The sequence below is a fragment of the Panthera tigris genome, chromosome D1 (assembly GCF_018350195.1).
Source record: "Panthera tigris isolate Pti1 chromosome D1, P.tigris_Pti1_mat1.1, whole genome shotgun sequence".
Taxonomy (NCBI): domain Eukaryota; kingdom Metazoa; phylum Chordata; class Mammalia; order Carnivora; family Felidae; genus Panthera; species Panthera tigris.
The window spans coordinates 6,997,720-7,141,898 of record NC_056669.1 but is presented as its reverse complement, the minus strand read 5'-3'; the positions used below and the strand labels follow the sequence as shown (position 1 = coordinate 7,141,898).

The 144,179-nt window shown below is 41.2% G+C and overlaps 3 protein-coding genes across 10 annotated transcripts in view; all 3 read left to right on the top strand.

The window, feature by feature from the left end:
- Window positions 1-44,960, top strand: part of EXPH5 (exophilin 5) — a 76,387-nt gene extending 31,427 nt beyond the window's left edge. Inside the window, exons 2-6 of one of the 2 annotated variants that reach the window (XM_015535500.2) lie at window positions 14,946-15,106; window positions 16,944-17,103; window positions 27,446-27,494; window positions 35,268-35,403; window positions 39,394-44,960. In XM_015535500.2, the coding sequence (XP_015390986.2) occupies window positions 14,946-15,106; window positions 16,944-17,103; window positions 27,446-27,494; window positions 35,268-35,403; window positions 39,394-44,780 (5,893 nt within the window). In that variant the 3' untranslated portion in view covers window positions 44,781-44,960. Of the gene's footprint in view, window positions 1-14,945; window positions 15,107-16,943; window positions 17,104-18,565; window positions 18,618-27,445; window positions 27,495-35,267; window positions 35,404-39,393 lie in introns of those variants that run through there. The other variant, XM_042958845.1, reaches the window with a different exon arrangement.
- An 8,847-nt stretch (window positions 44,961-53,807) lies between these two features.
- Window positions 53,808-79,858, top strand: POGLUT3 (protein O-glucosyltransferase 3). The gene is made up of 8 exons (XM_042958114.1): window positions 53,808-54,019; window positions 65,777-65,974; window positions 68,827-69,113; window positions 72,547-72,763; window positions 74,256-74,452; window positions 76,257-76,451; window positions 77,775-77,879; window positions 79,732-79,858. The coding sequence occupies exons 1-8, from the start codon at window positions 53,818-53,820 to the stop codon at window positions 79,855-79,857; spliced, it is 1,527 nt and encodes a 508-aa protein (XP_042814048.1). The 5' UTR covers window positions 53,808-53,817; the 3' UTR covers window position 79,858.
- A 3,409-nt stretch (window positions 79,859-83,267) lies between these two features.
- Window positions 83,268-143,373, top strand: CD1H11orf65 (chromosome D1 C11orf65 homolog). 7 transcript variants are annotated; one of them, XM_042958116.1, is made up of 9 exons: window positions 83,268-83,348; window positions 97,755-97,844; window positions 111,842-111,934; window positions 118,156-118,209; window positions 118,337-118,537; window positions 120,467-120,597; window positions 132,403-132,573; window positions 140,467-140,522; window positions 142,861-143,372. In XM_042958116.1, exons 2-9 carry the CDS (start codon window positions 97,764-97,766, stop codon window positions 143,010-143,012), a joined length of 939 nt encoding a protein of 312 aa, XP_042814050.1. In that variant the 5' UTR covers window positions 83,268-83,348; window positions 97,755-97,763; the 3' UTR covers window positions 143,013-143,372. The 7 variants fall into 7 exon arrangements, with proteins under 7 accessions (XP_042814050.1, XP_042814049.1, XP_042814055.1 ...); XM_042958115.1 differs by having other exon boundaries at window positions 83,292-83,366; XM_042958117.1 differs by lacking the exon at window positions 83,268-83,348 and adding an exon at window positions 83,357-83,377.
- The last annotated feature ends 806 nt before the right edge of the window (window positions 143,374-144,179 follow it).

Here is a 144,179-nt window from a genome sequence, read left to right as displayed (position 1 = left end):
TAGGGGTAGGGAGAGAGGGAATGTCATATTTCAGCATTAAGTTTATTAAAGGTACTTCCGGAATGTTGGGCTTGAGTTGGTTTTCTGACATCGCTAAGTTTGCAAGGTACCAGGTGAATTCAATTGAATACGATCTATGTGGGTATTAATTACAGTGCAGGCAATGTAGTCTTGTGACCTTTCCGCCTCTATCTGGAGTAAAGCTACCTGGGCATCGCTTTCTTTCAACCTTGTGAATTGCCTAGGCTCCCCTGACACCGTTCCTCTTCCTGTAGTTTTTTCCTGGCAGGATGTGTTCTAAGAATTAGCATTAAATTGCCTGAATAGGAGAGAAAAAACAGGCTCTGCGTTCTTATGCATGAAAATGAAGGAGGGACACACGGATATGCACAAGTGTAGTTCTGTCTTGTTACCTGATTACATCACTAGCGGTACAGAGGGTGTGGCCCAAACTTAGGATGCAGTCGTCTTTGGAAAGAAGCCATGAATAATGTAATATGCAAGCAGATCCAAGCTGTTGAGATCATATACTCTTTCCGTGGATCAGAACTTACTGGCTCTCACCTGCCTTGCAGTTGTGCTGGGAAGAGCCCCCACAAGAGGCACTTAAGCCCGTTTTTGTAGCTCTAAGCAACTTCCCTACGCTGTAGAATCCTAACCCGCAACTGGAATTAGCCTTTGCCTTACAAGTTTCTGTGGAAAGATGTCTGAACATCTCTATATACGTGGAGGCGGGGGAGGGGGGAAGGGGGGGCACCTCGGTGGCTCAGTCGGTTGAGCGTCCGACTTCCACTCAAGTCATGATCTCCCTGCTCGTGAGTTTGAGCCCCACGTCGGGCTCTGTGCTGACAGCTCAGAGCCTGGAGCTCAAATTCTGTCTCTGCCTGTCTGCCCCTCCCCTACGTGCTCGCACGCGCTCTCTCCCTCTCTCAAATATAAAATAAAAACATTTTTTAAAAGAAGTGTAGGTGGGAATCAAAGGCAAAAAACTCTCATCTTTAACTCACTTGTATTCATTTGTTGGGTTTTACCCAACACACATTTAGTCACTGCTTGCTGTGTGTTCAGAAAGTCTGGTGCTGTGGTTAGGGAGCTGACACCCCAGTGCCATGAAGGAAAGTGCAGAGACAGGCCAAGAGGTGAATAGTTGAGGACCTGAGGAAAAAAAATGTGTACTCACTTTGGAAATAACTCAGCACACACTACCATGCTGAGTCGTTGGGGTCTGAAGCTAGATCAAAGTGCTCTTTGACTTCCCATGGGATGACCACAGGCATGTTTGGTTTTGGGTTTCATGGTTTTCATTTTTTTTATTATTGTAATAGCACCTACCTCCCTGAGCGCCTGTGGTGATTACACGAGATGATGCGTGAGGAAGGGCCCAGCACAGTGACTGTCACACACGAGCTTACCATTTAATCCTAGCTCCACCTCCCGCCCCTGGGAGGACGCGCGGTGTGCACGGTTCCCATAATGCTCAGCAGCATCACGAAGGTACTGGAGGTAACCCAAAATGTTACCTTCACCTTCCATAGAGGTATTGTCAGTTTGAATCTGGAATCGTAAAATCTCTTCTAGTTTATATTCATCACATGCTGGATCCAGAGAGAGGCAGCAGAAAGAAAGAATGGAGGGGGCGGGGGGGGGGGGAGTGTAAGGACACTGGACACATGAGAACCATGTAAAAGTTGGGATTTCTCAGGCCAAAACACGGCAGCCCCAGGGGCCACGGAGCTGGAATCTATGTGATCTCAGACCTGAATACAGATTTGTTTACCATGTTCTTAAATATGAGGCTGTACTCCCTTGAAACATTAGCAAAGACATGCTTAGAATCGTAAGAAGTGGGAAGGTACCCCTGGGAGCTTCCAATTCAAACCCCTTATTTTATAGATGAACAAATGCAGGTGCAGAGAGAAGAGTTTCCCAAATTCATATCCATTTGTTCACCAAGGGCTTACGGAGTCCCTACTCTATGTCAGACATCACTCCAGAAGACAGGAACAGGCAAGGTCCTTGCTCTCATGGAGTTTGCTTTAGTGGAGCACAGAGGAGATGACTGACAAAAAAGCAAATGAATGAGGGTGTTTTCATAAGAAGATTAATGAGACAGAGAAAAGTAGGCCAAGTCCCTTGATAGAAAGTATGGTTGGGAGAAGGGACTATTTCTGTTGGAGGGTCACAGAAGGCCTCTCTCCGACTGTGACATTTTGGCTAATGCCTAAAAGATACAAATGAATGGCCAAGCGATAAAGTAGGGAAGAACGCTGCAGGTGGAGGGACCAGCAAGTTCAAAGCCCATTGGGGACCAGAGTGGCTTTCGAAAGGAACAGAAGGAAGGCCAGCTGCTGACTGGAGCCGGGAGACGCATGATGAAAGTGGGAGAAAAGGCAGTGGTCTAGACCATGGAGTTTGGGATTCTAAGGATGGTGGGAAGCTCCTGGAGAGATTTAAGCAGGGCATAGTGACATGATATAACGTACATTTTTAAAATGGCGGCTGGGTGGAGCCCGAATGATAGAGGAACCAGAGTATGAAGCAGGGAGAGCAGGAGGGAGTTCCTGCAGTCACCCAGGTGACAGACAGCGGTGCTTTGGGCCAAGGAAGTGGCCGTGGAAATACCACCACTTGCTAGCTACAAACTCCAGGAAAGCTAGGGGCTGTCTCTTTCGTGTGCTAGTTAATCCCAACCTTCTTAGAACAGTGCCTGGCACATAGTATGTGCTCAAAAAAAAAGCCAAAAACAAACAAAAAACCCAAGCTGAATCGCATGTGTGACTACTGACTTTCTAAAGTTAGACTGGAATCCAGGATGAGATAAATACAAGTGTAAACTATTCTCAGCTCAAGGGCTGAGTGGCTCAGTCATTGAAGCACATGACTTCTGCTCAGGTCATGATCTCACGATTCTTGAGTTGGAGCTGTCAGCACAGAGCCACTTTGGATTCTCTGTCCACCCCTCCCTCTCTGCCCCTCCCTTGTTGGTTCTCTCTCTCTCTCAAAATAAATAAACTTAAAAAAACCCGACTATTTTCAGTTCAAAGATGCTTACCTTAGGAGAGTTTAGAAAAGTAAGCCTTTTTAGACGTTTTACTAAAAATGTGCAACAGTCTTAGCAATTGTGTGCCTGAACCTTGGTGTTAGTGCATTCAGTGTGGTGTGAGGGCCGGTCTAGTAACCGGCAGGGAGCTGACCCAGCATGCTCCCCCTGTCTGAAATCTGCACTGCAGATTAGTTTTCTAGCGGTCACACTGTTGACTTACGTCCAGTCTGGAGATCTGGGAGGAGGAGGTGGCCCACCCTTAAACAGTTGATGCTTTTGAGCTTCTTTATAGGGAAAGGAAAAGCCCAAGGGTGATTCTCTTTTCTGCCGTCCAGCTGTTTTGCTGGGGAAGGTGATAGACATTTCCAGCCTCACTCCTCATCCACCAACACATTTCACAACATCACACTCACTCAGCCCTTCATTTTGCCAGGCATGGGTGTGTGGGCCTTCCATGCATTAATTCGCTCAATCCTCACCCAAACCCCATGAGATATTATGACCCCTACCCCCACTTCATAGATGAGAAAACTGAGGCACAGAGTGGTTAAAATCACACAGTTCATGAAGATCAGGGATGGCGTTCAAACCAGGCAGTCTGACTTGAACGTAGCCAGTCAGTATTTTAATGTCTTCATTGGAAGAATGGAATAATAATATTTACCGACCACCATTCTTGCTAAGATTAAATGAACTAATACGTGTAATTACGCCTGGCCTAGAGTACGCACCGTGGAAATGTTAGCTAGGACTAGCTTTCCTGTATCGTTATTATAGAAAAATTACTTTTACATCCATAATTTTAACTGGCACCCAGGATCCCATCTCTCACTTACGTCAAATGTTGATTGAGTTGCTTCGCCACCAGGGCACAAGTTTGTAGAACTCATTCATTACCCCAGAGGTTCGGCAAGTACGTATTGATCAACCGTTAAGTCAGGGACCGTGCTAGGCCCTGGGGATGCCGAGACAATGAGACATGGTACCCGTCCTCAAGAAGCTGACAGCCTAGTGGGCAGCCAGGCAGGTGTAATGACAAGTGATCCAGCATAATTTGCAAAATCAGAGGTGACACGGCGGGCTTTCCCAGGTGGCTTGGGTAAAAGGAATGGATGGAATGGATTAAAAAGAGGTAAGATGAACCTAGGAAGACAGAAAAGCCGTGATGGCTGGCTGCATGAGAATTTGGTACTTAGTCTGATTCAGAGTGGACAGCCAGCCTTCCTTCAGCACCTGCTTTAGGACGACTGATCAGTAAGACGTCACTCACTGTGATGTGACCCGGTGTGGGAATTACACATCTTGGTGTTACCTAGACTACTTATTTTCTTCTTTGTGTCGTGACTTCATCTCGTGTGGGAATAAACATCCGGGAAGGCTCTAATGGCCCATTTAAGAAATACAGAAAAGGTCGCCTTTTAGTCCAGATTGGGTGATCTCAATCACAGCCATTCAAGGAACCTAAAAGGGCTTCATTATCTAGCTTGGCTTGAACACTGGTGCCATTATTTTGCGGCCACTCTTTGAGTTCTAAAGGTTCGTGTTTTTGTTCTTATTGTTGCTACAGTTCATCCCTTCTCTTTGAGAGTTCCCTTCCTCCAGACTTCCCTCTGCGGTTTAACTTTGCTGTCAGCACAAGAACACATTTTTCAAGACACCTGCTTGCTCGCTCTCATCCCTGCCTCTCCGTGAGTCATGGTTGTGGACGGAAGCGAACAACAGGCTGTGATGTCAGGGACAAAGGCTCTCAGAAAACAATCTTCCGAAGAGCCAGAGAGAGAGATTGGAGGCCAGGCCCCGGGCTGTGAAGCTGCTGGTGCAGCCGTGAACAAAGGCTTTTACTTTCTTTCCTCCGCCTCATCCTGGCTGAGAACTCATAATGTTTGTTTTAACGCTTTCCCTAGCAGATGAGCGATAAGAAATCTGTGCCTGGAAGTGCACCTTTCAGGAGCAGAAAAACAAAGGGGCTCACTTTCCTGAAATGCGTTTCCTTGGGGTTTCAGGGTTTGGAAAAGGTCCTTAGTTGGACAGCCTGATCCAGACTCCATTATAACATTCACCCGACGTCCTAGCTCTGACTCAGGAAACAGCTCCCGCCCCGTGTCTTCGTTTGTGATTTTCTATGTGTTGTGGTTGCTGGGCAATATGAAACCAAAAAAAAAAAAAAATAATTGAATTTCTGCGTGGGAGGAAAAGTTTAATGCTGCTTTGATCTACGATTCAAGCGACAAATCCACTTGTACAGGATTCAGCTGCACAGTTTTTTCTAGGGTTCACTGATATTGAAGCCTACGAGCCCAGGAGAGGGTGTGGGATTTGGGAAATATTTTGGCAAGAGGTCCATGAAGCCGAGAGGGGAGGGTTGATAGAGATCAGTCTGCTGGGCTGCCTGGAAAGCAGAACAACGTGTAACAAGATGGTTCGTGAACAGGAAGGCCAGCTGTAGGTGTCCAGAAGCCGAGGACATAAGAAAAGTGGAGAAAAAGCGAGAGTGAGGAGGTGAAAAGGGGGAATGAGAATAGCACAAAGAGGAAGGGATACCCTCAGCAGGAGCAGCTCCTAAGGGAGCAGTGTTGAGAAATGTTTGAGATCTTTCTGCCAAGAAAACGGAAGGTATAATTGGTGCTTTCTGGTCTAGGGGAATTGTCTGCTCTCAACGTTTGCCCACCTGTACGCTCCTCGGTCACATTTGGGTTATCGTCACTACCTTTTTCATTGGCGAAAGTCACTCTGAGCTAACGTATAGCAGTTGCGTGCTTATCAAGGCATGAGTTCTCATCCCAGGGCAGTGCTCCAGCCTGCGGGCCCAGTGAAGTCTCCGGAAGCAAGGACATCAAGTCCAAACGCAGCATTGTGAGGATTTAGCAATAATCGCTGCAAAATCCTGTGAGTAGGAGCCCCACGGCACCTGCTGTGATTAATTTTTATAACTTCACCCGGAGACCGAGAGATTGGTGAGGTTGTTTGGTTTTTGTTTTTGTTTTTGTTTTGTATGAGATTTTGTTTTAGGACCCTTTTCAGACTTATGATATTTCTTGATTTAATTCTGATGTAGGAATAATGAGTCTTTTCATTTCACTGCACATTTAATTTTATTTAATCTTTTTAAAAAAAAATTTTTTTTAACGTTTATTTATTTTTGAGACAGAGAGAGACAGAGCATGAATGGGGGAGGGGCAGAGAGAGAGGGAGACACAGAATCGGAAGCAGGCTCCAGGCCCTGAGCCATCAGCCCAGAGCCCGACGCAGGGCTTGAACTCACGGACTGCGAGATCATGACCTGAGCCGAAGTCGGATGCTTAACCGACTGAGCCACCCAGGCGCACCAAATCTTTTAATTTTTTTAATGTTTATTTTTGAGGGAGAGAGAGAGAGAGAGAGACAGTGTGAGTGGGGGAGGGGCAGAAGAGAGGGAAACAAAGACTCTGAAGCAGGCTCCAGGCTCTGAGCTGTCAGCACAGAGCCCAACGCGGGGCTCGAACTCATGAGCTGTGAGATCATGACCTGAGCCGACATCAGATGTTCAAGCGACTGAGCCACCCAGGCACCCCTTCACTGTACATTGGAAACCAGAAGATATCTTCAAGATAATCTCATCTGTGTTTATGTTTTTAAGTTGTGCATAACAAATCATCCCAAGGCTTCAAGGTGCAGAAGGACTTCTGTTTATCAGCTCACAATTCTGTGGGATGGCCATTTGGGCTGCACTCAGTCGGGTGGCTCTCCTGGTCTCGCCTGGACTCTCCCACTGGGCTCAGCTACATCTGGATGGGCTAAGGTGGCTTCTTCACTCACAGGTCTGGCAGGTGGCCATGCCGGTCCGCTCATGTTCTCATTCTCCCAGAGGCCAGCCCGGGCTTCCTTTTGCACCAGAATCAAGATTCTGAGAGGCAGAGAGAAGGCAGAGGCTGTGAGGCTTCCTGAGGCCTGGGCTCAGAAGTCCGACCATACCTCTTAATTACTTTCAGTTGCTCTAAGCCCAAGGCCAGCCTAGATCCAAGGGACAGGAGTGACAAAGTCACATGGCAAAGAAAGAAGTTTGGGGAGGTGAGGAGTTGTGCAGACCTGTTTTGTAACAGTCTGCCTCATCATCCAACCTCCTTTCACAAATGAGGGAAATAAAGCCAGGAAAGTTAAATATTTGGCCAAGATCACCCAGCTCGAACCTGACCCTGGTCCAGTGCTCTTTGAACTCTCTGAGCAGACAAGGGGTGCGGGGCCAAGAATGGAACATAAAGAGACAGCTGTCATTCACGGAGCACATGCTAAATGTTAGTAGGAAGTGAACCGGGAAGATGAGTACAAAAGTCTGCTCAGGGTAAAGATGAGCAAAGAAAAAATGAGTTGGAAAGGTCAGCAGGGGCACAGCGGGAGAAGGGAGACGAGATTCATGACGTCAGGAGGAACCTCGGGGGACAGACTCGTTCTGCGGGTGCTCGAATGGCATCACAGCAGCACAGGGACGACGAAGATTTGTGGGGATGAGGAAGGAACATTGGGAGTTGGAGCAGAGGGCTGGGATTGTGGCTCAGCAAGAAAAAACCTGATTTAGTGGAGTCAAGTTCATCAGCCTGGGGGTAGAACAGATTACAAGTGTAGGCACCCGTCCCTCCTGATATGTTGAGTCAGGCCGGACTGACGAAGCCAGCAAGGTGTGCGCTTGTAATTCATCTGTGTGCCTGTCGTCTGGAAGCCTCAAGGGTCTGCTCGTTGGCGTAGATTGCATGGCCTGCCCCACATGGCTGCCTGAGTATGTGACAAGCCCGTGTAGAGGAGGAAGAGCCCGGGGAAGCCTGCCTGGCTATGAACTTGGTTGAATTCCGTCTGCAAGCGAATGTTCTCTCTCCCGGACTGAGGCCAGCTGAGACTTAAAATACTGTCCTTTTAAGGTTGACATGTCTTCAGGTTAAGATTATTTGTTTTTTCTGCTGGTGTTGAGCTTTGATATATTTTTTTTTAAGTAAATAGATCAGTCTAAACCACTGGTTTTACCGTTGTGTTCTTTGTGATAGAAGCAGCTCAGTCAGCCATTATAAAAGTACTGACTATACTTTATAGGACGTAGGACTCTTTGGTGTAAAACATTAAGGAGTTGAGTTATAGGTACCTAGAGAGTTTAGACTTGTATGTCATTCACAGCTTCCCCTCCTGGGTTTTCTTCACTTCAAAGGCCAGAACTATTTATGTTTTACTTCCTTTCATAATCGGTAAATGCAATGCCTTTTTTTTTTTTTTTTTTTTTTTTTTTTTTTTCTCCCTGACCCTTGGGTTTTCTGGCTCTTGGCTGTACATATTTACCCACTTTCCTGACAGCTTTGGAATATATCTGCTTTAAAAGCCACTGCATTTCTTTTTTTTTTTTAAGTTTATTTATTTAAAAAAATTCTTTTTTTAACATTTATTCATTCTTGAGAGACAGAGAGACAGAGCATGAGTGTGGGAGACGCAGAGTGAGAGAGGGAGACACAGAATGTGAAGCAGGCTCCAGGCTCTGAGCAGTCAGCACAGAGCCCGACACGGGACTCGAACTCACAAACCGTGAGACCATGACCTGAGCCAAAGTCAGACCCTTAACCGACTGAGCCACCCAGGCTCCCCTTATTTATTTATTTTAAAGTAGAAATTACTTTACCCCAAGGTGGGGCTCAAACTCACAACCCCGAGATCAAGAGTTGCACGCTCTAGTGAATGAGCCAGCCAGGTGCCCCAGAAGCCACTGAGTGTCTTTGAAATCATGCCCTTTTATCTATCTACATGTACTACTGTCTACATTTCATTTCTTATTGCCTACAGGAGACAAATATTAGCATAAGCACATCCACAGATTATGTTTTTCCTTCCCTAAACCTAATCAGAATGAAAGTCAGAAACCTGGGGGGAATAATTAGAGTAAATAAGAAAAGTAACGAGTCCATGTTTTATTAAACGTGCCTCATTCCGGTGAAAAACCCTGAGGCATTGTCATAAATTGATAAAATGTACAATTGCCAAAACACAAAATGTCATTAGTAAACAGACATGTGGGAATGTAATCAAACCTCCCTACTCATCAAAGAAATGTAGCATTTTTTTTTTTAAGCAAAGGAAACAAAATTCCTTAAAAATAGCTGCAGCACCCAGGTGGCTCAATTGGTTAAGCATTTGACTCTTGATCTTGGCTCAGGTCATAATGTCACCATTCGTGAGTTTGAGCCCCGAGTAGGGCTGTCAGCATGGAGCCTACCTGGGATTCTCTCTCTTTCTCTTTCTCTCTCTCTCTCCCTTTGCTCTCTGCCCCTCCTCCGCTCACGTGTGCTCTGTCTCTCTCTTTCCTTCTCTCTCAAAATAAATACACGTTTTAAAAAGAAAGAAAAATAGTGGCCCGCAATTACAAGCATGGTACCTTGAAAGTATTAAATTCAGAACATAAAAATACTCAAAATAGTAGCATGTAGTATTCTGTAGGTATCCAGTTACCATCTTGTACATCACTGGTGTGAATAATATGCTGCAGCCTTTGTGAGAAGCATTTTGGGAGGGTGTATAAAGAATGAAAAAAAAATGTGATTGACTCTTGGACGCGATAATTCAATGTCTGTTAAAGGCACTGCAAAAATTGAAAATTCACAATGGTGTTCCCTACAGCGGTATTTGTAAGGGAAAATCGTCATGTTCTTCACCAGAGGAATAGTAAATAAATTACAGAAATCATGCTAGCTTGAATATTATGCAAATATTTCATGATTGCTCCAAAGAGGAGTAATGGTAAAGGTGTTCAATATATAATGTTGTTTTTTTGAAGATTACGTATGCCCCATCTCTGTGAATGGCATCATCTGTGCACCTGTGTGAATCAGAAATTGAGGCATCTTCCTTGACATGTCTCTGACTGCTAGCTCTCCAGAGTCACTTCATCACTCGGTGGGCACTTGGAGGTAAATTTTACCCACAAAGTAGCTCTGAACACGTTCTACTTTTCTTCTGCTTCACCACCATCATCCTGGTCTAAGAAAACACCTCTCTCTCCTGGACCCTGCAAGTACCCTGACTACTCTCCTCTTCTCCACTGGAATCTTCTCCCCACCTATAGCTGGGATGTTTTTTCTTTAGTTATTTTTCTTTAATTATTTCTATTAATTATTTTTCTTTAATTATTTCTTTAATTATTTTAAACAAATTAATTTTCTTTAATTATTGAGGTATACTTGATGTATAGCATTATATTACTTTCAGGTGTGCAACATAACGATTTTCATATTTGTAGACACTGCAAAATGATCACCTCGGTAACATCTATCACCACACATAGCTACAACTTGTTTTCTTGTGCTGATGACTTTTAAGATCTACTCTCTTAGCAACTTTCAAATATGTACTACTCTGTTATTGACTATGGTTGTTGTGCTGTACATGACGTCCCCGGGATTTATTTATTCTGGAACTGGAACTTGGTTTTGACTCCTTTCACCCATTTCTCCACGCCCCCCCCCCACCCCGCCCCATCCCTCACCTCTGGCAGCCACCAATCTGTTCTCTGTGTCTGTGAGCTTGGTTTGTTGTTGTTGTGTAAATCCCACATGTAAGTGAGATCGTCTGGTATCTGTTTTTCTCTGACTTATTTCACTTAGCATAACGCCCTCAGGTTCTATTCACGTTGTGGCAAATGGCAAGACTTCATTCTTTTTTATGGCTGAACAGTATTCCGTTGTGTGTGTATAATTGTGTATGTATCGTATTGTACATATATATTATACATATATAGTTTCATATTACATATAAAATTGTATTTGTGTCATATTTTGTTTTTCCATACAATTACAATTCCAGAGGCGCGTGTACTTTTTGAGTTAGTGTTTTCATTTTCTTTGGATAAATACGCAGAAGTGGAATTGTGGGTCATATGTGGTAGTTCTCTTTTTAATTTTTTGAGGAACCTCCATACTGTTTTCCACAGCGGCTGCACAAATTACATTCCCACCAACGGTGCATGGGTATCCCCTTTATCCACATCCTCACCAACACTTGTTATTTCTTGTCTTTTTGGTACTAGCCATTCTGCCTGGTGTGAGGCGAGAACTCATTGTGGTTTTGATTTGCATTTCCCAAGTGATTAGTAATGTTGAGCATCTTTTCATGTGCCCTCAGGCCGTCTGTATGCCTTCTTTGGAAAAATGTCTATTCAGCTCCTCTGTCCATTTTTTAATCAGATCGTTTGGTCTTTTTGCTACCAACTTATATGTGTTCTTTATGTATTTTGGTAATGAACCCCTTATCAGATATATGATTTGCAAACAGTTTCTCCCTTTCCATAGGTTGCCTTTTCATTTTGCTGATGATTTCCTTTGTTGTGCAGAAGCTTTTTAGCTCAGGGTGATCTTTGGAAAATGCGAACCTCGTGTGCCATGCCACTGCTAAGTCAGTAATGCGTTCTTGCTGCTGCAGGACTAAATGCCAGACTGCTCACCCCATGCTCACGCTGCATGATCTAGCAGCCGCCTCTCGGCTCTGCCCTACGGCTAGTAGGTCCGTCGTCTCCACGTCCACACTGCAGCCAGGCTGGCCTCATTTCAGCTCCTTGCTTCTTTCCTTGGGGGCACTTGGTCTATGGCTGCGCCTCCTCTGCCTGGAAAGCTCTGTGCCAGAACCACCTGCCCGCGACCCCTTCATCCTTCAACCTTCAGGCCATGTGTCATCTTCGCTGGAGAATCTTTGCTCCCGCCTCAGACGAGGCTCCTTGTTTCATGTTCTCCTAGCACCTGTTTACTTTTCTACTGTTTGCCCCCAAAGGGTGTAAATTCCATGAGGGCGAGGACTTGACTTGTTTACTTCTCTTTACCCAGAGTTTCAAACGTGTGTTGAATGAATAAATCATACTCACCACTCTTTGTTACTTTACATCTCTGTTGTTATCGGGCTCAAGTCTGCCTCTTATTGGATGGAGAGTTCCATGGGGTAGGAACCGTGTCTGCTCTCTTCAGCATCGTATCCCTGCATTGTACCGTAGGAGGCCTTCCACACATGAATATTCAGTAAATTTTGTCACAGCCATGTGAAAAATCACGCCAGATGGGTAATAGTGTTTGTGTTAGGTTTGTGAAAACAACTGATTTTTTTCCCCTCTGTCTGCAAGAAAAATTATAATGGAAAAAAACACAACAATGTAAATAAAAATTCAGACAGAAAGAAAGAATAGGTTCATATATTACATTTACTGAATACACATAATAAAAAAAGCTAAAGATAGAAACGATATCTATAATTATTCTGCACTAAGAGATCAGATGTTTTGTTTTCTTCCCCACTATGTCTACATGGGTGCAGCATTTTATGTAGCTCATAGTCAATGAAACGTGCATTTTGTTTTCCTTGCTTCATTCTATGTCACGTGCATTTCTCCAGGATTCTGCATTGCTTTTGCATACTTATTTTTAGAAACTGCATAAAGGGGGCGCCTGGATAGCTCAGTTGGTTGAGCGTCCAACTTCGGCTCAGGTCACGATCTCACCGTTCACGAGTTCAAGCCCCGCATCCAGCTCTGTGCTGACAGCGGAGTGTGTTTGAGATTCTCTCTCCCTTTCTCTCTGCCCTCCCCCCTCTCAGAATCGAATCAACGTTAAAAAAACAACAACAACAACAACAACCAGAAACTACAGAAAGTTCAATTAATGTACAGGGAAGGGGGCTAGTTCTTCGAGACATAGTTCCTAGAGTAGAGTTCACACCGTATGAGCATTCCCACAGAGATAGGGATTGTGGACTTCATTGGCCAGAAGCTGAAGAAGAAACAGGCAGCAATGGATGTGAGTGCACGTGTAGAGTGAGAGCTTGAGGTGAAATTGAGCAAAGTGTGATTATGTTCAAAGAGAGTCCCTATTGCATCAAGGCTCTAATAAGAACCAAGAGATACAGTCACGCTGATGGGAGAATCCCGAAGTCAGGTAGCTCGGCTGTCCTCTGACATGAGGTGGGTGTGTCGACGTCGGGGCTGGTGCTGCAGGTTGGGCTCTAGCGATGGGGGAGGACTGGGAGGAAGCGGAGGTGGTGAATAAACGCGGGGCACTGATAAATAAGGTATTGAGAAGTTGGAGACGGCCAGCACCCGGTAGGGACAGTCACTTGGGGTCCCTGAGTCTGTTCGGAAGGGACGTGGCAGGACAGGGGAGTGACGGCATTGGCACACGGAGGCCCCGAGCGGATGTTGTGGGCTGGACGTGACATTGCTGCCTGATGCTTTTCAAAATGCAAGTCTGGGCAGGATGGCCTTTGGCTTCCTTCTCGATTATTTTGTAAAACGACAGTATCGTAGCCCCAAGCAGGAGCGTGGGTTGCAGCCACCTCGGTTCAGCACCTTTAACCCCAGATTTGCCGCTCTGCGGCCGGCTTGCTCCCGTCTACTTAGTGACACCAGCTCCCCCGCACTTGTGTTCCACAGAGGACCTCGCATAAAGGGGCGGGTGATGCAGAGTCACATGCCATCCTTCCCCAGACGGCAGAACTGCCCAAGCTCGGACCCCACCCACGAGCTCGACGTGTTCAGCAGCGCCACACCAGCCTGTCACATCATGGGCTCCAGTCTCCCCTTGCTGCTGTTTGCCTCCGTCCAGGGCACGCACGCTCGTTCTTGCTCTCTCTCTCTCCCTCTGGATTAACTACCTTTCATTTCCAAACAGTTCTAGCCTTTTCCCGAAATAGAGCGAAACCGTCTGCTTTGAAAAAAAAAAAAAAATCACCACCAGTGATTCAGTTAAGGACTTAGAGCAGCATTTTCATTGGAAAGAGGACTGAGCACGAGAGGGCAGGGAGGAGAAGGAAGGCATGGTGGGATTTGGGGCCTGGCGTGGGGCCGACACACTTGTGCTCTGGGCACCTTCCCTTCCCATCTCACATCCCAGTGCCCTTGCAGATTTGGCATTACCTGTGGGCTCCTCCGTGCGCTTTTGTGGTTTGGGGTGTAAAGAATTTCGCTACTTTTTAAAGAAATTCCTTAAATGGCTTTATTTTTGAGAGAGAGAGAGAGTGAGAGAGAGAGAGACAGAGCGTGAGCGGGAGAGGGACAGAGAGAGAGGGAGACACAGAATCGGAAGCAGGCTCCGGGCTCCGAGTTGTCAGCACAGAGCCCGACGCGGGGCTCGAACCCACGAACTGTGAGATCATGACCTGAGCCGAAGTCAGACGCTTCAACGACTGAGCCACCCAGGTGCCCCAGAGAATTTTGTTATCTAAAACTAGATTCAACCGTTTCTTCTCTGCATGTTAACTCTATCTTTGGCCACTGGATGGACAAGTAAGGACCCTGTTATATTCAGTGTTGAATCCCCACTGTCCACACTGGGACTGGTACATGGACATTGCTCAATAAACACTGAATGAATGAATGAATGAATGAGTAATCAGAACTAGAATATTCTGGGTGGCTCAGTCAGTTAAGTATCGAACTTCGGCTCAAGTCATGATCTCACAGTTCATGAGTTCGAGCCCCGTGCTGGGCTCTGTGCTGACAGCTCACAGCCTGGAGCCTGCTTCAGATTCTGTGTCTCCCTCCCTCTCTGCTCCTCCCCTGCTCAAGCTCTGTATCTCTCTGTCTCTCAAAAGTAAGTAAACATTTACAAATATTTTTTAAAAAAAGAACTAGAATATTCTGGTTTTTCCATATCATTAAACTATCGATCATTGCTCATCCCAGGTTGTCATTACCAGCTTGATTATTTTAATGACTAGCAAAACTTAGATTGTCATCGTATTTACAAAAACACAGCCAAAAATGGACACAGTGGTAAAAACGAAATTCTGACTAGAGCAGCTTTCCCCCCAGACTCCGTTTACACAGTTCTTCTACTAGGTCAAGTTTAGCCTCCTGTCACATGAGTTTGCACTTGATGTGAAGAAATTTAAAGGGCACATTGATATTTTTGTTTCATTTCAGCAAACTCCAGAAGACAAAGAGGGATATCAGATGGCTTCAAGGAGTGACTGGTGAATGGTTTGAAGAAATTCAAAGAAAGAAGTTTTGCAATGAAACAGACGTTAGCCAGATGTTGAAACAACCACTCACATACAGGCTAAGGGAAGGGATGGCAGAAAATGGTGAGGAAAAAACTTACACATCTAAATTTTTTTTTTCTTATAGCCTGGTATGATAGATAAGGACTCCAATGAACCAATCCATGTTTTGGGCTATTTTAAAATCATAAGGTACAAGAGTTTTATAACATAACATACAGTAAGAAGAGTGAACTGAGAATGTACTGTAATGTCCTAGGGGTGTGTTTTTAGAATAGGGCAAGATAGCATAGTGGTTAAGAACACACATGTTGAGGGGCGCCCGGGTGGCTCAGTCGGCTGGACATCTGACTTCGGCTCAGGTCATGTTCTCACGGTTTGTGGGTATGAGCCCCAAGTTGGGCCCTCTGCTGACAGCTCAGAGCCTGGAGCCTGCTTCCAATTCTCTGTCTCCCTGTCTCTCTCTCTCTTCCACTTGTACTCCCTCTCTCTCTTCCTCTCAAAATAAATAAACATAAAAAAAAAAAAGAACACACAAGTTGATATCAAAGGAGACTTCGATTCAGATCTCCACTCTCTCTGTATTCTCTATTCTTTCAGAATCCGTGTGACTGTTTAAGTTACTTATTCTCTCTAAGCCTCAATTTTCTCATCTTTAAATGGGTGTGATGATACCTACCTCATAGGGCGGTTGTATACGTACAAAGTGCTGAGCTGGAACATGGTAAGCACTTCTGTGAATGGGATGATGAGGCAGAAGAAGGAGGAGACAGAGGAGGGGGCGTGGAGAAGGGGTGATAGGAGAAGAGAGGGGGAAGGTGGTAAGAGAATTGCCACCTTTCTGGAACTTTGGTAAATTAAGCTCCGTAGGTAAATGCCTTCCCGGAACATGGCAACTATGTGACTATCCACATGTCACTTACCTTCACCCATCACTTGTGTTTTTCTAATCTGTAGATGAGGATAATAAAACCTGCTTTCACAGGACTATTGTGAGAATAACAGAGTGCGTTGAAAATTATAACCTACGAAAACAGTGTCGAGTATCTTCCACTGATACAGTCACGTTGACTGCTTTGACTAATGTGTTACTTACAGTAGCAACAAGAAACATGTAATAATATTTCCACACTTTATATGGACAACATTATACAGCCCCCATAATAAATAAACCTCTCTAAAAAGACTCACAGTTCAGATTTTGAAGTTAACCCAACGTATACCATGGCTGCTTCCCCCTTCCGTGGAATCCCTCTAGTGTTTATAAATTCAGCATGTCCAAAAGTATGACAGTATTATAGACTTCATATACATTGATCCTGCCTTAGGATTTTTAATACTCACATATGTAACTATACATTACCTCTACACCTATTAGACCTGTTTCCGTTATAGGCACGCACGCATAGAAACCACATTGTAGCAAATAACACGTACACAGAGATAGATTTTTGATGGAAATAAGGAACACTCTAAATGGCTTCATTTCCTTTTCCTTGACTTTCTTTGGTTGCAAAAAGTTACATGTATAGTATCTGTCACTATGGTTTTAAAGTACTAAAATAAAAACGTCTGAAAGACGGGGCAGCTAAAAGCCACTTGAAAGTTGAATGAGGTCCCTGACACCCCACCTTGGGCCTCGGACGGATTGGCACAGCTGGTTTACAGGGAGGGATGTCCCATGGAACTGTGGTCCACGGTGCATATTGAAAGCCTCCCTGCCCTTTCCGAGCATTTTCTCTGTTCAGCAGAACCGTCAGGGGCACAGAGCTCCCCTGATTCCTCGGGTCTCCATGGGGGAATGCCTGCTGCGTTTTCAGTCTGCAAAGGGAGGTGGGAAGCAAGATCAAAGTCTTAGTTCTCGGAAATACATTCACCCGGAAATACTGAGTGATGCCACCTTTCTCCAATGTTCGTCTAGATCGTGTGGAATTACAAACGTCAAGATCTAAAACTACACCCCATCAAAGAAACCCCATGTCTGTTTCTTCCCGGCTGAGCTTCAGATCATTTTCTTCCCTGTTCTCATTCAGAAAATCCAGAAGGGAGACTTCAAAGCTTCTGTCACCGGCACAGAAAGGGTGAGTGAAATTCAGATCATGTGACGGCTCACTAGTTATCTGATGCCAGAGGCCGGTGGCCTGTTTTGTGTTCAGAATGTTTAATGTTTGCTCTCAGGCTTTAAATTCAGATAGGAACAAAGGAGACGGGACTTAGCTCTCATAGGGACAAAGTCCTTATGAAACCACGAAACTTGGCTCTTTGGGAATCCAACTCCTAACCAATTGCACATGTCGCAGGTAGTGCCCTGGGTGGATGAAGGATTAAATGTTGGGAAGAAATGGGGCACCTGGGTGGCTGAGTCGGTTAAGCGTCCGACTTTAGGGGCACCTGGGTGGCTCAGTCGGTTAAGCGTCTGACTGTGGCTCACTCAGGTCATGATTTCATGGTTCGTGAGTTCGAGCCCCACTTTGGGCTGTGTGCTGACCATGCGGAGCCTGGAGCCTGCTTTGGATTCTGTGTCTCTGTCTCTCTCTGCTCCTCCCCTGCTCTCTCTCTCTCTCTCTCTTCTCAAGAATAAATAAACATTAAAACATGAAAAAAAAGTCCGACTTCAGCTCAGGTCATGATCTCGCCGTCTGTGAGTTCGAGCCCCGTGTCGGGCTCTGTGCTGACCGCTCAGAGCCTGGAGTCTGCTTCAGATTCTGCGTCTCCCTCTCTCTCTGCCCCTCCCCTGCTCATGCTCTGTCTCTCTCTGTCTCAAAAATAAGTAAAAACATTAAAAAAAAAAATGTTGGGAAGAATCATTGACAGTTTCCCCCACTGCTTCCAGAGGCTGGTGTGTACCCTGGTCGGGAAGATATTTTTAAATGAAAACTACTGTTTCCTTGGGGATATAGGTATCTGTGGTCACAAGGAGAGATGACGTGTAAAGATTGAGGTGAAAGTAAATAAGATGAGGACAGAGAATTGAGGAAAATTGTATTTTTTAAACTGAGGGAATAAATGTGTTCCTGTGACCGGCAGGTTTCAGGACAGCTTCTCTGATGTGGTTACCCAGAGTTTCAGCTTCAGGTGCAGGAAGGGAGGTTTTGGGGAGAGTGGAGGCATAGTTCAGGATCGTTCGCAGTGTGAACCCGTGTAAATCAGTTCGTCTTGACTCATGGGTCGTTAGATCGTTTTGTGAAAAACAAGCCACGCTTTGCTTACGTGCCGTTGAGCTGACTGCTAAATATTTTCGGCCTGTCTTCCTGGTTGAGAAGCTTCCCGCCCTCTTAAGGTGTCGGCCTCACATGTGATGTGTCCACCGATTAGGAAGGGGGCGTTGCTGCGCTGGATAGGAGGTGCCCGAGGACACCCTCGCTGCACAACAGCCCGTGGCCCGCCGCCGGTGGGCGTGGGGAGAGGCTGCCCGGCCTGCAGAACAGAACCCTGGGCTCCCCTCTCCCCTCCCGGGTGGACGAACGGTGTTTCGCGCCCAGTTCCCACCTGAGCCTGCTCTTGTCTTTGCCGAAATAGTGGAGGGCTGAGCAGCATGTCGGTTTCTGTGCCGGTCCCTCCCAGAGCCGCTTGTCAGGAAGTGCTCTTCAAACAGGTGAGTGGCTTTTTCTTCATGAGAGTGTTTGCCACGCTAGGAATCCCCTCGCCTGGGGGTTTAAAGCCCAAGAGTGTGTCCTTTAAAGGACAGGCGTTTTATAAGGAGAAGAGAAATACTCCTGGCACGTGGTGTAGCTGGAACTTGTGACGTTATTTGTGTTTTCGGTGATTTTCTCTAAGGCAGAGTTTTAGATAGCTCAGCCGTCTCACATCGGGAAACCAGGAAAAGTTGAGGAACCTGTTCATTCTGTGGGCAAGTTATTTCCAAGCTCATGTTGCAAGTCACTGCACAAGTGGGTCCGAGGAGACAGAAAATCTAGATTCTCCATCTGGGTATCGTGTGTGTGTGTGTGTGTGTGTGTGTGTGTGTGTGTGTGTGTGTTTTAATGTATATTAAATTTTGAGAGAGAGAGAGACAGAGCACTAGCAGGGGAGGGGCAGAGACAGGGGGAGACCCAGAAACCGAAGCAGCATCCAGGCTGTGAACTGTCAGCACAGAGCCCGATGTGGGGTTCAAACTCACAAACCACAAGATCGTGACCTGAGCTGAAGTCGGACACCCGACCGACTGAGTCACCCAGGCGCCCCCGTGTTTGTTTGTTTTTTTGTTTTTTTATTTTTGAGAAGGGCTGGGGGTGGGGGGCGAGGGGCTGAGAGAGAGGGGACAGAGGATGCAAAGCAGGCTGCAGGCTCTGGGCTGACACCAGGGAGCACGACAGGGGGCTCGAACCCACGAACTGTGAGATCGTGACCTGAGCCGAAGTCCGACGCTTAACCGTCTGAGCCACCCAGGCAGCCCCATGTTTTTTTGGTTATAGACCAAATTGGAAAAAAAAAAAAAAAAGGAAACTTTTATTTAGCAACCGTCCTTCTTGTAGACCAAAATGACTTGTAGCTTTTTTACAACTGTGCGCACTGAAACATAAAAATAAGCATGCAGATGTGAAACAGATTTTATCCTTCAAGTATATATGTGGATGTTCGGCAGTTTTCCACATGTGTCTTCTCTAAATACAGTTTTAGTTGCAAAGTGGAAATGGAATGTGCGGGTACAGAATATCATGAAGGCACAGTTTTTTGCTCTTAAGTTTCAGTAGGTAAGCTGTACAAATATGTCCTTTTCATTTTTAAATACGTGCATGACGTAAATATTTGGATATAAATTCTGAGTGTGTGTGTGTGTGTGTGTGGCCAGGAGGTGGTTTAACGTAGGAATATACATCATGTGCTGTCCTCTTCCAGACATTCTTTCCTCTTAAGTAGAACTTGACTTTCTTTGGCAGTTCTGATCTTTTGAAATACAAAATCAGCCTTCTAAATCCATGATTCAAGAGCTCCTCCTCGCCTATTACTGCACCAGGAGGGACTGGCAAAGGGCTCCGGAAAGCACAGTCATCCTGTGCCAAGTAGGATTCAGGTTTCTACTTGCCTAAGCCATCAAGGCTCAACGTTGTCACACTGGGTGCTCTGGAGAACAAGTCAGCAAAGCAGTTTAGAGGATCTTTTGCAAATCACAGAAAGGGACACAAGCCCTCTGGGCAAAATACAGCCTTCTGTTCAGCCCTGAAAGACTTGAGTATCAGAGAAATTACTTTTCATCTTTTAAGCTGTGGTTTAACTGAGAAATGCTGCTGGATAATGGATAACTCTCCCCAGAAGAAAATGGATTTGGTCATTTCATCAGGTACTCACTTTAAAAGTTTTTTTTTTTTTTTTAACTTTATTTATTTTTGAGAGAGATGGAGACAGAGCGAGAGCGGGGGAGGGGTAGAGAGAGAGAGGGAGACACAGAATCCGAAGCAGGCTCCAGGCTCTGAGCTGTCAGCACAGAGCCCGATGCGGGGCTCGAACTCACGGGCTGTGAGATCGTGACCTGAGACGAAGTCGGACGCTTAACCTACAGAGCCACCCAGGCACCCCAGGTACTCACTTTAGAAAGGCCCAGCCAGGGGTGCCTGGGTGGCTCCGTCAGTTGAACGTGTGACTCTTCGTTTCGGCTCAAGTCATGATCTCACAGTTTGTGAGTTCAAGACCTGCATCGGGCTCTGTGCTGACAGTGCAAAGCCTTCTTGGAATTCCCTCTCTCTCTCTCTCTCTCTCTCTCTCTCTGCCCCTCCCCACTCACACTGTCTCTGTTTCTCTCAAAAATAAATAAATAAACGTAAAAGAAAAAGAAAGGCCCAGCCAGTAGAAGTATATGATATATTGAAGCTTTAATGTTCTGATATCAGTGGTAAAAAGCCATGGGAACATAGTGACTTAATGGAGTAACAAAAAGGCAAAAAGTTTTGCCATTTCTGCCTCAGATATGACTAGTTTCTTCTCTCGGATATATGTGTTTCCCAAATTATCCCATTATTATTTTTTTAAGTTTATTTATTTATTTTGAGATGGAGAGAGAGCACGAGTAGGGGGAGGACAGAGAGAGAGGGAGAGAGAGAATCCCAAGCAGGCTCCATGCTGTCAGAGCCCAATGCGGGGCTCGAACCCACAAACTGTGAGATCATGACCTAAGCTGAAATCAAGAGTCGGATGTGAGCGCCTGCCCATTACCCTGGGACTTCAGGAAGGTTCTTTTTTCCCCTTGAGATGCAAGCAGCTTTGGTGAATACACCTCGCTCCTCCTCAGACATGCCCAAATTTGCCTGATGCACAGGGTGTACCCAGTTTGGGCGCTCCGGCTGCAACCTCGCATTACATAAGCAAGACATTCAGATACTATTTTGGAAAGTTGAAAAGGCAGATGAGGGGCGCCTAGGGGGCTCAGTCAGGTAAGCATCCGACATCGGCCCAGGTCATGACCTCATGGCTCGTGGGTTCGAGCCCCTCATCGGGCTCTGTGCCGACAGCTCGGAGCCTGGATCCTGCTTCGGATTCTGTGTCTCCCTCTCTCTCTCTCTGCCCCTCCCCCACTCATGCTCTGTCTCTCTCAAAAATAAATAAAAACATTAAAAAAAATTAAAATGTGCAAAAAAGAAAAGGCAGATGGTATTTTTTCCCCCTGGGTTCTGGTTGTTTTATTCATTCATTCATTTATTTATTGAGCCTCTTACTCACTACAAATGCCTGAGTTTGAAGATACAAAAATCTCAGACACCTCGATGGAAAGGAGTAGTCAGAGGGAGCAAGATCCTTCTTGGGAAATGCTCCTTCGGTGAAGCCAGGTGTGGTCTCCACAGGTAGCCGGCAGCGTTCTGATGACAAGAGGCAGGACAAGGGGAGTGGTTTTGGGTTTCAGCCCGGGTGGCCCGCGGTTCAGGTGATTCAGCTGATCATTATTATAATCTCATCAACAATTTAAAAATAATGACAGAGCCTCAGATCCCCAAATCTGAGATCCTGATTCGGAAGGGCTGCCATGGGGCACAGGGAGCTTTATTTATTTACTGATTTTAGATTCTCCAGGATATTTGGATGCTCAGTCGGGTTTGGAAACCACAGCGGTAGAGCTTCCTGTTCCGCTGTGGTAATAAGGGTTGTCAGAACTCCTGGCAAGGGTATTGCTAGCCCAGGTGATGGTTTCTCTTCTGTTTTTTTATGGGGCTTTTATCAAAGTCTTACTCTGGATCACGTACTGTGGTTAGTGCTGGAGATAAAATTGTGAAACTAAGGCAAAGTCCCTGCCCGGGGAACTTCAGGCTAGGAGGGGACCCCAGAATCCTGCATGCGGTTGGGTGTGAGTAGCGGCACAGAACTCTGGGACGTGGTGGGACATCGTGGGCTCATGTCTTTCCCACGGCAGTTTTCTGGAAAACGACTGAAAGTATCTTGAGAAAGGGATGCCCTGTGGAGTTCACACGGGGATACCGTCCAGCCTAACTGCAGCCTGGGTGGCAGCCGATTCACCAGAGATGACGGTGCAATATGGTGAGTGCGAGGGAAGGCGCGTGGTATTCCTGCTGTGAGATCGTGTAGGAGAAGCGCTTAACTCAGACTGGAGGACCAGAAGCCTTCCTGCAAGAGGAGAGCCAATTGTGAACGGACATATAGGACTGAGCTAGGTAATTAAGAGTCGGGAGGTTGCACTGGGCAGAAAGACTGACACAGCCAAGGTGTAGAGACTGGACAAAGTAGAAACTCATGTAGGTGGTTGAGGTTCAGTGCCCTGGTATAAGGTAAGACCTGTGAGAGGTGGAGTGAGAGGCCGGTAGAGGCCAGAACACAGGGCCCAGCAGTGCTAAGGATGTGGAGGGCTAAGAAGCTTGGACTTGATCCTGTAGACAGTGGGAAACCATTAATCACTTTTGCCAGTAATGGCGTTTTTCATATATATGTATCTATATATTTCATATATATAAAGTCACCCACGACCTACTGACCTGGACAAACACTAAAAAATTTTGGTGTATTCCATGCAGGTGTGCAGGTACACATGTATATTTTACCCATTGATAGCTGTTAAACAGAGGAATGACATAATCAGATCGTCACTTTAGAAAGATCACTTCAGCTCGGCGCTTCTCAGTCAGGGGCAATTTTGCCCCGCAAAAGACATTTGGCAATGTCCGAAGCCATTTCTGCTTTTCGCAACTGAAGGGTGAGAACTTAGGGTGTCTCGTAGGTAGGGGTCAGAAATGTTGCTAAGTATCCCCAAAGAAATACCAGTAGAGCCAAGGCTGGGAAAGTGACCCAGGTGCGGCCCCAAGAACAGACTTGAGGGGACAGAGCTCGAGTCAGACCAGGTAGGGTAGCGCTGAGATAGTGGCAGCCTGAACTAAGGAGGCAGGCCAGAGGAGAGCAAAAGGCAGACAGATTCGTGCACGGATTTAGATTGTGGAATCATGAGAACCTGGTAATTGGATGTGTCGGGTGAAGATGAAGGAAGAATGGAGATGAACTCTCCTCTCTGACTTAGGAAGCTGTCGGTTGGTGGGGAAGAAATATAAGAGGAGGGGCAGATATGAGGATAAAAATGAACACATTTGCTGATTTCTTCAACGAAGAGGGCTCAAGGAATACCGCTCATGGCTCTGAGGAGCAAAGCTTACAGCCCTTGGTTTCCCGGGTTTTGGTCTTGTGAGGACAACAAAAAGGAAATAGAGAAACATAATAGTGCTAAGATGGGGGGCAGTTCCACATGCTCTGGGAGCACGTATGGTGTGTTTGTTAGATTGTCTTGAGCCTGGAAAGCTCTTCCAGGGAAAATGTTCAAGGACAAGAGTTATCCGGGCAAACAGGTGGTAGAAAAATGTTTCGGGCAAACTCTGTGCACATGCTCAGAGGTGTACTGATTCCTCATGGCAGAGGGATATGCAAAGGTGAGAGACGAGGCTGGGAAGTGTGCGGGGACTAGGTGGTATAGGGCCTTACGAATGCAAAGAAGAACTTGAACTTTCACCTGGGAGCAAATAAAAATCATGTAAAATGTTCAACAGGGAAGTAGTGTGATGCACTTTGTCCTGATCACTCTGGCTGAAGTATGGAGAATGGACTGGATTGGAACAAAACTTGGAGGGAGAGGGACAAGAAAAGGACTAGTGCACAAACAAAGCAGATGATAAATGTCTTGCGTGGGGTACAAATGGGGGGATGTAGAGCTATGGGTGGTTTTGAAAGGGATTTCTGAGTTTGAATCAACAGGATCTGTTGGCTGATTGGATGGGAAGGAGTGGTCATGCAGGAGGACCATGCAGAAGTCCATTTTGGACGTGAGGGTCTGACTTGCCCATGGTCATCCAGATGGAGTTCTTCCATGGCCAATGCTTAGAACGTGTTCCATCAGTATTTGGGGGAAGTCACCTGGGGTTCTGGTTTTTAAAAAGAATATTCCTTGTTTTTTTTTTTTAATTTTTTAAATGTTTTTTTATTTATTTTTGAGACAGAGAGAGACAGAGCATGAACGGGGAGGGGCAGAGAGAGAGGGAGACAGAATCAGAAGCAGGCTCCAGGCTCCGAGCCATCAGCCCAGAGCCCGACGCGGGGCTCGAACTCACGGACCGCGAGATCGTGACCTGAGCTGAAGTCGGACACTTAACCGACTGAGCCACCCAGGCGCCCCTTCCTTGTTTGTTTTTGAGAGAGAGAGAGAGAGAGAGAGAGAGAGAGAGAGCGAGCAGGAGAGGGGCAGAGGGAGGGGGACAGAGAAAGAATCCCAAGCAGGCTCCACACTCGGTGCAGAGTCCAACGTGTGGGGCTCGATCTCATGACCCTGGGATCATGACCTAAGCCGAAATCAAGACTTGGATGCTTAACCAACTGGCTAAGACACCCAGGTGCCCCTTTAAAAATAATATTCTTGAGCCACACTCTAATCTACTGAGTGAGAATTTCTGAATGGTATCTGCAAAGGTATAGAGACAAGAGAAGATTTTATGGAAGTGAAATAAATTTGGTAAGCCTAGCATATAGGTACCTACAGATGACTGGAGGGCGGGGCAATAAGGCTTGAAAGGTGAGGGGTGGTCTAGGAGGCTCATCAGATAAAAGAGTCTTGTGTCAAGTGAAGATTTTGGATAATACCCTGTAAGATGCTAAGCAGGGGATTGATATGATCACATTTGCGTTTTAGACAGATCTCTGTGGGTAGTGTGAAGGATGGAGAAGAGTCTAGGAGAGAAATGATAGTTTAGTCGGCAGAGTGAGTGAGCTAGAGACGTGGGGTTGGATGTGAGAGATCTTGAAGATAGGGCATCAGGAGGGCTTGCGAGCAAATGCAGAAGATGAGGTAGCCACGTGTCCCATGAAGTCGCCGGGTCCATGGACTCTTACCAGCTTTGCTTCCAGTGACCCCACTGCTGCTTTTATTTTTTATTTAAAAAAAAATTTTTTTTAACGTTTACTTATTTTTTTGAGACAGAGGGAGACAGAGCATGAACAGGGGAGGGTCAGAGAAAGAGGGAGACACAGAATCTGAAACGGGCTCCAGGCTCTGAGCTGTCAGCACAGAGCCCGACGCGGGGCTCGAACTCATGGACTGTGAGATCATGACCTGAGCCAAAGTCAGGTGCCCCACCGACTGAGCCACCCAGGTGCCCCCCACTGCTGCTTTTATTCGCTCTGCCAGCGAGAGCTGTTCACATCAGAAACATGAATTCACCTTTAGGAGGGTCTGGGAGTGGGTGCAGAGACTCTGTGCCTCCAAGCCACTTGAGTCCTGTGCCCGGCCAGCAAATCCACAAGGTCACCCACGCTCGGCCTTGCACACCATTAGGGGAGGGGCGGGGGGGAGGGCACGCATCCCCTCCCCACCCCCTGCCCCACTCACAGTTCGCCTCACCGTCGGTGGCTCTCCATCCCAGTCATGCTCCTGCTATCCTATGGGTCACATCATCCTCCCTCCTGCCCTCTTTGGGGACAATATCCCTGCCCCGGCTGGTGAGCTGCGTGGGTGCTCTGTGGGCACTTCGGCCCCCAGGGCTCTGGAAAGAGTCTTCACGATCTGGTATGTTCTCTTGGCTCCGGCAGATTGAATTACTTTCCAGTTCCCAAGCGGCCTGGCTCCTTCCCATCTCTGGGCCCTTCCTCCTGCTGTTTTCCACCTTTCATACCAGTTCAACTGTATTTCTTCTCTTTGTGTATCTACTCTTTCCTACTGTTTGATTTGGATATCTTTAACATATAAACATTGTTTGGCCTCCCAGATTTTATGCCCAACTCTGGGGAACCACGAAGCAGCTAGGAGTTCAAATAAAAGAAAACTGCATCTTGCCAGTTTTGACTGATCTGACCTGAAGTCCCAATTTGTTTGTTAATTCTTGATTCCCTTTGCTGTTCTCTTGGGGGAGGACAGGACCTCATCTTGTACAGAGCAGTGAATCACTGCCGTCTATTAAATCTTGAGCTGTAATTCAGGCAGAGCGCAGCTTGGCACAGGATTATGGATCTAAAAGATTAAAATCAATCTCAGTTTGGGACCCATGTCTTGTAAATTTTTTACCTACTGAATTTGAGTGAAGCAACATAAACGGTAAAAGCATAATTATTTTCCAAGATGGCTTCATAGCAAATAAGGCACCTTTTTCTTTTAAATGTTCATTCAGTTTTGAAAGAGAGACACGTAGCACGAGTGGGGGAGGGCAGAGAGAGAGGGAGACACAGAATCTGAAGCAGGCTCCAGACCCTGAGCTGTCAGCACAGAGACTGATGCCAGGCCCGAACCCACAAACTCTGAGATCATGACCCGAGCCAAAGTCAAACGTGCAACTGACTGAGCCAGCCAGGCGCCCCAAATAAGGCATCTTTATAAAAATAAACATCCAGAAGCCACCTTTACAGGGCTTGCTTTCTAAAGATTCCCTTGTGAATTGTCGTGTCTGGCCCTGACCCTCTTTAAAATAGAAATGTACGGAAACCTATTTCCCATTTGCAAGAAGAGTCCATGTGCCTTACTTAAGAAGGAGTGCTCAGGATTTAATGAGCCTGTGGCCGGCTCTAAGCTCATGACTAACTGTGTACATCAGGCAGTGTCTTCTAACTTCTCTGTAAAATGACAGCAGTCATACTATCCCCTTCCGAAGAGTGACGTATTGAAATGAGATAACATGCGTGTAGAGCCCGAGAACACTGACATATAGTAAGCGCTCGACACGTGTGACTATTTTTGTTTTTATGTCTTTGTGCTGCGTTCCAATCCAAATCCGGTATTAGGTAATTTCTTCTTGGCTGCCTGACATATGAAGATGTAAAACGTTGAGCCTAAACAATCATAGGAAAAAGTTTCTGAAGTTTTTTCAACAAGCATTAGCCAAGAAGTATCTCCCTAAAGAACGTTAGAAATATATCTTCTCAAGATACCAAGATATCACGGCAGAGGTACTGTTGATTGATTTTCCTCCTGGTGAAAGCGAGGCACTTGTTCAAAGAAATTATTTCACATTTTTTCCACAGATGTGACAGCCATGCAGGACCTTCTGTGTCTGTGAGGCGAACCGCTACGGTGAGTAACCAGAAGCGAAACGCTACGCTCAGGAATTGTGCCTTAATGAGCCCCCTCGTTGGCCACCTATGTAAATAGGCTTCTCCTTGGCTCAGTTTTACATTGACCTTAGACATCTTAGATTTCTCCTAAGGAGTTTAAAGTTTCCCAACTGTGGTAGGTTTCCAGGACTGAGGCCATCGTGTACCACTCACCCCCTCAGCGGCATCTCTGACACTCTCCCACGGGCCACCCCTGTATATCCCTAAAGCACTGGGCAGAGGAAGACGTGAGAGGCGTTCACTGCCACCCTTACAACATCATTTGCGTTCAGAGTGGAAGCGAGGATTGGCTGGAGCAAGTTCACGTGGGGGGACTGACCCAACATAACCCTCCCCCAAGGGCTTAGACTTCAGTTTATCTGTTCACATGCTTGCAAGATGGAGAAGCTGTAAGTCTTTGTGTCTCGCTTTTTCATGGTCTTAACTTTTGATCTTCACGCGCCTCTGTCTTACTGTGTGACTCATGTGTTTGGGCGATGAAAGAGAATGTTGGAAAGGCCCCAAGAGTGCAGGAGGAGGATAGAGGCAGTTTTCAATTTATTGCGGTCCTGGTACCAGTGCCCACATTTCTCTCGCTCTCTCCCTGTGCCCCGCCTTTTTTTTTTTTTTTTTTTCCCAAAAAGCATGGTAGAATTCTAGTGAGGAGTACCTACAAACAGGGCTTCTTTATTTCAGAAACTTTTAAAAGAGAGTCCCCTTTCTTCTTCAGCCTAATGCTACCTCTTTGTGGACAACACGAGCCCTGTCTCCTCTACATGCTTGAGCCCCGGCCAGATGACCAGCACCAATAACTGCTTCCCTCTCTTTGCGAAGCTGCCATCATCCAGGCACCTGATGTAGATCATTTCGCTTGATCCCCAGAGAAAATCTGTAAAGTAGACTATTATTATCCCCATTTGAAAGATGAAGAAACTGAGGTTCAGAGAACTTGAAGATCATGTTCAAGGTCACTGGTGAATGGTAGAGTCGAGATTAGAAGATCTGGGTTTCTGGGAGTCCACAGGCAGAAGTCAGTAATGCCTGGGGTTCTGTCAGCCCGGAAGCCCTGCTTGCTTATGATCACAGGGTTGCTCACCACCGGTAGACTGTCCTTTAACTGAGCAGGGGACCGAAGGGTCATGTCTCCAGCCCTGCTCCCGCATGCTTCTGGACTCCTGCTTTTCCTTGGAGAAGTACTCAGAGCTGACCTCCCTCTATCGTTCGAGAGCGTTGGGGTCTGAAGCAGACGAGGGACCAAAAAGAATTGCAAATGCAAATGCAAAAGCCCTAAGAGACTCTCAACAATGAATTGCAGGAATCTACCCCCAAAACCAAGAGCACATTGCATACACCGCATGTTAGCCAACTTGACAATAAATTATATTTAAGAAAAAGAATTGCAAATGCCTGGAGGTTGAAAACAGTAGAGCTAATTTGGAACTCTCAGGACGTGACAATCCAGTCTGAGGATTAATAGGTTATCTTTTGCTGGCCCTCTTGATTGCCGCTTGCATTTAACCATTTCACTACTCAGAATCACACCCTTCTAAAAGGGTAAGACCTGGGAAAAGAAATGAAACTGAAGCCAGTGATTGTTGACTCCCGTTAATAACTTTTATAAAAATTCGGAGAGAGAGGGGCACCTGGGTGGCTCAGTCAGTTAAGCGTCCAACCGTCAGCTCAGGTCAGGATCTCGCAGTTCATGAGTTCGAGCCCGGCATCAGGCTCCGTGCTGTCAGCCTGCTTTGTTCTGTGTCTCCCTCTCTCTCTCTTCCCCTCCCCCACTTGCCCTCTCTCTCTCCCTCTCTCTCTCTCTCTCTCTCTCTCTCTCTCTCTCTCTCTTGAAAATAAATGGCACATTAAAAAAGGAAGTCAGAGAGAAAAAATAATGAAACTGTCTAAAGCAAAGGTTTTGTGTGATGTGTAGATTTCCATTACTTATTCATGGAAGTCTTATCTCCTTCACCTGCAAAAGGCTAGAAGTTGGCCATTGCTGCTGAGGCCATTGCTGCTTAGGTAATAAATTTCCCATCACTTGGTTAGCAGCCTGTCAGGAAGGGTACAGAGGGGATTCTGGTATTTTACAGGAGATTGTGCTACGTTGTTAGATGACCTTCCACTTAAAGCTGCTATTTAAACGTTTTTTTAATGTTTACTTATTTTTGAGAGAGAGAGAGAGCGTGAGCGAGCAGGGGACGCCACCACAGAGCCTGATGCGGGGCTCAAACCCACGAACTGCAAGATCATGACCTGAGCCGAAACCAAGAGTCGGATGCTTAACTGACTGAGCCACCCGGCGCCCCAGAGAGCTGCTATTTAAACATTTTCATCAGCTTAACAGCAGCCAAGGTTCTCAGAAAAACGGAATTTTTAGAGCTAGAGAGAAGGTTAGAGATTTGTAGCTCAGAGTTTCTCCCAACCTCAGCACTACTGACATTTTGGACCGCGTCCTTCTCTGTTGTGGGGCCGTCGTGTGTTCAAACTCACAGGTAGGGAATGCCTATAGTTCTCCTCCACTCAAGTGTGACCATCAAAAATATCTCCAAAACATGCCAGTGTTCTCTGGGGAGCAGATCTCCCCCAGTGAGAGCCATCTCCTTATAGGTGAGGACACTGGGGTCAAAGTGGTCACCATTTCTGAGACAAAAGACAAAGACAGATAGCCTTGGCCACTTGATCACTCCTCGTCTCTGAACAGATTTTGGCTGGGCCTGATGTTAGGTGACACGCCAGCTCTGTTTCCACCCCCACCCCCCCCCCCCGCAACAACACACCGCCCGCGTACTCAGCACACCGGGCCAGCATGAGCTCCCCAAGGCCAGGACCATGTCTGCGCTCTTGTCTCTCCCCATGGCTTGGCACAATCTGAGCACTCAGAAATTGAAAGAAGAAATGAATGAGTGCTTCTAAGCTGCCGGTGCATTGGTGGATTTGGCCTTTGCCAGAAAACAGAGAACACATTCAGGAACACTCTGAAAAATTAATCTGTTGGCTTTGCCAAGGGGTTTGATAATATCACCGAGCTCAGGCTTCAGCTCCGACAGCTGTTGTACAGGTTTGGCCGCCCTAGGAAGTTCTCAGATAGTCTAAGGTTACTCTGTGACAGAAGGTTTGTTTGTCTCATCATGTCAGGATTGAAGACAATATCAGTAGAGTGAATTGGGTTGAGTAAAAGCCCTCATTTTGCTTAGCCTCTTTTATGCACCGTGTTTGAGAATGTAACGGACATCCTAAAAGCCAGCATTTTCGGACTCTGGTGTCTAATTCTTTGGAACACTTTTCTAGTTCTTTTTAAAAAAAATTTTTTTTTAATGTTCATTTATTTCTGAGACAGGGAGAGACAGAGCATGAGTGGGGGAGGGGCAGAGAGAGAGGGAGACACAGAACCCGAAGCAGGCTCCATGCTCTGAGCTGTCAGCACAGAGCCCGACGTGGGGCTCGAACCCACAAACCGTGAGATCGTGACCTGAGCAGAAGTCGGTCGCTGAACCGACTGAGCCACCCAGGCGCCCAATACTTTTCTAGTTCTTTAGACTATAAGCATTGGCAGGAATCCTCCAGGAAATCCTCTGTAACCCCAGAAAAATAGCGATGACTAACAATGAGGACTCAGTAAGTGCTGGCCACCATTCAAAAGTGTTTTACAGCGATTAGTTCATAATCGTCAGCACCACCCAACGAGTGGGGGAGGGGTGCTGCTACTCTTATCATCATTCTTATTTCTTCATTTTACTAAGAAAGAAGCGAAGGTAGAGAAAGGTTAAGTAACTTGTCTAAAGTTATGCCACTATTAAGAGGCAGAAGTAGGGTTTTGAACTGGGTGGAACTCATGTGTTTGACCCTTAGCCTTTCTTCCCTTAGATGTGCTTTTCCGAGTCCTAATACTGTACATATTTGGTGTCTCAATTTTTGTAATATTTACTAGAAATCTCATACGTGTAATTTTCCACCTTGGTCTGCCATAAATCAGTCCCTAACTGCATGTACGTGGAGGGCATGGAATGCTTAAAGCAAGGTTTTTATCCACAGGGTTTATCAGCTAAATAAGGATCGTGTACGTGAGTAAAATACCCGTAAACAGCAACATAAAGAACAGGGTTCGGGGTCAGATCACATGAGTGTGAGTAGCCAGTGCCACCAGTTATTATTCATATGACTTAAGTAAGGCACTTATCCAGGATTCAGTGTTTCATCTGCAGAATGGGAATGATAATCCCTACCTCACTTGCAAATTTGTTCTAAGGATCTGATGAGAGAGGATATTTTGAAAGTATATTGAAAACGGAAGAAATGGGTGATTTTGCTCAAATATAAGATAGGTGGTATCGAGTGACTGTACAAAAATGGGTTGGAGAAGCGGGAAAAGGTATGGCAGGAAGAGAGGTGTTGGAATTCTGCTCAGTAAATACTAGCGAGTCACTTACACATGGATGCTATGCTGGGTGCACAGGATACAGAGGAGAATACTAGTCATTTTAGAAGGTGGTCCACTTACAGGGTCCTAACCCATTTGTCTTCAAATGCTTGGTTTCTTGGATCAGGGCGGGGACTGAAATGTGTGGTAGGCAGGAAGGAGAGAGGTCTAGTGGTAAAGTAGAAGTGGAAAGAAGGTCAACACTTCCGTAGGATATCATGGGTATAATAATATGCACCATGATGGGTGTAAAACCACGATGATAACTAATTCTTCCCAGGGAGAAGAGCTTGCAGAAACAGAGATGAGCTGGACACTGAAGGGCGCATTGCCATTTCCTGAGAGGAGAGCGGAGAGGGCCGAGATAAGAGCAGAGACGTGGAGGTCTAGGACGAAGGGCACGACATTTTAGAGAACTGTGTGTAGTGAACTTGGAGCACAGGGCCCTTGAAGAGAGTTGGGGAGAGGAATGGCTGGAATTCAAGGTTCAACATTTCAACTCGATTTTGCTGCATGGAGGTGTTTTGAACCTCCTCGTCTAGGCTAGAATGGAAAATAGGCTTCATCTGTTATGGCAACTTCGTGGCGCGGAACGTGGTTCGGAGGAGGGTTCTGAGTCCAAGATGGAGTCCTGACTGAGGATCTGTGTGTGCTCTGGGCCCCAGAGGGATTTACCTCCATTCTAGGTAAGAGGAAACCTCTTCCCAGCGGCCTCAGAAGATGCTTCTAGCTAGGATAGAGTGTGCTAATAAACTAATGTAACAGTAAAGACAGGTGATTCGGCCTGGGCTCTGGAATCTCACGGACTGGGAAGAAATCCTTCCCTCCACCAGTGTGACCTGAATCAATTGACCTGACCTCTTGAAACCTCTTTTTTCTCAAAGGGGTCGTAATAATAGTACCAACTTCATCGGGTGGTTAAGATAATGAAAGAAGGTAACCTGTATAAAATGCTAGGCACATTGCCTAGACCATCCAGCTGCTGCTGCTGCTAATAAAAACTAATTATGATACTACTCACAGCTCAAATAAAAGGGATCTATAGAGCAGTAATAGTGTTCAGTCTTCTCTGTGTTTGGTACCTACCGTTGCCTAGCATGACTTTTTTCTTTCTAACATTAGAGACAGAGAGAAAGACGGAGAGAGAGAAAATGCATATGAATCCCAAGCAGGCTGCATGCTCGGCGAAGAGCCTGATGTGGGGCTTGATCCCATGACCCTGGGATCGTGACCTGAGCCAAAATCAAGAGTCGAGCTCAACCAACTGAGCCGCCCCTAGGAGTGACTTTTTAAACCATTTTGTCACTGGAAAAAATACCCTTGCAGAGTTAAAATTGAGTGTAAACAAACTCTCTGTATTTTCTCTTAGTCATATAATTTGTACCTCTATGTAGGGGAAACATCCTTAACATGTTGGACGAGTAGTGTTGGTCTTGACGCAGAGGATTCGGGCAGACGTATGACCGAAGGAAGTTATATTCAGGGTCTCTAGTGGGCGATAATCCCTCCCATCTTTGAAAGGTTCATTTTCGCCTGAGCCCTCAGTCCAAGTATTTTTCACTTATGTACGAATTTGCATTATAAAAGGCATATGATCCAGGGGGCCAAAAGGAAGGTATTCTGGTCTAGATAGAGGAAATCTGGAGTGTGTTTGGATGTTAAAAATGGTTGAGAGACACTGATGCCGGCCATTCTCTTAATCAGATGCATGTAGTCCACACGAATGATTAGTTTCTGGTTATATTACCTCCAAATGGGATCTTACTGTAGTTTTGTTTTGCCTCTAATATTTGTTTACTTCTGAATTTTATATTAGTGTGTTAAGTTATATCCAATGATCTACATCCTAAGTTATCACAGGATTGTTTCTCTGTTATTCATAAATCTCTGTGTATATTCCATTACACATAGAACTGAAAATCACAAGTCAGTGAAATTGGGGCAGGGCTCCTACAAGACATAATGATTTAGATCTTGAGGAAGAAACTAGCAGGAGTAAAAATACTGGATTGTGAGGAATATAGAAATCAGGAGAACCTGGGGTTTGGAATTGGACAGACCTGTGATAGAGAAGTAAAAAAGCTGGAGCTTTGGAAAAGTTAGAGATTGGTCTTGGGCATTCAAGGGAAATGAAACATAATGGCGAACACCAAATGGAAAGAGAAAACCTGGGGGGAAGAGGCACCCAAGCAGCAAGGACTGGGGAGCAGAGTGAGCTGACCACAGTGGCTGAATGGAAAGTGCTGGCCTTGTTCAGGGACGGGTGCAGAAGGAGTTACAGACGGAGTCCTCGGCGGCGAAGAGATGGTGTGACAGAGGAAATGCAAATGGTGTTTTGGTAAAAGAAGGTGAAGCTGTGGGAGGGGGTAATCCCCCAAGGTCAGGGAGACAAATTAAGCTTGAATGTAGGGTAGTGATGGATTTGGAGAAATCAAGATAGGGGGCGCCTGGGTGGCTCGGTCAGTTAAGCGTCTGACTTCCGCTCAGGTCATGATCTCATGGTGAGTTCGAGCCCTGCATCGGGCTCTGTGCTGACAGCTCAGAGCCTGGAGCCTGCTTTGGATTCTGTGTCCCCCTCTCTCTCTGCCCTTACCCCACACTCGTTCTCTCCCTCTTTCTCTCTCTCAAAAATAAGTAAAAATTTAAAAAATTAAAATATATCAAGATAAACAGTTGCTGTAAAGAAAGGAAAACATCATTAGCTCTACATCATCCTCCTAAACCCTGTAGAACCAGCAATGGTGTTTCAGAAAAAAACCAACCATTTATAAGGTCATACTTTGTAGCGCCTTTGATTCAGAGAGCACCGTTAATCAGTTCCTTATGTCTGTCCGGGAGGTTCTGCCATTCTGCATGAACGCTATGGATAGAAATACTTTTTGTTTTCCTCTAAATGCAAGTTCACAAATCTTAAGGTCCACTACAAGCTTCAGGTAGCCAGCTCTTGACAGACCTGAGGACGGTGTTAAATCTAAAATTCCAGCCACTGGGGCCATGAAGACCACACTCCCAATTCAAGAGGTCGATTTCTTCACTGTTTTCCAGGACGCTCCCTAAGATTTGTGTGGTGCTGTGTAAGTTTGTAGGAGTGTTTGGCAGACAGACGCTCAATAATTGCTTGCAGACTCATACTAAAAACCATTAGTGTAGGTACAGAGAAGTTTGTGATCACTTGCAAATGACAGAAACAATGAAACACTGTACGTTGAGAAAGCAGTGTTAGAAAAATTGATGTGTGGTCCTTAGACTTTACGTTTTGGGAAATTTTTGCGGAGACACGTGAGTGTTCTGGCTAGGGAAGGTCCACAAATAATCTTGCATTTTCTGTTTTAAAATTAGCAGGCCAAAATATACAGTTCATCTGTGGAAAATCGACCGGCTGACAGTGTCTTTGTCCCCGGGCGAGCAGGCATGAGGGAGGGAAGTGGTATGCCTCCCTGGGATGCTTCACAGCTGGAAAACGAGTTTTTCCAAGGTAAGTCTATGCATTGAACTGCCTTGGGACTCCCTGCGCTAAAGCAAATAGTGATTACAGTTTGTATTAAAATGCTCGAAACATATCATACCCTGTACTTTATTTTTGAAATCCTTTTATTTACCTTATCTGAAGAGGAGGCCGTTATGCTATTTATTGTATTGCTTTATGTTTATTTATTTATTTTCGAGAGACAGAGCGAGAGTAGGGAAGGAGCAGAGAGAGCGAGGGAGAGAGAGAATCCCAAGCAGGCTGTGTGCTGACAGGACAGGGCCCATTGTGGGGCTCAGTCTCACAAACCGTGAGATCATGACCTGAGCCAAAATCAAGAGTGGGATGCTCAACCAACGGAGCCACCCAGGTGTACCTGTTATCTGCTATTAACACAAATATTAAAGAATCTTATATTTGAATATAATCTAGACAAATATGCCCAGACCAAGGCTGATAAATCTGTGGAGTGAGAGTAATGTTTAATATTAACCTCCGGTAAAAGGAAATGCCTTTTTAGGAAATATGTCTATAAAGTACTGTTCCTAACAGACGTTTATTGTTCCCAATCAGTACCTAAAGGCACAGTGGTGAAATCTGTTGTTGAACAATTAGTCTTGTACAACAGATGACAATAAAGACTGAAACAGATTCCAAAAGTAACTACATGCACATGAATGTTATTATTATATAAGCATAGCTCCTTTTTTAAAAATGTTTTTAATGTTTATTATTTATTTTTGAGAAAGAGAGAGAGAGGGAGAGAGCGTGAGCAGGGGAGGGGCAGAGAGAGAGGGAGACATAGAATCTGAAGCAGGCTCCAGTCTCTGCACAGAGCCCAATGCGGGGCTTGAACTCATGAACCATGAGACCATGACCTGAGCCAAGGTCAGACGCTTCACAGACTGAACCACCCAGGTGCCCCAAGCATGGCTTCTCTTTGCATAAGTTATTCGGTATCAAAAATAAGGCTGGGCATCTAAAAGTGAACTCTGAAGTCATTCACCAGCTTCACCCCGAGGAACTAAATCCGATTGGCAAAGGCAAGGGCTCTGTAGTTGGGACAGGTGGGGTGGTCAGTGAGGGATGTCCAGCTAGGGGGTCAGCCTTTCAGTAAGATGGCTCCTGGCACAGAACTTGCTTCAGAGAAAAGAAGCCCAGAGGAAAATCTCTGTTCCAAAACACAGCTTTCGCTAGTACAGGAGAGCTACTGTTTACAGAATGAAAAAAAATGATTTGTCTTCTCTGAAAATAAAGAGGAAACACAGATTTTTTTTTTTTTTTTTTTTTTTTTTTTTTTTTTTACCTCAAGAGTAATGAATAAAACAGCACTACTTGGGATTATAAGTGGCTTTGAACAATTTAGAAGCTTTCTCTGGGGATGTTAAGAGGTGTTATAACTGGGGAGGATTCCAGGTGATTTCACCTCTTTTGTTATACTTTCCTCTATTTTCTGTTATTTACCATATATATGTTGCCCTTGTAGGCAGCAAAAGACTTTAAGGGGAAAAAAACTACGAACAGCTGGAAACAGAGAACAGAAATCAGAGACATTTTATTACAATTTGTTTTAAAGACGGATTTTTACTCATTACATAGTTTTGTTTCCTTTTTGCCTCACCTTACGGTTTGGCACTGTTTGATTTGTGTGTGTGTAGATATATGGAATTATTTCAGAGACTGGAGATAATTTTCTTCCTTCATTTTTTTATTTCAGGATGATTCCCTGAAGAATTCCTTAGTTATAGATCTTTAATGCTCAAGATTAGTTCTTCTGCTGGCTGTGCATACTTAAATAGCACCAGCTTACAAATAAAATAGGGTGGGGAAAATCCAGAACATCAAAACTCTCTTCAGTACCTGCCTTAACCTAGTTGACATGTCCGCAGATACATCCCACATATGTTCACAAATACTGACTCTGTCACTGCAGAGTTAAAAATCAGAATTTTTAAATGATTATTTATTTACTTTTGAGGTGGGAGGGACAGAGAGAGAGACACAAAGAATCCAAAGCAGGCTCCAGGCTCTGAGCTGTCAGCACAGATCCCGACGCGGAGCTCGAGCCCACAAACCATGAGATCATGACCTGAGCCGAAGTCAGACGCTTAACCGACTGAGCCACCCAGGTGCCCCCAAATCAAATTTTTTAATGACAAATAATTTTAAATAACCAAGGAGAGAATGTATCATTTTATGTAACAGAGGAAGAAAGGTATGACTTCTCCAGCAGCTTAAATAATCCCATAACTTATTTCTCAGACAACTTTTGATTCTCATTAATGAACATTTCTTCAATAAACACATAATCTATGTGTTTGTATTTATTGGAACATGAATGTGGTAAAGTATATCCACTATAGGATGGCCCTTAGGGAATCTTGAGACCTTAAAAAATTATGGTTCTATTTAAATTCTGAGAGGTTTTTATTGAGGAAAAGAGGTCAAATATGATTAAATAAACACAATTCAAAGACACAGAACCTGTGGTCCTTGTAAGCATGATCTCTGGGGCTCAGATTGCCCTAGGTCCTCTGTGTTATGAAGAGGTCACTGAACTCTGACATGGACACCGCCCTCTGACCTTGCCATTGAGAGAAACAGGAGCAAACATTGCTTAACGGCAGCGACTTCAAATCCTTGTAACATTATGAGCTTATAGTGAAATCATCTTTATAGTTCACTGAAAGAAAGAATGAAAAGCGAGCTTTTATGGCACAGGCGCTGCATTGTGCAGACCCAGGAGACTGACTGCCTGGATCCACTTACTAGCTGTGTGTCCCCAGCAACGGAATCTGTTCATGCCTCAGTTTCCTCATTTATAAGACAAGCACAGTAATAGTACCAATCTTATAAGGTTATGTGAGGATTTAATGAGTTAATAAATTAAGTGTTTAGAACTGGGCCTGACACATAGAAAGTACAATATTGTAGGGGTGATAATGGGTCTTAATTTTTCCAGGAAAAAAACAATCGACCATGAGCATATCATTTAACAATATTGTATAGAACTCTAAATTTTATATGTTGCTCAAATCCATCCAAATAAGAATGTTTATAAATTTTTTAAATTTTTATTTATTTATGTATTTATTGATTTATTTAGAGAGCTAGAGCATGAGTGGGGGGAGGAGCAGAGAGAAGGGAGACACAGAATTGGAAGCAGGGTCCAGGCTCTGAGCTGTCAGCACAGTGCCCAACGCGGGGCTGGAACTCACGAACTGTGAAGTCATGACTTCAGCCAAAGTCGGACGCTTAACCGACTGAGCCACCCGGGTGCTCCTATAAATTTTATAAAGTGTGTTTATAAATTACCTGCTTAAGCTTTTGGTAGTAGTGCCATTTGCTTAACAGTACAACTAAGAAATCACGTGTTATTTATAGACTCTCATTCTTATTGCAGTCCTCTGAGGTAAGCATGGTGGGAAATATCTTAGCTACCCTAGTGACACAAAAGATGAGCTAAAAAGTAAAAACACCACAATTAAAATGTTGTGGTTAGAAAACAAAAATGTAGCTTTATGTTCTTAAGGCATCGTGGAAGGTTAGTTTTGAAAAAGTATGATTTGGAAAAGCGTGAAAAAAGAAACTTCTACCACAACCTTGTAAAAGTCACAGTCTCTTAAAAACATAATCTAAATTAATGTCACCACATTTATATAAAGAGTCTCCTGGGTGGCTCAGTCGGGTGAGCGTCCAATTTTGGCTTGGGTCATGATCTCATGGTTCGTGGGTTCGAGCCCTGCATCGGGCCTCTGTACTGACAGCTCGCAGCCTGGAGCCTGCTTCAGATTTGGTGTCTTCCTCTCTCTCTCTCTCTGCCTCTCCCCTACTCATGCTCTCTCTGTCTCTCAAAAATAAACATTAAAAAAATTTTTTTTAAATAATAAATGATTTTATTTCTTGAAGAAGGACCTCAAAAACTCATTATTATTAGACTGTAAAATCTCATACAAAAAAAAAACAAAAAACCAAACCTGACTCATATTCTCCTTTCAGTTTTAGACGACTTGGATAATAAACTGGCTCAGGAACAATGTCCAAGCTCAGGGAATACCACAGCACCTCTCAACTATGGATCAAGAGCACAGTGCAGTCATTTTTACTCCAGGGGGAACACGCACGGAAATATCACGGGAAGGTACCAAAACCACCATAATGGAGCTTCTAATATGTCCATCTATGACATCCTAAGACCAGGAACCCCTAGGGAAGGTTTTAAAACCTTTTCTCCTAGAACAAAAACAATTTATGATATGTACAGGACAAGGGAGCCCAGACTCTCAAAAGAAGATTACGTGCAAAAGAATAGCTTCGGTAGTACTTCTCTGTGTTTCGACAGCAGGCAGCCATCAACTTCACCGGCTACAATATATTTCACAACAAGAAGCTTACATTTTCCAACAATAACTCAGAACAAGAGTGGATTTATACCACCAAGACACCAGCAGAGCCCCAAGAGAACTCCTTTATCATCCATTATATGGAATAGATCAGATACTTCCGGAGGTAGGCAGAGCCACGAAGAATTCCTGGGGGCACCTTCACCGATGGAGATTGACTCTGCTGACCAGTATGTGTATCCCAGGTGTTTTCAGGAGAATAGGAGATACGAATTTTACCGTTCGCAGAGTGTTTACCAAGGTGTTCATTTAGACACCTACATGGATAATGCAATGAGTCCTGACCCATTTGAGAACTCAGAAAATATGCCATTCTACCATCAAGAACACCCATTTGCTAGACCTTTCTCTAGCAATACCTTTGGACGAAACAGGGAACAGAGATTTAAACAAAGTCCTCTTTGGGGCCAACACGAAGAACATTCTTTCTGGTCTGACTTCCCTCAAAGTAGGCATCCATTCACTTCTCACAGAGACTCCGAAATGATATCCATGGAAGTAGCAGCTGGTCACAGCCATAGCATTCACTCTCAACACTGGGGACCATTTTCTCCTGGTTACAAAACAAATATTTTCAGAGGTCATGAAGAGCCACATCTCTGGCAGTTTGACTCTCAGACAACCACACTGGAGAGCACGGAGGTGTCGCGAGGCAATGAGAGCCAGACGACTCATTTCAGCATGCCAAACGTTTGCCCTGGGACGGGTCCCAGCTATCACAGCACATCTGGCAGGTCAGCATGCCAACAGGGCGGTCCTCCTACAGAAGTACACCTGGACAAAGAACCTTACTCGTTTGGAAATACTCAGACGACTCTAGCATACTCATTCAGCACCTCCTTCCCCCCGATTCCCGATGACAGAGGGAACCCTCAGAGGCCGAGCTTTCAGGATCCCACAGTTGCTGTGCACAAAATTAAGCCTGCCTCTCTGCCAATAAAAAGCTATACGGAAGTCACTGTGACCAAGAGCGATTCGGTCGATTCTCCACCTCTTACTGAAAGCCCACCCAGTATCTTGGTCACACAAGTGACTAAGGAGAAAGTCTTGAAGGAATCTCTTCGGGAAGAAGACAAACAACTACACAAGATGGACCGGACACACATGACAAGTGAAGTCCCCCAACCGGTCTCACAGACAGTAACCTCTAACCATGCCTCTGATGTTCAAAATCCCCTCTCCCAGGACTCAGCCGAGGGCAAAGGGTTTGCTTTTAATGCATCTACCACAGTAAGTTCAAAGAGGTCACCTGGAGTCATTTCCAGGAAAGAGAGCCCCAAAATTCATATATCACACAGAGAGCGTTCCAATGAACTTAAAAAAGATAAGAATCACACGGGGGACAGAAAACTTGGCTCAGCAACTTCCCTTGCTTTCGTTCAGGAACGCACAACAGCGTCTTGGCCCAGCCCAGATCAAGGTTGTCACCAGGAAGTAAGAGCAAGTACTGAAGCTATTTCAGGCATTATTAAAAATAACCACTGGAGCTCTGGACCTGCTGATGGTCAAAAGGCACAGTCTGCAGAAAAGCCTGCTATTTCAGATACCAAGGAAGAACAAGGTACCACAAGTCCTTCCACCAACTGTAGCAAACCAGCTGCTCGTCGTAAGATCCCACGCGATTCTTCAGATCTGTCATCGGGTATACTACCTGGCTCCTCACCATCGAATAATTCTTTCCTTGACACTCCGGCGATTCCTTCAACAACAGTGTTCTCCAGGAAAAGTCCTTCGGGCAAGGATCCATCTCCGGGAGAAAGAGCACAAAAGGACAATGATAGCAAGGACCAAAGTGATCAGTTTGCCCTAAGCCCCTCAGAAAACCCAAAGCGTAACGATGAGTGTGTACTTGTACACAATGAGGCAGTTGATGTTGCCAAATGGCGTTCTCCCTCTCCTTTCAAGGATGGGAAAGGAAAAGGAAAAGTAAGGCGACGCATAGCCTCTCTGGAGAAGTTAAGCAAAATGGAAAGGAGATCAGCACCCACCAGTGATAACAGTAGCTCCATGGAGATGAATCAAAGCAATTCCAAGCCTCCTGAAGTTCACACGACTTCCTGCACCTCACCAACGAAATCAGCCAGATTTCTCATCAATAACAGGAAGTCGGAAAGTAAGATAATGGCTTCTCCGTGTAGGAATGAACCACTTCCATTCCAAGTCAAAAATAATGTGGAACACCCAGCAGGGAAGTATACATTGAACAAATTCGGTCCCACTTCTTCTGAGTCAGAAAGCAAATGTTCCAAAGCAGTGTCAGACTCGGTCCCAGTAGCACCTGAAGCCACAGAGAAGGTGACAAACCTGAAAAACATTGGGTTTGCTTCTGTTAGAAAAGGACCACTTCCGTTCCTCATCAAGAGGGCCGTGTCATGTCCCTCAGGGGTACCAGATGCCTCAGATGGGAGAGACAAAAGAGAAGAATGCTTGGTCTCAAACACAGATGATTCTGCTGTAACACTAAAACCTTGGGAGGCGATCATTAGCCCTCTGGAAAATAATTCACCTGTTAGCGATTTGTCTTGGCCAAAAAGACACCACCAAAAGCAATACTTTCCAGAATGCACTGAAAAGGATGGTAAAATTGCTGCCTCCGGGACAGGCCTATTTTCCCTTTCAAACGAAGACCCTCTGCCTTTCTCTTCAGACGCGTCAAGAAAAGAAAGTGGGAAAACGTTACGTAAATTTAAGACCACTAGTACGTTTTCTGTTTCTGGCGATGAAGATAATGTAAAATGTCTTGAGGTGGTTTCAGTATATTACACTCTACCAAGGAAATACAGCAAAAAATTCTCTAACATTCTTGAAAAGTATACACGATATATCGATTCACTTACGGAATCAACTAAAGTGGAGACTGAAACCTTTCCCAATGCTTTTGAGAAAGAAAAGCTAAATTATTCTACCCAAGAGCAGTCAGGAACACCTTCATCTGAAGGTCTAAAGATGCTGGTCACCTCTGCTCAGGAGAAGACCCACTGTCTTTCTCACACCAGTGAAAATATGACCGTTTCACAATTACCAAGCCTTTGGCCCTCAGAACCAACATTACAGGAAGTGGATTCTACTGAGGCACGTGTTTCTCTTCATAAACGAGAATCTAAAACTGGAGGGATTTCCCCAGATAACTTCGCTAAAACACCCCTAGGTGATTCAGAGAGCAGAAAAGAGAGAGGGAAAAGATCACAAAGCGAAACTCTGCCTCCTTCATCAATGCTTCAGGAAAAAAAAGTTACAGAAGAGAAAGCTGAAAACTGTCAGCAATCCAGTAAATCGGGCAACAGTGGTCCTTCTAATCTCCCAGCCCATTCAGAAGAGAATGTTGGAAGTTCCCAAAATGGAAGAAGTTCCGGGGAATGTGTAGGTACTAGGATAGCCATCACAGCTCCTGGAATTGGAGAAGGCCTTCCGAGAGAGATCGCGGACGGCAGTTCCAATGGATTGCAGCCTAGTCAAGTAAGAGGGGAAATTGGAACAGATTTCCAAAAAGAGACTAGTAAACCACTTTCTGACTTGGAAAGCCAAGTCTTTGCTCTTACTCCAGCTTTGCATAAACTACAGCTTTTTGAAGGGACTTGTTCAGGTGAACCAGATTTAGATAGTTTGCAGTCTGAACCCAGAGAGCTACCTCCAAGGAGTCAGGAGATAAGCATGACAGAGAACAGCAAGGCTGAAGATGAAATGCTAAAGTTGGCATGGGATCAACCTTCATTTCCTGGAGGAAACAGTAAACAGAAAACCAGCTTGGATGACCCAGAAAAAGGGAAAAACAGATCCGTAGTTAAACACAGATTGGCAGCCATGTCCAAAGCAAGTAGAAAATTCCCAGCTAAAGATTTAAGCCCCAGAAGACACGTAGCTACTATCTTCCCCCAAAGTGGGAACAGTTCTGGCTTTGGCAGCTTATCTCTTGGCACGGCCGAGTGCAACCTGCCGTCCCCTGAGCCTACTCCAAAGTCCATAGAGTCCAGAAATGAAAGCAGGTTGAGTTGCGATATAACGGATGTGGAAAAGTCAGAGAACTCTCTCCAGGTTCCTGTAATACCCAGTAGAGAAGCTTCCACACACTTAAGCAATCCGAAGTCTAACAGCATTTCACAGCTACAGCAGAATGGGGATAAAAATATCTCAGAATCATCACCAAAGTATGAGAAGTCTAAAGATGTAACAGCAGCTCAGACTTTGGAAAGAGAGTCAAGAACTTTGGCCCAACCCACATTCCCCAACCTCGGGGAAGCAGACTTCTCTGACCATCAGAGAAGAATAAACCCTCCTTTTCCTTTGGAGCCTACAGAGAAATCTAGATTAAGCATTCCATTGGCCAGTTATCAGCAACAACAAAGAAGTGCTTCATCTCTGGAGTGGGGACCTGAACTGCACCCCTATCGTTCAAACAGTTTAAAAAGCATCAATGTGCACGGTGATCTGGTACGCAAAAGTCATCCTCCAAAGGTCAGGGGGCGCCATTTTTCTGAGAGCACTTCTATTGACAATGCCCTGAGTGAACTGACCCTTGGGGATGAATTCTCTGGCAACAGCGGATACAGTCGAAGATTCAGTTCCTTTTCTGAGCTTTCCTCCTGTGATGGAAATGAAAACCGGATTTTGGGTGGCGGCAGAACAAAAATGGGGCCCAAGTTTGCAACATCTATATCTAGACCTATTGACTATGGAATTTTTGGGAAAGAACAACAGTTGGCTTTCTTGGAGAATGTAAAGAGGTCACTCACACAAGGAAGATTATGGAAACCAAGTTTTCTTAAGAACCCCGGCTTCCTGAAAGATGATGTAATTAACCATCCTCAGCCAACAGAGCTACCAAGCTCAGATTCTCCTAGCGGCCAGATGCCGGAAGATGCCTTATCTCCAGGCGCACCACTTTGTATCTATGAAAAGACTCCAGTAGACTCAGATTGTGACACGGACACAACCACGGATGACGAATACTATCTGGATGAAAATGACAAAGAGTCAGAACTGTGAGGCTTCTTCAGTAACATGCATATAACCTTTCCACCAAAAGTTTGTAATGGAAATCAAGTGTACATGTGTATGCCCTTGAGAAGGACACATATAAAAAAGATCTAGTGTGGGCAGCACCTGCTCTGAAACTACCCAGATTCTCTTTTTTTCCCCCCACTCTATAATATATAAACATATATAAGCATTATATGCTTCCTAAATTCTAGAACAAATGAATTCTTGTTTTGGGGGGGGTTCTCTGCCGTTTTATATATATATATATATATATATATATATATATATATATATATATATATATATATTCATTCTGAGCCTTTCTCCCCTCCCTCCACTTCATCTCTAATTCACTATCCAATTTTGGCTTTCTGCTTTACTTTCTCCCTAACTTTTTTTTACACCTTTCACTGTCATTTATAACCCTAGTGTCCCAGGCGTACACAAAACTTATTAATTACCCAGAACAACCAGAAAATTCTGTATGGCCTCTTCCAATCCATGCCCTATATTCAGGACATTAAAAAAAATGTAGGGATGATGACAATGGAGTAAATATTATCATCCTGTTTGACTCATCAGCATTTAGAAGGATTAGGGTTTTTTTTTCTTTCTTTCAAACAAAGATAAGGAAATTTTCACAAGGGCATGGTGTTATATCCATAGTGAAGCCAGGGAGCAGATGTTTGATGTATTTGTTGAGGTTACAGAAGAGGAGCTGAATCCCTTTCAAACCAAAAAATATGAGTACTCCTGGCAATACCTTTGAAGACGTTGGTACGGTCTGGGTGACTTGTTAAGGACTGAATTAAAAAAAAAATTTTTTTTTAACATTTATTTATTTTTGAGAGAGAGAGTGCAAGCGCGGGAGGGGCAGAGAGAGAGAGAGACAAAGAATCTGAAGCAGGCTCCAGGCTCTGAGCTGTCAGCCCAGAGCCCGATGCAGGGCTCCACCTTAGGAACCATGAGATCACTGCCTGAGCCGAAGTTGGACGCTTAACCCACTGAGCCACCCAGGCATCCCTAAGGGCTGAATTTTAATCTAGTCGATGAGACTCAGACTAGGCAACACGCTGGTGCAGAAGGTGGCTTGGCCACAGACTGTGCTTAGGAAGGGAGCATGACTGGGCCTGCAGGTACGTAGACGTCTGTCATGAGACTGGCTTATCCTCACTGCAGCTTTCTCCTCAGCTGGTTTTTCTCATTTCTCCAGGACAATCCGTTTCTCTATTTTTATTTGCAGGATAGAACACTTTTTTTTTTTTTTCTGTGCATGTTCTTGTCATGAATATCCAGCGGGAGCACTGGCCAAGCCCCTCAAATGCTGCTGAGTCAGATCAGACGCCCTGGGATTCAGTCTTCTTTGCAGGATCATTTACCAAACCCATGGGGAATTATAAGGCAGAGCTTCTAAGGGCTTGTCGCTAGGATTCTCTCAATAATTTATCTAGGCTAAATACATCTCATACTGATAACTTGATTTCTAACTCTTTAGTTGCCAGGCAGAACTTCTGGAACTTTCTCTCCTAACAGGATCAACACCAGTAGATGGCAGTGAAGATAATTGATTAGAACTACAGAAAGCAATGCCATCTGGGATTTTCATACTATGAGGGTCAGTGGGAGTGGTTTTCATTTTGATTGGTTTATATTTGCTTCCTGGCCTAACTTTATTCTCCATTTTTCTCACCTAGTCTGTTTCATCCATGTAAATTAAGGATAATGGTAGTGCTGGTGAAGCAAACCGAGATCTGGAACTGATAGAAATGCAAGAAAGAACTATATTATTATTATCCTCGTAACCATTGCTTTGCCCGGAAGCAACATGCCACAGCTAGTTTACATCATTTCCGGGACTCTCAAAACCAGTAAACATGTGGTAACTAACATGAAAGCTATTCCCTGAATCTGTAAATTGTTTTAAAGTCCAGGCTCCCACCAATACCAAGCTCAAAGAGACTAATCGTAGCATTTTAAGTCAACTGTTCTGAATATTTGAATTTGTATGGTAAAGAGCAAATAACATTCCATCCCTTTTTTTTATGTTTGTAAATTCTGCCTTTCCCCTTTTTGTATTTATCTGATTATTTAAGTGAAATTTTCATAAACCATGACTTAAGTTTTCCATGTAATTTTTAAGATATTCAGAGTTAATATTTTAATATTAAGCTTCTCAGTTTTTGAAAAATGATCGGCTTGCAAACTCTATTTCAGTAAATACTCTGAGTTTACATGTATGTTACAAAAGGTGAAATGAAGTTACCTTATTTTTCACTGAGTGTAGGCTATAGCAACCGTCAGTTAAGGTGAGGATGAACAGCTACCCCGAGGTCCTACTTCTCTGCACTAGAATCTACTATTTGAATTCGAAGGTAATTAATTGATGACCACTATTGCCCTATTTGCCTGTTGGTCTGGCTCAAGAATCAAGAAATCCGAAAATTCACACAAATAGCACCTTCTGGAGTTTTATACTTTTATAAAAACGCTTCGTTAAAGAAGTACAGCCAATTTCTATGTATTTTAACATACAGACTGCTGCTTTTTAATATTCATTTTTGGTATAGCTATAGTAATTTATAATCGTCATTTTTATACCCCTGACTTGTTTTCTCAAGGATACAATCATTATTAAAATAAACATTCACGTAAATGGAGGAGTAAATCATGAGGGAATCTGTTCTAAGAAGTACCTTTAAATTATTAACTTGTTTAGATAATGTACTTCAACTGTACCCTGTAAAGTTTATGTAAAATAGGGCTTCATGAGGTTGTTTCCATTTTTAGAGACCTCCTTCTAAATGATTTACCCCTTTACATTGTAAATACAATGATGCTTATCAAACTCCCAGCTGCTACTAACAAGGTTTTGACTGATAGAAAGTGAATAAAAGCAACTTTGCATAGAAGGTAAACGGGTGCCTGTACTAAAATTGAGAAACTCACACCTCCATAAGAGCAGTATTCTCTGCGGAATGCTAGAAGGTTGAAGTGGAGTTATTGCTAAGTTTACTGTTAACAGTAGTGATAATGCTTTAGAATATCCCGTTTAAATGTACGGGGTAAATATGTAAATATGTTACTTTCCAAGCAAGTTTGTGAATGTATTACCACTTAGGGGCTCTCTGTGATTGGCACACCTGTGTTTCTGAAGCAAGCAAGCCTTAAGCACTTTTATTAAAATGTTAAAATGTCAAAGAATCCTTTTATGTATCAGTTCTCAATCGTTTTCTCTAGACATGAAAAGTGTTAACAAGACAAGGTGCAGATTTAAAACAACGCCTGTGTTGAAATAAATGATTTAAGCAGATGCACCTTTTGACTTGTTTTTTGTTTTTTGTTTTTTTTAATTCCCAGCCTCAAATGATTATTTTTTAAGTGTGAAAGTTTCAGGAAAAATTCTAAAAAGGTGGCAGGGATAGATGGGGGGTGCCAGATGCATTCAAACAAATCTCTCTGGTTGTTGAATGAGATCAGCCTTATATGGAGTTTTAAAAACACATTGACTTCTTTTTCATTCGTCTGCAAAAGCAATCAACCAATACAGGGAGATCAGTCTATCTGGTTGCAGACCAGGGGAGGAATGAAGAAAGTCTGGCATCTCTGTCTGAGAGGAAGAGGGAGCTCCATGGAGTTGGGTTATCCATTGCCCAGTAGCATTGGTGAAAACTGAACAGTTCTTTCCAGTTGAAATATAAGACACGCAACATTAACAAATCAATAGATTTGTACTCATCTTGTGTCTTTTCTAGAAAAGCAACTGAAAGGCTCTTTACCAAGAGCGGTGTCTTATTAAATACGCGCGGTGTCTTATTAAAATTTACCACAGTACATTGGTTCAGCCAGGATTTTTAGTTGTAGACAACATAATCCTCTTGAGATTGGCTCAGAGAAAAAAGGCCTCCTTGTAAAGCATCTGCAGTTTGCTCACAAACACACTGATAGGGAAGACAAAACAGATATTCAGTGGAAATTCCAGCACCAATATCTCAAATCATGTCATAGCATTGGACTGCCATGGGAGCAGCTGTCTGTCTCTGTTATGAACAGGAAGATGCCACATCAGGAGGGAACCAACACACAGACTCACTGCATTCACCCCGGGGAAGTCACTGCAATAGAAACAGCAGCACTAGTATGGACGGACTTACACGTAAGCATTTTTATTGCTACGATGTTCGTTGTGCCAAAACTGTCAACGGCACACTCAATGAGAAATGACCGAGGGGCACCTGGGTGGCTCAGTCGGTTAAGTGTCTGACTCGGCTCAGGTCACCATCTCGCGGTTCGTGGGTTGGAACCCTGCATTGGGCTCTGTGCTATCAGCACAGAGACCTGCTTCTGATCCTCTGTCCTCCTCTCTCTTGGCCCCTCCCCCATCCACGCATACACTCTCCCTCTCTCTCAAAAATAAACAAACATTAAAAAAAGGGTGAGGCGCCTGGGTGGCTCAGTTGGTTAAGGTTCCGACTTCGGCTCAGGTCATGATCTCACTGTTAGTTTGAGCCCCGTGTTGGGGGCTGTGGTGACAGCTCGGAGTCTGGAGCCTGCTTCAGATTCTGTATCTCCCTCTCTCTCTCTGCCCCTCCCTGGCTCACGCCTGTCTCTCTCTGTCTCTGTCCCTGTCTCTGTCTCCATCTCTCTCTCCCTCTGTGTTAAAAGTAAATAAACATTAAGAAAAAATTAGAAAAAAAGAAATGACTGAAAATATGATGGAACATCCACCTATGTGATATTATGAAGCCATTAAAAAGAATAAAGTAGAACTGTATCAGTTGACTTAGGAGAATTTGTATTAGTACTATTGAGTGAGAAAAGCAAAATCTCATTTTCTAAAAAGCATTAATAAACAACCTGCATATGCATGTGTACATATGAGAGGATACAGAAGAGGCTAATATGTTATTTGCTTTGTGGCCAGGTAGGGTTTGGGAGGTATATTTAACAAGGGAAGGGAGAGAGAAAGGGTAGCCAAGATCACCTCCAAAAAAGAATATGTAGAAATATACACGTGTATGTACAACTATGATTATATTTGTGCATTTAGAATTATATATCGGTATATAGATAAAGAATTAAAGACAATTGTTTTAAAGATTTACTCTCCAGGAGAATATTTAATGTTATTTTCTGTTAAAAGGTAAAGAAAAAAACCTTTAATTTCTACTTAAATTTTCATGACATATTGTGTTGTTGTGGTTTTTTTAAAGTGTATTTATTTTGATGGGGCGAAGGGTAGAGCCTACAAGGGGCTCAATTTCTGATCTCTCTAACCAAACCATGAGATCACGAACTGAGCTGAAATCAAGACCTGAACTGATACTTCACCGACTGAGCCACCCAGTCACCCCGGAAATATTCTGTTTTAATAAAATAAATGCTGGTACTAATTTTCCCTCTGAAATCAAGACCTGAACTGATACTTAACCGACTGAGCCACCCAGTAACCCTGGAAATGTTCTGTTTTAATAAAATAAATGCTGGTACTAATTTTCCCTCTGAGCTCATGCTTTTTTCCCCGGCCATTCTTTCCAAGTTTTCCTGTCATTCCAGTCTAGAGTAAACTTGGAAGAAGTTCTAGAAATGTTTTGGAGGTATGCAATGGAGACCGATATGATTGTCTCACCAGCAGTCACTTTTTTTCCTTTCCTCTGGGAACTTCATTCTCTCTTACACACACAGACACTCGTCTCACCACCATCCCCACATACATGCTTATTGTGGAAGAATCGATGTTCTTACAAGACACTTAGAGTGTGAGCACAGTTGACTGTTTCGGAGATGGGTGCCTGACTCAGGCTGGACCAGTGAGGAGTGGTGCCTGGGGTGGAAATACCCCTATATGATGAGGTTCTAAAAGCAAGTTAATATTTAAAGCACTTGTCTCACAATCTAAAACCCATGCTAGGAACTGCACTATATAAAAGGGCAGACACTGAGGGGCACATGGGTGGCTCAGTCGGTTAAGCGTCCGACTTCAGCTCAGGTCACGATCTCGCGGTCCGTGAGTTCGAGCCCCGCATTGGGCTCTGGGCTGATGGCCCAGAGCCTGGACCCTGCTTCCGATTCTGTGTCTCCCTCTCTCTCTGCCCCTCCCCCGTTCATGCTCTGTCTCTCTCTGTCTCAAAAATAAATAAACGTTAAAAAAAATTAAAAAAAAAAAAAAAAAAGGCAGACACTGACTTTAAATCCCCAGCACCCTGGAGAATGAAGGTGTTGAAGTAGGTGTTAAATATTATTGAAATAATTAATGTTTCACGCATGTTATGGGATCTAAGCTCCTCTAACCCCATGTAAGGTTTTTATTAATTAATGACACTGAAAAAGACAATTCTCTAAAGTCAGAAGAGTAATTTATTACAAGGATACAAAGATACCCTAGAAACCAAGGGCAGAGATGCCACTTATGAACTGTAGCAAGCCTGTATAGTGCACCAGAGAGTTTTGTGTATTTATCCTCCATTTACAGTCTATAAAGCAAATGATGGTGAAGTTTCCAGTGCCTCTGCTTAAGAGATCAGCTACAAATTGAAATCTTTTTTTTCCCTTAATATTTATTTATTTATTTAGAGGGATAGAGAGCAAGCAGGGGAGGGGCAGAGAGAGAGAGGGAGAGAGAATCCCAAGCAGGGTCTGCACTGTCAGCATGGAGCCCAGTGCAGGGCTCAAACCCACAAACTGTGAGATCATGGCCTGAGCCAAAACCGAGAAGTCAAATGCTTAACCGACTGAGCCACCCAGGTGCCCCCAAATCTCTTCTTCTAAGGACCCCAGTTAGATTGGATTGAGGCCCATCCGAATGGCCTACTTTTACTTAATCATCTCTTTTAAGGCCCTACCTCCAAATACACATTCTGAGGTAATGGAGCTTAGTGCTTCAATATATGGATTATGGAGAAACACAATTCTGCCCAGATCGGGGAACATGGGGGTCCAACACAAACCAACGTGAAACTCTGACAATGACTAATAAAGTCCTTTGTCTCTGACCCAGGAGTCTTGTGTCTTTTGATAGCATCCGTGAAACAGTAACAGGCTAATCTGTTAGTTTCTAAGAGGCTAGAATCTCAGACCCTGTACAGTTCTCAACACCCATATTTTAGCACCTACCACAATACACTGTGGTCTTTCCACTAAGCCACACGAGTTTTATAGTCAAAGTATAATGTCTAAAACATAGTAGACATTGAATAAGTATTTGAAATTTGATTTATGATAAAGAATCGAGGGGCGCCTGAGTGGCTCAGTTGGTTAAGCATCCAACTTCAGCTCAGGTCATGATCTCACAGTTCGTGGTTTTGAGCCCCATATCGGGCTGTGTGCTGACAGCACAGAGTCTGGAGCCTGCTTCTGATTCTGTCTCTCCCTCTCTCTCTCTGCCCCTCCTCCTCTCACAGTCTGCCTCTCTCTCTCACACAAATAAACATTAAAAAAAATTTTTTACACTAAAAAAAAAAAAAAGAATCTAGTCAAGGCATTGGTTGATCTGAAGAGAGATGCTTTTAAAGATACAGATTAAAATGAGAAAAAAAACAGGTTGGTATAGATTCAGTATTGCTAAACAGGAGTTCAGATACAATTGTATGGCTTGATAATGTGCTCAAAAAATACTGGGTGTTACCACAAGTATTATGTAATATATTAGGATATATTATGTAATATATATATATATATATATATATGTATATATATATATATGGCCATATTTTACAAATCATATCCTCTCATATCAGCTAACCCTCAGATTATTTCTCCAGAAATTTTTTAAAGTCTGATTTTGGAAGAATGTGAATAAAATGTGTTCTACACAATTTTTCAAAGTGATAGCTAAAGCACAGCAATGCTTTCCATTTAAAGCATGCAGACAACTCCACAAATAAAACCTATCAATGAAAGTAGTACTAAATAATGCTACACTTTGGCCTTATCATTTACCACTGATTTACTACCAGTTTCTGAAGATCTTTCTAAAATACAAAGAACACTGTCTACAACCTCTACTCAGTATTCCTAAAATGGGTCAAGAGAACTGGGACGGGTTGTGCCCTGGTAAAAGGGAATCATAGCAAGAATGCTGGGTAGTCCAATTACCGCCAGGAGATGAACAGAGAGGGTGCCTGGTTCTAGCGTTTCTGAATAGGGGTCCTGAGTCAAGAGGGTGCAGAATCCCTGTGTCCACTCCACTTCGGGTTCGCCCCGGCTCACGCAGCCCGAGCACAGTGTTCATTTTCTTGGAATAGATTTGAACCATAAGCAGATAAAAGAAACAAAAATAATTAACAAATGTGGATCAGTCAGAAGACAAGGCAGCCAGTGGCTTCCAGCGCTGAGGGATCCTGCCAGTCTCTCCCCGAACCCACCTTCCACATCTGAGTGACCAAGACCAGTCATACCTCATCAGTTTCAGGGGACAGGAGCCACCTGACAGACGGGAAGCTCACCGGCCAGGCTCAAGGTAAGCCTTCCGCCCCGAATCCGGTTACCCCGGTGCCCAACAGCTCCCTTGGGGTCTGTCGCAAACCTAGTGGACGCTCCGAAAACACTTGTCGAGAAAAGCCGAGTGTAGGGGGAAGGAGATGAGGGAGAAGCTGGGGGAATCTCAGAGCAGAGGACCACAGAGCTTTCAGAGGTGGCGTGGGGAGGGGAGCCAGGACCGTGCCAGTCGCTCCGCACCTTGCAAACCCAGTGAAATCGTGGGCTAGAGGCGTCTTCCTAAACGACTTGGAAGTTCTTCGCTGCGGGGGCCCTTGGCTCGCCCCCCTCACCCCCACCCCGCAATCACCACTGTGCTGGCGTCCTTTAAAAACAGTTGATGAGCTCCGGCAACCGGAGGAGGGGGCGGCCGAGGGCGCAGGCTCGCAGCCTCGGCCGCTCGGAGCCGCGCCCTCCGCTGACCCCAGGGCGAGGCGCACGGGGCTTGGGGCCCGGAGAGGGCGGGGCGGCGGGAGGCCGCGCACAGGCCCGGCCCCGGAGCCCGGCCCCTCCCCGCCGCCCCGCCGCTCCGTCGCCGCCGGCGCCGAGCTGACCTCCGGGCCCGGCGACCATGCCCCGCCTCCCGCGGGCCGCGCTGCTGCCGCTGCAGCTCGCCCTGCTCGTGGGCGCCGGGGCCCCCGAGGCGTCGGTGAGCGCGCCGCGGAGCCTGGTGTGGGGGCCCGGGCTGCGGCCCGGCGTCGTCCTGCCCGTGCGCTATTTCTACCTGCAGGCCGTGGACTCGGAGGGTCTGAACCTCACTCGCTCGCCCCCAGGTAGCGTTGAGCCGCCGGCCTCCGCGCGCCCCGGTCCCCGCCGCCTGTGTGGCGTCCTTCCCCCCCCCCCCCCACCCCGGTCGCCCTTCCCGCGGGTCCGGCCGCCTCCCTTGGCGCCCCGCCTCCCCGGACGCACCGGGAGGGCGTCGCAGGGCGAAGTCCACTGAGTGAGTGAGTGAGTGAGTGAGTGAATGAATGAATGAATGAACGAACTCCCAGGGCCCTAACTGGGACGAGGCGTGGGCCCTGGGGTCCACTGCAGGCGCTCGGCGAGGCCGGGGACTCACACGCCTTAGCCGACCACCCCAGCTGTGACGCAGGGAGCGCCCCCACGCGGTGAGTCATCCAGCCCCAGAAATCCTCGGATTCGGTGGTCGAGGCCTGGTGGCTTGCGGACAGCCAAGTCCTATCCCCCGGGGAGATGTCAGAGCAGTGCGCACAGGGGGCGTGAGTGCGAGATGTTTGCCTTCTCAGTTTGGAGTTGTCACCAGCAGCTTGCAGGAATTAGTGAAACTCTCGGTCCGCACGGTGGATCTTGTCCCGAGTCCCCTCCCACGCTCTCCTACACGTCTTGCCTTTGCAACGTCTTAACGACTTGTCCTGGTGGTTTCTGGGTGTTGCCAGTCAGGATTTGCTAATTTATGTCTAATTTATGTTCAGCCAACTGGCATCCTGTTTTATCAACCAACAGGCAGTAGAACCCGGCACTGTTTCCATCGCCAGTGGGAAACCATGACTACTTGTTTTTAGTTTTAGAAGGACTTTACATGGCCCTAAGGATCAGAACAAAAGATGCTTTTTTTAATGTTTATTTTTTTGATGTTAATTTATTTTTGAGAGAGACAGGGTGAGCAGGACAGGGGCAGAGAGAGAGGGAGACACAGAATCTGAAGCAGGCTTCAGGCCCGGAGCTGTCAGCACAGAACCAGAAGTGGGGCTTGAACCCACAAACCTTGAGATCATGACCTGGGCCGATTTTGGACACTCAACCGACTGAGTCACCCTGGTGCCCCTTTTTATTTATTTTTGAGAAAGAGAGAGGCAGAGAGACAGAGAATCCCAAACAGGCTGCACCCCCCCACCCACTGTCAACGCAGAGGTTGATGGGGGCTCAGACTCTCAAACAGTGAGATCATGACCTGAGTGGAAATCAGGAGTCTGTCTCTTAACCGACTGAGCCACCCAGGTGCCCCAGAATAAAAGATGCTCAAACCCAGGTTCGAAGTCTTCCATTATGGGGTGTTAACTATAGAAATATAGAAAAGTATAAAGTTTACTTTCTAAAATTAATTTTATAATGTTATAATGGGGTGCTTTAGAAAGAAAAGGGAAAACTAAAGACAAATTAATTTATACAGGAAAAAAATATTATCCAAAATGGCATGCTGCTAATCTTACTATTAATGAAAGAGCTATACATTCAATTAAAATTCTAATTTTTGATCTAAAAATATTGGCAAAGCGTTTTTAAGCGGTAATACTCAAAGCTGTTAAGGGAGCATCTGGAGACTCTCAGTGACCTTCATGCTCTTCAGGTGGCAGCACAAATTGCCAAAAAGTTTCTGGAGAGCCATTTTCCAAATGTACCAACAGTGTTAAATATTTAAAAATTGAATGTACAAAAAGATAACGTTCAACACTTAGAAAATATAATTTCTGAAAAGATGTCATTTGCAAACGATGTCCATGCCCTTTAATCTCGTAATCTGATTTCTAGGTATCTGTCCTGAGAAAATGGTCAGAATGTGATTTACATGCAAGAAATTCTTGCTGCATTGCAATTACTTATGGCAACAAATTTAACTAGCCAACTATAAGGTAGTTGCTAAATAAAGTTTGGTACATTCATGTGATGGAATGTTTGACAGCCCATTAAACTTAACATTTTAGATTCCACTCATAGGAAGTATTTAAAATAGTTAAATTCATAGAAACAGAAAGTGGAATGGAGGTTGCCAAGGGCTGATGGAAGAGGGAAATGGGGAGTTGTTGAAAAGGTATGGTACAAAGCTTCAGTTTTACCAAATGAAAAAGGTGTAGAGATTTGTTGCATAAAAATGTGAATATACTTAACACTACTGAATTGTACACTTAAAAATGGTTTAAGCATCCAACTCTTGATTTCGGCTCAGGTCATGATCTCATAGTTAATGGGTTTGAGCCTCACATTGGACTTGAGATTCCCTCTCTCTCTTTCTCTCTCTGTCCCTCCCCAGCTTTCTCTGTCTCTCAAAAATAAATGAATAAACATTAAAAAAAAGAGAGTTTAAAAAAATGGTTATGATGATCAATTTTATGTTATATGTTATAACCATGATTTTTTTTAATTTTAAAAGATTATTTAATAATGCTTATACTAGGGGCGCCTGGGTGGCTCAGTCGGTTGAACATCCGACTTCGGCTCAGGTCATGATCTCGCAGTCTGTGAGTTCGAGTCCCGCGTCGGGCTCTGTGCTGACAGCTCAGAGCCTGGAGCCTGCTTCAGATTCTATGTCTCCCTCTCTCTCTCTGCCCCTCCCCCACTCATGCTCTGTCTCTCTCTCTCTCTCTCTGTCAAAAATAAATAAACATTAAAAAAAATTAAAAAAAATAATGCTTATACTACGTTATCAGTAGACTAAACAGGAAAGAAATTATATAGTTTCCTTCTAATTTTATAATAAACAGATGAAACTATAGCTCACTCATTAATGTTCTCAGTGGTTATAGCAAGAGAATAAGGATTTCTTTTACTCTTTTTTCCCAGGAAAATCTCCCCCCAAATAATCTTTATGTTTTCATAACCAGGAACAATTCATAAAAACCAAAAGATTTCACCAAGTCTTTTCAGACACCCTCAATTTCGTACCCTTCGATTCTCCCTATTTCCTATCATGCCACTTGATTTTTAGCTTCTATTAAATGGCTGTCCTGTAGTTCTGAAAAGCTCACCCAACCAGTTTTTTACATCTCTACCACCATTATTCACTTGCAAATCCCAAAATTTTCCCTTCTCCAGGAACTTAATGAAAAAGAAGCAATTAAAAAATGTTTTTCAGTTTTATTTTAGAGCATAAGCATGGGAGAGGGGCAGGGGGGGATGGGGGAGAGACAGAGAGAGAGAGTACCTTAAGCAGCTCCACACTCATTGCGGAGCCTGATGTGGGGCTCAGTCCCATGACCCTGGGATCATGATCTGAGTTGAAATCAAGAGTCATGCCAGTGAATGTCAGAAGAAAGCCGGAGTATCCATAATTAGACAAACTAGATTTTAAAACAAAGGCTGTAACAAAGAGATGAAAAGGGCATTATATCATAATTAAAGGGTTTATCTGTCAAGATCCAACAGTTGTAAAAATATATGCCCCCAACTTGGAAGAAACCAAATATATAAATCAATCATAAGCATAAACAAATGTATAGATAATAATACCATAATCGTAGGGGACTTTAATACTCCACTTAGAGCAATGGACCGATCATCTAAGCAGAAAATCAACAAGGAAACAATGGCTTTAAATGACACACTGGACCAGATGGACTTAACAGATATATTCAGAACATTTCATCCAAAAGCAGCAGGATACACATTCTTCTCGAGTGCACATGGAACATTCTCCAGAAGAGATTACATACTGGGTCACAAATCAGCCCTCAACAGGTACAAAAAAATCAATATCATATCATGTGTATTTTTCACAACACTGTAAAACCACAAAAAATTTGGAAAGCCCTCAAATACATGGAGATTAAAGAACATCCTACTAAAGAATGAATGGGTTAACCAGGAAATCAAAGAAGAAATTAAAAAATACATGGAAGAAAATGAAAATATAAACACAACAGTCCAAAATCTTTGGGATGAAGCAAAGACAGTCCTAAGAGGGAATATTGCAATCCAGGCCTATCTCAAGAAGCAAGAAATGTCCCAAATATACAACCTAACCTTAAACCTAAAAGAGCTGGAAAAGGAACAGCAAATAAAGCCTAAAGCCAGCAGAAGAAGGGTAATAACAAAGATCAGAGCAACAATAAATGATATAGAAACAAGCAAAAAGACAAATTAGAACACATCAGTGAAACTAAGGTCTGGTTCTTTGAAAGAATTAACAAAATTGGGGCACCTGGGTAACTCAGTCAGTTAGGTCGGGTAAGAGTCAGACTTTGGCTCAGGTCATGATTTTGCCATTCCCGAGTTCCAGCCCCACGTTGGGCTTTGTGCTGACAGCTCAGAGACTGGAGCCTGTTTCAGATTCTGTGTCTCCCTCTCCCTCTCTGCCTCTCCCCATTAAAAAATAAACATTAAAAAAAAAAAAAAGAGGTGGCTCAGTCATTTAAGCGTCCAACTCTTGATTTTGGCTCAGGTCATTATCTCATAGTTAGTGAGTTCGAGCCCCACATCGGGCTCTGCACTGACAGTGCACAGCCTGATTGGGATTCTCTCTCTGCCCCTCCACTGCTCATTCTGTCTCTCTCTCTCTTTCAAAATAAATAAACTTCTAAAAAATGTAAAATAAAAAAAAGAATTAAAAAAATTGATAACCCCCTAGGCAGACTGATCAAAAAGAAAAAGGAAAGGACCCAAATAGATAAAGTCACAAATGAAAGAGAAGAGATCAAAAACAACACCACAGAAAGACAAACGATTACTAGAGAATACTATGAAAAATTATATGCCAACAAACTGGGAAATATGGAAGAAATGGGCGAATTCCTAGAAACTCAAACTACCAAAATGGAAACAGGAAGAAATAGAGAATTTGGACTGACCCCTAATCAGCAAAAAAAATGGAATCAGTAATCAAAAATCTCCCAACAAACAAGAGTCCTGGGCCGGATGGCTTCCCAAGGGAATTCTACCAGATTTAAAGAAGAGTTAATACCTATTCTTCTTAAGCTATTCCAAAAAATAGAAATAGAAGGAAAACTTCCAAACTCATTCTATGAAGCCAGCATTACCTTGATTCCAAGGCCAACGACCCCACTAAAAGGGAGAGTTACAGGCCAATATCCATGATGAACATGAATGCAAAAATTCTCAAGAAGATATTAGCAAATCTAATTCAACAGTACATTAAAAGAATTATTCACCATGATCAAGTGGGATTTATTCCTGGGCTGCAGGTCTGGTTAAATATTCATAAATAAATTAACATGACACACCACATTAATAAAAGAAAGGAGAGGAACCATATGATCCTGACAATAGATACAGAAAAAACATGTGACAAACTACAGCATCCATCCTTGATAAAAACCCTCAACAAATTAGGGACAGGTGAAACATATGTCAACATCATAAAGGCCATATACAAAGGCCAGCAGCTAATATCATCCTCAATGGGGAAAAACTGAGAGCCTTTCCCTTTAGTCAGGAACAAGACAAGGATGTCTACTCTTGTCACTACTATTTAACATAGTACTGGAAGTCTTAGCCTTAGCAATCAAACAAGAAAAAGAAATAAAGGCATCCAATTAGGCAAGAAAGAAGTCAAACATTCACTATTTGCAGATGGCATGACCCTCTGTAGAAAACCCAAAAGACTCCATCAGAAAATTTCTAGAACTAATACATGAACTAAGCAAAGTCACAGGATATAAAATCAACATGCAGAGGGACACAACTGACTCAGTCAGTTAGACGTCCGACTTTACCTGAGGTCATGATCTCACAGTTTGTGGGTTCGAGCCCCGCGTCAGGCTCTCTGCTGACAGCTTGGAGCCTGGAGCCTGCTTCGGATTCTGCCCCTCCCCGACTTGTGCTCTATCTCTCTCTGTCTCTCAAATATAAATAAATGTAAAAAAATTTTTTAAATGAATAAACATTAAAAATATATATTTAGAAAAACCAACATGTAGAAATCTCTTGCATTGCTATACACCAATAATGAAGCAGCAGAGAAAGAAATCAAGGAATCAGTCCCATTTTCGATTTCACCAAAAATGATCAGATAACCTAGGGATAAGCCTAACTAAAGAAGTGAAAGATCTATACTCTGAAAACTATAGATCACTTTATGAAAGAAACTGAAGAGGACACAAAGATAAAAAAGCATTCCATGGTCATGGATTGGAAGAACAAACATTGTTAAAGTGTCTATACTATCCAAAGCAATCTACACATTTAATGCAATCCCTATCAAACTACCATAAGCATTTTTTCACAGAGCTAGAACAAACAATTCCTAAATTTTGTATGGAACCACAAAAGACCCTGAATAACCAAAAAAATCCTGAAAAAGAAAAACAAAACTGGAGGCATCACAATTCTAGATTTCAAGCTATATTACAAAGCTGTAGTCATCCAGACAGTATGGTACTGGCACAAAGGTCAATGGAACAAAATAGAAAACCCAGAAATGGACCCACAACTAACCTTCAACAAAGCAAGAAAGAATATCTAATGGAAAAAAGTCTCTCAACAAATGGTGCTGGAAAAACTGGACAGTGACATACAGAAGAATGCAACTGGAACACTTTCTTACACCAACACAAAAATAAATTCAAAATGGATAAAAGACCTAAATGTGAGACAAAAAAAACCCCATCAGAATTCTAGAGGAGAACAGAGGCAGCAACTTCTTTGACCTTGACCATAACAGTCTCTTACTAGACAAGTCACCAGAGCTAAGGGAAACAAAAGCAAAAATGAATTATTGGGACTTTCATGATAAAAAGCACAATAAAGGAAATCATCGACAAAACTAAAAGGCAACCTACAGAATGGAAGAAGATATTTGCCAATGACATATCTGATAAAGGTTAGTATACAAAATCTAGAAAGAAATTAGCAAACTCAACACCCCCCTCCAATAATCCAGTGAAGAAATGGGCAGAAGATATGGATGCTTTTCCAGAGAAGACATCCAGATGTCTAACAGACACAAGAAAAGATGTCCGACATCACTCATCATCAGGAAAACAAATCGCAATGTGATTTGTATCATCTCACACCTTTCAGAATGGCTAAAATTAACACAAGAAACAGCAGGTATTGGTGAGGATACAGAGAAATGGGAACCCTCTTGGTGGGAATGCAAACTTGTGCAGCCACTCTGGAGAACAGTGTGGAGGTTCCTCAAAAAACTGAAAATAGAACTACCCTACGATCCAGCAATTGCAGTATTAGGTATTTACCCAAAGAATACAAAAATACAGATTCAGAGGGGTACATGCACACCAGGGTTTATAGCAGCATTATCAACAATAGTCAAACTATGGAGAGAGCCCAAATGTCCATTGACTAGTGAATGGATAAAGAAAGTATGGTATTATACACACACGCGCGCGCGCGCGCGCACAATGGAATATTACTCAGCCATCAGAAAGAATGAATTTTGCCTTTTGCAATGATGTGGATGGAACTAGAATATATTATGCTAAGCAAGAAAAGTTAATCAGAGAAAGACAAATACCATGTGATATCACTCGTGTGGAATTTAAGAAACAAAACAGATGAACATACAGGGTTGGGGCAGGAGGAAAGAGAGGGTAACAAATCACAAGAGACTCTTAATGACAGAGAATAAACTGAGGGTTGATGGAGGGAGGCAGGTGGGGGATGGGCTAGATGAGTGATGGGTACTAAGGAGGGCACTTGTCATGATGAGCTCTCACTGTTGTATGTAAGTGACAAATCACTGATTCTACTCTTGAAACCAATATTGTAAGGTAAACTAAAATTCAAATTAAAAAAAAGAAAATATGTGAATAAGGATGGCAATAAAATGCTTTTAAAAGAAAGAGCGCTCAACCAACTGAGCCACCTAGTCACCTTGAGGCAATTTTCCTCTCAAGATTTAGACCTTCTTACATGACTTACCAAGATTCCCTTAATAATTATTACTCCCATTTAACAGTCATATTTGTCTGAATATTGTTATTATGCTGTGTATCTCCAGGTACCTAGATAACACACATGTGATCTTGAATGGTCTAAGCAAAGGATTTCAAACTGGATTCCAAAGAGAGAAATTAGAGGGTCTGTGACCTTGGATAAAGGGGAAAGGAGCTATCTTTCATGTGTATTTTTACTCCCTTCTGACTTAAATTGAGTATTTCGTTCTGTTCTGAACGTAGGCAAAACCTGTTAACATTGTTACATTCCCAGCATCTGATATAATGCCTGGCAGAGATGATCAGTAAATACTGTAGAGAAAAGAAAGGAAAGGGTGGAGGCAGGGTGGTTGGAATATCCCAAGATGGCTGGATACAAATACTCACTTTCTACTCAGTCCTCCTTTACCTTCACCAGTAATAGTATATTCAGAAAATAATCTTACCTCCTACTTGGGTAGCACTTTAGTGTTTTAAACTGTGTCATGTTTAATTTGTTCTCCTTAATCATCCTGTGAGATAAGAAGGATAGGTACTATTCTCTCCGCTTTACACGTAAGAAACTGAGGCTCAGTGAAGCTAAAATGTTTTGCCTGTGGCCCCACAGCCATTAAGCATCAGAGCCAAGGTACACATCCATGCATGCTCTTTCCGTCTAATCAAATCTCCCGTGATATGATTGTCATGCATCGGCTTTCAGCAAGTTCCTGGAGAGCATCCATGGTCAGCAGACAGCCAGACATTTTTGGAAGATTACGTTTAGCCTCAAGGCAAAACAGCTTGGCCTTCTGGCACTCTGTTCCCTTGGCCATACGGGGTTGACACTCGTTCCAGCTGTCGAGCCTTCATAATCTTCCTAAACAAAACAGGAGGCGGTGACTCCATTGTACCAGGAGCTCTGGAGGTTATTCCTCCAAGTCCGAATTCTGCAGACCAATATGCTAACCTTACATAGCGTGACCAGGTGGATTCAGGAGGGGCTTGGAAAGAAGAAGGATTCAAGCTGGCTCTCCTACCTAACATAGGTGACTTTGGTCAGGTTACTTATCCTCTTGGAGTCTTGGTTTCCTGATCTGTAAAATGAGGCTGACAATACCCACCTTACAAATTCTTGTAGGAAATAAAGAACGTAGAAAATGCAAATGAAAATCTCCAGCTCAGGCACTGGCACATAATAAATGCTAAGTAAGTGATTAAAAAAAAGTATGTATTCCTTTCCAAACCAAAAGCCTTCAGAAGCTCTGATTCCAGTGATACAAGGCTTTGATCCTGTGAACCTCCTTTGGTGTCCATGGACCCTGCAGCCTCATTTAACTCACTCTCTTAAAGTCTGAATTTGTGAAGTAGGAAAATTCAAGCTCGGCTTGAAGTCTGTTCAGTATGCTGGTGCCTGGGGCCAATGAGAATTCACATTCCTTCCATTGAAGCAATTTCAAAGTGCCCTCTTCTAATTCTCTCTCTCTCTCTCTCTCTCTCTCTCTCTCTCTCTCTCTCTCTTTCTCTCTCTCTCTCTCTGTCTTTAATGTTTATTAACTTCTGAGAGAGAGAGAGGGAGCACAAGCTGGGGAGGGGCAGAGACAGAATGGGACAGAGGATCTGTGCTGACAGCAGAGAGCCTGATGTGGGGCTTGAACTTGTGAACCGTGAGATCATGACCTGATCCAAAGTCAGATGCCTAACTGACTGAGCCACCCAGGCGCCCCTCATTTTCTCTTTTATGAGGTTAAAATTGCTTATTTCTGTTTCAGTCCTGGCCATTGTCAAATTGTGTTGATTCCAGCATTAATGTCATGCCAACAATGACACAGGCGTGTAAGATTACTATAAACATAGCTGAACATTAAAATATTAAAAATGGCTATATTTTATTTTTATACGTATATCTTGAAATGGAATGTTTAAATGCTATTTCAGAGACAAATTTTATAGTTGGAAGAGGCAAGACAATATCTAGTCCAATTCTTTGAATTTAAAAATAAGGAAGCACTTTGGAGCTGTTTTTTTCTGTAAATCTATTTTTTCCAAAAAGATCACACAGTCACTAATATGTTTCTCTTATATCTGTTTTGTTTATTTAAAATCATAAATTTGTGGAGAACAGGACTATTTGATCAAGAGACAAAGCTTTTCTGTTTCCTATTTGGGGAGAATATAATGGAAATTACCTCCTAGTTCCCAGGCTCTGCCTGCCTGATTTTCAGTTTGCCACACTGCATTGTCTTTCTGAAACCAAGTGAGAGGGGCACCTGAGTGGCTTTGTTGGTTGAGCATCTGACTTTAGCTCAGGTCATGATCTCACAGTTCATGAGTTTGAGCCCCTCATTGGGCTCTGTGCTGATAGCCTGGAGCCTGCTTCAGATTCTCTCTTTCCCTCTCTGTCTGCCCCCTTCTGTGCTCACGCTCTGTCTCTGTCTCTGTCTCTCTCTCAAAAATAAATTAACATTTTAAAAAAGTCACTTAAATAAAAATAAAACCAAGTGAGAAATAACATGAAAGCAATAACTAATATGCTTCATTTAAGCATTTCAGGTAAATGGCTAACATTTTAAATAATTTCACACTAAATTCTTTCCTTTTTTCTTACAACATTCCCTATGTTGGTTATAGTTCATTTATTTTATCAGATTGCTTTCATAATTTTATCACACTCATTTCAATGCTAAAATAAAATAATAAAATTTAATAGCAAGATGTCAGATACTACATTACTATTACAAACTGAAGAGACTGAGGGACACCTCTCCTGACCCACAGGAAAAAGTAAAACCCTTGAAGATCAAAATAAACTAGAAACTTCACTCACTAGATTTAGAAACTAAGAAACTAGATTTAGGTTCACTCAGTAATTTCAAAAATACATATATTAAATATACTTAATTTCATACTATGATAGATGTAGGATCAAAGACTACTTTGGTCACCACTATTTTTTTCCAGGGCTGTGAATTTCAGAGGATTCACCACTTTTTTTTTTTTTTTAACACATTTGCCTTTGATATAGTGATTAACTGTGGTGAGGACATTAACTGATCTTTATTCTCAAAGCTCCTGGGGATCAGATCTGCCCTGATCTGCAGACTCTCTGAAGAAAGATACTGCAGTGTTTATCCCTGGATCACGGTGATATTAATCACAACAGTATTGTTTCAAAGTCTAAATCAGTCAGTATACTACAAAAAGAGAAGGGGAGGTTTACTAAGGAGGTGTTATTTACTCTGGAATAGAAAACCCACAGAATTTTGGAGTTGAAAAGGATGTTAGATCATCCTAGGATAACTTTCATTTCAACATGAGGAAAAAAGCTTAGAGAAGTAAACTCTAGCATTTACAAACGTGTGTGAAAATTGTGTGTGTGTGTGTGTGTGTGTGTGTGTGTGTGTGTAAGTGTGTGAGTGATATTTGTGCACAGTCTACTAACTAGCTATAATCTCTATTTAGGGAAATAAACTTAGAAGTATAGCTAGAAATTTGGGTTAACAAACGGGAAATTTCCTCAGAAATGAGGGTTATCTGGTATGAACATGGTTTACAAGAAAGCTGGTGTATATTTTACCAGGAGAAAGTTGGATCGTGATAGAGCCCTGTCATTCTAGGAGTTTATGGATTTTTAAATACCTGAACTCTGTTTTAAACCCACACAAAGGAAAAAAGAGCAAATAGACAAAAAGTTCTTCTCTTCTTTGCTTTTTTAATGTATTGATTTTGTTCATTCAGTAAATCTTTATTGAATGACTAATGAATCAAATGTTGACTTAGATACTTGGTTTCCAGGCATAACCCAGACATTGTTCCTGGTCTCAAGGACCTTCCACACTAAAACTTCTGTTTACAATTGATGGTATAGAAAAAAGTAACTTCAGTATAGAGACACCTATCCAATAATTGATAAGACAAAATAACCATGAAATAGTAGCATTACGTATATATATTTTTTTCTTTCAGGTCAAACACTATTCAAGGTAGTAATCAAATCTCTTTCACCTAAAGAGTTAGTCCGGATTCACGTCCCCAAACCTTTGGACAGGAATGATGGGACATTTTTGGTGCGATATAGGATGTATGAAACTGTCAGTGAAGGGCTGAAGATAGAGGTCCTTTATGGTGATGAACATGTGGCTCAGTCTCCCTATATTTTGAAAGGTAAGTGATTATTATACAGTGGAGAGCCAGCCTTATATGTGTAGACCCCATGTGTTTCAAAATGGGTTATGATGACCTTGAAGTCATGTACAACAGAGTAAACATTGTATGCATACCTCCTGGAGCTCACTTTAAGTAATTCCATGTCTAATGGGGGGCTTGATTGAACTCACGACTTCAAGACCAAGAGTCGCATGCTCTAAGCTGGCCAGGAGCCCCTCCTGGAGCTCAATTTAACTTGGAATTTTGAGGGATGGAAAACTAGGTAAAGAAATTTAAATGATAAGCAACAAAATCTTGTGTATTTATCGAGGTAGTTAACATTTCCAACACTCTTAATTCTTTGGCATATCTGTATTTCCATCTAGTACCATTTGCCTTCGGCTAAAGGATTCCTGTTAACATTTCTTTTAGTGTGAGAATGTTGGTGATGAGTTCTTCCAGCCTTTGTGTGTCTGAAAAAGTCTATATTTTGCCTTCATTTTTGAGAGACATCTTTGTTAAATATAGAATAATTAACAGGTTTTTTTCTTCCTTTTAGTACTTTAAAGATGTTGTTCCATTGTCTTCTTGCTTGCATTGTTTCCAACAGTAAATCTGCTGACATCTGTCTCTGTCCCTCCATCCTGCTGAAGGTTTTCTCTCTCATGGCTCTTTTAAACAAATTGATTATTATGTGCTTTGGTGTAGTTTTCTTCATGTTTCTTGTGCTTGGGTTTGTGGAGCATCTTAGATCTTTGGGATTATAGATTTCGCTAAATCCAGAAAAATTTTGGCAATGATTTCTTCATTACTTTTTCTGTTCTACTCCAGAGTTCCACCAAGAATTAGTTACCCCTATATCGGACTTGAAATTATCCCAGAGCACACTGATGCTCCTTTCATTTTTAAAATTCTTTTTTTTTTCTCCATTTCATTTTGTCTACTTTCTTTTTAAAAAATTTTTTTTAATGTTTATTTATTTTTGAGAGAGAAAGAGACTGAGTGTGAGCAGAGGAGGGGCAGAGAGAGAGGGAGACACAGAATCTGAAGCAGGCTCCAGACTCTGAGCTGTCAGCACAGAGCCCGACGTGGGGCTCGAACTCACAAACCAGGAGATCATGACCTGAGCCAAAGTCGGATGGTTAACTGACTGAGCCACCCAGGCGTCCCTCATTGTGTCTACTTTCTATTGCTACGTCATTAAGTTCACTAATCTTTTCTTCTGCAGTGTCCAATTTGTCATTAATTGTATCCAGTCTGTTTTTCATCTCTTGGCACTTTCTCATCTTCTTGAGCTTTTTTCTAGAATGCAGTTAAGTTACTTGGAAATAGTTTGAATTTTTCAAATTTTGCTTTTACAATTTGTTAGGTGAGACCAGAGCCACATTTGGTTATGGCTTTTTTTCCCCCAGCACTCAGGTAATATCTCTCTGCCTGGTCTACCCAAGCCTCAGAAATAAGGATACTTTCCAGTCTGCCTTGTGTGAACAGACACTATTTCCAACCCTCTATGACCAGTGGGTACTACTGTTGCCTCTAATCATTCTGACTCATTCTTTCCCTGCCTTGGATCATTTCCTCACTTATATACACACTTCAGAAACCCTAAATACTTGAGGGGGGAACCTTTCACAGATCTCTGGAGTTTTCTTTCTGCATAGTTCTCCCCTTTCATAGACTATGCCCTACAAATTCTAGCTGCCTTGTTCTCCCTGGACACTCTGCTCTGCCTCCTCAACTCAGTGAGATTGCTGGGCTCAACCTATATTTCTCCCCATTTCCATAACCTAGAAACTCCCTTAAGCAGTAACCTTAGCAATTGTAGGGTTTACCTCATCTGCTTCCTATTTCTCAGACTCAGTGTCCTTTATTGCCTCATGTCTGGTGGCTTAAAAAACTGTTTCATGTATTTTGCCTGTTTCTTGATAGTTTCAGGTGGTAAATCCATATTACTCACCTTGGTCAGAAGTAGAAATAGTCAAGAGACACAATCATTTGTTAGAAGTTTTTATGTTAAGTTAAATATAAATATATTTTGAAGTAAAATATAAAATTTGTATAAAGTTCTTTTAAAATGAGTCCTCAGAGAAGTTTTATACTTATGGCTGGGTATAAAATTTAAATTCTTTTTTAAAAATTACACTGCCGGGGGGGTACGTGCATGGGTCAGTTGGTTAAGCATCTGACTCTGGATTTTGGCTCACATTATGATCTCGTGGTTTGTGAGTTTGAGCCCTGCGTCTCGCTCTAAACGAACAGTGCAGAGCCTACTTGGGATTCCCTCTCCCTCTGCCGCTCCACTGCTTGTGCTCAATCTCTCTCTTTCAAAATAAATAAATAAACTTAAAAAAAGAAAACAAAGAAAATTACACTGCCAGATACACCTGGGTTACATATTTCTTCTCTGAGATGTGTTGACAGAAATGATTTTAGAGATTCAGTGATTAAGAGATTTAGAGATTCTCCATCTTGTCTTTAAAAAAGTCACCACCCCTACTATATAATAATGCCTCAAAAGTAATACATTCTCTTTTTCTTTGCTAAAAGGTAAGTTGTCTTATGTTCTCCAGGCACTTATAACGCACTAGAACTGAATTCAGCAGCTAGTTGGCTGAGAGTGGGTGATATGGGGAGAGAGCGTATGCTCTGTAGGTCGTCTAGAGGCGTACAAGACGGGGATGGCAAATGGAAGCATGGGACTCTGACATAACTGCTTTCACCACTGATTTGTTTAGGGCAGATTATCCCCATCTGGATAATCTTAGAATTCACCAAGAAATCATCCCACGTTCACATCGGGCAGAAACAACTCCCTGTGTTGTGGTGCTTGTTAATGGAGCATGGCATTACACGTGTTTTGCCTTCCCTAGGACCAGTGTACCATGAGTACTGTGAGTGTCCAGAAGAGGATCCTCAGGCCTGGCAAAAAACTCTGTCTTGTCCAACCGAGGAACCACAGATTGCAAAAGATTTCGCTTCTTTCCCCAGCATCAATCTCCAGCAGATGTTAAATGAAGTTCCGATAAGGTTTGGGGACGAAAGGGGTGCCGTTGTCCATTACACGATTCTCAACAACCACATCTACCGGAGATCTTTAGGGAAATACACAGACTTCAAAATGTTCTCAGATGAGATTTTACTGTCACTGGCAAGAAAGGTATGAGAGCATGAACTCATTGGTTCTAAAAACAATATATAGTTGACCCTTAAACAACATGGGTTTGAACTGCGTGGGTCCACTTATACATGGATTTTTTTTTTAAAAAAATACAGTACAGTACTCTAAGTGTATTTTCTCCTCCTTATGACTTTCCTAATGGCAGTTTACTTTCTCTAGCTTACTTTATTGGAAGAACACAGTATATAATATAACATACAGAGTATGTGTTAATCAATAGCTATGTCATCGGTAAGGCTTCCAGTTAACAGTAGGCTATTAGTTGTTAAGTGTTGGGGGAGTCTAATATTATACACAAAATTTAGGTTGTGTGGGGATTGGCACCTCTAACCCCTGCATTGTTCAAGGGTCAACTGTAGTTTAATTATGTAGCTGTAACATTGCGATGCCTGGAATAACAGTGGCAAAGGATAGAAATGGCTTCTGGCCTTGCAAATGTGTAGCTAAGATGTCCACCACCTGAGTGTTCATCAGTTCTCCCCTTTTATGGATCTTTCTTTCCTTTAATATTTAAGTTAAATGGCTTGAGCCCCCATCCCAGGTAAGTAGGCCCTGCATAAAACTCCCAACGCTTTCGTGGACTCCCAAACATTTTTAGCCCCAAGGTCACTTCTTGTAGTTCTCCCTCCATTCAGATTTCACTTTCTGCAGCTCTTTTGTTTCTTATTACCTCAAAATGACTTGAACTTAGACCACTTTTCCTTGTTTTATCCTAACCATCTCGAAAAGATAGTATGCATGGCATGTTTTGTTGATGGTTCTAGTAACAGAGAGGTTATTTTGTACCATTGTGTAGTAAAAGCCAACCAAACAAAAATTCTAACATTTAAAAATAGACATCCCTGGGGGCACCTGGTGGCCCAGTTGGTTAAGAGACTCTTGGTTTCGGCTCAGGTCATGATCTCGTGGTTGGTGAGTTCAAGCCCTGTGTCGGACTCAGCACTGACAGTGCAGAGCCTGCTTGGGATTCTCTATCTCCCTGTCTCTCTGCCCCTCTCCCACTCATGCTCACTCTCTCTTTCAAAATAAGTAAGTAAACTTTAAACAAACAAACAAATAAGTAAATAAAAATAGACATGCCTATATTAATCAGACTCAGTCATCCTTGCCTCCAGGAATTTCTCACTGGCTGTCATTGATGTTCAGGTCTTGGCTTCTTAGTAGAATATGCTTGGGCCTCTATCTTTCAGAAGACTTCTCAACTCCGCCCCCACCCCCACTCCCCTCTACTCAACCCTTCTTTCCACACCTGCAAGACTCTCAAGCAGAGCAGTTCAAATTGCCTTTTGTTCCTCCTCCTTCCTGACCATGCAGAGTGAAGGGTGAGGATGGGAGTTTTTCTACCTTTCCCACTCAAGATTGTCAAGGTAGTTGTCTAAACCAAAAGCCAACTTGGGTGATATGAGTTACACACTTTCCCAAGTGTGCTGAATGTGTGGCTGCAGTCACTTCTTATTTTATCTTATTTTTTTAATGTTTATTTATTTTTGAGACAGAGAGCATGAACAGGGTAGGGTCAGAGAGAGAGGGAGATACAGAATCCGAAGCAGGCTCCAGGCTCTGAGCTGTCAGCACAGAGCCCGACGTGGGGCTCGAACTCACGGACCGTGAGATCATGACCTGAGCCGAAGTCAGGTGGTTAACCGACTGAGCCACCCAGGCGCCCCAATCACTTCTTATTTTAAAAAGCAGCCTCCTCCCCGCTCCGCACTCGCCCACGGTATGAGCACATCGCAGGTACCTGATCACAAAGGTGGTGCTTTCTTCCTGGCCTGCCGCCCACCAGTCCACCCTGCCCTGTGTCCTACCTTGTACTCATGTTGCTGCCTCTAGAGCAGTGGTTTTTCCTAGTGATTAATTTGCCCCTTAGAGGACATTTGGCAAAGTCTCGAGACAGTTTCGGTTGCCACAATTTGGGGGTTGCGACTAACATCTAGTGGGTGGAGACCATGGATACTAGTCAACATCTTACAATGCACAGAACGGCCTACAGCAAACGACTACCCAGACCAAAATGTCAATACCGCTGAGATGAAGAAACCCCATTCTATAGTGAGAACTTCTGGTATGGAGTTTGTTGTTGTTGTTGTTTTGTGTTTTGTGCGTTTTTTGTTTGAGGTTTTTTTGGTTTATTTTATCATTATTTATTTATTTATTTATTTAGGTGTGGAGTTTATTAATGAGTTTATAAACAATAGTGGGGAAGCACGAGGTTGAGTAGTCCCATCCCTGGCCCTTCCCTCTTGTTCTGGGTTCTTTGCCCAGTGGCTGGGAAGAAATCCAAGACAAATGAGACTCATCTCTGGACTTCGAGCAGCCTGCTCTGGTGGGACTTGTTTTGTTATTTGGAAGTTGGAGTGGTGTATGGATATAAACAAGTTGTACTTCATCATGGTAGCTTGTAAGGAAAGTAGGTGCCCAGGGTGAAAATGTCTGAGGAGGGGGAGTCACAGAGGAGGTAACATCAGGTCTGAGTTTGAAGGATGAGAAAGGAGACCACCAAGTGAATAAGGAGGAGAAGAATGTTCCAAGTGGGAAGGGAATTGCATAGGAGAGTGGCTGGCGTTTTCAGAGAGCAGCCCGAAGTTGACCGGCACCTTCTCGGGTGGAAGGTGAGGCTTATAGCTTAGCTGGAACGAGATAACAGGCCTTGCCTTCTAGCCAGACAGTTTACACCTTGTCCTGTAGGCTTAAGGTTCTCTTAAGCTTCTAGTAACATGAATTTGGGTTTTAGACATTTAGGCAGCAAAGTGAGAGCTAATCAGAGTGGGGAGAGCCTCGAGCAGAACACCTAGTGAGGAAGCTACTGCACCAATCTAGGCAAGAGATGGGAAGAGCCTAAACCAAGGCATTGACCGCGGAGATGGCCACGGAGTGGCAGATTCCGGAAGCAAATGTAGACGTGACGTGGAGGTTTGATACTTAAGGAAAACAAGGGCTTGGGTCTAACCTTGTCAATTCTTTAGTAGGCAGCTGGCAGAAAGAGATCTTGAAGCCCTTTATTTGTACTGTTCTATACCATGTCCACTGCTAGAACAGTAAGCAATTTTGATAATTTATCTATATTTTTATTAAGTAATCTCTATGCCCAACATGGGGCTCAACCTCACGACCCCAAGATCAAGAGTCACACGCTCCACCGACTGAGCCAGCCAGGTGCCCTGACACTAAGCAATTTGAAACACCATCTCTGGACAGAAGGAGCTTACTCCTGGTTGCGTGAATTTGCCATCTGCCATCCTCACCCTTGACTTTCTGATACTGCTGATGACTGACGGGCAATTTTCTCGCCTCTGCTGTTTCCAAATGTTTACTTTTGCCAGACATATTTTAAAAAGCCAAAGAACAGAAGCATTTAGTACCCAAAACTGAGGTCTTTGCAGAACTGATGTCTCATCTTTTGTTTATTTAGGTCCTTCTCCCCGATATAGAATTTTATATTAATCTTGGAGATTGGCCTCTGGAGCATCGAAAAGTCAATGAAACCCCTGGCCCTTTACCTATCGTTTCGTGGTGCGGATCCCTGGATTCACGAGACATTATCCTTCCAACATATGACATCTCCCACTCGACACTGGAAGCAATGAGGGGTGTCACAAATGATCTCCTCTCTATTCAGGGAAATACAGGTAAATAAAAGTTTGTTCTCGAAGACAGAGGTAAAAGGGAGTGTTCAACCAGAGAGAATAAAGGTATATATTTAAATAACCATCATTCTTCTTTTCTAACCGAGAAAGAAAGGGCAGTGTAGGATTCCTCTAATCCAAAACTTAGATGTATGGGTTGGACTAGTAAAATCCAGACCTGCCGTAACTGGGTCTCCTTTGAGTTGGTCCTTTGTAAATACCATTTGAAAATATATATTTGGTAAAATTGTCACTTAATTCTGACTCCAGTGCCTTTATATTGCTGGATGGAGCCAGAAAGCATTTTGAAAAACATAAAATTATATGTGGATGTAAGAGAATTGTTATAGCAGTGTTATTTGGATATTACTCCCTCCATCATGTAGTGAGGAATTTTCTCATTTCTTCCTTCTGCCTTACTTGATCCTTTACAACCTGAATTCTTTCTGCCCCTCCCCCACTCCCATTTGATGGCCTTACATTTTATGGCCCAACACAACTTTTTATTAAACCAGACTCCCTGAGTAGAATGAACCCTGCCTAACCCTGCCTGTCTTTATAAACTCTGTTCCCATTTATTGTGATTTGGTGGACTTATTTGGCAGATGCGACCAAAGACTCTTTGCAAACTACCTGAAGATAGCATGGATTCAAAACTGACTTTTTATTTGGTAACAGTGAATTCTTGAGAAGTGTACTAAAATATTAAAGAGAGTGAGCCTCTCCAGTTTCTATGTTTTACAATTTATCCCTTAGAAGAGTAACAGGTGTTAACTAATGACCTCTCTTTAGAATCATAGAAACAGATTTAGTTAATTCTTCTAGATTATTTCCTTCTAGGGAAAGAAACCCCCCCACACACACACATATTTACACACATGCATATAGTTGAGTTATATATATATATATATATATATATATATATATATATTGATTTCAGAGCATATTAGACAATCCTCCCTGTATTCAAAGGTGATGTGCTCAAAAATCTGAGCAACCTAAGGATTAAAGACGTGGGTGTTACCTAGTTATATAGTTTGTTCTGGTCACCCAGTCTAAGAACAAAAGCCTAGCTCATTTTTTATTGTGAAGCACAAAGGATGGAAGAAGCTAATGCCTGGGTGAGTGGCCAAGTTGCTGAATGCTTTTTGCTTTGAACTTGATCCAGCGTTATTGTGGATAACTCCTAAAGTCATACAACAGACACTCTAGCATTTGAGTGAGCTCTCACAGGTAGACAAATAGGAGAAATGAGAGAATTCTTTTATGTGATACAGCAGATAAAAGGGCTGTTTTTAAAGTCTGAACTGGAAAGTATCTCAGGAGGGACTCAATCCCCTATTTTTTGGAAACAGCACCTTACTTTAGGAGATGAGTTGATGATAAAAGAGCTTTAACATCTTAAATGACAATGGTATATTAAAGATGATTATGCTTACCATTTTTATAAATGTCAAACTCATAATCATATTTTTTTATGGCTTCAAACCTCTAGGGCCTTCCTGGATCAATAAAACAGAAAAAGCTTTCTTCAGAGGTAGAGATAGCCGAGAAGAGAGACTCCAGTTGGTACAGATGTCCAAGGAAAACCCAGAGCTCCTAGATGCAGGAATTACAGGATATTTCTTTTTCCAAGAGAAAGAAAAGGAGCTTGGAAAAGCTAAATTGATAGGTTTCTTTGATTTCTTTAAGGTATGCGTTTATGTCTTCCTGTATGAATATGAAGTGATAAACTTGCATTAAAAGTCTACCAAATCACTGGGTGGGCAGATTTCTCCAGTCTTTTGAGCTGGCACACCCACACTTTCTTACTTTCTCCCTTCCAACAATAGGGAATTAGAGCATTCATTGTGGTCTCCTTTTTGGTATTTTTGTTTTTGTTGGTTCTGTCTACCCAATGGCCAGGACTGTATTTAATACTATAGTATGAGGATTAACCTGGGGTTTTGGGTGCATGTATTCATCTGTTTTTTTCTTGTTTAGACTTATTTTATAAGCTGGGACTATAAATACCTTTTACATAAAGTGATCTTAAATGCTTTTTGTAAACACAAAGAGTATAAACTCCATATAAGTATGGAACTATGGTACGCGTCCTGCCTCTGCCATTAACTGTGGGACCTTCATCTCTTAGCGCCCCTAAACATGCAAGATGCCTGCCTTGCTCCTTCAGGGCACTGTCATGAGGCCCAAAGGATAGAGAAGTGAACAGTATGACAGAATCTGACTGGCTAGAAAACTCTTTGGTACCAATTACTTAAGAAAAAATTAATTACCAAATCTGTGAGTACATCCTGTTCATATCAGTGTGATAGAATGAAAAAAACATTGGATTTGAACTCAAAGAATAGAGGTTTATAAATTTATCTGAACACCAGTTTTCTCATTTGTAAAAAAAAAAAAGAAGGTGGGGGGGGGAAGAGAGGTTATCATAATATGTGCTTCACATTATTATGATCAAGTGAGGTTTAATTCCTATGAAAAGTGATTTTGAAATGTAAACCAAGCCTTGTTAATCCAGCAAATATGTAAACCGAGTACCTATTATGTCGCAAGCCATCACACTAGTCCATGAACTTCTCCACATTTCTATGTGCTCAACTCTAAAATTGAGCTTTCTGGAGGTAACACTTTCCTTTTTCATACTTATGTAGGTATAAGGAACAAGGGAAATTAGGTATACATGAAAGTGTAAATTGTTACCAGAAGTCAGTTTTAATAAACCTAGAAAATAAAAAAAATTTTTTTCCAATGTTTATTTATTTTTGAGAGAGACAGGGTGCAAGTGGGAGAGAGGGAGACACAGAATCAGAAGCAGCCTCCAGGTTCTGAGCTGTCACTACAGAGCCTGACCTGGGGCTCGATCTCATGAGCCATGAGATCATGACCTGAGCTGAAATCTGACACTTAACCGAGTAAGCCACCCAGGCACCCCAAACATAGAACTTTTGAAACATTTTCCTCCCTGGTCACAGAAATCTGAATTCCCATTACATAGAGTTGAAAAAGGTACTCCTATTTCCTAAATTATTTCCTAAAACTATTGATTATCTTATCCTTAAATACATTATATTTCTTTTTTTTTAAGATTTTTTTTTTGAGAGAAAAAGAGCAAGTGGGAGAGGGGCAGAGAGAGGGAAAGAGAGAATCCTAAGCAGGCTCTGTGCTGTCAGTGCAGAGCCCGATGGGGGGCTCGAACTCACGAACTGTGAGATCATGACCTGAGCCAGATCAAGAGTTGGATGCTTAACCGACTGAGCCACCCAGACACCCCATTGCATTGTATTTCCTAAAATCAATGTGCTAAAGGCTGCTTATGATTTTAATACAAATAGAAAATGTGAATTACAAAATGAAGTGTATAACTTTTAAACAGTGAAATTGGAACATGGAAAATAACTGCTTTATATTTAGTATTATGGTGTTGATGACAATCAGAAGTGAAGCAAATGGCTGTTAAATTTCTTCTTTGTTTATGTTTGTTTTAATCTCTTAGTACAAGTATCAAGTGAATGTGGATGGGACTGTGGCTGCGTATAGATACCCGTACCTCATGCTGGGTGACAGTCTGGTTCTGAAGCAGGACTCAACATACTATGAACATTTCTATATGGCACTAAAGCCTTGGAAACATTATGTCCCAATTAAAAGAAATCTTAGCGATTTACTAGAGAAAATTAAGTGGGCCAAGGTACGCTTTCTGCAGTTTTAATTTCTTGAGGTGATAACACACTTACCAATATTATTTACATGAGTTCCATCATGATGCAATTTACCTTGACATAATTTAGTCAGAGAAATGTTATTTTCTGGAACTTTTGTTCCCTTGAAATGGCTAAAGAATCAACATTGAGGTCATTTTAATACCCTTTATCAACATTTTTGAGGATTTTTTAGAAGAGTTGGAAGTCCAATGTTATATGGAATGTATATATTATATAGAATATAACAGTGTTATATAGAATATAGATTTTTCTGAAGGAATCACTATTCATGCATACACACACTAATCAAGCAAAAACACACTGAATGCAAATCGCTGATTGAAAAACCCAGGGTTAGAGTCCTTTATGCACAAGAAGACATTAAAGGCAATTACGATGCTCTTTTCTTGTTCCCAGTTAGGAAAAAGGCACAATCGATGCATGCTATACAACATTCCAAGAATTACAAGTTTTCCATAAAATATGATTTGTTTTCGTATTTTTTAAAGAAAAAGTATTAAAAAGCTGTTCTGTTTTATCATGAAGCTCTAGAAATTTACCTTTTCGTTATAAGATTTTGTTCTAAGTTTCTGAGAAGCAGTGTTTGGGTATGCAAATAAGTGGGTGCCCGAGGCAGAATCATTTTGGTGACCTTTAATAAAAAGTAAGGATTGCTTGCCAGTGGCTTTTCCTGTGGGCAGCAGAGTAGAATATTAGCTATTTTCCAAAAGTATAATGAGGAATGCTGAGTGTTCCTGGTAATGAAGGAACAGCCTGCGGGTACCAATCACCGAATTTACTATTACAGCAGTAAGCTCGACTTTCACAGGTACTGCTTGGTAACAACTTTGGGGCTCTGACTGCAAATTACAATGGAGCTCTTAAGAGATGTTAGAACATAAAAAGTGATTCATTCTACTCCAGTTTGCATTTTAATACCAAGCAGAGAGGCTAGGATGGGGGAACAGAGGATGAGCCCTAAATGTCCTGGGGAGCCAGGAGACACAAGAGAAGCTGCATGTTGGGTGAAGGTATGGGGCGGGAGGGGGTGGGGGGAGCTTCTGAGCCAGTGGAACAGGGTCCAAACACGCGTGACCATTGCTGTGTAACAGATGTCTAGCAAAGTACCTTGTCTATTTTTCAGAGCCTCGTGCTGAGGCTGTTTTCATCCCGTTCCGCGTCTTCCATGCTGTTCACATTTAACCCGACATCGGCCCTGCTTCACACTCACCAGTAGCCTTCTTTGGGAGGGTGGGTGGTCACAGGAGTACTTTTCACTTATTGTGTTGTTTTTTTTTTAAACCTTTCAGGAGAATGATGAAGAAGCCAAGAAGATTGCAAAAGAAGGGCAGCTGAGGGCCAGGGACCTGCTGCAGCCACACCGGCTTTACTGTTACTATTACAGAGTATTCCGGGTGAGTGCCCGAGGGCCGTCCTGCCGGGAGGGGGTGGGGGAGCATCCTCAGACCCCATGCTGGGCCTGGGTGCCTCACTTCTCCATAGGGTTCTGAGAGTCAGTCCACGGAACTCTGGCCAAGCCGAGCACCAGCCCGCAGAAAGACAGGATCAGTGCTAAGTCTTTTTGTGGCCCCTGTATTTTTATCCCACCTCGGTATTATGAAAAACAGTACACCGAGACCTTCCAAATATAGATGAAAAGCTCCCCCTACCTTGGCAGTGCTTTTATGAAGTGCCTTGTGGAATTCCTAGTTTAGGTATTTTCTGAACCTCAGAGGATATCTTTCCTCCTCTAGAAAGTAAGGGGGTTGGACTGGAGATCATGAACATCTCTTTCTGCTCAACGTGTCTGCCTCTTTGTTCTTACTACTTAAGATTCATGCTTTTGGTATCACGGTATAGGATGGAAAGCCAATATTCAGCTTGCTGTAAAAAACAAACAAGTGAAATACATTTATTAAAATTTTTTTAATGTTTTATTTATTTTTGGAGAAAGAGAGAGACAGAGTGCCAGTGGGAGAGGGAGACACAGAATTGAAAGCAGGCTCTAGGCTCTGAGCTGTCAGCACAGAGCCCAACGTGAGCTCGAACCCACAAACCGTGAGATCATGAACTGAGCCAAAGTCAGACCCTTAACCGACTGAGCCATCCCGGCACCCCAAAATGAAATATATTTCTAATGGTTCTAACACCTTAGGCCTAAAATACGGAAATGCAAGGACTGGTTCTTTGAGTAACTATCTTGTGTTTTTACACAGTAAAATCTCACCAGGAAGAAAAAAAAGAGAAATAATACTTCTGTTTTTAACCTAAACTTATTTTTCTGTGGGAAGAAGAAAAGTACATTTCTTCAGATGCTGGGGGATACTGTTCTCTCGTAGAAAAATTAAAATGATAAATTACACTATTTACTAAAAGTAGCCTTTCCCTTAAATGAGTTGTGCACCCTCCGTTGGTCTGCCTGTAACTTGAATAGTAGGGGTTTTTCACCCTAAATTATTAAGTTGATTCCTGTACTCGTGTCAGTATTTTTTGGGGTTGGGCCCCCCACCAGGAATGTCCAGCTCAAGGTATATGGAACCACTGAACTGGAAGTCTAATTTATAGGAATATTTCAGTCAGTGGCCAAGTAGGAGGACACCACGCAGGTCTGTAGCCAAAACATATGTGGCTATGAGCCTAAAGGGAAGGGTGTGTGGGACCGGCAACTTTATTTTGAGATACATATCATCTTTGTTGATTTGAGTGTTCAACACATTTAATTATTCATTCATCACTGGCGGGTAAATGCCAAGAGGTGCTGTTATTTCAAATGGGGATGCCTGGCTTGACCTCCTTTTGTGGAGGCTTCCTTCGTCCACAGAAAATTATAGATTGGGGTTCCTTGTTAGATTATGAAATATTGCACTTAGTACCCGTAACAACTGAAGTTGGGACTGGAATAAAGCAGACCTTTGGTTGTAGTCTCAAGATACACAGCCACTAGGGGCGCCTGGGTGGCTCAGTCGGTTAAGTGTCGGGACTTCAGCTCCGGTCATGATCTCACAGTTCTTGAGTTTGAGCCCCTCCTGGGGCTCTGTGCTGGCAGCTCGGAGCCTGGAGCCTGCTTCGGATTCTGTGTCTCCCTGCCCCTCTGCCCCTCCCTCGCTTGTGCTCTGTCTCTCAAAAATGAATAACCGTTAAAAGAAAGAAATCTTTTCTAAAGATACACAGCCACTAGGAAGGATGGCGTGAGTGGGGTAGGGAGGGAGGATCCAGTGGGATGACTTGGGGACTAATCTTTGAGTTGCCTTCACACGCACATTCCAGGAATATGCCGAGCGCCAGTCCAGCAAACCGGAAATACGTGACGGAATGGAACTTGTTGCTCAGCCTGATGATGACACGTCCGTGTGCCAGTGCCACCGGGAAAGACCTTCCAGAGAAGAGCTGTAAGTCAGCTCACATTCACAGACCTGCGTGTGTGGCCGAGGAGTTGTCTGCAAGCATTCAGATCATTCAGGTAGAGGCCACCCTGTGTCGAGCCCAGTTCAGGAGACTTAACGTGCATGGATAGAGCAGTAGGAGAGCCAGCATTACATGTGTCTTTGAGTATTATTTTCTTTTGTGTAAAAACCGCTATCATCGGCATCAGTTTGTTTTTTTAAAAAGAAAACTCGTAGGTCATAGTAGATAGGCTTGCCCAAATATCACTCTCTAGGAAACTGTTGGCGCCATATTTCTTGGTGTGTTCCTGCCCCTTGTTCACTTTCCCTCCTCCTCTTCCAGTTATGAAGAAGAAATGCTTGTGCAGGGTCCTTCGGTCTCAGTGCGTAATTTCTTCTCCTGCAGGCTGCTTTTGGCATTCAGTAATGGCAAGCCTCCTCCTGGAAGGTCTGATAAGAACAGTTAAGGGAGGAGAAGATGGTTCCCTTATTAAAGGTAGCTTGGAGACTAGGGAGGCAGTATTGTCTTAAAGCTCACTTGGATCTTTTTAGCTAAGTTTTACCGAAGCCTGGGACAAAATTAAGGAGAAATTGTGTCGTAAGCTAGTAATTTCCAATCTACCTGGGTGGGACACCCAGCAAGGACAACACAGTTATTAAAGTACATGAGAACATCCTATGGGAACCATTCATTATCTATCTATTGGATAGAGGGAAGATAACGATAGTCAGGTGGGGATCTTTACTTTTTTTTTAATCTATAAAAGGATACTTGAAAACATCTGCCAGAAGCAACAGTAATAAGCCTGGTATTTTGGGAATTCACTAATATGCTGACAAGAAAGGCAAACATCCTGAATGCATCCTTGCTGTTGCAGTGGTTTTGCACTGCCAAGAGAAAAACTTTGAAATTTTCTTCGCCTTTTTTTGGATGGGGTCAAGACTTAAGACTTAACGCCCAGAACTTCGTTACACACTCCTTGTAAAACCACCCATCCAAGAGTCATTGGTCATGTCACTAATGAGCACTTCCCCAAAGCAAGAGCTATCTACCCTCCCAATCTAAAAATATTGACTCCTCTCATTGAAATATTTACTTAATCTGGAAAGCACTGTAATGTAACCACTTTAAAGTAGTCATATCTTTTTCTGAAGGTCAATAAGAACACAGAAGACAAAAAGCAAAACCATATTTAAGAGCAGTGTAACCAAAGCCAAGTATCCAAGGAAAACCAATACCCACCAGTTGTTCCCAAGTACACGGTCACAGGGCAAGCTGTACTGGGACCATAACCTAATGAATCCATGTCCTGTATATATTGTACCCGGAGTTTGGGGTTTGTCAAGGCCGAGATTATGGAAAGAAAATTTGCCCTCCCTCATACCTCCCTGCCCACCAACCCCTGCTCCTTCCTTGTGGCTGATGGCATCTTGTTCAAAACATCTTAAATTTTTTAAATATCTATCACCAGCTGCCAAACAAGACTGAGAGTGAAAAGTGAACTGAGATACATCAGGCAGCCTCTGAGCATGGAACAGAGAGGATGTAGTTAAGAAATTAAGTGGAGCCCTCAAAGTTAGCTTAAATGGTTTTCTGGTTTGTTGACATGAATATAACCTAATAAAGTAGTTTTACTAAAACCATGATTTTTCCCTTCGAATTCACACATTACCCACATAATCCATTAGTCATTTTTAATACTTCAACTGTCATTTAAAAAATCTGATATTTCAAAGAAGAGGATTGTAAGGATGTGCAAGTAAATATAGTAAGTGCATTTGTCTAAATAAGCTGCCAGGGTATTTGTTGCAGCACCGTTTTTATTAGTAAAATGTCGGAAACACCTTGAATAGCCTTCATGAAGGAACTGGCCAAGTAGATAATGATATATAAAGGAATATAATACAACCATTAAAAAGAATGAAGTGTCTCTAAACATACTATCATGAAAGATTTCCGTTACAGTATTCAGTGGAAAAAGTAAGTTACAGAACAGCATGTATAATGTGAAACCATGAATGTAAAAAACAAAAATATGTTTGTATGGTTGAAAGTTTGGAAAGATTTTATTTACCAATATCTGAAGGGACGGAGAGAAGGGAATTTTTACTTTTTGCTATATACCTGTCTATGATATTTGTTTTTACTGCAAGTATGAATTAGACTATAAAATAAAGAAAAATGTAAACCTAGGAAAAGACTGTAAGTGCACAAAAGATATATATAAGAAAATGGATATTTATATTTTCCATTTTGCTGTTTTTAAGTCTACTATGTCTAGAATTTTGTATCATGGGACATATTTTATACACTTTTAAATAAAGTAAATTTTCTAAATAATATTTTGAAAAAGACAACTTTTGTTTTGAAGAAAGTGGGGCGCCTGGGTGGCTCAGTCAGTTAAACGACGACTTAGGCTCAGGTCAAGAGTTATCGGAGCCCTGCCTTGGGCTCTGTGCTGACAGCTGGGAGCCTGGAGCCTGTTTCAGATTCTGTGTCTCCCTCTCTCTCTCTTCCCCTCACCCCTTCTCTCTCTCCCTCTCCCTCTCCCTCTCTCAAAAATAAGTAAATATTAAAAAAAAAAAAAAAAAGATTGTAACAACCTATAGCCCTGGTATTTCTGCAACTGGGTTGGTCTAATTATAATTTTATTGTGTCTTTATGAGTGAATGAACCCAAATTTATATCACCACCACTCAGTCCCTAGTGGGATTTCCCTAATATTAGGGGGAAAGAAATTTGGGCTTGACACCATTATTTTTCTGATTCCAGGTTAAAATAACAAGAAGTGCAATGTCTTAGACAGTTTAGGTCGTCATTATACTGGTTTAGTTGTTATACTGGTTTAGTAAGTTATACACAACTTACTGTAGTGATCACTTAGCAATAAATATATACACGTACGAAATCATTATGTTGTACACCTGAAACTAATGTATATGTCAATTATACCTCAATTAAAAAAATAAAACTGGTTTAGGATTTACCAGCTAAAGAGCTTACATTTAGAAATCTCATTAGATTACAATCACGTGTCACTTTTTGATCCTGAGCACTAGATGCCAAATCGCTAGAAGGATCAGTTTTCTTATTTACAAATGAATAAATTACTTACATATGAAAGCTTTTGTGTATTTCTCCCACGTCCTTAAAGCCCTTGGTGGCAGTGACCAGGCTTTATAATAAGTTTAGCCCCAAATCGCGGAAATGCACTGTGGTTTCCCTTTCAAAATGCTTTGCCTCAAAGCCTTTAACAATCGCAGCGAGAGCTAACAGGTTCAACTAGCCTCACATTTTTTTCGTTTTGGATACGCTGGAGACGGAGGCGGGGCCGGGGGTGGTGGTGGAGGAGGGAAGCTCGGCGCTGAGGGGCGGGGCCTTGGGGCGGGGCGGGGCGGGGCCGAGGGACAGACCGGGGCGGGGCCTTGAAAGGGGCCAGAACGGAAGTAGAGGTGCGTAGCTTCCGTTTGCAGTGCTAACGAGAAGTTCTGCGGAGCCAGGTACAGCGGCGTAGAAAGGTGAAGGGAAGGTTGTACCCCTACCGTGTGTGCCCATATCACAGCTGGTCTCTCCTCTCTGTAGCCTCTGTTCTAAGACCACCCTTGTCCAGCGCCCTAAAGCGCCCCCCGCCCCTGCGCTTGAGTTCCGCTCCCCAGCCGACCCCCGTAAAAACGTTTGGTCTCCCTGAAGCGCCCCCATCCCCGGGCCTCCAGCCTCCGGTTTCCAGCGCTGCCCACGACTGAGCCCTGCGTCCTCGGCTCGGCCTCGGGGAACTCGCGCGGCCCTGGCTGACGCGGCTCCTGTTCGGCCTACAGCCTCACGGTCCCCGATCCTCGCCCCTCCGCGGAGACGCAGTTTCGTCTCCCTGGAGGCCGGGGGCGAAGTACTTGTTAACCCGCCTCACCTTTTTTCCGTTCTACCCGTGAAATGGTTTTCGTTATGTAGAGATGGAAGAGCGTCTGCCCTCCTCCGCCCTCGGCAGAAAGCACAGGAAAAAAGGAGGAGCGAGATTACAAAACTGAGAAAGGTCCTGAAACACCTTGGTTTGTTCATTAAAACAAGATAAGAGGTTCCGATCCCAGCAAATTAACTTTAGTACTCCTTCCCAGCTTTTAAAGTAAGTGGAACTGAGAATTCAGAGACTTACCTTGTAGGCTTTTTCTCATGAAGATAAAAGACTAGTGGAGCCATAATCGATTTAATAAAAATCATCACCGAGTTGGGGTAGACGAAAACCTTCCATTTCTGAATCTGTAATTGGAAGCTGGTGTAGTAAATTCCTTCGTTACTTGAGCAGTGGTTTTATAGTACTTTCTAGTGTCTTACAATGTATGCAGTGTTTTCAGGTTGGTGCATTTATTTAGAGCCTCATAGTAATAACCCTGTGAAAGCAGTATCACTTTTTATCTAAGGCCACCAGCTGTCCCTACCACCCCCTTTCTTGACTCTTAAACCTCCTCCAAAGACTTTTTGCCACCCTTCAGTTTATCCCTTTTGCACTTAAAATTTCTCCCTCACTATGGGATCATACCTAATAACATTTTAATATGCTTTAATGTCTGTCCTATTAAAAAAAAAAACAACAAAACCACCCTGGGAATCCATTCCTGTCCACCAGCTGTTGCTCTGTATCTGCTTTTTTTTTTTTTCAATGTTTTTATTTATTTTTTAGAGAGACAGACTGAGCCGAGCAGGGGAGGAGCAGAGAGAGGGGAAAACAGAATATGAAGCAGGCTCCAGGCTCTGAGCTGTCAGCACAGAGCCCAACATGGGCTTGAACCTATGAACCATGAGATCATGACCCAAGCCAAAGTCAGACACTCAACCGACTGAGCCACCCAAGGGCCCCTGTAGCTTCTTCTTGACAGAATTCTAAGCACTTGCTACTGTACCTGCTGTCTGGATTTGGCCTCTTCCTCCACCCAATCCCTGGCCTTCTTCCTTGCTACTCAGCTGAAAACTACTTCTCAAGGTTACCAGCGACTTTATCTGGCCAAATGTCGTTCTTTATTCTTAATTTACTTGACCCTTCAGCATTTGATGCAATTGAGCACGTTCCCTTCCTTGAAATATGTGGGATAGCATCACTCCTCTGTGGTGTGACTGGTTTCCGAATCATGTCAATTACAAATACTGGAAGATACTGTGTCAGTATTTTGTGCTATTCCTGATGTAATGGTGACCCGTACAACACGTTTATAAATTTAGTGTCCGTTAACATTTTCGATACCACTTTGTTAAATCTAGACAACCAGCAGAACAATAAATCAAGTCCTGGTTTATAGTTTTTGTCAGTTTCTGTGATGAAAATAGCCTGGCCACGACCAATTTCGAGACACCGAAATGACCTCAGGTATTGGGAAGACGTGTGGTAGTGCACCATGACATTATTTACACCACACATATACCGAAAGACAACATATGGAGACTAGTAGTTCTCAACTACAGGTGGTTTTGCTCCCCAGGGGACATTTGGCAGTTTCTGGAGACATTTTTCGGTTGTCACAACTGTGCTTCCAGTGTCTGGTGGGTAGAGTACGGAGACTGCTCAACATCCTACCACATACAGGGCAGGGCCCACAACAAAGAATCCAGCCAAAGTTGTCAGTAATGCCTCTGCAGTGAACGTAAATAACCTCAAGAAATAAACAGTAAAATGTAGTGTAGGAAAGGAAAAAACTTTACTATTTTAAGTTTTAAAATTGAGACCTGCACATTAAACTGACAAAAGACAGATTGACCAGAGAAAAGACAAATATTTTATTTGATGTTAATATTTCAATTTTACATGCATAAAATTGGGGGTCTCCCAGAAAAGGAATTAAAAACCCAAAGAGGACGTTCATTAGACCCAGGGATTTATATACCATTTTAACAAAGAGTGATGAAAGGAGTTTGGATTTATAGAGGTAGTAAATTGTGGGAAGGTAAATATATTGGAGAAACTATTAAAAGGTAGGGGTTATTTTAGTTAGATTTGTAAAGACCTGTGTCAGTGTCAACTTTTTGTGTCTGGTGATCATGGTTATTTTTCTCCTATTGGGATGGGAAAGCAGAGAGGCAACACCTTTGCAAAGGCAAATTTGTGTCCTGCTTTTAAACAGGTGGGAAGGATAGAGAGATTTTCCTGCCTCTGTTCTTTCTAGATTGCCTTCAGCTCTAAATAATTCTTACGCAGGGGCACCTGGGTGGGTCAAGTCAGTTAAGCGTCCGACTTCGGTTCAGGTCATGATGTCACAGTTCATGGGTTTGAGCCCTGCTTCAGGGTCTGTGCTGACAGCTCGCAGCCTGGATCCTGCTTCAGATTCTTTGTCTCCCTCTCTCTGTCCCTCCCCGACTCACACTCTGTCTCTTCTCTCTCTCTCTCTCAAAAATAATAAACGTTAAAAAATTAAATAGTCCTTGTGCCAGAGTGGCATGTTTTCAGGTGGTATATTACGGTCCCCTGTAATAGTAAGATCACTGGTAGGGGATAAATTTTGAGTATTAGTTAACTTTATTTTACTCTAAATTTAAATAATCTTTAGTAGTCCCTGTATTTAAAAACCAGCTCACAAAATTCCTGAGCATTTAAATTTTGGTTCCACTCAGCCAGTACAAGCTGTAGTGCACTGTCCAAACCAGTAGTTGATAAAGCAGTAGTTGATAGTCCACTTCCCACCTGATTATAGTGCGGCTCCTGGTACCCCTCTCACCTCCCCCCCCCCCAACTTCTGCCTCTTCTCAAAGCTCCAGCAATACTGCTTGCTGGCTTTCAGCCCCTTGAACACACCAAGCTTTTATCTCAGGGCGTTTTTATCTTCTCTGCCTAGAACAGTCTCCTGCAACTGTCCTGTCTCTTTGCATCTTGAAAATCAGTCTTCTTAATAGAGGGGCCTTCCCTGACTACTTGTGCCAACATAGCCCTGATCATTTTTCATCCCACTATTCTGTCTTTATTGCACGTGCATTTCCTTGAGTTTTTACCTCCATATTTTAAATAACCTGTTAGTCTACTTGTTTTGTATTTGTCGTAAGATTTTATTTTTAACTAATCTCTATACCCAACATGGGGATCAAACTCCCAACCCTGAGATCTAGAGTTTCATGCTCTACTGACTAAACCAGCCAAGTGCCCCTGCTCTTGGTGTCTTTTCTTTATTTTTATGGTTTGTTTATTTTTGAGAGAAGGCGGGAGAGGCGCTGAGAGGCGGGGACAGGGGATCCAAAGTGGGCTCTGAGGTAACAGCAGAGAGTCTAATGCAGGGCTCGAACTCACAAACTGAGATCGTGACCTGAGCCAAAGTTGGATGCTTAACCCACGTGCCCCCTTGGTGTCTTTTAGATTTAGTTATTATCTGGTAACTTCCTGTTGCAAACCTCTTGGACCGAAGTGCCACAACACACATATTTACACATACTCATCCTCTGCCCTCATCTTCCTGATTAAAAACACAACAAGAATCCTGCCATCATACTAGGTAGGCTTAAGAAATTTTAATTGCATACAGTATAAGCTTGAGTTGTTCCAGAGTCAGCCTGCTTTGGAGACAGGAGCCAGTCGCCAATCATGTGATATTCAAATTCATATTATCATGGGTGGTATTATCGTAGGCTATATAATTATGGGGTATTACTGTTTTAATGCCAGTAGAGTTAATACTAATATTTACATAGTTATGACTGTATAATTACTCATGGCGGAGCCAGAGCGATAGCTTAGTTTTTTAGTTTCCTTTTGCCACCAGTTGGAGAGATACTTAAGAAAACACAAGATAGGTGATGTTGCTCCTCTGGTGTAACCCTCCCAACAGCCACCCGTCACACTTAAAATTCTCACTTTCCAGGATTCAAGGTCCTGTAGGACCTGTGATCCCACTCCTCCTCTGCCTTTATCTCCCACGTCTTCTCTGTCTCTGGCTACAGTCACACTGGCCTTCGTCCTGTCCCACCTTCCTGTTTTCAGTGCCTTCACTCCTGCTGTTCTGTCTACGGAGTTCTTGGGGTGTGAGAATGACCCCCTCCATTCAGCTTTGTGCTCAAGCCAGTAACAAATTAATATGTACTACTTTTAGCCTTCTTTATCATCCGTTGTATAATTCACTTCAATAAATATTTATTCAAAACAGTTTTTTTTTTTTTCAACGTTTTTTATTTATTTTTGAGACAGAGAGAGACAGAGCATGAACGGGGGAGGGGCAGAGAGAGAGGGAGACACAGAATCGGAAACAGGCTCCAGGCTCCGAGCCATCAGCCCAGAGCCTGACGCGGGGCTCGAACTCATGGACCGTGAGATCGTGACCTGGCTGAAGTCGGACGCTTAACCGACTGCGCCACCCAGGCGCCCCAATTCAAAACAGTTTTTAATGGCTGCATGATATAAATGAAATGTTAAAATCTGCCCTAAATTCCCAACACCCATCCTACTAAACCCCATCCAAACAAGGGGACTGAAGTACCAGTAAGAACTCAAGCAAGATTAAGAGCAAGATATATATAGATATAGATAGATAGATAGATATAGATAGATAGATAGATATCTCATATATATCTTATATATCTATATATATATATATCTTATATATACATATATCTTAATTGTTATGTATATTTATTAATATATCAGACACCACTTGTAAGGATCATAGATATATAGAGATATGTATCAGGTATTGATAAATAGATGCCAGTTTTTAGAAAGTTAAGCAGACACTAAAAAAAAATTTTTTAATGTTTGTTTATCTTAGAGCGAGCGAGTGCAAGTTGGGGAGGGACAGAGAGACATGGAGACACAGAATCCGAAGCAGGCTTCAGGCTCTGAGCTGTCAGCACAGAGCCCGATGCGGGGCTCCAACTCACAAACCGTGAGATCATTACAAACCGTGAGATCATGACCTGAGCCAAAGTCTGACGCTTGACCAACTGAGCCATCCAGGCACCCCTGTGAGTCCCCATATTTTACAGATGAGAAAACTGAAGCTCAAATTAGCTCTATGAGATCAGTACTGTGAGTCCCCTTATTTTACAGATGAGGAAACTGAAGCTGGAATAAGTTAAATAACTTACACAAGATCACACAACTGAGTATGAGGTGGACTTTTTTCTAAGATTCAAACCCCAGTTTATCCTACTCTAGACCCATAGACTTAACCTATATCCCTCTGCCTCCTATATTGTTAAAACTATTTGAAGAGAGGGGCGCCTGGGTGGCTCGGTTGGGCGGCCGACTTCGGCTCAGGTCACGATCTCACAGTTAGTGAGTTCGAGCCCCGCGTCGGGCTCTATGCTGACAGCTCAGAGCCTGGAGCCTGTTTTGGATTCTGTGTCTCCCTCTCTCTGACCCTTCCCCGTTCATGCTCTGTCTCTCTCTGTCTCAAAAATAAATAAACGTGAAAAAAAAAATTAAAAAAAAAAAAAACTATTTGAAGAGAAAAAATTCAGACACTTTTTCACAGAGCACTTTGTCCCTACCCTAAAAATGTCAATTTTTAAAACTCCATAATAGGAAGAAAACATTTCCTGTTTTAAGCTTACAAAAAAAAAAGAGAGAGAAAATAGCCAATTAAAATATATAGATTTTTTCTTTAATTTTTCCTATAAATGGCATATCCTTTAGAGAATTTTTGTGTTTGGTCTTTGTCTCTTTAAATACAATACACGTATTAGTTGATGTCTGTTATGTATTTAAATACTTAAGGGGTTTGGGATTTATAAATCCTTATAACTCTCACATTTCACAAGTAAGTAGAAGTTGAGAATTTTAAATTTTGAGTAACATTTATTCCCTTAGGTGAGACTCTGATAAAGCATCTCACAACCACACTGCTGTTATAAAGGTAGTGAATAACATTATTTATACTGTGAAGTATTAATAACAGAGATTAAGTAAAACCCAATGTTCTCCCTGTGTTCAGTGCGGTGCTTTTTTTTTTCCTTTATATTTGACTATTGCAGCATTGAATCCTTTATAATGTAAACTCACAGAATTGTGACACTTGAAAGTGCTGTTGGAGTTAATTTATTGCAGTGCTTTGATTTTACAGTTTATGAAACTGAAGCTTAAAGATGTTGAGCTGTTCGTCTCCGGTTCTGTTAGGTAACAGTGTGAACGGAAACTAATCCACACCTGCAGGCTTTCAGTTCAGTAGTCTTCCTCCTGGGGTTATGTGTATGAAAACTGCCACAAACAGGGGCTTACTTGCAAAGCTTATGTAGAGCTTGCATCTCCTCTCTGTGTGCCACCAACAAGTAGAATTGCAAATCGTTTATATAACCTAGGCAAACAAGATTCTTGCATTACACTTCTCTGATAACACTGGAGTAATATTAGAACAGTTTCATTATTTGACCCAATCAGTCATTCAGTTTTGAATGACATCCTTTTTAGGGTAATAAGTGCTTAAAAGGATTGAGCGTACTACAGCTTTATTTTAGGTGTGATAAAATATGCATCTTAACCACTTTTAAGTGTACAGCTTAGTGGTATTGAACACATTCATGATGTTGTGCAGCCATCGCCTCCATCCATCTCCATAGCTCTTTTCATTTTACAAGACTGAAACACCATGCCCATTAAAGGATAACCACCCCGTACCCCTTCTGTGCCACTGGCAACCACCGTCTACTTACTGTGTCTATGATTTTGACTACTATAACTATCTTGTACAGGTAAAATCATACAGTATTTGTCTTTTTATGACTGGTTTTAATTAGCATAACATCCTCAAGCTTTGTCCACATTGCAGCACATGTCAGATTTCCATTCTTTTAATGGCCGAATAATATTCCACTGTATGTCAATACCACATTTTGTTGGCTCTCCATCGATGGACGCTCAGGTCACTTCTGTGTTTAGCTGTTGTGAATAACGCTGCTATGAACTTAGGTGTACAAATATCTCTTTGAGACCCTCCTTTCAATTCTTTTAGGTTTATGCCCACAAATGAAATTGCTAGATCATATGGTAAACTTATTTTTAGTTTTTTGAAAGATTGCCATATCCTTTTCCACAGGGTTGCAGCATTTTATATTCCTGTCAGCAGTGCGCACAAATGCCCATTTCTCCACACCTTTGCCAACATTTCTTTCTGGGGTGTTTTTTTTTTTTTTTTTTTTTTTTGATAGGCACCATCCTACTGGGTACGAGGCAGTATCTCATGATAGTTTTTATGTGCATTTCCCTAATGATTAATGATGTTGAGCGTGTTTTTGTGGTGATTATTGGCTGTTTATGATATTTGGAGAAATATCTGTATTGTCCATTTTTTAATCAGATCGTTGGTTCTTTTGTTGTTGGGAGTTCTCTGGGAGTTACTCTGGATATTAAGCCCTTCTCAGATACATGGTTTGCAAATATCTTCTCCTACTCTGTGAGTTGCCTTTATATTCTGTTGATGGTGTCTTTGGCATAGAATTTTGATGTATAGAATTTTACTTTTTCATGAAGTCTCGTTTGTCTATTTTTACTTTCGTTGCTTATTCCTTTGGTGTCATACCCAAGAAGTCATCACCAAATCCAATGTTTTAGGGCTTTTGCCCTGTTGTTTTCTAAGTAGTTTATGGTTTTAGGTGTTACATTTAAGACTTTGATCCATTTTGAGTTAATTTTTGTATGTGGTGCTGGAAAAGAGTGTAACTCCATTCTTTTACACGTGAGTATCCAGTTTTCTCAACACTGTTAGTTGAGAAGATTGTTCTTCCCCCATGGAATGGTTTTGGCACCTGTCAAAAATCATTTGACATGTATGTAAAGGTTTATTTCTGGGATGTCTATTCAGTTTGTGTGTTTGGCTTTAGGCCAGTGTCATATTGTTCTGAGTACTGCAGTTGTGTAATAAGTTTTGAAATTAGGAAGTGTGTGTCCTCCAGCTTCTTTCTTTTTCAAGCTTGTTTTGGCTATTCTGGATCCCTTGAGATTCCATCTAAATTTTGAAGTGGGCTTTTGTATTTCTGCAAAAAAAAAAAAAAGAAACGTCATTGGAATTGTGTTAGGGATTGCATTCAATCTGCAGGTCACTTTGCATAGTATTGACATCTTAAAAATATTGTCTTCCAAACCATGAACATGAGATGGTATTTCCATTTATGTCTTTTTAATTTCATCTAACATTGTTTTATAGTTTTCATTGTACAAGTCTTTCACCTCCTTGATGAAATTAATTCCTAAATATTTTATTCTATTTGATGCCTATGTATGTGTGTGTGTATGCGTGTATATATATATATATATATATATATACACGCATACACACACACATATATATATGCGCACATATATAGGCGCATATATATGTATATACATATATGATTATTTTGTAATTTCTTTTTCAAATTGTTTATCGTTATTATAGAGAAGTACAACTGATTTATGTGGTGACTTCATATCCTGCTGCTTGCTGAATTCATTTTTTAGTTCTAAAGGTTTTTTTGTGGAACAATTAGATTTTATACTTTCAAGATCATATTATCCAGAATAGATAGTTTTACTTCTTCCTTTCCCATTTGAGTGACTTCTGTTTCTTTTCCTTGCCTAATTGTTTAGACTGGAACTTCCGGTACTATGTTGAATAGAGGTGGTGAACGTAGACAACCTTGTCCTGTTCCAGGTGTTACAGACAGAATTTTCAGTCTTTTCACTGAGTATCAGGTTTACTGTGGATTTTCATAAAAGGTTTTTTTATATTGAGGCAGTTTTCTTCTATTCCTAGTTTATTGAGGGCTTTCATGAAAGGGTGTTGAATTTTGTCAAGTGCTTTTTTTTTTTTTTTTGCATCAATTGAGATGATCACGATCTGTTAAAGTTGTGTGTTAAATTGATTGATAGTTGTATATGGAACCACCCTTGAATTCCAGGAGTAAATACAGTTTGTTTATGGTGTGTAATCTGTTGAATATACTGCTAAGTTTGGTTTGGTAGTATTTTGTTCAGGATTTTTGCATCAATGTTCGTAGGAATGTTGGTGTGTGGTTTTCTTGTAGTATTTGTCTACCTTTGTATCAGGGTAATGCTGACCTCATAGAACAAGCTAGAAAGTGTTCCCTTCTCTTCAGTTTTTTTGGAAAAGTTTAATAAGGATTGGTAATTTCCTTAAATGTTTGGTGTAATTCACAGTGAAGCCATCAGGTCCAGGGCTTTTATTTGTTGGGAGATTTTTGATTACTGATTCAGTCTCCTTATTCTAGTTATAGATTTAACCAGATGTTCTGTTTCTTTGTGATTTAGTCTTGGTAGGTCTTGTATTTTTAGGAATTTGTCAGTTTGTCAGTTTCATCAAGTATATCAAACACAACTATAAACTGCGACTAGTTCACAGTTAATGTTTCTTTCATTTCTGCAGAATAAGTAGTAATGTCCTCACTCTCATTCCTGAATTACTAGAAGTAAATTTCTTCTCTGTCTATCTAGCTAAAGATTTGCTAATTTTGTCGATCTTTTCAAAGAATCAGCTTTGGTTTCATTGGTTTACTCTATTGTTTTTCTGTTTGTTTTTATCTCTTGTTCTAATCTTTCTTCAGCTAGCTTTGGGTTTAGTTTATTCTTTTACTAGTTCTGTAAGTTTTAGTTAGATTGTTGATTTGAGCTGTAAGCTTTCCTCTTAACACTACTTTCACTGCTTTCTATAAGTTTTGCTATGTTGTGTTTTAGTTTTCATTTTCCTAATTTCCCATGTGATTTCTTCTTTGATCCATTGGTTGTTTAGGAGTATGATGTTTAATTTCCACAAATGTGTAAATTTTCCAGTTTCACCTGTTACTGACTTATAACTTCAAAAGAAGTGTATTTCTTTTGAAATATATTGAGATGTAATATGTTGAGGCCTAAGGTATGGTCTATTCTGGAAAATGTCCATCGTATACTTGAGAAAAATGTGAATGCTGCTGTTATTTGGTAGAATGTTCTGTATTTGCTAGATCAAGTTGATTTATTGTGTTTTTCAAGTCCTCTGTTTCCTTGTTTACCTTCTGTCTGGTTGTTCTGTCATTATTGAGAGTGGGGTATTGACATCTCCAACAATTATGGAAAAGCTATATATACAAACATATATATAATATTATAGATATATATAGATATTATAGAAAAGCTATCTAGAGAGACATATATCTGTGGCATATAAATGTCTAATCTTCCTTTCAGTTCTGTCATTTTTTGCTTCTTATATTTTGCTGGTCTTTTACTAGATACATAAATGTTTATAATTGTTATTTTTTCTTATTGTGTTGAACCTTTTTTAATGTATAATATCTTTTGTCTATTATAAACTTTTTTGATTTAAAGTCTATTTTGTCTGATATTAAGATAGCCACCTGTCCTCTCTTTTTGGCTACTATGTGCATGGAATATCTTTTTCAGTCTTTTCACTTTCAATCTATGTGTGTCTTTGAATCTAAAGTGAGTCTATTTTAGATAGCATATAGTTTTGTGTTTTTATCCATTCTGCAAATCTCTGTATTTTGAATAGAGAGTTTAAACCGTTTACATTTAAAGTAATTACTGATGAGGAGGACCTTACTTATGTCATTTTGCTATTTGTTTTCTTTATGATTTATGACTTCTCTGTTTATCATTTTCTGCCTTACTGTATTCTTTTGTGTTCAGCTGATTTGTTTATAATGAAACATTTAAATTCATTTCTCATTTCCTTTTGTGTATATTCTATACCTGTTTCCTTTGTGGTTACCGTGGAGATTACATCTAACATCCTAAAGTTATAGCACTCCATTGTGAATTTATGCCAGTTTAACTTCAGTGCCATACAAAACCTCCTCTTTTACACCTCTATCCCAACTCCTTTCAATTGTTGTTATCACAAAATTACACCTTTATACATTGTATGCCCCAAAACATAATCTAATAGTTATTTTAAATATACTTGTCTCTTAAATTACATAGAAAACAGTATGTGAAATTACAAACCAAAGTTACAATAATACTATTTTTAGACTAATAATTTTTTAAAATATATTGTTCTCTTAAATCGTGTATAAAACAAAAACTTTAGTTACAAACCATTGTTACAGTAACACTGGCTTTTATAACTATCCATATATTTACCTTTATCGAAACTTCTGTTTCTTTATACAATTTTGGGTTACTGTCAAATGTCCTCCATTTTTGCCTGTAGGACTCTCTTGAGCATTTCTTGCAGGGCAGGTCTAGTGGCAATGAACTTTTACAGCTTTTGTTTATCTTCAGTGTCTTAATTTCTCCCTTACTCTTGAAGGACAGTTTCGCTAGACACAGGATTCTTGCCTGATAGTTTTTTTTTTCATTGAGAAGATTGGCCCACTGCCTTCTGGCCTCCAAAGTTTCTGATGAGAAATCTGTTAACATATTAAAAATTCTTTGTATGTGATGAATTTTTTCTCTCTTGCTGTTTTCAAGAGTTTCTCTTTATCTTTGGCTTTCAAAAGTTTAATTATAATGTGTCTTGGTGAGGATGTATCTTTTAGTCCATCTTAATTGGAGTTTGTTGAGCTTCTGGGATGTTTATATTTATGTTTTTCATCAAATTGGGCATTTTTCGGGTGCCCGGGTGGCTCAGTTGGTTGAGCGTCCGACTTCAGCTCAGGTCATGATCTCAGAGTCTATGAGTTCGAGCCATGCGTCGGGCTCTGTGCTGACAGCTCAGAGCCTAGAGCCTGCTTCGGATTCTGTGCCTCCCTCTCTCTCTCTGCCCCTCCCCCGCTCATGCTCTGTCTCTCTTTCTCTGTGTCAAAAATAAATAAACATTAAAAAAAATTAAGTTTGGCATTTTTCAGCCAGTATTCCTTGAGATATTCTCTCCTCCCCCTTCTTCTCTTTTCCTTCTGGGACTCCCACAGCATGCATGTTGGTCTGCTTACTGGTGTACCATAGGTCTCTTAAGCTCTGCTTACTTTTCTTTCATCTTTTTTCTTTCTGTTTCTCAGACTTGTCAATTTCCATTGTTTATCTTCAAGTTATCTTCAAGAATCAAGGCTGGTTACTTTCTTCTGCCTGCTCAACTCTGCCTTTGAATCCCACTAATGAATTGTTCCTTTCAGTTATTCTACTTTTCAGCTTCAGAGTTTCTGTTTGGTCTTTTTTTAGTTTTTGTCTCTTTATTGATATTTCCATTTTGTGCATCATTTCTTGAATTTCTCCACATCTTCCTTTAGTTTTTGAGCATCTTTAAGACATTGGTGTTCAGGTCTTTGTCTAGTAGATCTGCCATCAGGTCTTTTTCAGGGTCAGTTTCTATTGATTTTTTAATTTCCTTTGAATGAGACATAATTTTGTGTTTCTTTATATGCCTTATAATTTTGTATTGAAAACTGGATATTTCAGTTTAATAATGCAGGAACTCTGGAAATCAGATTCTTTCCCTTCCCCTGAATTTACTCTGTGTGTGTGTGTGTGTGTGTGTGTGTGTGTGTGTGTGTGTGTTTAATTGTTACAGGCTACAAGGATCAGTCAAGGATCAGTTTGAATTGTAAACTTAAGGTCTTCTCAGTTCTTTTGTGAGTCTGTACCTTTCTCTGGAAATGACTGATAATTTCTCAGTTTTCTCCATATGTGTTGTTATTTTTGAATGTCCTCATTTTTAATATCTGGCTCTCCTAAGGGGAAAGGACAACAATCTAGAGGGAAGGAAAAACCCGTTAAGTTCCCTGGAAGTTGCCAAATGGGAAGGGCTTGCAACAACAGTGGGGGGGTGAAGGTGCATCACCAAAGGCTGCCTGCCTGTTTGTCTATACCTGTGTGATCAGAAGCAGCAACCAACAATCAGAGCACAGATCTCCTGGATTGGAGGACAGAGTCCCTTTTTGTCCACCCTGGCTCCCACAAGTGTGCAAGCTATTCCAGAAACATGTACACAGCTGCCTGCTGCTGGGGCTGCGGTGAGGGAATGGGTAGCTGCTACTGGGCTAAGAGCAGAAATTGACTGGAGTTAACCACAAGTTACCTCCCAAGCCTTCCCCTGGAAGTTGCAAGCCTTCAATAGACACCAGAGTTCTAAAAGAGTTATGTTAGATTCTGCCAGCACAGTTGTCTAGAAGTGGAGACAGATTCCTGGTGCTTCCTAGTCCACTTTCTTCCCAGGATCCTCTCTGTCTACTGCAGCTTTTTAAAGGACTCATAAATCGTAAAGTGTGTCTGACTTCCCTATTACTTATTTCTTCACAGTATTAATAAAAATTATGGGTAGAACTGGTGATTTTGTTTTGTCTTAATAGTCATCTCTTTTTCTGACAATTTAATGCATGATTGACTAGTCAGCATATTTACAAAGAAGGAAAAATTCTATAATCATCTCTAATTCTAGGTTAGGGGCCTGGGTAAGTTTTTGGGTGAAACTCTGTCACTGTATATGTTGAATAATAACAATTTATTTGAAGTCATTGAATGGGGCCGTGAAAGGTCGTGGATTTTCAACACTAGCTGCCTTGGGTTTAATACTGGCTTTGTTAATCACTATTTGACCATAGGCCTTGAAGTGCAATCTCTATGTCTCTAGCACCAGCATACTGGTAAAATCTACTATGCAAGGTTGTTGTTTAAATTAGAACTGGGTGGCTCAGTTGGTTAAGCATCCAGCTTCAGATCAGGTCATGATCTCACGGTTCATGGGTTTGAGCCCCACAAGAGGCTCTGTGCTGACAGTATGGAGCCTGCTTGAAATTCTCTGTATCCCTCTCTTTGTATCCCTTCCCCTCTCTCTCTCTCAGAAATAAATAAACATTTTTTAAAATAATTAAATAAATTAGAAAAAAGAAACAAATTGGAACATATAAGGCAATCAATAGTAGGTAACAATTTTTATTTTTTATTATAATTATCTTGATACCACATCTCATCTTTATTATTTCCTTTATTCAACTTTCTATTTAACTTTTCCTGAGTTCTAGTGAGTTTCACATTGGAGTTTATAAAGAAATTTTAGATATACACTTTTTGCTTATTTTAGGACTTTCAAATGCCTTGGGAACAGGAATCAGAACTTACAAAGAGGGATAAAGCTGCCAGAGTCATTCAGAAGGCCTGGAAACGTTTTCTTGTGAGTTTGTTTCATTGTTTTGTAATCTTATTGTGATATAGTTTATATAGCATAAGGTTCACCTGTTGAAAGTGTATAATTCAATAATTTTTAGTATATTTACAGATTGGTGTACCACCCTTTGCTTTAAAAGCACCCATTTTTTAGAAGTTCAGAAAGTTAACATTAATTAATCATTCCATTAGCCTCGCAAATCCTTACTGAGCTGCCGGTCAGGGTCAGGCACTCTGAAAATAACTATGATCAGTGAAAGTATCACGAATAGGATCCTTTGGCTTTTACCTCTAAAACTATTTCTTGACTCAGCAATCAGGTTTCTGAGAAAGTGTTAGGGATACATTCATTCACTCATTAAATAGTTATCGAGTACTTGACTCTTGAAGACTTAAAGTTTAATAATAAACTGTATCTGAGTTAATACACTTTGTCATGCTTTAGTCTGGGTAGAGCTGGTCTCATTGGTGAAAGGAATATTCCAGGTTGACTTACCTGGTTGAGTGAGAGCCAATAACTAAAATGACTTCACTCTTTCTTCTGTGTTTGTAGCAACACTGTCTGCGCCTGATAATTATACGTGAAGTGCGATGGCTCTGTTTCTAACACACATGATCCGTTAATCGAGTCTTACAAAATAGCTTCCATTATGTGTTTCTTTTGCCTCTTTCAAGCCATAAAACCCCTAACTCTTGATCTCCGATACTAAAATAATAATTTCCTTAAAAATTTTTTTAATGCTTTTAAAAAAAATTTTTTTAATGTTTATTCTTGAGACAGAGACAGAGCGTGAACAGGGGAGGGGCAGAGAGAGAGGGAGACACAGAATCGGAAACAGGTGATTGGGGCACCTGGGTGGCTAAGTCGGTTAATCATCTGACTTTGGCTCAGGTCATGATCTCACGGTTTCTGAGTTCAAGCCCCGCATCATGCTCTGTTGATGCTCAGAGCCTGCTTGGGATTCTCTCTCCCTCTCTCTCTCTCTGCCCCTCCTCTGCTCTCTCTCTCTTCCTCTCAAAATAAATAAAAACATAAAAATTTTTTTAAATTATTTTAATATTCATTTTTGAGAGGCAGAGACAGAGTATGCATAGGAGAGGAGTAGAGAGAGAGGGAGACACAGAATCTGAAGCAGGCTCCAGGCTCTGGGCTGTCAGCACAGAGCCCAACACGGGGCTGGAACCCATGAACTGTGAGGTCATGACCTAAGCTGAGTCAGACGCTTAACCAACTGAGCCACGCAGGTGCCCCTAAAATATCTTTCTTAAAATTGTGATCAATTTAGATAAGATCTGTATGTTGAAAGGATTAAAGCGCGTTGTATTTGGAGATAAAATGGTGTCCCATGCAATAGAAGGTGTGACTGAGCAGTTGGATTTAAAAAGTGGTTAGAAACTGAAAAAAAGCAACCATGAAAGCCATGGTTCAAATCTAAGGATAATTTAAATAGTTCTAAGACTCAAAGAGAAAACATTTGATCTTAAATCTCGATATATTCTTTTTCAAGTGGCTCAGAGGAGGATTTCTAAATAAGGATGCTTAATTTTAACACATTACTTGGCCCAGTAAGTGAGTAATTTGCATAGTCAAACTACTGTAAATGGAGGTATTTTCTTTTGTGTAAATATTTTAAGTCAAAATAATGTATATATTTCTTTCAGTAAAATAATATAGAAGAACTTACAAATAAAAGCACATCTTTTACCCCCTCCTATTCTTCTCTACCCTCATACTCTAAAGGGAAGCACTCTGAACTACTTTTTGTTTTAGATGTTCTGGTAGTTATTTCTGTTTCTATATAACATGCTTGTGTAATTATTTTTTATCTGCCAACTTCAGAAGTGACCTGTTGATTTTCTGCAAAGATAATTGAGAACTTAGCTTACTTACCCGTTACACAGCCCTGCCAGTACCATATGTAATGATTTTTTAGTTCTTCTATTTGTTACCTTAATTTTTGTTTATTTATTTTGTGAGAGAGATGGGGTAAGAGGCAGAGAGAGAGGGAGGGGCAGAGAGAGAGAATCCCAAGCAGGCTGTGAGCTGTCAGCACAGAAGGGGACATGTTGCTCAAACTAACAAACTGTGAGATTATGACCTGAGCCAAAATCAAGAGTCAGGGTATAGCCGACTGAGCCACCCAGACGCCCTTATTGCCTTATTTCTTTACAGCACAGAGCCTGGAGCCTGCTTTGGATTCTTTGTTAATGTCTCTCTCTGCCACTCCCCCATTCACACTCTGTCTCTCTATCAAAAATAAATTTAAAAAAACATTAAAAAATTAAAAAAAAAAAGAATTTAAACCTGGGGCGTCTGGGTGGACCAGTTGGTTAAGTGAGCTACTTTGGCTGAGGTCATGATCTCATGGCTCATGAGTTTGAGCCCTGCGTCGGGCTCTGTGCTGACAGCTCAGAGCCTGGAGCCTGCTTCAGATTCTGTGTCTCCCTCTCTCTCAAAAATAAATAAATGTTAAAAAGAGCATGTTTAAACCTTTGTTTCTTGTTCCATCATGTTAACATAGGCTTATGTGACTCCTTATTATGTCTGATGAGGATATAAATATCCCAACCCCCACCTTTTTTTTTTAACCTACTCTCCCAATCTTCAAACCCCCAAATCCCATTACATCTACTAGTACACTGTCAATACTCACTTGGAGAAGTTTCTCATATATCCTGGCCACAAGTCCTTTATTGAATACATGTGGGGCAGGTCTTTTCTCCAGACACTGCATTCTTAAAGATGTTTTTTTGATAATGAGAAGTCTTTCATTTTAATTAAGTCCAATTTAATCCCTTGTTCTTTAAGGTTAGTGCTTTCTGTGTCCTGTTTAAGAGATGTTTGCCCAGGGGTTCCTGGGTGGCTTGGTCGGTTGAATGTCTTGGGTCGTAGTCTCAGGGTTCATGGGTTTGAACCTGACATCGGGCTCTCTGCTGTCAGAATGGAGCCTGCTTCCAATCTTCTGTTCTCCTCTCTTTGCCCCTCCCCCACTCATTCTCTCTCTCTCTCTCTCTCTCTCAAAAATAAATAAACATTAAAAAATGAAAAAGAAATGTTTGCCTAAAGAGGTGACAATATCAGAACTTTCCCAGTGGGAAAAGATCCTAAGGCAGACGTCCAGCTCAGCCAACACAATATTACGTGTCAATTATATTGAAATAAATCTGGGGGGAAATGTTTAATCCAAAGCCAGGATATATTTTCCTTAAGCTTTTTCTAGATGCTTGATTGCTTTTGTTGTAGGTTGAGATCTAGTATCCTCTCAAATTAATGTTTGTGTGTGATAAGAGGTGTAGGCAAAGTTCATTTTTGTCTTTATGGATAACCAAATGATTAAGTACCTTTTACTGAAAATACTAGATCATGTCTCCATATATGTGAAGTGTTTCTGTGGTCTCTGTTCATTTGCATTGCTTTATTTGTCTTTATTTGGGTCAGTACCACACTGTCTTAGTAACTATAGCTTTGTCATAAGTATTGGCATCGAAGTCCTCCAACTGTGATGTTCTTCATGATTATCACAGCTATTTTAGGGCTTTTGCATTTCCATTTAAATAGTAGAATTAATTTATTAATTTTTGCAAAAATATTTGTGGGGATTATAATTGGGATTGCATTAGGATCAGTTTGGGGGAGAACTGACATTTTACTACTCCAAGTTTTCATGAACCTGGTACATATCTTCATGTTTTAGATCTTTAAAAATTTTTCTCCACAAGGTTTTATAGTTTGCAGTGTAGAAGTCTTATGTATCTTTCATGTAACTTACGGGTATTTGACATTGTTTGATGCTACTGTGAGTGGTATTAATTTCAATTTTATTTTCTAATTGTTCATTTCTAGTTTATAGAAATATAATTTATTTTTATCTGCTGACCTAGTATGTGCTTATTATTTCTAATTGATTTTTTATAGACACCTTTGGATTTACTACCCAATCATGTCATCTCTGAATGACTTTTGTTTTTTTCTTTGTAAACTTTATACCTATTACTTCTTTTTCTTTATTGTACTCCAGCACAATATTGCACTTTATTACCCTCCCAGAGAATCCCAAGCAGGCTCCATGCTATCAGTGCAGAGCCTGACACGGGGCTCGATCTCACAAACTCTGAGATCATGACCTGAGCCTGAGCTGGAATCAAGGGTTAGACATTTAACCAACTGAGCTACCCAGGTGTCCCTATTACCTTGCACTTTAAAATATTTTACAGTTTCTATTGTGATTTTTCTTGACCCATCGGTTATTTAGAAGTATGTTATTTAATTACCAAATATTTAGGAGTTTTCTAGTTACCTTTCTGTTACTGATTTCTGGTTTGATTCTGAAGCCAGTTGTTTATATGATTTTTTTAAATTCAATTTACTTTTTATTTTTTTTAAATTTACATCCAAATTAGTTAGCATATAGTGAAACAATGATTTCAGGAGTAGATTCCTTAATGCCCCTTACCCATTTAGCCCATCCCCCCTCCCAGTAACCCTCAGTTTGTTCTCCATATTTATGAGTCTCTTCTGTTTTGTCCCCTTCCCTGTTTTATATTATTTTTGTTTCCCTTCCCTTATGTTTGTCTGTTTTGTCTCTTAAAGTCCTCATATATGTGAAGTCATGTGATTTTTGTCTTTCTCTGAATAATTTCACTTAGCATGATACCCTCCAGTTCCATCCACGTAGTTGCAAATGGCAAGATTTCATTCCTTTTGATTGCCGAGTACTACTCCATTGTATATATATACCACATCTTCTTTATCCATTCATCCATCGATGGTCATTTGGGCTCTTTCCATACTTTGGCTATTGTTGATAGTGCTACTATAAACGTGGGGGTGCATGTGTCCCTTCGAAACAGCACGCCTGTATCCTGTGGATAAATGCCTAATAGTGCAATTGCTGGGTCGTAGGGTAGTTCTATTTTTAGTTTTTTGAGGAACCTCCATACTGTTTTCCAGAGTGGCTGCACCAGCTTGCATTGCCACCAACAATGCAAAAGAGATCCTCTTTCTCCGCATCCTTGCCAACATCTGTTGTTGCCTGAGTTGTTAATGTTAGCCATTCTGACAGGTGTCAGATGGTATCTCATTGTGGTTTTGATTTGTATTTTTCTGATGATGAGTGATGTGGAGCATTTTTTCATGTGTCATTTGGCCATCTGGATGTCTTCCTTGGAGAAGCGTCTATTCATGTCTTTTGCCCATTTCTTCACTGGATTGTTTTTTGGGTGTTGAGTTTGAGAAGTTCTTTGTAGATTTTGGATACTAACCCTGTATCTGATACATCATTTGCAAATATCTTCTCCCATTCTATCGGTTGCCTTTTAGTTTTGCTGATTGTTTCCTTCACTGTGCAGAAGGTTTTTATTTTGATGAGGTCCCAGTAGTTCATTTTTGCTTTTGTTTCCCTTGACTCCAGAGATGTGTTGAGTAAGAAGTTGCTGCGGGCAAGATCAAAGAGGTTTTTTCTTGCTTTCGCCTCAAGGATTTTGATGGCTTCCTGTCTTACATTGAGGTCTTTCATCCATTTTGAGTTTATTTTTGTGTATGGTGTAAGAAAGTGGTCCAGGTTCATTCTTCTGCATGTCGCTGTCCAGTGTTCCCAGCACCACTTGCTGAAGAGACTGTCTTTATTCCACTGGATATTCTTTCCTGCTTTGTCAAAGATTAGTTGGCCATACAGTTGTGGGTCCATTTGTGGGTTCTCTATTCTGTTCCATTGATCTGACTGTCTGTTCTTGTGCCACTACCGTACTGTCTTGATGATTACGGCTTTGTAGTATAGCTTGAAGTCTGGGATTGTGATGCCTCCTGCTTTGGTTTTCTTTTTCAGGATTGCTGTGGCTATTTGGGGTCTTTTCTGGTTCCATACAAATTTTAGAATTATTTGTTCTAGCTCTGTGAAGAATGCTGGTGTTACTTTGATAGGGATTGCATTGAATATGTAGATTGCTTTGGGTAGTATCGACATTTTAACAATATTTGTTCTTCCTATCCAGGAGCATGGAATCTTTTATCATTTTTCTGTGTCTTCTTCAATTTCTTTCATAAGCTTTCTATAGTTTTCAGTGTATAGATATTTCACCTCTTTGGTTAGATTTATTCCTAGGTATTCTGTGTTTTTTTGTGCGATAAGAGGGATCGATTCCTTGATTTCTCTTTCTGTCGCTTCATTGTTGGTGTATAGGAATGCAACTGATTTCTGTGCATTGAATTTATACCCTGCCACTTTGCTGAATTCATGAATCAATTTTAGCAGTTTTTCGGTGGAATCTTTTGGGTTTTTCATGTAGAGTATCATGTCATCTGCGAAGAGTGAAAGTTTGACCTCCTCCTGGCCGATTTGGATGCCTTTTATTTCTTTGTGTTGTCAGATTGCAGAGGCTAAGACTTCCAATACTATGTTGAATAACAGTGGCGAGAGTGGACATCCCTGTCTTGTTCCTGACCTTAGGGGAAAAGCTCTCAGTTTTTCCCCATTGAGGATGATATTAGCATTGGGTCATTCATATATGGCTTTTGTGATCTTGAGGTCTGCTCCTTCTATCCCTACTTTCTTGAGGGTTTTTATCAAGAAATGATGCTGTATTTTGTCAAATGCTTTCTCTGCATTTATTGAGAGGATCATGTGGTTCTTGTCCTTTCTTTTATTGATGTGATGAATCACCAAGTTAATTGTTTTGCAGATATTGAACCAGCCCTGCATCCCAGGTATAAATCCCATTTGGTCGTGGTGAATAGTTTTTTTAATGTATTGTTGGATCAGGTTGGCTCATATCTTGTTGAGGATTTTTGCATCCATGTTCATCAGGGAAATTGGTCTATAGTTCTCCTTTTTAGTGGGGTCTCTGTCTGGTTTTGGAATCAAGGTAATGCTGGCTTCATAGAAAGAGTTTGGAAGTTTTCCTTCCATTTCTATTTTCAAGAGAATAGGTGTTAACTCTTCCTTAAATGTTTGGTGTAATTCCCCTGGAAAGCCATCTGGCTCTGGACTCTTGTTTTTTGGGAGATTTTTTTTTTTTATTATTAATTTGATTTCTTTACTGGCTATGGGTCTGTTCACATTTTCTGTATCTTCCTGTTTCAGTTTTGGTAGTGTATATGTTTCTAGGAATTTGTCCATTTCTTCCAGATTACCCTTTTTATTGGCATAAAATTGCTCATAATATTCTCTTATTATTGTTTTTATTTCTGTTGTGTTGGTTGTGATCTCTCCTGTTTCATTCTTGATTTTATTTATTTGGGTCCTTTCCTTTTTCTTCTTGATCCAACTGGCTAGTGGTTTATCAATTTTGTTAATTTTTTCAAAGAACCAGCTTCTGGTTTCATTGATCTGTTCTACTGGCTCTTTTGGTTTCAGTAGCATTAATTTCTGCTCTAATCTTTATGATTTCCTGTCTTCTGCTGGTTTTGGGTTTTATTTGCTGATCTTTTTCCAGCTCCTGAAGGCATAAGGTTAGGTTGTGTATCTGAGATCTTTCTTCCTTCTTTAGGAAGGCCTGGATTGCTATATACTTTTCTCTTATGACCGCCTTTGCTGCGTTCCAGAGGTTTTGGGTTGTGGTGTTATCATTTTCATTGACTTCCATATACTTTTTAATTTCCTCTTTAAGTGCTTGGTTAGCCCGTTCATTCTTTAGTAGGATGTTCTTCAGTCTCCAAGTATTTGTTACCTTACCAAATTTTTTCTTGTGGTTGATTTCAAGTTTCATAGCATTGTGGTCTGAAAATATGCACGGTATGATCTCAGTCTTTTTGTACTTACTTAGGGCCGATTTGTGTCCCAGTATATGGTCTATTCTGGAGAACATTCCATGTGCACTGGAGAAGAATGTATATTCTGCTGTTTTAGGATGAAATGTTCTGAATATATCTGTTAAGTCCATCTGATCCAGTGTGTCATTCAAAACCATTGTTTCCTTGTTGATTTTTTTATTAGATGATCTGTCCATTGCTGTGAGTGGGGTGTTGAAGTCTCCTACTATTAAGGTATTACTATCGATGAGTTTCCTGATGTTTGTGATTAATTGATTTATATATTTGGGTGCTCTCACATTTGGCGCATAAATTTTTATAATTGTTAGGTCTTCTTGGTGTATAGACCCCTTGATTATGGTATAATGCCCTTCTGCATCCCTTGATACAGTCTTTATTTTAAAGTTTAGCTTGTCTGATATAAGTATGGCTACTCCGGCTTTCTTTTGTTGACCATTAGCATGTTAGATGGTTCTCCATCCCCTTATTTTCAATCTGAAGGTGCCTTTAGGTCTAAAGTGGGTCTCTTGTAAACAGCATGTAGATGGGTCTTGTTTTCTTATCCATTCTGTTACCCTATGTCTTTTGCTTGGAGCATTGAGTCCATTGACATTTAGAGTGAGTACTGAAAGATATAAATTTATTGCTATTATGATGCTTGTAGAGTTGGAGTTTCTGGTGATGTTCTCTGGTCCTTTCTAATCTTTTGTTGCTTTTGGTATTTATTTATTTATTTACTTACTTATTTATTTATTTATTTATTTCATCTTTTCTCCCCTCGGAAAGTCCCCCTTAAAATTTCTTGCAGGGCTGGTTTAGTGGTTACAAACTCCCTTTAATTTTTGTTTGTCTGGGAAACTTTTTATCTCTCCTTCTATTTTGAATGACAGCCTTGATGGATAAAGAATTCTTGGCTGCATATTTTTCTGATTCAAACACTGAATATATCCCGCCACTCCCTTCTGGCCTGCCAAGTTTCTGTGGATAGGTCTGCTTCCAACCTGATCTGTCTTCCCTTGTATGTTAGAGACTTTTTTTCCCTTGCTGCTTTCGTGATTCTCTCCTTGCCTGAGTATTTTGTGAATTTGACTATGATATGCCTTGTTGATGGTCGGTTTTTGTTGAATCTAATGGGGATCGTCTGTGCTTCCTGGATTTTGATGTCTGTGTCTTAAACACAGGAAAGTTTTCCCCCTATGATTTGCTCACATAACCCTTCTACCCCTATTTCTCTCTCTTCCTCTTCTGGGACCCCTATGATTCTGATGTTGTTCATTTTTAATGAGTCACTGATTTCTCTAATTCTTAAATCATGCTCTTTTGCCTTAATCTCCCTCTTTTTTTCCGCTTCCTTATTCTTTATAAGTTTGTCCTCTGTATCGCTGATTCTCTGTTCTGCCTCATCCATCTTGCCACCGCTGCATCCATCCGTGATTGCAGCTCTGTTACAGCATTTTTAATTTCATTCTGGCTATTTTTTACTTCCTTTATCTCTGCAGAAGGGGATTCTAATCTATGTTTGACTCCAGCTAGTATTCTTATTATGGTGATTTTAAATTCTGGTTCAGACATCTTACTCCTATCTGTGTTGGTTAAATCCTTGGCTGTCGTTTCTTTGTGCTCTTTCTTTTGGGGTGAATTCCTTCGTTTTGTCATTTTGAAGGGAGGAAAGTAATTAATGAGGTAGAAAAATTGAAATTAAAAAAATTAAAATTAAAACTATATTGAAATTAAAAATTAAAAACAGACACACACAAAAATCGAATAGATGATGCTAGATCCTAGGTGTGTTTTGGTCTGGGTGTTGAAAGTGGTTTGACAGATTAAAGAAAAAAAGGCGGGGGTGGGGGGAAGGAAAGTGTTTGAAAATTTGAAAGAGTGAATACACTGAAGTAGACTAAGATGATGGGGGTAAAATAGAATTTGAAAAAATACACACAAAAGTAAAGAATGTAGTAGAAAAAAATTAATATTTTTAATGAAAATTAAAAATAAATATGAATTTTTTCATTTTCTGTTTTTAAGAAAAAAGAAAAGAAATGAAAAAGAAAAAAGATAAGAAAAAATCGTTTGAAAATTTGAAAAAGTGAATACACTCTAGTAGACTAAAATAAAATGATGGAAGTAAAATAGAATTTGAAAAAATTTACATAACAGCAAAAAATATAGTAATAAAAATAAAATAAAAATATTTTTAATAGAAACTGAAAGAAAAATGAAGTTTTTCTCTTTCTGCATTCAAGAAAAAGAAATGAAACAAAAAAGAGAAAAAAAGAAAGAAAAAAAAGGAAATTGAGAATTTGAAAAGGTGAGTACACTGAAGTAGACTAAAATAAAATGATGGAAGTAAAGTAGAATTTTTAAAAATTTACACAAAAGTAAAAAATATAGTAATAAAAAAGATATTTTTAATAAAAATTGAAAAAATGAATTTTTTCTCTTTCTGTATTCAAGAAAAAGAATTGTAAAAGAGAAAAATGAAAAAGAAAGAAAATTGAATAGATGAACCTGCTAACAGATTGAAGTAGTACTGAAACTGCTTCATTTTCCCCTAGAAGTCAGTCTATGTAGCTCTTTATAGTCCATAAATTAAGCCGGCAGTGAGGTTTGTGTCCTTGAAGAGCGAAGCTGTCCCAGTTGGGACAGCTCTGCTGTCCACTAGATGGCGCTGCTAGCCTACTGGGGTGGATTGTTGCAGGGCTCGTAGGTGCGTACGTGCATGCGCGGGAGCAGTGAAAATGGCGCCACTCAGCTACCCAGTCTGTTCTCCCGGATCAGCAATCGTGCACTCGTCCTCTGTCTTCAACTCTCGTCCACTCTCCGTTTCTTCACTCTTCATGACCAGGCTCCAGGCAGCACCTCTCTCCCAAGCCTTATCTCAGATGCGGCTGTTTTCCCCGGCCTCCTACTTCCGAAGGACTGCGGCTTTGACCCGTTCTGCCCCTCTGCGGGACGGTCTCACCGAGCAATGGCCGAATGAGCAATGGCTGAATATCGGCTGCACCCAGCTATGCCCGTTGGACCCTGTTTTTGCCGGTGCCCCGAGACTGCGGCCAGAATGCCAGCCCGCCCCAGAAAAAGTTCGCGAGACAGTGTAGCAGCAGCGTCTCAGGGATTATGGAAAATCGCAGCACACATCTGGCACCAGGCTGCACCCTTAACAACCTTGCCCCAGCACCAGCGAATGTGGCCGCCTTCCGGGATCTGCTGGGACCAGGTGGCTTCAACAGTCTTTACCAAATGTCCTTCCAGCAGTGGAACCGCTTTTCCCTGTGAGGCCCGAGAACCTCCCGGACCCCACCCTCTTCCTGGGGGTTCGCCCTTCCCACCAGAGCACTGCCAGGTATTGAGCTGAGGAGCTGCAGCCTTTGTGCTCCCCTTGTTTACAGTCTTAATGGAATTTAAACTTTCTCCTTTCTCCCTTTTTAGTTTAGTCCCTGCGGCTGTTTCCAATTTTCTACTTTCTCTCCAGCTGCTTTTGGGGAGGGGTGATTTTCATGTATTCTCCCCCCCCCCCCCCAGTCTCCGTCCTCTCTCTGCCCACAAAAGTGGTTTCCTACTTTTCAGGGCTTCTCGCTCCCCAAGTTCAGCTCTCCGCACCACATACCTGCTCTATTCTGTGGTTCAGGTTGTGCAGATTGTTGTGTTAATCCTCCAATCAGTTTTCTAGGTGTGTAGGATGGTTTAGTGTTGGTCTGGCTGTATTTCATGGACGTGAGACACACAAAAAGCTTCCATGCTGTTCCGCCATCTTGGCTCCTCCTTCTTATATGATTTTAATAACTTGAAATTTGTTGAAACTTCCCTGTCCTGGAAAAAAGTCTATTTTGGTAAATGTTTCACATGAACTTGAGGAAAAAAATGTATTCCGACATGGTTTAAGTCCTACTGGCTAACCATGTTGTTCAGATCCTTAGTACTTGTGTTGGTCCATTTGGGCGGCTAGAATGAACTACAACAGACTGGGTGGATGATAAGCAACAGAAATTTATTGCTTACAGTTTTGGAAATAGTCTTCTTGTTCTGCCCTTAAATACTTAAAAATCACTTGTTCCATAACCTTTCCATCAAGTCCCAATCTTCAGCTACACCACAGCAAATTGGCCTCTGTGTTGCCTACATAGGTTTTCCTATTGCTTCATCACCAATGAGGAAGCCTAGGTGATCACCACCTTTCATCACCCTCCCTTGAGCTCGATCACCCACTTTCCACTTCCGCTGACTCCTTACTGGCAGAACAGGAGGGGATGATAAGCTGTGGCTCTGTGTTTTCAGCATCTCCTAATTTTGTCTGCTGTGTGCCCCAGTCTATCACACAGGCCGGCAGCCCTCCCGCCAGCTTCCTCCTGGTCTGTTCCATGCTGACTGGGGCCAGAGATGGGTGGCGGGAGCTATCTGACCATCCACAGCAGGGCCACCCTCTCCATCTGCGGGGGGGAGGGGAAAGGGAGGAGCCGGGAAGCCCAAGCAGAAGTGAGAGAGCAGCAGGCTGGTCAGCTGCGGCCACCACTTCTGCCACCTAGGCCAGAAGGCCATCCCACCCCACCGTGGCCCCCTCCCCCTCTCTGTCCCCTCCTCCTCCCTCCTGTCCCCACCCTCTGATGGCTTTCTTTAGTGATATTACTTGGATTCCTTTCTCTTTGTTTTTTTACATATCTATTAATAGCTTTTGATTTGTGGTTACCGTTAGGTTATAGATAACATCTCATGCGCATAGCTGTTTATATTATGTTGATGATCGCTTAAGTCCGAACCCATTCTAAAAGCACTAAATTTTTATTCACCATCCCCCAAGGTATCACCATAAATTTTTCTTGATACTCAACTTGGGGTTATACCTACTGGAAATTATATCTTCCTTTCAGAAAGAATATTATCTGTTTTGATGTGGGCTACACCATCTCCACAGGTAATGTGCTTCATTGAAGCAGTGGGGATTCAAATTGTCTTATTAGTGATGTGGATTCAGTTTGAATTTATTTGATTTAACGTAAGCTCACGGGTGGGGTAGGGGGAGTTTACCAAGAGTTAGTAAGGGTTTTTTGGGGGGTAGAGTATGAAGAGAGTGTTACCAAAGAAATTGTTGTCTGAGAGAGAAGAATTGTTTGGAGGGGTGCCTGGGTGGTTCAGTCAGTTAATACCCAACTTCAGGGGCGCCTGGGTGGCTCAGTCGGTTAAGTGACCGACTTCAGTTCAGGTCACAATCTCACGTTCTGTGAGTTCGAGCCCCGCGTTGGGCTCTGGGCTGATGGCTCAGAGCCTGGAGCCTGCTTCCGGTTCTGTGTCTCCCTCTCTCTCTGCCCTTCCCCCGTTCATGCTCTGTCTCTCTCTGTCCCAAAATAAATAAACGTAAAAAAAAAAAAAAAAAACGTTAAATAATAAACGTAAAAAAAAAAAAAAACGTTAAAAAATAAATTAACGTTAAAAAACGTTGAAAAAAAATCCGACTTCAGTGCAGGTCATGATCTCGCGGTTCATGAGTTCAAGCGCTGAGTCAGACTCTGTACTGACAGCTCAGAGCCTGGAGCCTGCTTTGGGTTCTGTATCTTCCTCCCTCTGCCTCTCTCTCTCTCTCTTTCTCTCTCTCTCAAAAAAAAAAAAAAAAAAAAGTTGTTTGGAGTTGTTTGACCAAATATGTGTCCTAACATGAATAGTAGGTAGGGTTTGTAAATCAGTGGAATTACTACAGTAATGAGGTTTCTGTAATGGTAATACTAGAATAATAATTATTTAGTGCTTTCTTGGGCCAGAAGTTGTTCTGAGTGCTTTATGAATATTAACTCATGAACTCCTCACCATAGCTGTAGGAGATAGCCACTATCATTCCCATTTTTTGGTGAGACACCGAGGAGAGAATTTAAGCAACTTGTCCAGGGTCACATGGTGAGTTGGTACTAACTGTTGAACTCAGATAATATGATGCCATGCTCCGTGTTCTTAACCAGTAGGCTCTATTTTGTCTTCCTCCTGGATGACTCTGGAACATGCAAAAGCAACTCAACCAATGTCCTGGGTATTTTCTTTACAGTTGCTAGTGATGCACTTCCAAAGTGAAGGGTAAAACTCGTTGTGAGAATAAAATTGGTATTGCCTGGCTTGTCAAAGTAAATCGTGAGTGGTAATATTTCTAAAATCTAGTTTACACACATAAAATCTATTATATGGTTTTTACTCATTTTGCCCTAATTAGGCAAAAAGCTAATCAGAGGTAGAAAATCCAGTTTTGACCATACAGTCTTATGTATTTGAACCTTTAGAATGTCACTGTCTTCCAACACTTTAAAAGACTGATTGATCTAAGAAGACGAGGAGAGCCACGTCAGATAGTGAGATACATCAATCCTAAAGAGGTGAGGACACTGTTTATTCGTACAGCATCTGTGTTTTCCCTTCAAGATGTGTGGCTGCTTTATAAATATGCTTGTATTTGTTTCTTTTCAAACACTTTTTTATTGAAGCACGTTATAGAAAAGTTCATGAAACATAAATGTATAAGGTCACTGAATCATCACAAACAACCCCCTGTGTAACTTACATAACCCAGATCAATGTTTCCTACTTCAAACCACTGCCTTCCAGGCTTTGCACATCACCGCCAATTTCCCTGCTCCCGAGAGGCAACCACCATTTTGTGCAGCTTTTTTTTCTTTAGTTTTCTCTGTTTTTGAACTGTATGTAAATAGAATCTTATGGTGCGCTTTTGTTCATTCAGCATTGTGTTTGTGTAGCTGAATTGTATTCATTTTATGAAAAACAATGATAATTATTTCATTATACACACACACACACTACAGTTAATTCATTCAGTGGTTGACATTTATACATATATATTTTTTCCAGTTTGAGTCTGTTATAAAGATTGCTTTGGGGAACATTCTTATTCATCTGCCCTGGTGCATATGTGCACGAATTTCTTTTGGTTTCTATTCTACCTAGAAATGGAATTTCTGGGTAACGGGATCTGCCAAACTATATTCCAAAGTTACTGTACAATTTGTATTAGCCATCATCCGTCTCTTGGAATTCTTGGTGCTTTACATCCTTATCAATGTTTAATTTCAGCTTTTTAATTTGCCTTTCCCTGATAGCTAGTGAAGTTGCACATCTTTGTGAGGAGTTCCGCTCCTGGTTACAATCCTGTGTGCTCTTCCAGGCCTGACCAGACACAATTACAGGGACTTTATCCAACAGGCCCCACACGGGAAAGCTGTCCCCTCCTCACAATCAGACTTGGTGCATGGCAGTGTCCTGCAGCCTCTCAAGGGAGCTCAGGCTGGGACTCAGACACCCTGGACGGAACCCCCGACCCCCGACATATTTAAGTATCTAGTCCCAGCACTTTCATTTTTAGTTCTTTATCTGAGGCTTTGAGCTGAGGTCTTCAGACACCTCTGCTGAGACCTCTTTATGGGGGAAACCTTGAAGACCCTTTTCCCACTCTGACTCAGTCCACTCAGACTGTCCTCCCTTAATCTCCTACATACCTCCTACCCCAAATATACACACCTTATGGTCCCTACCACTGCTGGAGCCTTTTGTTCAGGATTCTGTGCTGATCCACCTGACTCTCTGTCACTGCACTGCTCACGCTGGGGGGGGGGGGGATGGTGAGGGTGAGATGGAACAGGTGGACTGGTGCCTCCTCTAGTTGTAGACGCCCTAACTCTTTCTTATTATCATGTAGTAAGTGGTCAAAAGCTTTCTTTCCCTTTGTGCTTGTTTCCTTAATTGGCTACTCTGACACTGACATCTCACGTACTGTTCTTCCGGATCAGCTGAGCTCCTGACATTTTTTTGGTGTCTTTTATGTGTATATTGTCTCTTATTCCTACTAGTTTAAAGCAGTTCTTTATATAGTCTTCATAAAAGTCCTTGTCATTTCGTGTTCCATTCTGTGACTTGACTTGTCACTCTTAGGATGGTCCTCACTGTGTGTTTTTTATCATGAAAAATGGCAAACATATTACAAAAGTCGAAAGAATAAAGTAATAGACTACAGGTACCCATCACCTAGCTTCAACAATTAGCAATTCCCCGCCAGTCTTGCTTCATCTATATTTCCACCCTCTTTCCCCAATCCCTAGGTTAGTATTTTGAAACAAGAATGTCTTTTGGTGAACAGAGTTCTTAATAAAAATTTTTTATGTTTTTTATTTTTTTATTTTTATTTTTTTTTGATACTTTATTTATTTTGAGATTGGAAGAGAGAGAGAAAGCAAGCCGAGGAACAGAGAGAGAGAGAGAGAGAGAGATGGAGGGAGAGAATCCCAAGCAGGACCCATGCTGTCAGCACAGAGCCTGACATGGGGCTTGAACTCACAAACTGTGAGATCATGACCTGAGCCGAAATCAAGAGTCAGACGCTCAACTGACTGAGCCACCCAGGCGCTCCTTTTTTTTTTTTTTTTTTTTTGAGAGAGAGAGTGTGAGTGATGGGTGGAGGGGGCAGAGAGAGAGGGAGACACAGAATCTGAAGCAGACTCCAGGCTCTGAGCTGTCAGCACAAAGCCTGATGCGGGGCTTAAATCCACAACCACGAGGTCATGACCTGAGCTGATGTCGCATGCTTAATCAACTGAACCACCCAAGTGCCCCCAGCATTCTTGATTTTAATGTACTTAAGATTATCAGTGCTTTTGTGTATGATTGGCGCTTTTTATAAGCTTCGCCAATCCTGAAATCATGAAATTATTCTCCTATATTATATAAACTTTATTGATTTTCTTTTCATATTTAGATATATAAACTACTCGGGATTCATTTTTTTGTGTATGGTGTGGGGTAGAGATCCCTTTCATATTCTTCCTTATAGATCTCAAAATGATCAAACACTGTTTATTAAAAAGATAGTCCTTTCTCCACTGCCTCCACTGCTCTGCCATGCCACTTTTATCATAAATCAAGTAACCAGTTATGTATGAGTCTGTTTGTGAATTCTCTATTACCTTCCATGATCTATTTTTCCAGCCTTGTTATAATTACTTTGAGTTTGTAACAAGTATATTATATGGTAGACAATACTCCCATTTTGTAGTTCTTCAAGAAGACACTTCCAGGCTATCGTTGGATGCTTTGTATTTCCATGTAAATTTTATTTATTTTTTTAAGTTTATTTAACGAGAGAGAGAGAGAGAGAGAGAGAGAATGCAAGCTAGGGAGGGGCAGAGAGAGGGAGGGAGAGAGAATCCTAAACAGGCTCTGCACTGTCAACACAGGGTCCGTGGGGCTGGAACCCATGAACCATGAGATCGTAACCTGAGCCAAAATCCAGATTGGATGCTTAACTGACTGAGCCACTGAAAACCAGGCACCCCTATGTTTTTGGTATTTAGAGTAATGGTATTTAGAGTAGTGTTAGGAACTGTCCCCTTTGCTTCTGTTTTCTGGAAGAGATAGTAGAGAATTGATATTTTTTTTTCCTTAAATATTTTGTAGAGTTTACCATTGAACCCATTGAGGCTTGGTGCTTTCTTTTTTGAAAGGTTAATTCATTCAGTTTCTTTAATAGGTATTAGTCTATTCAGATTTTCCATTTCTCCTGTGTGAGTTTTGTCAGGTTATGTCTTTCAAGGAATTGAACCATTTATCAAATCTGTGGGAATAGAGTTTTTCATAATATTTGTTAATTATCCTTTTACTGTCCATGGAATCAGTAGTAATGGCCCCTCTTTTCTGATATTAGTCATTTGTGTCTTCTTTCTATTTTTTCCTTCTTAGTTTTTTTGTACAGAAGCTTATTGGTTTTATTGAGCTTTATTGGTTTTAATTTCTTTGATTTTTCTCTGTTGATTTCCTGTTTCAATTTCATTGATTTCTGTTTTTTTATTCTTGACTTTTGCTTACTTTTGATTTAATTTGTTTTCCTAGTTTCTTAAGATGGAAGCCTACATTATTGATTTCAAGTCTTTCTTGTTTTCAGATATATGTAGTTAGTGCTATAAATTTTCCCCTAAGCACTGTTTTCAGTGCATTTCACAAAATTTGATAAGCTGTGTTTTCATTTTAATTTAGTTCAAAATATTTTAAAATTCTCTTGAGACTTCCTATTTGATCCACCTGTTATTTAGAAGTGTGTTGTTCACTGCCCAAGTCCAAATGTCCAAATGTCTGGGCATTTGTCACTGTCCAAATGTCTGGGCATTTTCGGACTATCCTTCTGTTACTGATTTCTAGTTTAATTACATTGGAGTCTGAAAGTATACTTTGTATGATTTCTCTTATTTTACAGTTGTTAAAGTGTACTTTATGGTCCATAACATGTTCTATGTTGGTAAATAAAAGTTCTCTGTAAGCTTGAGTAGAATGTATGTTTGCTGTTGTTGGATGAAGTGTTGTAGAAATCTAAATCCAGTTAATTGAAAGTGTTCTTCATTTTCATAATAGACCGCTGAATATGTCAATTAATGATAGAGAGGTATCAAATTCTCCAACTATAATAGTGGATTTCTCTAGTTCTCCTTGCGGTTCTTTCAGTTTTTGCCTTCATATTTTGATACTATGTTGTTAGGTATATATACTTTATGGATTGTTATGTCTCCTCAGAGAAGTGGCCACATTATCATCTTGTAATCCTCTTCTTTATCCCTGATGATTTTTCTTGCTCTGAATTCAGCTGTCTCTGAAATTAATACAGCTTCTCGGTTTTTGTTTAATCAGTGTTAGTTAATATAGTATATCTTTCTCCATTACTATGCTTTTACCCTATCTGTGTCTTTATATTTTAAATGGTTTTCTTACAGACAACATAGAGTTGGGTCTTTTTTTTTTTAATCTATTCTGTCAGTCTCTGCCATTTAACTTGTGTATTTAGACCATTGATATTTAGTATGGTGATTGATGTCTAACATATTTAATGTCTTCTATTTCTTGCCCTTGTTCTTTGTTTCTTTTTTTCTATTACACCCTTTTTCTGTCTTCTCTGGTTTTAATTGAGCATTTTATATGATTACATTTTCTTTCCTCTCAGCATATCAATTATACCTCTTTTTTACTAATTTTTGGTTCCCTAGAATTTGCATTGAGTATTTACAGCTAATCTAAGGCCATTTTAAATAACACTACTGCACTAAATGAAATTCCCCATAGGCATAGGAGACAGAGTCATGCTTAAGGGAAAGGAACTGCCTCAAATACACAGCTGACTCTCATCCCCATTTGAGTTTGTAGATGGTAGGTAGAAGGATAAAGAATTAAGCTTAAATCTTCTCAAAGTACTTTTGAATTTCCCATAGGCTTTCATAGTTGAAGAGATAGAGAGTTGCCATATCTAAGAAATAGGGGAAAACTGGAAGTGGACAAACCAGACATAGATTACTAAAACTGCAGTCCAGGCTTGAGCCAGCTAAATTTTTGATTGGATTGACATGATTAGCACCTCACCCTAACTGACTGAAATAGGAAGGAAAAAATTCCATGAAGCTGTACACTTAAGATTTGCCTACTTTAGTGGACATAAAAGTATATATATAATGAATTGTGTTTAAAAAGTATATACAGTTGACCCTTGAATAACGTTGGGATAGGGGCAGTGACCCTCTGCCCATGCAGTAGAGAATCCATGTATAACTTGTGACTCTCCAAAAACTCAACTACAGATAGCCTACTGTTGACCGAAAACTTTACTAATAGCATAGTCAATTAATATATATTTTGTATGTTACATGTATTATACACTGTACTCATACAGTAAGTTAAGCTAGAGAAAATAACGTGTTATTAAGAAGGTCATAAGAAGAAAATACATTTACAATGCTATACTATAAAAAATCCACATATAAGTGGACCTGTGCAGTTCAAACCCATGTTGTTTAAGGGTCACCTGTATAAATTTTATAAATGTAAGTTTAAGATCCTGTTATAAAACATATCTTTCACGATTGAACTATGACCCTACATATGTATGTATGTATGTATGTATGTATATGCTTTTTAGTCAGGAGAAAATTATGCAAAACTTAAGGTAGTCTTTTAGGCTTTATAGACTGAACAATTTAGGATAATATGTATATTCTCATCTAACAGTACTATCAGGTGGTAAGCTTGAACTCTTCTGTTAGAGGAACCAAAATTGTTTTCTCTCTTTTACATTTGGTGCAAGGCATTAAAATTTAGAAGACCAATTCTATACAATTCTTAAAAAATTTAAGCATGGATTTTTGATTTAAGAAAAGCTACTTAGGAACGGTCATCTTGTGTTAAACGTGGATTAGCCAATGACATTTTTTTTACTCTGAATTTACCTGTAAGATAAATATGTAAGTCATATGTTTGAGGACTTACTTAAAATTTCTGTTTTTGGAATAACAAATCACTTGGCTTTTATACTTATATGTTGCACAGAAAGGGAACATATTTGGTATCATTTTTCCAGTTACAAAAGCTGTTTTACTTATTGGATGCCCATTAGAAGTTAAATCTTAAAATATATTTTAATTTAAAAATAATTATTTAAGGCTTATTTACTTGACCTATTTCATAAATAATTAATATTCAGCACTATTTTAGCATGATAGAGTGAGAAGTGGTGAGTTGATACACACAGAATTTTGAAGAGTCATGTATTTTTTTGTAGGCAGAGCTGCTAGATGCTGCTGCGGGCATTCATGTACGATTCAGATTAGGTGGTGTAAGTATGGGTGAATTCTTATTTGGTAATTTTAAAGCACATTTATATGAAATTTAAAAGATTTAAATTTTAAAAATATAAATCACTTTTGTGATTACAGTGGTCCTTTGAACTTTTCCATATACAGGTTAAATTTCCACCTGATATATACTATAAAATTTTCACTCATAGACCTATTGAAGATCTGTGTGCTAATAGCCCTAGAGATTATACAAGACTTCCAGCAAAATATACGTCTCATATTAAAAGTGATAATCTTCAGGAAGAGGATCATCGTGGCTGGTATCGTCGTATCGAGAACAATGGCTGGAGGCTTGTCTCTGATACAGTAAGAAAATAAAAATATTAATAATTTTGAATCTTACATATTTAGGAACTCTTTTGTCTTTTTGAAAAATAATTTTAAAATAATAAATCTTGGTAATTTAACTGATAAAAACTGATGATGGTAAGTACCCAGAGGTTACTAATAATACTTCAAGATCAACAGTGTATCTTTTTTTTCTTTACATTTGCTTATACTTCTAGTAATCAGCTTTGATCTAGGCCATATTTATTTATTTATTTATTTTATTTTATTTTTTTAAGTTTTTAACGTTTATTTATTTTTGAGACAGAGAGAGACAGAGCATGAACAGGGGAGGGTCAGAGAGAGGGAGACACAGAATCTGAAACAGGCTCCAGGCTCTGAGGTGTCAGCACAGAGCCCGATGCGGGGCTTGAACTCACGGACCGCGAGATCATGACCTGAGCCGAAGTCGGCCGCTTAACTGACTGAGCCACCCAGGTGCCCCCCGATCTAGGCCATATTTAGATACTGTTTGGAACTCAGCAGTTTAGTATCTTTATAACAAAGCAAATTGGAAAATGTTGTTGACTCTATTAATCCTTGGACTAGAGGTGGGAATTTTTTTTTTAGTGTTTATTTATTTTGAGAGAGAGAGAGGGCGTGAGCAGGGGGAGGGGCAGAGAGAGGGAGAGAGAGAACCCCAACCAGGCTCCACCGTGTCAGCACAGAGCCCAACACAGTCCGATCCCACGAACCATGAGATCATGCATGACCTGAGCTGAAATCAAGAGTCAATCACTTAACTGACTGAGCCACCCAGGCACCCCTAGAGGTGGGAATTCTTAAGAAAAAGATGACATTTTCTCTTACAGAGCTTGTAACGACAGATACTGGTGGAAAATCATCTGGATTGTCATGGTGTTTGGAACTTTAACATGTCGTCATATTAATTGAATGGAATGATTTTAAATATACATAGTTCTTAATACGTATATGTGATGTAGGGACTTTTCCATAGACACCCATGTTTTACCTCCTCTTTTTGTGGGGATAATTTCTACCTAAGCATGTTTGGTTAGGTTAACATGATCAGGTTCTGTAGCTCTAGATGTCTGTTTATATGGCCTCATATCTTCATTCCAGTTTTTAATCTCTGGTATGTAGATTATAGAATGTAGTATATTAAATATACTAAGAATGAAAAGTGAACATGATCGAGTTGTGTATTCACACATTTATTCAACAAATTTTATTGCATACCAAACATATGTCAGGCGTCGTACTAGATGCTAGGGATACAATGGTAGATAAAATAGTCCCTTCTCTCAAGTAGTTTGCCTTTTAATTTGGGAGAGACTTAAGTAAAAAAGAGTTTTTCAGTACAGTGTAGTAAATATGTGCTTTAATAGAGACAAATACGTAGTGCTGTGGGGGATAGAAAATTCTCCTCCTTGTTTTTTAATATGTGGTGAAGGAGAGGCAGTGAATTGGAAGTAGGAAAAATAGGCAGCCAGTTAGGATAGCATGCCATACAGGAAACCACAAACTCTTGAGACATCATGATGAGACTTCCCTGTTCTTGGAGGGTGCCTGTCCTCCCTGAGAATTAGAGTCTTCAAACGTCAACAGCACTGAGAGTAGGTGAGTTTGTTCTTACGAGTAGAGTTTGTTCTTATGAAAAACAAAAACACTATTGGAGTATGTCTTTTCATTTACCCATTCAACGAATAGTTATTAAGTACCTCAGTATGCTAGTGCTTTGTTAGACTTTCTGTGACATGTGCCTCTGAAGGCTCAATGCGCTATTCACCTGTGGCATAATAAGAAATACCTTAGAGGAGGTGTATTCTCTCCTCTGTTTCTCTCTTGGCATATTCCTACTGAACACACAGAACTTTTGACTGTAGCCAAATTACCTCACAATCAGTATTTCAACACTTTGTATATTCATTTTCCATTTCTCAACAGTTTTGGGTGTCTCCTGAAAACGTAGAGGTGGGAGACAAAAAAGAAAGCGAATTCCATTTCTCTAAACTGAAGAGAAGGCAAGATATGGAAAAGAAAAGAAAAATTAGAAAAATAGAATGGATGAGGAAAATGTAAGTTGATGAAATAGACTTACTAAATATATACTGTTTTAAGTTCTTCTTAAAAAATGGTATCACTACGAAAAGAACTGCTTGTTATTTTTAAAAAGAAAATGTAAGATAATGTTTATGTTTTAAACAATATTTAGATAAGCAAACACTTAACAAATGCCTGCTATCTGAGACACTGTTACTCTCTGAGATATAAATGGAAAAAAGACATGCCTTTGATCCCAAGGAAATTACAGTCTATAGGAATATCAGATATGAAAATAAGGATTTACTCTTACATATTGGGTAACTTGTATTTGGCCCTCCAGATCCACTCTGTACCCTTCTCAACCCTTCTTTCTGTCCTAAGACACTGACCTAAATGGATTATGCTAAAAGTCATTCTGGACCTTTCTAACAAATGTTTAAAGCAAGCCAAAAAATCAGATTGCTTACAAGTTTACTTCACTGCATACCCAGAACAAATCCCCACAATATTTAAAGGAATACAAACACTTCAGTATCCCAAATCATATAAAATTCACAATGTCTACTATATAGCATTCAGTTACCAGGCATGAAAAGAAACAGGAAAATAGACCCCATTTAAGAAGAAAAATTAATTAGTAGCAACAGACCCACCAAAATATCTTTTGAAGATGAGGTGAAAGAAACTTTTTGGACAGATAAAAGCTGAATTCTCTTATTATGAGCGGACCAGCACTACAAGAAATTTTTCTGGCAGGAAAAAAAATGGTTCTAGGTCGAAACCTGGATCCATGAAGAACACCAAAAGTGGTAATTATGTAAGTAAATATAAACAACTTTTATTCTTACTATTTAAATCTCTTTAAAAGATAATTAACTATGGAACTGAACACTTAAAGATAGAGAAGATGATAAATTTTGTGTTACATGTTTTTTACTGAACTTTTTAAAGATAGGTATTAAAGTTGTAAAGGAATGAATTAATATTGATATTACCAATCAAGTTGTACTTTAATTTTTGATCCCACAATTATACTCCTTTTTCTCTTGTATTGAAAATCTGCATTTCAAGCAAAATATAATTGCTTATTTTCTTGACATTACTATTAAATTGTTCAAAAAAACCCCAATATAATACCATTATATGATGCAATTAATCACTGAATAAAATTTTTAAAAATTTAAGTTTTTAAAGTTTTTTTACTATTTAAAGCAGAAACACCAAGAACACTTAGAACAGTGCAAAAGTAAAATGTATGATAATGATGCCATAAAGGTTGGGAGAGATGAGATGGAAATGTACTGCTAGAAGGTCCTGAGTGTGCATATGAAGTAGTATAATAGTGTTTAAGGTAGACTGTGGTTGTTAAAGATGTATATTACAAACCCCAAAGCAACCATAAAATCAACAAGAACAAAGACATAAATATAAGAATGTAACGATGGAAATAAAATAGCATCATAAAAAGCAATCAGTCCAAAAGAAGGGCAAACAAAGAGGGAAGGAAAGAACGGAGAGGACAAAGAGAAAGCAAATAGCATGATGTAGACTGAAATCAATCATATCAGTGATAATTTTAAATGCAAGTGGTCTGAGCACCCCAAATAAAGGCAGAGTTTGACAGATTGGATAAGAAAACTATACACAAGGACAGAACAGTCCTAAATACTTGTTTCCTAATAACAGAGCTTCGAAGTACATGAAACAAAAACTAATAGTACCGAAAGGAGAAATAGGCAAATCCAAAATTATAATCAGAGATTTCAAAGCCCTTTCATGAGTGATTGGTAGAACAAGTGGACAGTAACTTAGTAAGGCTAGAGAAGACTTGAGCAAAACTGGACATAATTGGCATCTATAGAGCACTGTACCCAGCATGAGCACTGAATATTCTTTTCTAGTGCTGGTGAAAAATCCCACCAAGATACATTGTATTCTAGGTCATAAAACAACCACAAATTTGAAAAAATTAAAATCATACAGAGGATGTTATCTGATCACAATAGAATTAAAAAGTAATTAAAAACATAAAAATGAATTAAAAGTAATAAATCAATAAAAAAAATTAAAAACAGTAATAACAGAAAATTTTCTGGAAAACGTCCAACTATTTAGATATTAAACAGCATACCTCTATATAATCTATGAGTGCAAGAAGTCACAAGGGAAATTTGAAAATATTTTTGATTTAATGGAAATGAAAATACAACAAAAATTGAAGGATGCAGCTAAAGCAGTACTTACAGAGAATTTTTACTTAAGAGAATTAAATACTTATATTTAAAAAGAAAGATCTCAGGGCACCAGTGTGGCTCAGTTGGTTAAGCATCTAACTTTGGCTCAGGTCGTGATCTCATGGTTCACAGGTTCGAGCCCTGCATCAGGCTCTGTGCTGACAGCTCAGAGCCTGGAGCCTGCTTCAGATTCTGTGTCTCCCTCTCTCTCTGCCCCTCCCCTCCTGTGCTCTATCTCTCTCTCTCTCTCAAAAGTAAATAAATATTTTTAAAAAATCTCAAATCAGTAATCTAAGCTTCCAACATAAGAACCAGTAAAGAAGAGCAAGTTAAACCCGAAGCAAGTAGAAGAAAGGAAATGCTAACAGTAGAAAGCAGTAACATTGCAAACAGAAAACCATCAGCAAAAATGAAGGAAATCAAAACTTGGGTTTTTTTTTGAAAAGAGCAATACAGTTTATGAACCTCTAAATAAAAATTTGAAAAGAGAAATAACACATGTAATTCAGAAACATCAGAAATAAAAAGGATGTTTAATCCTATAGGCATTAAAGCAATATAGATGTATTATGAATAATTTAATGCATACAAATTTAAAAAATTAGGTGAAAGAAAAATTCATTGAAAGGCATAAACTAAAACTCACTCAAAAAAACAAAAAGCATAAATAGGTCCTGCTATTAAATTGAATTTTTAGTTGATAGAAATCCCACAAAGAAAACTCCAGGCACAGATAGATTTCCTAGTGAATTCTAAGAAGCATTTAATAGAGTACAATTTTATACAATATTTCCAGAAATAGGAGGGAATATGTCCCAAAAATATCTATAAAGTATTACCTGAGACTTAAGACTTATAAAAAAAGATATCATTAGAAAATAACAACCAGTATCACTGAAGAACGTATATATAGGATAGTAAACATCATAAATGGAGTTTGAGGAATACACAGTTGGTTTAACATTTGGAAGTCAGTCATTGTTATTTATCATACTAACAGACTTACAAAGCAAATTGGATATGACCATCTCAATAGATGCAGAAAAACTACTACAAAAATCCAACAACCATTCATTATGAACACTCTTATCAAACTAGGAATATAAGAGAACCTCCTCAACCCGATAAAGGAAATCTACAAAAATCCTACAGCTAACATTATACTCAGTGGTGAAAGACTGAATGCTTTATCTCTAAGATGAAGAACAAGGCAAGGATGTCTGCTCTCACCACTTCTTTACAACACTGGACCGAAGGTCCTAGTCCATGCAGTAAAGCAAGATGGAGGGGGAAGACACTGAGATTGGAAAAGAAGATCTGAAAGAGTCTTTATCCACAGTTGACATGATTGACTGGGTACACAATCCTAAGGAACCTACCAAAAAGCTACTGGAATTAATAAGTGAGTTTATCAGGGTTGTGAGATACAGAAACCAACTGTACTGCCATATTCCAGCAAGAAACATTGGGAAATTGAATTGTTAAAAAATAACATTTACAGTAGCATAAGGAAATATGAAACACCTAAGAGAAAAAAAATCTGTATGACTTGTACACTAAAAACTGTAAAACATTGCTAAGAGAACCTAAAGAAGACCTAAATAAATGACGAGATATATGGTGGTCATAGATCAGAAGACTATTGTTAAGATGTCCATTGTCTCCAAATTGATATGTGCATTCAATGCAGTAACAGTCAAAAGTTCCAGCAGGTTTTTTGGGGAAATTGACAAGTTGATTTGAAAATTTATATGGAAACGCAAAGGAGCTAGACTAGCCAAAACAATTTGGAAAAATAAAATTTAGAGAACTTTTACTACTTGATTCTAAGACTTACTACAAAGCTACTATACTCAAGACATTGTGGTATCAGCATAAAGATATATAGATTAATGGCACATAGCTGAGAAAACTTACCAATATACATGTGTATCTCACACAGGTGCCAAGGCAATATAATTGGAAAACAATATTCTTTTCAACAAATTGCATATTAAAATCAGAAAAATGAAACTTGATTTTTATCTCACACCATGTATATGAAGTTTTGTATCTGGTGAGAGATCATAGATATAAATATAAATGCCCAAACCATAAAATATCTACAGGTAAGCAAAGGAGAAAATCTTAGTGACCTTGGTTCTGGCAAGATATTTTATTTTTTATTTTTACTTATTTTTTATTTTTTCCTATTTTAAGTTTTTTATTGAGGCATAATCTGTATACAATAAAATACACAGATTCTAAGTATAATTAGATGAGTTTTGTCAATTGAATACTTCCATATAACCACCACTCAAACTAAAATTTAGAACATTCCTACCAACATCACGTCCCATTACAGTTACCCTCACACTCTCACCCTTACTCCATTTTATATCGACAAGCAGTTCATGATAAAATAAAATACAACAATATTTAAATTTTGTATGTCAAATACTAAGCCCCACATAAGTCAAAGCATGTTAACATCTTTAGAAGAAATTAATTAAAAACTCAAATATGAAAAACCTACTTATCTAGGACAATGGAAGCATCAATTACTCTATTAATAAAGTTATATTAATATGTGGAAGACAATATATCCTTATATTTTAGCACATCTTGAAGGAAGAGGTATATTGAGACCCAATATTTACTAACAAAAAAAAATTCAGGTATTTTCTTTGGACTGTCTGTACATTTGAGTTCTCCTAATACCTCACTTATTTTATGATGGGCAGTTTATTTCCACTGACTCTAGTTAAAGGTTTGGTGTTTTTTTGTTTGGTTTGGTTTGATTTGGTTTTTTTTTTGTAATATAATTTATTGTCAAATTGGTTTCCATACAACACCCAGTGCTCATCCCAACAGGTGCCCTCCTCAATGCCCATCACCCATTTTCCCCTCTCTCCCACCCCCCATGTACCCTCAGTTTGTTCTCAGTATTTAAGAGTCTCTTATGGTTTGCCTCCTTCCTTCTCTGTAACTTCCCCCCCACCCTTTCCCCTCCCCTCTGGTCTTCTGTTAAGTTTCTCAGGATCCACATATGAGTGAGAACATATGGTATCTGTCTTTCTCTGCCTGACTTTCCTTAGCATAATACCCTGCAGTTCCATCCACATTGCTGAAAGTGGCCAGATTTCATTTTTTCTCATTGCCAAGTAGTATTCCATTGTATATATAAAACACATCTTTATCCATTCGTCAGTTGATGGACCTTTAGGCTCTTTCTATAATTTGGCTACTGTTGACAGTGCTGCTATAAACATTGGGGTACAAGTGCCCCTATGCATCAGCACTCCTGTATCCCTTGGGTAAATTCCTAGCAGTGCTATTGCTGGGTCAAAGGGGAGCTCTATTCTTAATTTTTTGAAGAACCTGCACACTGTTTTCCAGAGCGGCTGCACCAGTTTGCATTCCCACCAACAGTACAAGAGGGTTCCCATTTCTCCACATCCTCTCCAGCATCTATAGTGTCCCGATTTGTTCGCTTTAGCCACTCTGACCGGCGTGAGGTGGTATGTCAGTGTGTTTTTTGATTTCTCTTTCCCTGATGAGGAGTGACATTGAGCATTTTTTCATGTGTCTGTTCATCTGGATGTCTGGTTTGGAAAAGTGTCTATTCATGTCTTCTTCCCATTTCTTCACTGGATTATTTGTTTTTCGAGTGTGGAGTTTGGTGAGTTCTTGGATACTAGCCCTTTATCCAATATGTCACTTGGCAGATATCTTTTCCCATTCCGTTGGTTGCCTTTTAGTTTTGTTGATTGTTTCCTTTGCAGTGCAGAAGCTTTTTATCTTGATGAGGTCCCGATAGTTCATCTTTGCTTTTAATTCCCTTGCCTTTGGAGATGTGTCAAGTAAGAAATGGCTGCAGCTGAGGACAGGGAGTGAATTTTAAGAAGACTCCACACTCAGCATGGAGCCCCACATGGGACTTGGTCCCATGACCCTAGGATCATAACCTGAGCTGAAGTTGAGTCCTCTGCTTAACTGACTGAGCCACCCAGGCGCCCCAGTGGGGAGCAACAGAATTCTTGATGAGCTCTGTGGTGGCTGTTTTTACAGACGAGATGACAGTGGGGAAAGCGGTGATGGGATTGGTTCCTTTAGCTCACAGGAAGAGTGGAACTTTGAAGTGGTGGCGGTCAGCTGGTGACACAGACTGCAGCTAAGTTCCTTTAATTCAGCAAATCCACACAGCCCCTGGCCCCTGGTACGCTGCTGTTGACCTGACCCATGTTCTTTCCCATCCCAAGCAGTAAACAAAAAGAGAAGCAATTGGCATTGGCACGGAAAGAAGAGGATGTGCCTCTACATCTTACTCTCAGGGCTGTCGGCTCTCCTGCTGTTTTCCCCCCGGGGCTTGCACATCCCCGTCCCCACAGACCATCGTGCCTCTCCATTACTTTGGTGACCTTATACTAATCAGATGCAGTGAGCAGAAAATAAGTCCCCAGATGACTTAATAAGACAGATGCACACCAGAAGGAGAGAGATACATTTTGCACAATGTTAAGGGTTTGCCACATAACTAAAGCTAATAGACATTTGGGGATATCCTTTCTAAAGTGAGAGACAAGTTGCACTACCTTGTACCGTCCACCTTGAAGGCACACAGCACTTAGAGCGGCTCCCTGGATTAAGGGGGTAAAATATGCCCCATTGGGGCATGCTGCCCCAACCCATATTAGAGGTAACCTAAGGAGGCTGCCAGGCTCTTGTGGGACATGGTATTCTTACAAACATGGTAACAGGTCCACGGTGTGGTCAAGCTGCCCCACCACTTCCCTTTGATGGCCAAGCAGTCCCGCCAGTATTGGAAATGTCTGTGAGAGACTGTGAACTTGTGTATGGAGTCTCCCAAGAGTTTTAATAAGAAGATCTCAGCACAGAGAGTTTAGGAGAAAGGTAGTGCCCTCTTCTGCCTACAACTGTGTTACATTTGAAAAGCAATTCTGGTTCTGCTACTGGGCCCTGGTAGAGACTGGATGTTTGGCAGTGGGATTCCAGGTGCCCTGTGGCTATGAACTGACCTGGGCTTTATCTAATCCAATGAACCATAAAACTGAGAGTGAACAGCATCATCTCAGAATGAAATGGATGCAGGATAGAAAAGAATGGGTCTGAGAAGGTCCAGAGAGCTCTGTAAGCTGTATGAGCCAGTGCCCAGGTTCCTTCAGCACTGCTTATGTTCACTGGCTCTGCTTCATCTCCATGCCTTTGGCTTCGTAGGGAGTCCCCTGTGACCAGCTAACAGAGAGAGACTACATTAGGTCTCATTTCCCATGGATCTGCGCAGGATTCTGGCAACATCCAAACGTGGACAGTCACTAGATTACAGCCCCTCAATAGGCCCAGAAAATGGCCAAGGGTATCCTCCCAGTGAGCCCAGCTGGTTTTACACTTCATGTAGGAAGGTGAAATAGCTTGAGACAGGGATCTTATTGACTGTGGGCAGTGGCTAATATCTTCTCACATAATTGGGTACTTGGAATTAGATTGGAAAAGTGGTGATTGGGTGTGGGGACATGTGTACTCAGAATGGGCATAGAGTATACTTGTGTCCTTGTGAATGCCCTCCAAAGGGTTTATGAAGCAGAAAGCCCTAAGTATTCAGATGGACAAGATGATCCATCCTGTGGATGTCGTTTTTTTCACCTGGTTGCTCACTGGAGCCATGTACAAAGTGGTCATGGGTATCAAGATCAAGGCTACAGATAGACTCATAAACATGGTCTTTTCCTCACGGAGTCTGTTCTGGCTCTATAGTCACAGCTAACTGTACAGCAAAGGCCGTTGCTTTGCCTCCAGCAATGGGATGTGCTGGCTGCCTGGCGGCAGGCTGATGATACTGGACCCTTCCCATATAGAGGTGGCATCCCTTTATATGCACAGTGATAAATATTCTGGATGTGTATTTTCTTTCTCAGCTTGCCTTACTTCTGTCAGCAATACCATTTATTATAGAAGCCTTATCCATCATCATTTTATTCCATACAACATTGCCTCTACCCAGGGGGCCCATTTGCAGCAAAAGAAGTGTGGTAATAGGCTGAGAACAACAAAATACACTCACCATATGTGCCATCGCTTAGAAACAGCTGGCTTTGACAGAATGGCAGTGTGATTTGCTGAAGATCAGGCCAAGCACCAGCAGACACACACCTGGTAATAAGTCGTTGCACATGGATGCTAATCTGTCTTATTTCTTTTTTTCTTTCCTCTGTTTATTTACTCTCAAAACAGTCCTCATCCGTAAGTGAGCTCTGTTTTTCTTTTTTTTTTTTTTTTAATTTTTTTAAATGTTTATTAAATGAGAGAGAGAGACAGAACATGAGCGGGGGATGGGCAGAACGAGAGGGAGACACAGAATCCAAAGCAGGCTCCAGGCTCTGAGCTGTCAGCACAGAGCCCGACAACGGCGTTCAAACTTGTGAATTGCAAGATTATGACCTGAGCCGAAGTCAGATGCTTACCCGACTGAGCCACCCAGGTGCCCTTGAGCTCTGTTTTTCTAATTACATGGACATTCCCAGCTCAGATTCAACAGGTCTTAAGCTGAATTTCTTACATTTCTCATCGTAAAAGTTGTTTCTTTTCAGCATTCCTCTCGCCCTCGGTTTATGACACCATCATTTGTTTACCCAGTCATCCAAGCCAGAAAAGTAGAGGTTATGCTTGACTTCTTACCTTTCATCAGCCCCCACATGTAATCTGTCATAAAGTCCTATTCTACCTCCAAAGAATCTCCCAATACTGGCATTTTTCTCCCTCCCTGTGGCATCTTCTCATTGTTCTCCTCTCTCCTGCATCTGCAGAGTCCTTCTGATTGGTTTCTTCCTCTCTAATCTTCTCCCCATCCTTGCATAAATTCTGAAGTGATGTTTCCAAAGCACAAATCACCTCCTTACCTGAGACATGCCAGGGACTCACCCTTAGCTCTCCCCACGTGATGCTCCCTCTCCCTAGGTTGCTCTTCTCTGGCTCAGTTACATGGCAACAAGATCTTCATCTTTGATACTTGGCTCACATACCTCCTTAGCTAGGAGATGCCTTCCCTGACTTAGCTAGGCACGGGCACTTTTTTTTGGCATGCCCTCATAGATGTCTTACATACTCATTTGTCACACTTCTGCAGATATCTGTATATTTGTCTGCCGCCTCCATTAGGAGCTCCGAAAGGACAGCTTCATTAGACCTAGTAGATGCTTAATGAATATGTGTTGCTTCTTGAATGAGTGAGTGAGTGAGTGAGTGAATCCTTATAACTGGATGTTGTAATGTTTCCTTTTTGTAAGGTTGCAGGGGATGGAGAAGAAATGTTCAAGGGATTAAGCCCTGTTTTGGGCTCTGTGCTGACAGCACAGAGCCTGCTTGGAATTCTCTCTCTCCCTCTCTGTCTCTGTCTCTCTCTCCCTCTCTCTCTCTGTCCCTCTCCGCTGGTGCTTGTGTACTTTTTCCTTCTCCCTCCCACTCTCTCTCAAAATAAATAAATATTTTAAAAAACCACTTCAATTCTTACTAGGTATTTTGCATTTTAACTTCTTTCCCTGTTGGTATATTCAGAAAAAATATTTTTGTAATGTTTTCTCTCTTTCAGTTTTCTATCGTAGAAAGAGTAGATCATTTAAAACTGGATATATTGCAACATTACCTATAAAGCCAAAGTTTATATTGTTGTTTTAAATATCACTCATTTATTATAAGACAAGGTATGATTGTTATGAGGTAGTCTTCATTCTGGTCACTATTGTTTGTTTTCTACTTGCTAGTCTTTTGTTTGATTACTATTATAGCCCACTTAACTATAAATAGTGATAATATTTGAAGAGTTTAAAACAGAATTAAACTATTGGAATAAGTATTATAATTCTCTTTAAAACAAATCGCCTTTCTATATATCCTTGATGAGAGCAGAAATAGGTAACTGAACTGTCATAAATCACTGTTGTCAAAGGAAAAACAAATATCGTCCAGGTTTCCAAATCTAATGTCGTGTATATTTGCAAAGGTAAATTGTGGAGGAAGTCATAAAAAATGTGCTCACTCTTAGCCTTCCAGAAGTTTCTGCTTTCTAAATTCATTTTTGTTGTGGCATGAACACTAGTTCATAAACCTAGGCCATCCATTGGGTACCATCATTTATTCATTCATTCATTCGGTACCTACTTTTTTTGAGTGCCTATTATGTTCAGGGAATTTGGGTAGAAGAATGCAGGCTCCACAAAGGAATCCCACCTCTGTACACAGTGCTTTGCAAATGGCGGTGGTAGAAAAGTTGTGAATTCATACTTTCTTAGAATTTGTGCTCTTACTAATCAATATAAATCAAGAGGCATGTTCCTGCTTTTATGAAATTAGCTCCCATGGATCATTATCTATTTAAAGTTTGAGAAAGCAGAAACTTCATGAGGGCAGAGACATATCTTGTCACTGCCCTACCCCTTGCCATCCAAGAGTTGGTAAGCCTTCTTTTGTTGAATGCTTACTATGTGCTAGTCATCATTCTGAATGCTTTATAGGGACTTAACCTCTCAAGAATGCTAAGAAGAGGAGTGTTGTGATTACCATTTTAAGGTAATCTCAGGCCCAGAAAGACTAGGTTATTTGGCAAAAGTCATAGAGCTAGTAAATCACAGAAGCAAGACTCAAAGCCAGATAGTTGGATATTGGAGTCCTACCTAGCTCTCCACTCCCACCATGCCACTTCCTAATCAATGTTGACTTAATAAGTGAAAACAATTTCAGAGTAAGTTAACTTTAAAAATGGAATACAAATGTAGATCTTAAAATGAAAAACCAAAAGAAAAATGCACCTTTCTAATATTCTTTGTGAGGAATGCTAACTTGTCTCTACGCACTCAGTTCACGTTTTGTGGATGCATTCATTTATGTGCTCAGGCTACCGTAAGAACAGTGCTGCCCAAGAAGTCTGGACTTGGAGTCAAATTCAAACACTGGCTCTGACATCTATTTACTATGTACATGATCTTGAAGAATTTAACTTCTCCAGCTTTTGACTTCCTCATCCATAAAATGGAAATAAAAATAGCTGTCACAAACGGCTTTGTCTTTTTAAAGTGAATTAAACACGATGATGTATGAAAAGTACCTGACACAAAAAAAGATGTTACCATCTTGTCTTCCCTTTGCCTCTCCCTCCCTTTCTCTTTCCTCCTCCCCTCCCCTTTCCTCTTCTTACCCGCCATTAGCCATGTGACCTCATAAAAGTCAGTCAACTCTTCCAGGCCTTAATTTCTCTCCTATAAGACAAGAGGACTAGTTATTTGGTTTCCAAGATCCTTTGACTCTATAATCCTATGATCTAGTGATTTAATAACTTGCTTTTTCATTATATCATAACAGCCCAATGTACTGAGGGGTGGGTTTTGAAATGAGGCCTCACCGTTTAGTGCGGTTGGCTAAGTTGTTTTGTTTTGTTTTTTTCCCAAACATCCCATCACATAGAACCTGGTCTGAATGTATTTGAGTTAAATAGGGTGAGAACTTGGTTTAAATATGTAAATAGTTTTGCAATAACAACACATCTGTTAGCTGCGTCTACTAGTAATCACCTGTCTGACAAGGTTTATATCTCCCTTCCCTTCCCCTGTTTAGGTACTATACAGGAAGCCTAGAGGCCAGGTCAACAAACGCTAAAACTCTAGGTTTAATCCACACAGCAACGAAGGGGCTAATGAGAGCTGTCGAAATCGGTGGAATAGATTCGGTGATGGAATGGGAGGTGGATGAAGTGCTCAACTGGACAAACACGCTGAACTTTGATGAGTAAATACATGCTGCTTTTGTTGGGGAGCAGGGCAGGCCTCATATATTTTTCTGTTTCCCGCTCCCGTGTTGAATCTTGGACCCACAAATGTAATATTTACTTAAAAAAAGAGTATTGTCTAGAAAAAAGAAGAAAAGAAGGAAGAATATTTAAAAAGATGATGTAAAAGTAGAAAAAGAAAATTAGACTTAGGTGTTCTTTTTTTTTTTTTTTATGTTTATTTTTGAGAGAGAAAGAGAGTGTGAGAGGGGGAGGTGCAGAGGGAGAGAGGGACACAGGATCCCAAGCAGGCTCTGCTCTAACTACAGACAGCCTGATGCCGGGCTCGAGCTTGCAAACCACGAGATCGTGACGTGAGCCAGAGTCGGAAGCCTAACCGACTGAGCCACCCACTCACCCCTGGGTGTTCTTTTTTTTCATTGAAGTGTAGTCAACTTACGATGTTATATGAGTTTTAGGTCTATAACATAGTGATTCAGCAATTCTATAGATAGCTCGGTGCTCACCACATGAAGTGCACTCCCCGTCTGTCACCATACAACTTTACTACAACATTATTAACTGTATTCCCGATGCTGTACTTTTCACATCTGTGACTTACTTATTTTGTAACTCGAAGTTTGTACCTCATGATCCCCTTTATCTATTTCACCCATCCCTCCACCCACCTCCCCTTTGACAACCACTAGTTCTCTCTATTTTTTGTTTATTCATTTATTTTTTTTCTTAGATACCACACAAAGTGAAATCTTATGGTACTTGTCTTTCTCCATGTAACTTATTTCACCTAGCACTATACCTTCTAGGTTCATCCATATTTTCACATACGTCAAGATCGCATTCTTTCTTTATGGCTGAGTAATATTCCACTATATATCCATTCATCCATCAGTGGACACTAGGGTTGCTTCCATTTTGTGGCCACTGTAAATGTTGCAGTAAACATATATATCTTTACAAATCCGTATTTTTTTTTCTTTTGGTAAATACCCAGTAGTGAAATTACTGGATCAAATGGTATTTCTATTTTTAATTTTTAGGAACATCTGTAATATTTTCCACTGTAGTGCACCAATTTACATTCCCATCAACAGTGCATGAGGGTTTCCTTTTCTCCACATCCTCACCAATGGTTACTGTTTCTCGTCTTTTTGATTCTAGGCACTTTGACAAGTAGAGGGTGATATCTCATTGTGGGTTTAATTTGCATTTGCCTGATGATTAGTGATGTTGAGCATCTTCATAAATTTGTTGGCCATCTGTATGTCTTCTTTGAAAAAAAATGTTTATTCGTGTGTCTTCTGCCCATTTTTAATTCTTTGTTTTTTGTGTGTTTGTTGAGTTGTTAAGCTCTTTATATATTTTGGATATTAACTCCCTATTGAATATTTCATCTGTAAATATCTCCCATTCAGTAGGTTGCCTTTTCATTTTGTTTACAGTTTACTTTGCTTTGTAAAAACTTTTTATTTTGGTGTAATCCCAGTAGTTTATTTTTGGTTTTGTGTTCTTTGCCTGAGGAGACATAGCTAGAAAAATGTTTGTAAGGCCAATATCGAGAAATAACTGCCTACACTTTCTTTTCCTAGGAGATTTATGGTTTTAGGTCTCACATTTAGGTCTGTAATCATTTTGAGTTTATTTTTCTGTGTGGTTTAAGAAAGTAGTCCAGCTTTGTTCTTTTGCATGTAGCTGTCCAGTTTAACCAGCACTATTTATTGAAGAGAATATTGTATATTCTTGCCTCCTTTGTCATAGACTACTTGATCATATAAGCATGGATTTATTTCTGGATCTGTATCCTATTCCACTGATTTACATGTCTGTTTTTGTGCCAGTACCAAACTGTTTTAATTACTATGGCTTTGTGTAGTGTATTTTGAAATCTTGGATTGTGATACCTCCAGCTTTGTTCTTTTTCAAGATTGCTTTGGCTATTTGGGGTCTTTTGTGTTTCCATATGACTTGTAGGATTATATGGTTTGTTCTGTGAGTAATGCTCTTGGTATTTTGATAGGGATTGCAATTAAATCTGTATATTGCTTTGGGTAGTATGAACATTTTAGCAACATTAATCTTCTAAAGTGCGAGCACAGTATATCTTTCTCTTTGTGTTGTGTTCATTTGCTTTCATCTGTGTCTTACCGTTTTCAGAGTATGGGTCTTTTACCACCTCGGTTAAGTTTTTTCCTAGGTATTTCGTTCTTTTTGGTGCAGTTGTACATGGAATTGTTTTCTTAATTTCTCTTTCTGCTACTTCATTATTAGTGCTTAGAAATGCAACAGATTTCTGTATTATATTAATTTTGCATTCTGCAACTTTGCTAAACTCATTTATGAGTTCTAATAGCTTTTTGGTGGCATCCTTCAGGTTTTCTATATATAGTATCACGTCAACTGCAGATAGTGACAGTTTGACTTTTTCCTTACCAATTTAGATGCCTTTTATTTCTTGTTTTGTTGTTGTGGCTAGGACTTCCAGTACTATGTTCAATAAAAGTGGTGACGTTCTTGCCTTATTCCTGATTTTGGAAGAAAGGCTCTCAGTTTTTCACCGTTGTGAGCTATGGGTTTTTCCTATGTAGCCTTTATTATATTGAGGTATATTCCCTCTAAACCCACTTGTTTGAGAGTTGTTTTGTTTTTTTTTTTTTTGTCATGAATGATGTTGTATTTTGTCAGATGGTTTTTTTCCCATCTATTGAGAGGATCATATGTTTTTTCTTCTTCTTGTTAACGTGATGTATCATATTGATTTGCAGCTCCTGAGCCCCTTTTGCATCCCTAGACTAAATCCCACTTGCTTGTGGTGAATTCGTCTTTCAGTGTATTATTGAATTCACTTTGTTAATATTTTGTTGAGGATTTTTGCATCTATGTTATCAGGTCAATTAGCCCATAGTTTCGTTTGGTTTTGTGTTTCTGTCATGTCTGACTGGTTCTGGTATCAGGGTGATACTGGCCTCACAGAATGAATTTGGAAGTTTTCCTTTCTCTTCTATTTTTTGGAACATTTGAGAAGAATAGGTATTAACTTTTCTTTAAATGTTTGGTAGGGGCACCTGGGTGGCTCAGTCGGTTAAGCATGCAACTTCAGCTCAGGTCATGATCTCAGGTTTGTGGGTTCAAGCCCTGTGTCTGGCTCTGTGCTGACAGCTCAGAGCCTGAAGCCTGCTTCAAATTCTGTGTCTCCCTCTGTCTCTGCCCCTACCCTGCTCTCACTCTGTCTCTCTCTCTCTCCAAAAATAAATAAGCATTAAAAAAATTTTTAATGTTTGGGAGAATTCACATATGAAGCCATATAGTCATGGACTTTTGTTTGTTGAGAGGTTTTTGATTACTGATTCATTTTCATTACTAGTAATTGACGTGTTCAAATTTTACTATTTCTTCCTCATTCACTTTTAGAACATTGTATGTTTCTAGGAATGTATCCATTTCTTCCACATTGTCCAATTTGTTGGCATATAATTTTACATAACATTCTCTTATAATCTTCTGTATTTTGGGCATCTGCTGTAATTTCTCCTTCATTTCTGATTTTATTCTCTTTTTTTCTTGATGAGTCTAAAGGTGTATCAGTTTTGTTGATCTTTTCAGAGAACTACCTCTTGGTTCCATTGATCCTTTCTATTTTTCTTTTAGTATCTATGTTATTTATTTCCTCTCTAATCTTTATTATTTTTTCCTCTTACTAGCTTTGGGCTTAGTTTGTTCTTTTTTTTTTTTTTTTTTTTTTTTTTTTGGTTCCTTAGGTGTAAGCTAGCTTGTTTGAGGTTTTTCTTGTCTCTTGAGTTAGGCCTGCATTACTATAAACTTCCCTCTTAGAATGGCCTTTGCTGCATCCCACTGATTTTGGACTGTTGTGCTTTCATTTTCATTTGTTTCCGTGTATTTCTTATTTCCTCTCTGATTTCTTGGTTGACCCATTGGCTATTTAGTAGTATGTCGTTTAGCTTCCATGTGTTTGTGATTTTTTTTTCAGTTTTTTTCTTTTTTTTAACTGATTTCTAGTTTCATACTGTTGTGGTCAGAAAAGATTCTTGATGGGATTTCAGTCTTTGTAAATTTATTGACACTTGTTTTCTGGCCTGGCTTTGTGGTCTAACACTTGATCTGTCTTGGAGAATGTCCTTTGTGCATGCACTTGAAAAGAATACATATTCTGCATTTGGATGGAATTTTCTCTAGACATCTGTTAGCTTCATCTGGTCTAAGACGTCGTTCAGAGCCACTGTTTTCTTATTGATTTTCCGTGTGGGCAGTCTGTCCATTGACATAGATGTGGTGTTAAAATCCCCTAGTATTATTATATAATTGTCTGTTTCTCCCTTCATATCTGTTAACATTTGCTAGGTGCCTCTGTGTTGGGTGCAGAGATATTTACAATGGTTATATCATCTTGTTGGATTGATCCCTTCATCATTGTGTAATGCCATTCTTTGTCCCTTGCTTCTTTGTTTTAAAGTCTATCTTGTCTGATATAAATATTGCTACCCTGGCTTTTTTTCTGCTTCCATTTGCATTATTCCATACCTTCACTTTCAGTCTATATGTGTCTTTAGTTTGAAGTGATTTCTTACAGGCAGCATATAGGTCTTGTGTTTTAATCCATTTCCTCGCCCTTTGTCTTTTGATTGGAATGTTTAGTCAGTTTTCATTTAAAGTACTTGTTCATAGGTAAACGCTTATTGCGTTTTGTTAATTTTTTTCTGCTCGTTTTTGTAGTTCTTTTCTGTTCCTTTCTTGTTCTCTTGCTTTCTTTTGTATGGTTTGATGGCTTTCTTTAGTGCTGTGCTACAGTATTCTAACTTTTCCTATTCAGCCCTGGACAACAAAAGTTTCCCAGGAATCCAGCATGATAATTTGGGAATATTTCATTAACATTACTGAGCTCAAGCTACTGATTATCTCAGGCAAGACCAAACTTGCAAAGACCTTCCGCTACTAATGGCAGATGTCAGGTGTAAGTACCTTTTCCACAGCATATTCATGGTCTTCACAGTCTTCTCTTTGTTAGATCTTTGTAGTCAGTTAGATGTTCGTAGCTGTCTTAATGACACCTTGTTTGTTGAGAATTTCAGAGTCTGACATTTCCCTTCAGGAAAATTTGTAGCCACTGAAATCTGTGGACAGTTTTCAATAGTCAGATCATTAGAATGACATCAATGTGTTGAACATTGATGTTGAATGGTACAAGCCAATCTCTTCCCAAAAGGCTTGTGTGCCAGCCCCTGGTATGACAGATGGACCCTCCACTGGGAACCATCGTGTGCGTCTTATGATGCACATTATAACAGTACCAACTCAGTACAATATTGTTATTATGTACTTTATTTATTTTTTTTTAAAGTATTTTTTTTTAACGTTTTTATTTATTTTTGAGACAGAGAGAGACAGAGCATGCACGGGGGGAGGGTCAGAGAGAGAGGGAGACACAGAATCCGAAGCAGGCTCCAGGCTCTGAGCCGTCAGCCCAGAGCCCCACGCGGGGCTTGAACTCACGGACCATGAGATCATGACCTGAGCCGAAGTCGGCCGCCCAACCGACTGAGCCACCCAGGCGCCCCTGTTATTATGTACTTTAAAGAATAGGCAGAGTCAACTTAACTCTTGAACTCAAGTACACTGATGAGTACTGTTGTCCTTCTGCGGTATCCACAGATATGTTGCTGCAGGCACTTAGAATGTAAAACAGTCCTTGTGTTAGTGTCACCAACTCACCCACAGGATGGCCACGGTGACTGTTGCCAGCGTTTATCCCGCTGGACTTCAGGGTCATCTTCTCTATCAAGATGGATGTTCCTCTTCCAGGGTCTTCCTATTTTTCAAAACTGCAAGTGAATTTTGACATAACCTGTTACGTGGTCAGCTGCTGGACTAGCTTTGTCTCCTGATATTCTGTGAATCCTGTTGGTGAGAGCTCTTTGCCCATGTGTGTTATGGGTAGTCTCCATGTCTGGAGCTGCTCCTTTGATATCTAAGACATGTAGTTATGTGGCCTTTCTAGCCAGGGACTTTTCCTGGGCCATTAAGATGTTAAGTGTAGACTTACACTTTATTCTGTAAAAAAAAGTTCCAAAAATACCTTCGTGGGAAAGACAGATGAGCTCTATGATATACACAGCATGGTAATGCTCTCATTAGATTGCTTCTGTTTGTAAAACTTAGATTTCTTATCAGTTACAGCTGGTATGTTCATGATGTTCATGATGAGAAAAAAATTTTTATCAATTTTTATCAATTAAATAAATTCATGTCCTAATCGCAGGTAGAACAGGGTTATCGATCAGCTTAAAGATGAGATATGTTTGTGCCTCAGACTGTTAGGTCATAGAATAAATTGATTGAAGGTCCTTTATCTTGGTTCCTTGAAAGTGGAATGAGAACTTTCAGTATATGAACCCAAGGAAGGAGGATGATTGACCAACACCTGATAGCGCTCCTATCCGAGCAACCACTGAGGACGGAATTGGCCTAAAGTTTTTTTTAAGTTTATTTATTTATTTTGAAAGAAACAGAGACAGCAAGAGCGGGGGAGAGGGGGAAGAGAGAGAGAGAGAGAGAGAGAATGAATGAATGAATCCCAAGCGGGCTCTGCACCACCAGCAAAGAGCCAGACACAGGGCTTGACGTCACGAAACTGAGATCATGACCTGAGCCAAAACCAAGAAACGCACGCTCAGCTGACAGAGCCTCCCAAGCACCCTGAATTTGCCTGAATTTAAGGTCAAGCCAGATTGAATTGTCTACCAAGACATCCTGGAGGGAGTTGCCACTGCCTTCTGTTTTGTTGCACCTTTTTCATGTGACAGTAACCCAGGAGCACCCATTTAAGGCTATAAAGTTCTTGGAGCAAAGGTACCAGTAACAGGAAGGAGACAAGTTAGACACGATACTTTATTTTAATTAAATACTCTTGGATAATATATACCTTCCTATAACAACAACAACAAAACTTCAGAAACAGCAGAACTAAAAATTCACATGGAATATATAAATACTTGAAAAATCACAGAGTTTTCTGAATTATATGACTCAGAATTCTGATTTTTGCTCTACGAGGTCCCTTTTCAGCACCTTTTGGTACCAACTCCTTACTTGATTTCTTGGGTGCAACCACCTCCTTACGTGATTTCAAGGAGGCTTGGGAAAGGATGAAATAGGGTAAGTCTCAGGAAACCTGCCTCCTGAAAGGCATCTTCACCTCCTCTTTGTAGCTCATCAGGTAGCCTTATCCCTTCCTGTTCTACCTCTTCCTGGGCTGCCTTGTCTACCTGTTTAGGGAGCAGACGTGGCAGCCCTGAAGTTGTGCTTGATTTAAGTGTCATTGCTCATATTTACTGGACACGACAAAGGTAGCATTGTTGTCCCAGTAAGATCATAAAGCACACACTTTTCATTTCCGTTGACATGCTGGAAACCGTTAAGTCTGGCAATCCAGAGCCAAGGAGAAGGTTTGTTGGGTTGTTGTTGTTGTTGTTTTCCCCTGGCTTTTTCCCTCCCAGAGAATTTTCTGTTTGTACTTTTAATTTAGAAGTTAAGATCTTAGTATGCCCTCAACTGAGGACATGGTCTTGCAAGAAGGAAACAGGATAAAATAAGAAGAGGTGTGCTGGACGGAGCTCAGAGGGCACGAATATGGTAGATGGTAGGCACCATTTTTATTCCTCCTCCAATTCCTTGTTCTAGGGGTTACTTTAGATACATGAGAGTTAGTTGGACATGGAAAAGTCATGAGAATTAGACATTTGCACCTGTGAATTAGTCGGCATCAGTTCAAGATTTCATAGAGAAAGTGGAATTTTAGAAGTAGTCTAACACGTACTAATGGATCAGTTGATTACTAATACGTTGATTCAGTTTAATGAATGCCCATATAATGTGCTTAGGTATATTGCCAACTGGAAGGAAATTGCTACAAGCAACTCTTCAGCTAACTTCAAAAGTAGGTGATTTTGAGGGTTGCTGGAGGGGAGGTGGCTGGGGGATGGGCCACATGGGTGATGGACGTCGAGGAGGGCACTTTTCGGGATGAGCACCGGGTGTCATATGTAAGAGGTGAATCACCAGTTTCTGCTCCTGAAGCCAAGACTACACTGGATGTTAACTAACTTGAATATAAATTTTTTAAAAAGTAGGTGATTTTTAGTAATACTTTATGGGAAATTCTTATGAAGAAAATGATACATTCCACACACGGACATGCTTCGAAGCACCTAGCATTTCAGCACCCTACACTGTGCAGAGACACCAATGAATTTGCCAAGTCATTTGTACCTTTATGTGTAAGATTGTTATTTGGGAATAGAAGAAAATTTTGTTTTATTTAGGTTGGAAAAATGGTTTAAAGAAATGAATCCTCCCCTTAAAAAGTTGCTTCTCTCATGGTTTCCATAATTATTTTTAATGAGCAAGCTTCATTTGGCGAAATAAACGCCTCAAAATGTTAGGAGTGTTCTTGAGGCTCTATGCCGCCACTGTGCTGCCGCGGATAGTGTGTTGAGGAGGCATAGTCTCATGTCCTAGAAATATCACTAGTCCTAACATAGCTAATGCCTAACTGCGGTTGTTGTACATTCTGGGGGTCCGGGTTCTGTCCTGCGAGCGCCAGTGACAGGCAGTACAGCGGAGAGGTTACACTGGTGGGGTGTTGATTCAGGCTGCCTGGCTTTGATTTCTGGCCCTACAGTGTACTGGCTGCGTGATCCTGGGGAAGTTACCAGCTCGGTTTCCCCATCTCTAAAATGAGAATAACAGTGGCAGCTCTTAGGTCGTTGTGAGGTAATAAGAGATAATACATGTGAAGAGCTTAGAATAGCGCCTCGCATGTAACACGTACTCCCTAAGCGTCAGCTGTCATTCGCCTTAACCTACCCACTTATTTCCGAGCCAGAGCCGCCCCCACGGTCCAAGCGTCCTTCATCCACTTCAGGCTTCTCCCAACAGCCTCCAAACTGGTAAGCAGCCAGGGAGCTCCCCTCACAATAGGTAATGATCTTTTACAGATTTAAATCAGTCCAGTTAAAGCATTTGTTTAACAAAATCTTCTCTTTCAATTACTGTGTGAAGTGCTGTCTGAAAGCGCTTTATAAGATTAACTCAATTAATTTTCAGAACAACTCAGTGAGACGAGGTTCCTGTTACAGAGGAGCAAAGAGATACCGAGTTACTTGCTCAAGGTCACCCAGTCAGTTCCTGGGATGGCTGGGATTTGAACTGAGGCAGGCTAGCTTCAGAAACCACGCTGTCTAACGATGAGGACCTTCTGCAGCTTCTCCTAATTTTCCACTGCATTTGAAATAAAACCCTGCCATCATCATGGCCTTCTGGCTCCGCCTCTGGCCACCCTTCCACTCTTACGCCCTGCTGGCCCCCCCTCACTCCCAAACCTGCATCACCAGCCTCTCGCCTGTTCCTCAGAAATGCTCTGAGGTTTCCGCTCGAGGGCTTTCATGGAGTTGATGGCCTTCTAGAAAACAGCTGTAGGTAACTACCCTGACTTGACTGCAGGGATTTGTCTCTTTGATACTAAATCCCCAATATGTAGCAAGTAGTAGGTCCTCAATGGCAGAGGAAAGACTATGAAGGAATGACAAGTATAAAAACCGAAGCAGAGAATATAAATACTGAGTTAAAAGAGATTACTGTGAAGAGAAGGAAAGTGATAGCATGGTCATTGGAAGGGGCATAGAATCGAGTGGTGGAGATTTGCACTGTGAGCGAAGTCAGTGGAAGATGACGCGTTGTGGTTGGTGGCGTGGGAGAAGAGAGAATGTGCGTCATTACTCCAAGAAGCACGAGGAAATCAAATCACGAGAAGGTTTGGAACCTTTTCTCTGGAACCGTGAGCTGATAATCATGGAGCACTAGCTAAATGTCAAACTAACTAAATGCTAGTTTTTTGACATGCACCATCGCACTTAACTCTCATGATTATGAGGTACGTATGTGCTACTGTTATCCCCGTTTTACAGATGAGGACATTGAGAGGCTAAGTAACTTGCCCCAAATTACACAGCTACTTAGTAGTGGATCAAACCTCAAATCCAGGTCCTGCAGAACCTTTTGTAGACCATGGACCACTATGGTAGTGAAAAGTAGATGAACCGAGAAACTTGAGACACGTATGGTTTCAGTTAAGTAGTAGGATAGGAAAGTGCCTGCTTGAAGCAGGGTAGGAAGGAATGGGAAAAGGACCTTACGTGGCATATAGTGAGTATCCTATTGAATGAGTCGACACCTTACATGTGACGCCTTTCTAAACATTTGTCATTTCTCTCTAGGTTTCCCATTTGAGCAAGCACGGAAACGAGGATACGACTATGCGGATATATCAGAGGAGAAATTGGGAATCCCAGAAGATACTTTAGATGGAAGTTTTTATGAAAAACCAAATTTTCCGAGACTATCACCTGATCTCACTTACGGAGTATAAAGTTCTCCGCTTTCCTGAGTGGCAGCCCTTCACACCCCGACTCCATCAGTTACTGTCAAGAGATCGTTTACTCTGACTGGAATGACTTGTGTGTTCTTGGCACAGAATCTGTCTACCTCAAGTAAATAAGGAAGCCTAAAGAGAAATAAGACATCAGACTCAAAACAATGGTCATGAAAATGTAGAAATTATTCCTTGTATTCGAAGAAACTGCAGTAATCTCACAGTCACACATAAATAAATACATTTAGGTGCAAAAAAAAAAAAAATCTTTGGATTTTCTTCTTGAAGCATTCTTCGGGTGTTCATGTCAGAGCTCTTTTTCCATTTAAAAAAGGAAAGGGGCACCTGGGTGGCTCAGTCTGTTAAGCATCCAGCTTCGACTCAGGTAATGATCTTGGGGTCAGGGAGTGGGTCAGTGAGTTCGAGCCCCTCGTCGGGCTCTGTGCTGACAGCTCGGAGTCTGGAGCCTGCTTCGGATTCTGTGTTGCCCTCTCTCTCTGCCCCTCCCCCACTCATGCTCTGTCTCTGTCTCTCAAAAATGAATAAATGTTAAAAAAAATTAATAAATAATCTAAAAAGAATAAGGGCAGTGTAACAAGTTTTCCTTTTATCTGAAAAGCAAAAGCCCAACCAGAAGCCCCAGCGTTAGTCACCTCAGATCCTTGAAATGAAACTAGGTCACGGGGCACCCTTAGCTCAAGGAGCTAGAAGAGCAAAAATGTGTCTTTCATCTTCCACAGGGAGAGGAGTAGAGGAGTGGAGGTAACTGCTGGGCCTCCCATATCCTTCAGGTCTGAATTACTGCGTGTTCCCAGAAGCATCCTTTGCTACGAGCCCTCATCACACTGGTCATTGGGGTCTTTATTATTTTTTATTTTAGAGAGAGCATGTGTGCAAGTGGGGTAGAGGGACAGAGAGAGAGAGGGAGAGAGAGAATTCCAAATAGGTTCCATGCTCAGCACGAAGCTGGACACGGGGCTTGATCCCAGTACCCTGGGATCATGACCTGAGCTGAAATCAAGAGTCGGACGCTCGACCGACTGAGACACCCAGGCGCCCCATCACACTATACCTTTAAAAGCCTGGGTGGCTCAGTCGGTTAAGCGTCCGACTGTTGATTTCAGCTCAGGTCATGATCTTGAGGTTCATGAGAGCGAGCCCAAT

What these genes read in the sequence shown, in the direction of transcription:
- POGLUT3 (XM_042958114.1), top strand. Translation starts at nt 53,818, where the DNA reads ATGCCCCGCCTCCCGCGGGCCGCGCTGCTGCCGCTGCAGCTCGCCCTG. An exon ending in CTCTATTCAGGGAAATACAG is followed by an intron (nt 72,764 to 74,255) that starts GTAAATAAAAGT and finishes TCAAACCTCTAG; the next exon opens with GGCCTTCCTGGATCAATAAA. An exon ending in AGAAAATTAAGTGGGCCAAG is followed by an intron (nt 76,452 to 77,774) that starts GTACGCTTTCTG and finishes TAAACCTTTCAG; the next exon opens with GAGAATGATGAAGAAGCCAA.
- CD1H11orf65 (XM_042958116.1), top strand. Translation starts at nt 97,764, where the DNA reads ATGCCTTGGGAACAGGAATCAGAACTTACAAAGAGGGATAAAGCTGCC. An exon ending in GATACATCAATCCTAAAGAG is followed by an intron (nt 111,935 to 118,155) that starts GTGAGGACACTG and finishes ATTTTTTTGTAG; the next exon opens with GCAGAGCTGCTAGATGCTGC. An exon ending in CTCTTCAGCTAACTTCAAAA is followed by an intron (nt 140,523 to 142,860) that starts GTAGGTGATTTT and finishes ATTTCTCTCTAG; the next exon opens with GTTTCCCATTTGAGCAAGCA.